This window comes from Schistocerca cancellata, chromosome 8, assembly GCF_023864275.1.
Source record: "Schistocerca cancellata isolate TAMUIC-IGC-003103 chromosome 8, iqSchCanc2.1, whole genome shotgun sequence".
Classification (NCBI taxonomy): domain Eukaryota; kingdom Metazoa; phylum Arthropoda; class Insecta; order Orthoptera; family Acrididae; genus Schistocerca; species Schistocerca cancellata.
In genome coordinates, this window is record NC_064633.1 from 533,782,261 (window position 1) to 533,926,439 (window position 144,179).

The window sequence follows — 144,179 nt, forward strand, 5'->3', positions numbered from 1 at the left end:
GCACAATGTCGGCACTAGTACAGTGTATATCCACCTTTCGCAGCAATGCAGGCTGCTATTCTCCCATGGAGACGATCGTAGAGATGCTGGATGTAGTCCTGTGGAACGGCTTGCCATGCCATTTCCACCTGGCGCCTCAGTTGGACCAGCGTTCGTGCTGGACGTGCAGACCGCGTGAGACGACGCTTCATCCAGTCCCAAACATGCTCAATGGGGGACAGATCCGGAGATCTTGCTGGCCAGGGTAGTTGACTTACACCTTCTAGAGCACGTTGGGTGGCACGGGATACATGCGGACGTGCATTGTCCTGTTGGAACAGCAAGTTCCCTTGCCGGTCTAGGAATGGTAGAACGATGGGTTCGATGACGGTTTGGATGTACCGTGCACTATTCAGTGTCCCCTCGACGATCACCAGTGGTGTACGGCCAGTGTAGGAGATCGCTCCCCACACCATGATGCCGGGTGTTGGCCCTGTGTGCCTCGGTCGTATGCAGTCCTGATTGTGGCGCTCACCTGCACGGCGCCAAACACGCATACGACCATCATTGGCACCAAGGCAGAAGCGACTCTCATCGCTGAAGACGACACGTCTCCATTCGTCCCTCCATTCACGCCTGTCGCGACACCACTGGAGGCGGGCTGCACGATGTTGGGGCGTGAGCGGAAGACGGCCTAACGGCGTGCGGGACCGTAGCCCAGCTTCATGGAGACGGTTGCGAATGGTCCTCGCCGATACCCCAGGAGCAACAGTGTCCCTAATTTGCTGGGAAGTGGCGGTGCGGTCCCCTACGGCACTGCGTAGGATCCTACGTCTTGGCGTGCATCCGTGCGTCTCTGCGGTCCGGTCCCAGGTCGACGGGCACGTGCACCTTCCGCCGACCACTGGCGACAACATCGATGTACTGTGGAGACCTCACGCCCCACGTGTTGTGCAATTCGGCGGTACGTCCACCCGGCCTCCCGCATGTCCACTATACGCCCTCGCTCGAAGTCCGTCAACTGCACATACGGTTCACGTCCACGCTGTCGCGGCATGCTACCAGTGTTAAAGACTGCGATGGAGCTCCGTATGCCACGGCAAACTGGCTGACACTGACGGCGGCGGTGCACAAATGCTGCGCAGCTAGCGCCATTCGACGGCCAACACCGCGGTTCCTGGTGTGTCCGCTGTGCTGTGCGTGTGATCATTGCTTGTACAGCCCTCTCGCAGTGTCCGGAGCAAGTATGGTGGGTCTGACACACCGGTGTCAATGTGTTCTTTTTTCCATTTCCAGGAGTGTATTTATTTCGAAATATAATTATTCAGAATTAAATCAGTTGGAAGTTACTGAGGTTAACATTGTTAATTACAAGCTTTCAAACCGGCTTCAAATAAAATACTCTTTGAGTTAAAAAAAAAGTGTGCACCACGAGGAAATTATCCAAATGGGACGGACATTGGCAGATGTCATGTTCCTGTACGTAGAAACAAATGATTACAAATTTTACACAAGCTGGGTGACTTGAACAAGAGAAAGAGCTTAACAAATTGAGGTCTATAACACGGTGGTCCGTCTCTGGCCCTTATGCAGGCAGTTCGGCTCGGCATTGATTGATATAGTTGTTGGATGCCCTCCTAAGGGATATCGTGGCAAAATCTGCCCAACTGGCGCGTTAGATCGTCAAAACCCCCAGTTGGTTGGATGGCCCTGCCCATAGCGCCCCAACCGTTCTCAGTTGGGGAGAGAGCTGGCGAACTAGCTGGCCCAGGCAGGGTTTGGTAAGTACGAAGACAACCAGCAGAAACTCTCGACGTGTGTGGGAGGGCATTGTCTTGCTGATATACAAGCCCAAGATGGCTTGCCATGAAGGGCAACAAAATGGGGCGTAGAAAGTCATCGATGTACGTCTGTGCTGTAAGGGTGCAGCGGATGACGACCGAAGGGGTCCTGCTAAGCATGAAAACAGGAATAAAATCTGCTTCCCAATTACAGAACAACTAACATGATGATCCTAAAGGTTGAAAATCTCCCAACGAACCGCAAAGAACTATGCAAGCTTTTAGGGGAGGCATGTGCGCGAAGGGGAGAGTGCCTAAACCTAGGGAAAGTATACAAGAACTTCGTGAGGGCACACGGACATGTGTTTTTGGATTTTAGAAAGTGTTTTCCCTTCACTAGACACTCCTTTTGAAGGTAATGCAACTAAAATGCCAGGATTATACCCTTGTAAATACGGAATTTGGTAGGCTCTTAGATGGAACAAAAGCAGACATCGCCTGCGTTCAGGAACTCTTTCTGCGAGGCTGGAAGATTCCAGGGCTCTCCTTACATTACATCACAATAGCAGAAACACCAAATGCGAAACCATTAATAAAAACCCCGTAGTAACACAGATAACCCAGTTTTGCTCTGAACACATCGCCACAGCAGAAATAACAGACGGACAGAATTTATATAGCTCAAGTCGTTTAATACGCTCATACTCGTAAGATACAGAACCTTTCTTAGGCGAAATAAAGGACATAGAACGACACTCAGAAAGAAAAAGACTGCTCATTCTAACCGATATCAAAGCAAAATCCCCCATGTGGAACTCAGAACTGACGACAGAGGATAACTATTACTTAACGGTAAATGAATACAACCTCTTTATAGTGAATAGGGAGGGACAGCCACTTACCTACCACAGAGAAGCCGGTGGCGTAAATAACATAGGTCTTTCATAAAATTGTGGGGATCTACAACCTCCAGTTGCTTAATAAATGTAAATATAGTCCGTAGTAGGCTGTAATGCAATGTTTATTTAATTGTACGATTAACTAATTTTGACTAAGCGTATTTGTCATGCACCTGTAAAACCAACCTGGAAAAGCAATACATTATCTACATACATCGCCATGTATAAATAAACTTTACACACCTCACATTAAGATAAAACTATTAGTTTTCTAAATTTGAAAATAATAAACTTTAGGGGCACACATAGGTTTGGCATCCATCGTGAGCCAACTACAACCGATACCATAATCCATAACGACTCATGTCAACCTGTTTTACATAAACGTGCCTTTTTTCAAGCGATGATAAGTAGCTGTAAAACATTCCTCCTGATAGTAAGGAAGTGAGTAAAGAATTAGACAAGTAAAGGAAATAACTTGTAGAAACGGTTATGATAGTGGAATGGTTTCAGCTATGCACATTAAAAAACTGAACACTTCAGCAGAAAAGAATGTAGATAATATTACACTAACAAAGGAACAGACTAATGAAAAAGTCAACTATGCTACGTTGCTATACTATGGACGAGTTTCTGATGAGACAGCTAAAGCTTTTCGTAATACGAAGGTACAGACAAGTTTTCGCACACAATATCAAATTGACAGATCTCTAAGCCATGATACCCACAAGGCTGACATAATTAAGCAATCTGAGATCTATAATGTCAGTTGTGATGACTGTGAAAAAATTACATGGGAAAAACGGAGAGAAATTTTGGAACTATACTGAGGGAACATAGGAATATTAGTACCAGTAACAAATCTTCGTTCGGCAATCACTTACGTGCCAACAAATACACTGCGAACGGCCCTAATGCACCGGAAGTTGTACATGTTACTAATAAAGCTATATTAATGAATATATATGAAGAAATGGAAATTTATACCGCTTTTATTAAGCAACCAGAATGTGTGCTAAATGAATAAACGGAGTTGAAAAGCAGGATTTTTCTGCAGAATTTTAAAAAGGTGTTATGGTAGGCTCTGTGCATTGTATTTCGATGTTGCTTTTTCATTTTAATGCAACCTCCGACCCTTTGCTACCTGTCTTTGCCGTGAGTAATCTTTTTCATTTTTGACGGCTCTTGTCTTTGACAACTTAGATTTACATTGAACAGCCCCCAAAGGGTTTTTACAGTTGTTGTAAGCTTATAACGTATGTTATATCGAGACGACAGTATACTTGTAATGTCTCTATTACACTGTACAACAGCAATGGCTCCTTCACTTCTTATCGCAAGTATTATTGGTTTCCTGCCCCTCCCTACATTTGTATCTATTGACACCGTGTTTATTCTTAATAAATAGTTCATCTGTTGCTTAGTGTACATACAATAATTTATACCAATTCCTTCCTTAGTTCTGCTGTTGGTTACCATATATCTCTCCTCGAAGTATGTGATGCGTTTCTATGTATTTGTCAATATTAGAGGCATGTATATAATAGCGAGAACAATGTTTTGGCATCTTGGCATCTTTACGTATCCAATAATGTGTGATATAGTAATGTTAAATATGTATCGTCACAAACTGCTCTGCTTTAGGACTATGGTTTATATCTCAATGTTAGGCTCATTTTTACGTGGCCTCATAACCTTACTAGTTTCACAAGTTCTTATTTTTGCCGTTATTTTCTCACGTCATTTTTGGATATGATGTATTTTTATTGAAATGACCAAAATGTTTTTATAGGTATTTTACAGTTTAATAATGGAATTTATATCGTGACAACAGTATAACTGTTGTGTTGTGTTGTGTACCCCGCGGTGGATACTGCACTTATTGCTAGTGTTATGTGTTTGCCACCCCTCTGATTACTTGATGTGCGTCATACAATATTTTATACCTGTTCCCCTCTTAATTCTGATATTGGTCACCATATATCTTTCCTCACAGAATGTGATGTGTTACCAAGTATTTGCTCAATATTAGAGGCATGAATATGATTGGAAGAATGTTGTTTTGAAATCGATACATGTCCAATAATGTACGATGTAGTGAATTTTGAATACACAGTGTAACAAAGTGCTCTTCCTTTAGGTGGATGATATTGATTTTTACCCATTTCATATTACGGAGTTATGCTTACTTTATGTGGCCTCGTAACCCTTCCTGTTTTGAGGCTTCCTTTCTCCTCTTTTTATAGTTATTTGCACGTCATTTCTCTTGATATTGAACCCATCCCATTTTTAATATATATTGTATTATCCTACTATCATACACTGTAAGTCATGAAGAACTTGATGTCCCAGTTCTGGTTGATACATTTTATGACGCAGGTGACTTTTGACTGCCACCTTTTCAAGCATTGTATGTTGGTTGTTACTTCAGAATAAAAAAATTGTGTGTGTTATCTTTCTGTACAAATAGTCAGGTCTGGCTTCTGTGTGTCTAGGAACAGCTTTCAGACACTGATGACTTATGATGTAAGGCAGTCCTTATACCTGACACACCAGCAGTTGGTGGAGTATTCTATTTCAATTATTTGTGGAATTATGTACGTATTTCATGTATATTTTTGTTAATAATGTAGTTTGTCTGGTGATATGCCATGTACTGTATACAATATGTTATGTCCCTTTGTATGCCCTTAATGTATTCTTTGGTCGCTGACTGTATTTGTACATGATATCAGCTCAGCCTGACACGCCAGCAATATATATATAACTTGCCTATGATATGTGCTATCGAGAGTCTTAAAGTCTTTTTATGAATATGTATCTCTGACAACAAATTACCAGCTGCTGTCAGTTACCATGTCGTTGTACATAGTTGAGAATACTATCTTAAAAGGTGACTCCGTAGTGTGGATCTTTTCGTGAAATGACGAAATATGGCTACTTTTACTTGTAATTAAGAGTGATTTAAGAATGACATGAACTGCAGACGTTACAAATGAAAGTAAGAAATTCGTGTAGTAACGTTTATCTTAATGTGAGGTGCGTAAAGTGTTATTTATACAGGGCGATATATACAGACAATGTGGTGCTTTTCCATGTTGGCTTTACAGCTGCTTGCCAATGACGCTTAGTCGAAATTAGCTAATCGCACGATTACATAAACATCGCATTATAACCTAATACAGACCATGTTTACGTTTATAGATTTTTTCGCTAGCGAACGCAAAACCTCTTCCACTGGTCAACACATGGAGGGTATTAGACAGAGCCACTTACAGTGAGAACAATGCAGTCGTCATAATTACAGACAGATATTTCAATACACGTAGCATGTACCAGGAACAGCAGCATCTACTCATAGGAAGGGCCGACTGGCAAAAAGTTCGAGACATCGTTGAGGTGTCGTCACTACACACGTTTCAAGGCAGTACTGATTTTAAAGCGCATGTTCTGACAGAAGACCTACAAAGAGCACAGGAAGCAGCTATGCCACGGACAAAAACTGGCTGAGAACAGAAACAACAGTTGTTGACAGAACTGGCAAGATTAGGGAAGGATTCACGGCACAAGAGAAAGTGCTACCAACAACAAAAGACGGCCCCTGAAAGACAGATGAGACTCGGCCTGTATCGTGACGCTAATCAGAAATACCAAAAACAACTAAAGACAACAACGCAAGACTACTGACCAATTTCGTCAAAACCCAATTACGAAACGATATCTGGGGACGACCATTCAAGATAGAAACAGAACGAGTTGAGACACCGACAGTTCTGTCAACACGAAAACAAGCCGACGAAACAATGGCTTATCGGTGGAGAAGCACAGCAGAATATCTCCTGAACAGACTCCTCTCAGATGACGAACCCAAACAAGAGGAGCGACACCTAAGATACAGGATGAGGCATCCATAAGTCAAAGACAGTGTAACCATACCATTCTCACAAGAAGAGGTCGCGATGTCAATCAGCAGGCTTAAAAACCGAAAAACAACTTGCCCAGACAGAAACGTTAAAACAAACAGTAACGTAAGTCACACCTTTTCTTACAAAAATGTTCAAAGAGGCACTACCAACAGGCAGAATTCCAAACCTCTGCAAAACTGCTAATGCAGCAATGAGAGAGGACAAGTTACTCTCTCACACTCTCTCACCTAATTTTTCGCATACAGAAAATTGTTAAAGATTTCATTATAACCTGACACACCTTGAGCGAGACTCTAGAAAGTTAACAGCCTGAGCAGATGCTGATGGAGCCTGGTAGGGTGTTAAAAGTATGAGATATTTTTATGATTTTAGAAACAGCTTGTTGGAAGTTGAAAGCAATTGGCGGCGAGCCCATCCCTTAGTAAATCTTGCTGGGCAGGTCCACAGCCATACAAGGCAGACAGGGCAGCCCCTCGTCGAGACAGGTCTCCAGCAGAGCAGCAGAACAATGCTGCGCTATCTGCTGTGGCGCCGGCTGAGGCCTGGGCTGGGGCGATGGTCTGAAGGAACGCCTGTACACAGTGGAGTCGTAAACCGGGCATTGTGTGCAGAGCCATGCATAATAAAAATTCCCTGCATGCTACTTGCGGTCGCCGATCAGGAACCCTGTTTGGCCTCTGACTTCCCATATGTAGGGTAGGAATTCTCAGACAGCTCCAGACAGCCCTTGAGATGTCCGCCTTGGTAGCTGTGAAGTCAGTGCAGGTTGCTAACCGAAAGGGTCCGGGTTCGATTCATGGCTGGGTCAGAGACTTTTCTCTGCTTCGAGACTGGGTGTTCTGTTGTCCTTATGTTCTTATAGTCACAAATGACATTCCGCTCTTGAGGTGGCAGTATGGGAACGTCCTGAAAGCCAATAAACTGAAAAAAAACCTCGAAAGCAAACAATGTCACGTGCTCGCTTACCAATCTGTGATCTTTCTCAAACGATTGTAAAGATAGTATTTCGTGAAGAAATTTGGTTCTCGCACATCTTATAGCTTCATTTATCCAGTTCATGATAAGCTGTCTGTCATTTCGTTAACGATCATACCTATTGTGATATATCGATATTAGGTAAACTACTGTAAGGAATTCTTGAAGTTCGCAGTGAAAAACTATGGATCACTCGGATTTTCGTTTATTGCATGTTAGGCCATATGTTGTTGCATATGAAATGAATCTAACGTATTAAATTATTCTTTAAACTTGGAGGGATATTGCCGTCTATCACTAATCTCCAGAAAATGGGTTGTATGTAAAGCGCTTGGTCCCAAACTTTCATGGCGCTAAAAAAACCAGAATGAAATATTCACAAGATTCCTCGTATCTCATACAGAGTTTTGAACCTAGAAACAAGATTTTGGCAAATGATAATACGCAAAGAGGAGAGTTTTTCGCCTTGTGATAGACTTCCATAATTAGCGAAACTTCCATAACTAGCTTGATATTCAAGAAACTACAGATTTTTCGTTGAAGTAGCCTAATATTCAAGCACCATCGACAGCTGATGAAACGAGAATTGCAGTGAATTTGGAACAAAATATGTGACGAAATTGCGGTTTATTTTTATGTCAAGAATGAGCACTTTCATAAATCATAGTCGTGTCTTTCCCTCAGTCGTTAGTTTAATAATATGCTGTTTCATGCTTCTGTTGCAATTTCAGCTGCATTAGAATGTTAAATACACATTGGTACAGGATTACGTTGGAATTTTTATCTCAACTAGAGATTTATTTCACCATACGTCTTATTTCCCTATCTTTCTTCAGAGAAACGTTATCAGTGACGAGTTTCGTGTAATACCTAAATTCTCTTCTGGCCTTGTTGAAATCTGCTTCTTTTGCTAAAACACAGCAAAGTTTATAAATATTCATCTCACTAATATTCTAATGCAGTTGAAATTGCTACAGAGTCATGAAACAGTGTACTATTAAAATAGCATCTGAAGGAATAAAAATAAACTGTAGTTTGTTCACGTATATTGTCCCTAACAAAAGCAATTCTCGTTTCACCAGCTAACGATGACCCTTAAGAACTACATTATTTTACTTAAGAAATCTGCAGTAGTTGTAGTTGAATATCGTACTAGATATTGAAGTTTCTCGTGTTAGTCATATGACAAAATACTCTCCTCTATGCGTACTGTCTTGTCAAAATCTTGTTTCGATGTCTCACGCAGTTTACGTGATAAGCGAAATGTTACAAACACTTCATTTTAGCTCCTTAGCTCGTGTGCAAGTTCAGGACAAAGCGCTTTAAGTACAACCCATTTCTCGGGATTGATGATAGATAGCGATTTCCTTCCAAGTATAAAGAATAATTCTACCAGTTAACTAAATTTCATACGCAGTAACGTATGATCGAAGATGCAACAAATATAAGTTCGTAGTGAACCCTAGTTTTCAAAGCAAGATGTGAGACAGGCTTTAAGCCCATTTCACATGGAGTATGTCTCGCCATTAGTCTGCCAGATGTCGCGTATGTCTGTCGGCCAGCAGGAAGCGGTGACGACTGTCTCGCCTGCTGAACTTCTCTCACGGTGTATGGTTCCACAGTGAAGCAAGGGGGCCCACTTGATTGGGTGACGGGCAAACTTTCCCATACTATTGGAAAGGAACTATACACTAAAAAAATTTGATTGTTGCACATCTCATAGCTTAATTCGTCAGAATCATGATGTACTACCCATCATTTCGTTAATGGTCAATGATCGCTACCTAGCAGATTAAAACTGTGCCGGATCGAGACTCGAACTCGGAGACCTTTGCTTTTCGCGGGCAAGTGTTCTACCGAACTTCAGTTCTGCCAGTATCTCGTCTCCTACCTTCCAAACTTGTGCCCGCGAAAGGCAAAGGTTCCGAGTTCGAGTCTCGATCTGGCACACAGTTTTAATCTTCCAGGAAGTTCCATATCAGCGCACACTTCGCTGCAGAGTGAAGGTTTCATTCTGGAGACGTCTCCCAGGCTGTGGCTAAGCCATGTCTCCGGATTATTCTTTCTTCCAGCAATGCTAGTTCTGCAAAGTTTGTAGAAGAGCTTTTCTATAGTTTGGAAGGTAGGAGACGAGGTATTGGCAGACCTGAATCTGTGAGGACGGGTCCTGGGTCATGCTTGGGTACCTCAGATCGTAGAGCAATCACCCGCGAAAGACAAAGCTCCCGAGTTCGAGTCACGGTCCGGCACACAGTTTTAATCTGACAGGAAGTTTTATACCAGCGCACACTCAACAACAGCTTGACGGGGACGCTGCTTCAGATCGTTGCGCCGCTAGATCTTCGTCCACCGGTCGCCGTGGGCCACATTGCTCCGTCTCTTGCCCACATCCAAGATTTCCTGGTCGAACTGAGCTACATGACCGAGTATCTACTGGTGACGTGGGCGCCGAGCACGAGAGATTACTACCGCATCTATCACGCACGACCCTGTAACAACGTCGAACAACAACACCCAGCCATTCGCTGGACCAAGGTGTGGGAAGCCATCCACATCCCATGCCTGCCCACGTACGCTCGTTCCTTGTGGTATGTGGTGAACGGCAAATTAGTCACACGCCAGCGCCTCCATTCCATCCATCTCACTGACGACCCTTTGTGTCAACACTCCGTAGTCGTCGATTCGGACGCGCACCGCTTGACATGCGCTGTGACAGGCAGCTGCTGGGATCTTGTACAACGTATGCTGGCGTTCCTGTTGTGACGACAGCCAGACTCTATCATGCCGGACGAATTCCTACATCCAGATACCGTTTACTTCCCCACTACCAGAACGAACGCCGTCAACGGTCAAGGACATGGTGCTGTACATTTTGCAAGCCGCGCCCGAAAGCCTCTGAATTTGTGGATCCCCCTGACGACAACTCATGAGGCGTTCAGCCACCATGCATTGTACTGCACACGACTATCGAATTATTTAGGGGCATTATTCAAGGATCCTCCTGCCCATTGGGGCGTTCCGAGCACTAGAAGACACTCTTGAAAATGATTCACTTCACACGATTCATCCTCTGGGAAAACGGTTTAGAGGGAGTCCCCCTTACATCCCTTACGCGGAAACGACTTGGCAGCTTCTAGTCGCGGTTGTAGGATACAGTTAAAAAAAAAAGGAAAAACCCAAAAATACAACAATAAATAAATACATGAAAAAAGAATATATATGTATATATACTCATAAGTAAATGAATTTGATCCAATAAAGCTCTCTTGATCATGTCAAACCCCTTTCCTTCGTTGGCTATGGGAGAACGGGAATGGGACATTGAGGCCAGGCCTCGGAATACGATACCTGCCCTCTTTGTCCCCAACCCTTCTCTCGGGTCATTAAATAAATAAAAAACTGTAGAGCACTCGCCCAGGAAGGCAAAGCTCCCGAGTTCGAGTCTCGGCTGGCACATATTTTTAATCTTCTAGGAAGTTTCGTACCAGCGCACACTCCGCTTCAGAGTGATATGGATGAGTGATATGGATCAAAACTGGCCAAACGGTTTCATTTCTATAGTCAGCTACCTAAGAAATACGAAAACATATGATGACAACGTAACAACCTGAAAGGCAGTTCATAACGAACTATTGAACTGATATTATTGTGGGAGATTTTTGTTCTGTATTCAGGTTTTTAAAAAATTTATTACCTACTAAAAATCACAAGTCTAGTTGCGCTACAGTGCTTCTACTGTTAATCAACCAATGTGTCTTCAAAATTCGGGTAACTGTATTACAAATTATCTTGCTGCGGCACCGCCTGCGCGAGGTCATCTTGTGTGGAAGGAAAAGGGGGTGTTACATACTGAATCCAGCCACGGATCCGGTACGGTAAGTGTTGAGAAACAATAAAACTGCAGGTGAAGAAAGATGTACTTTATTTATTGTTTTTGTAAAAATTCGAAAGGCGGCCACCGGAAGTGGCTGACATGGTCAGACGGTGCAGGGCTGTCTGCAGAGGGAGAGCTGGTCAGAGGACGGGCGGCGTCGTGTCCGCGTCCTCGAAGTCCTGCAGCGGCACCTCCTTGCTCTGGTAGATCTGCCCCAGCACCGACACCGACGCCTTGGCCGTCCTCGGCCGCTCCGGGTCATCGAAGTCCACGTTGTACAGGCCGAACTTCCTCCTGCCGGAACCGAAACCAACTGTGTTTCAGGTATGCTGCGTATTAATGTGGTGCGGTGCCAGGAAGAACAGGACGTCCACTCAGGTCAGTACGTGGTTATAAAACAAAATCAAATTGGAGTAGTGGAGGGGAGCAAACAGTCGACACAACACGGTATACAAGCGGGATTACCCCGAGGCAACTTCCTGGGGCCCCTCTTGTTTAACCTGTACACCAATGACTTCTCGGCTACACAAAATACGACAGTAGACATCTATGCGGATGGCACGGCCATCCTAACCCTAGACTGGAAACCGTCAAACATTAATTCCCGATTGCAGACAGCACTCAGAACTGCCGTGCCTCGGTTGGAACGGTGGCGTGTTAAAATGGTTCAAATGGCTCTGAGCACTATGGGACTTAACATCTGAGGTCATCAGTCCCCTAGACTTAGAACTACTTAAACCTAATTAACCTAAGGACATCAGAAACATCCATGCCCTAGGCAGGATTCGAACCTGCGACCTTAGCAGCCGCGTGGTTCCGGACTGAAGCGCCTAGAACCTCTCGAACACAGCTGACGGCGGCGTGTTAAAGTAAACGTCGACAAGTGCGAGGCTGTTCTGTTCACACACAAACCGAAACACCTGCACAAACATCAAAACTGCAGACAAATAACACTACACACACACCCAAATACGTTTCTGTAAGAAACCAGCGACTTACACGGGTGGATCACACTGAATACGTAACCATCCGAGCAAACGCGTGACTCAAACAGTTTTATCCCATGCTCAACACGCAAATCACACTAAATAGGAGGGTTCCAGGTCCATGTACTCCACATTAATTAGAACGTTGATGATGTATTGTAATATGATACCCTCCTCTGACATTACCTTTCTTTATAGAAATAGTCGATTCCAGGGACATTTGCGAATCTTGTATAGGTGAACATTATCTCGGCTGTTTCACTGAAAGAATTTCGTATGATTTTGTATACGATGTGTTGTATTTCAGGCTAAAATGTATAAAAAGAAATTAATTTGTTAAAATTGAAATTTACTAACTGCTTAAATGGCTGAAATTACTCTTCTTTTAGAAATATTTGAAATTACGAAATACCTGGCATACTTAAAATTCCTGTTATTAATTGCACAAGCTAGCGCTAATTATTAAATTTATTTCTGGATTCATTTACAAAATAATGGTATAGCTTGGTGATGATTCTTCTTTTGTGAAGAAAGATTGTGAACTCTTTTGTTTCGTAAACTCTTTGGAATGTCTTAGTGCCGCAGAAAGAGTTAGTAATAGTGCGCATGCCTCTGATGGAAACGGACGTACTTTTAATTTTGGCAATAGTAATGTAATTTTTGGTTTTATGAAAATGGAGATTGTGAAGTCAGTGTGATGTGGAAGAATGGGATAAAATAAAAAAGAGTCATAGAAACAGAAAGTATTTCATCAGTTATTATGTCAACTGGAACCCACAAAGTCACAATTGCAGCTTCAAGAATCTACCGCTAAACGTACTGCAGCCAACAACGAGAAAATGAAGATAATTAAAACGTTTTTGTGTATCTTATGCCTCTCGAAGCTTTTGAAACTAATGAAGAGACTAAAAATTTACTGGTGATGTGAGAGAGGTTAAGATTACAGTATGCAGTTCCAGTTTGGGGATACGCAGCTCCAACATGCCTGCGCCGCCTGCAGACCATACAGAACGAAGTGCTACGCATCGTAAGCAACGCTCCACGATACACACGCACCGCGGACCTTCCAGAGAATACCACGTTAAGACTCTCACGGAGGCATGTAAAAAAACTGCCACACGGCTGTAAAAGAAAACGAGGCACTCGAGCAATCCTTTCATCTTAACCTGGCTAGCCACGGTCACAATCGTAGGTGGAAACGCAATCGCTCAAAACACTACTACCTAGGGACAATTAACCATCTATAGATAACATGACAAATACTTGTGAATTCCTGCAGCACAGCAAAATTAACTGGCACTGACAGGTGTAAACTAACCGACCAACCGGCAACGCAAGGAAGTCGTATTTCACACAAACCCAAGCAAATCCCTTACACAGTGATTGATTAATAACCAATCGACCACTTAGACGACAGTTTTTGCTTTATACAGGTACAGACGCTGCAGCTGGCCTAGGAGATTTCGCAGGTGCGCAGCCCAGCAGTACCTCTCCTCGAAAGGACTGACATTCTTTATGACGACCTAAGCTATGACAAGGGTACCGATCATTGCACGATACCCAAAAATAATAACCACCCTACCATTGCATGACCTGTCGCAGATAGCAAGAAACTGCTACTGCTCTTACTACTCGATCAAACTATCGTAGAGGTGTTTTCCTTTGGCGCTTGCCTTCGCACATTTTTTCCTCTGTCCTTTAAACCGCAACTCTTCGTTCGTTTTTCGTCCATTATCTATCTCCTCGATGCGACCGTGTTATTGGGTAATCTTACCAAGACGCACGGATAACATCACGGCTCCACATCCCGTGAAGTCCTCGATTAGTAACTAACAAACACGGAGGTGACAGTAGATGTTTTGAGATGGTCACCACGTCGATGTGGGCATGGAGGGGCTCCACCCTTTATAAAAAATAGATAGCGGAGGAGTTGGTCTAATAGTGAACAAGGAAGTGGGAATGCGTCTTAGCTACTATGAACTCCATAGTTAACGCATTATAGTAACCAAAATAGCAACGAAGCCAACACCCACCACAACACTACAAGTTCATATGCTCACCACCTCCACAGATGACGACATAATTGGAAAACTGTATCTATAATTATTATAAAAACGTATGTATGTATCTGTCTCCACATCATCTTCTAAACCACTGACTCGATTTCAACCAAACTTGGTACACATATCACTTATTGTCTGCAAAGCACCATTATGGAGGTAATAACTACCTACCTCTCCAAAGGGCGTGGATTAAAAAGAAGCATAGCTTATGACTCGCAAGTAGCCAGATTACATTCATCCAATACTTGAGAATTAGAGCACTTAGTGACTTGTGACCAACTTTATACATAATTTCAAACCTTTACGAGACTTTTTCTTGCTGACAGTTCCCAGAAAATGATGAAAGGAAAATAGTTTCTCGCTTACTTCACTTTCCATGTTCATGCAGTGAAACTGTCGCATCGTGCGTGACGTTTTAATTTATTACTTCTTTACTACTAACTCTATTCGCACCATATTTTAAAGATAGTATCCACATATACCAATAGCTGTACCAGCAAAATTATTTTAGAGTACGACACATAGTTCAGGAGACAGGACGTCATAAACATTGAACTGCGTGAAAACGAAACTGCAGGGCGAAATTAGCTAGAGATACAGGTGAAATGTGCAAACAGATATGTGTGAAATATGTTAAATATACACGAAATATATGTGACAAGTGCGTGTGCAGACAAAGCCCCTGGACAGATTCCAAGAAAAACTAGGTTCACATATTACTTAGTATGTGGAAATACACTACTGGCCATTAAAATTGCTACACCAAGAAGAAATGCAGATGATAAACGGGTATTCATTGGACAAATATATTATACTAGAACTGACATGTGATAACATTTTCACGCAATTTGGGTGCACAGATCCTGAGAAATCAGTACCAAGGGCAGCCACCTCTGGCCGTAATAACGGCCTTGATATGCCTGGGCATTGAGTCAAACAGAGCTTGGATGGCGTGTACAGGTACAGCTGCCAATGTAGCTACAACACGATACCACAGTTCATCAAGAGTAGTGACTGGCGTATTGTGACGAGCCAGTTGCTCGGCCACCATTGACCAGACGTTTTCAATTGGCGAGAGATCTGTAGAATGTGCTGGCCAGGGCAGCAGTCGAACATTTTCTGTATCCAGAAAGGCCCGTACAGGACCTGCAAAATGCGGTCGTGCATTATCCTGCTGAAATTTAGGGTTTCGCAGGGATCGAATGAAGGGAAAAGCCAAGGGTCGTAACACATCTGAAATGTAACGTGTTCAAAGTGCCGTCAATGCGAACAAGAGGTGACCGAGACGTGTAACCAATGGCACCCCATACCATCACGCCGGGTGATATCCCGGTATGGCGATGACGAATACACACTTCCAATGTGCGTTCACCGCGATTTCGCCAAACACGTATGCGACCATCACGATGCTGTAAACAGAACCTGGATTCATCCGAAAAAATGACGTTTTGCCATTCGTGCACCCAGGTTCGTCTTTGAGTAAACCATCGCAGGCGCTCCTGTCTGTGATGCAGCGTCAAGGGTAACCACAGCCATGGTCTCCGAGCTGATAGTCCATGCTGCTGCAAACGTCGCCGAACTGTTCGTGCAGATGGTTGTTGACTCAGGGATCGAGACGTGGCTGCACGATCCGTTACAGCCATGCGGATAAGATGCCTGTCACCTCGACTGCTAGTGATACGAGGCCGTTGGGATCCAGCACGGAGTTCCGTATTACCCTCCTGAACCCACCGATTCCATATTCTGCTAACAGTCATTGGATCTCGACCAACGTGAGCAGCAATGTCGCGATACGATAAACGGCAATCACGATAGGCTACAATCCGACCTTTATAAAAGTCGGAAACGTGATGGTACGCATTTCTCCTCCTTACACGAGGCATCACAACAACGTTTCACCAGGCAACGCCGGTCAACTGCTGTTTGTGTATGAGAAATCGGTTGGAAACTTTCTTCATGTCAGCACGTTGTAGGTGTCGCCACCGGCGCCAACATTGTGTGAATGCTCTGAAAAGCTAATCATTTGCATATCACAGCATTTTCTTCCTGCCGGTTAAATTTCGCGTCTGTAGCACGCCATCATCGTGATGTAGCAATTTTAACGGCCAGTAGTGTAAATACTGTGGGGATAATAATCAGACACCTCAGTGTGGAGATGATAACGTGAAGAGAGAAGTTTGTAGGAGGAGTCGTACAGAAAGAGAGGGGGCAGTAGGTGATGTACACAGATCTGGGGGTGGGGTGGGGTGGGATGGAAATGGACAGAGAGAGGGGGAGTGGGGAAGGGACAGGAAGGGAAGAGGAGAAGATGGGCAGAGAGAGACGGAGGAGGAGCAGATGGACAGAGAAAGGGCGGCAGGAGGTGGAAGGAGGAGAAGGACTAATGGAAGATTGGAATAAATATATACCCCGGTCACGCTGGGTGCTCAGCTAGTGATAAAAGAAATTACTCAGATTGTTAAAGGAGAGGATAAAGTAATTGTGATGTGGGTCTGGAATTCGGTCGTAGGGAAGGGAAGAAGGGAATGGAGAAGAGCAAGGCCTGAGAGAAAGGAACGAAAGGGGAAGCCGCCTGATAGAATACGGCACACAACATAATTTACACATGTCTAACACGTGGTTTAAGAATCATGAAAGAAGGTTATACACTTGGAAGCGACCTGGGTACATCAGAAGGAAAGAAATAGGCTTAGAAATCAGATTTTGGACTGTAAGACATTTCCAGGGGTAGGCACGAATTATTACCATGACTTATTTGTTATCAGTTGCAGTTTAAAACTAAAGATACTGCAGAAATGTAGGAAATTTAAGAGAGAGGACCTAGATAAATGAAGGAACCAAAGATGGTTGAGAGTTTCAAAGGGAGCATTAGGTAACGTTTGAGTCAAACAGAGGAAAGGAATCCACTAGAAGATGAGTGGGTAGCTTTGAGAGCAGCAGAGAATCAAAGAGGCGAAAAGACAACTCCTCAAGCAAGTAATCGGGTCACACACTGAGGATATTGAATTTGAACGAAGAAAGGAGAAAATAAAAAAGTTAGCAAATGCAATAGCCACAAAGGGAGTACTCCTCTGTGCGAACAGGTCTTGGAAGGCCCATCGGTAGCGACTGACCACCAGTCATCCTCGGCCGAGAGGCGTCGTTGGATGAAGATATGGAGGGGCACGTGGTCAGCACACTGCTCTCCCGGCCATCGTCAGTTTTCGTCAGCTGAGGGTTGAGTGCTCGGCAGACCCGGACGGTCACCCATCCAAGTGTTAACCAAGTCCGTGAGTGCCTAAATCCGGTGACATTACGGCAACCGGTGTTACCACTGCGGCAAGGCCGTTGGCCGAAAGGGAATACAGATGTCTAAAAATAACATTGACAGTAAACGCAAATCAGCTAAGCTTGAATGGCTAGAGGACAAATGCAAGGCCGCTGAAGGATGCGTGGCTAGGGGAAAGATAGGTGTCTCCTATTGGGAAATTGAAGAAACCTTTGGAGTAAAGAGAAGCAGCTGAATGAATATCAACAACTCTGATGAGATACCAGTACTAAACAAAGAAGGGAAGGCTGAAAGGTCGAAGGAATATACAAAACGGCTATTCAAGGGAACAAGCATGAAGGCAATATTATAGCAAGGGAAGAGGAAGCAGATGAAGATGAGAGGAGGAAGATGTGATATCGCAAGAAGAATTTGAGGTCCCTGGAGTAGACGATATTCTCTCAGAATTATTGAGATCTTTGAGAGACCCAGCTGGGATAAAAGTGTTTCACCTGGTGTGTTAGATATATTGTGAGACAAGCGAAATACCTTCACATTTCTACAATTATGTAATATTTCTAACTGCAAAGTAGGCAGGTCCTGACAGTCGTGAATATTACCGAACTATCAGTTTAATAAGTTACAGCAGCAAAATACTGACACCAATTATTTACGGAAGACTGGAAAAGTGGCAGAAGCCGATCCCAGAGAGGATAACTTTGGGGTCCGGGGTATCGTAGGAAGACGCGAGGCAATATTAATTCTACGGCTTATCTTAGAAGGTAGGTTGAAGAACGGCAAACTTACTTTTATGGCATTTGTAGATTTAGAGGAAACTTTAGATCCTACTGAATTGAATACATTCTTTCAAATTCTTTAGGTATGAGGATGAAATGCAGGGAGAAAAATAACGTCTTCATCTTGTACAGAAAGCGGACAGTAGTTATAGGAGTCGAAGGGCATCAAAAGGAGGCGGTAGTTGAGAATTGTAGCGTCTAACCGACGTTATTCAGTCTGTACGTTGAGCAAGAAGTAAAGAAAATAAACGAGATATTTGGAAAGAGAAGTGAAGTTGTGGGAGAAGAAATAAAAGGCCTGCTGAAACATTGTAATTCTGTCAGGGGCAGCAAAAGGCTTAAGAGAACCGCTGAAGTGATGGATAGCGTCTTACAATGAGTTAATATGTAGGGGATACAGAAATTAAGTTAGACACGTCACCCCATGTTAAAGCCTTTGCGTAACAAGAGGGACGCATTGTCAGAACAGAGTACATGTTCCCAGTTTCCTGCAGACTCAGATCTGCTGTGCTACGGATAACAAGTGCATCACAGTGTGGGATTGAAATGGCACGGCAGGCAACGTAGGGTTGGAGTAATCAAGACACCACTGTTCTTATGGTGAAAAGATTCTTCATGGAAATGCAATGTCACACCCAGCCATAGTGAAATGGTGCCGACAACTTGACCGAGGGCACACAGACGTGGGAGGTGCAGATCGGGAAGTCCAGAAAAAATGTTCAAATGTGTGTGAAATCCTATGGGACTTAACTGCTAAGGTTATCAGTCCCTAAGCTTACACACTACTTAACCTAAATTATCCTAAGGACAAACATACACACCCATGCCCGAGGGAGGACTCGAACCTCCGTTGGGACCAGCCGCACAGTCCGTGACTGCAGCGCCTTAGACCAGAAGTCCAGAACATGCACCATTTGATATCCATGTTTTCACTTAGCTAAGAGAACATCTGGGAGATCAGCGGCTCCCTAATGGCTCCATGAACAAGGAGCGGTTTTCTGTCGTCGGGAAACTAAACAATTAGTTGATCTGACCTTTTTTTACAGAGACTTGGTAACTATGCTGAAAAATAGTGTCAATTTGAAGTGTAGTGTTCCCAAAATAATGTGTAACTTACTTTTTGAAGTCCCCTCGTAAGATGAACATTAACAAAAGTAAACAAGAGTAATGGAATGTAATTGTAATAAATCAGACTGTTGATGTGGGTATTATATTAGGAAATGAGACTCGAAAGTAGTGGGTGAGTTTTATTATTTGGGCTCCAAAGTAATTGAGGCGGAACACACCTAGTTAGCTGCGTGCACGCCAGATATATAGACGCAAAAAGAGATCCCAACTGGTTGGAATATTGGCGTGACATATGCTGCACTTAAGAAAGGCGACAGCCTGGAATGTACAAACTGTAGGGGGATCTCGTTACTGAACACCGTATATAAAATATTCTCCTGCGTGTTTTATATCCGTGTAAAACCTTACGCAGAAAAAGCAATTGCGAGATACCAGGCAAGTTTTAGATCTGGAAAATCAACTACTGGTCAAATATCTACACTGGGGCAGATACTGAAGAAAAAACAAGGGAATACAATATAGAAACACATCATGTATTTGTTGATGTTGAAGCAACATATGACGCCATAAAAAGAAATAAGCGTATCGAAGCCGTGAGTGAACTAGGCATGCCGAAATATTCAATACGTCACATAAGTGTGACTATGTGAAAAGTAGTGTGTAAAGTACGGATACAGGGAATTTTAACACCAAGTTTTGAAACAATTTGTGGACTGAGGCAAGGGGATGTACTCTCATGTAAGCTTTTTATCATACAACTAGATAGGTAAGAAGGACAGCTCAGGTCAACACAACAGGTGCAATATACAATTGAATGGTGCGGCTTCTGGCCTATGCAGAATGTGTGGGTATTATTGCAAGAACAGAACTAGCTGCTAAAGAAACATATAGGGCACTGGTGGTAGCAGCAATAGAAATGGGACTGAAAGTAAACATTAATAGAAGCAAATACATGAGAATAATGCGACCAGAACTAAATATAATATTAGAAATTGACCTGGTGCAAATAGAATCTGTTAGTGAAATTGTCTACCTGGGAGCACTGGTAACATCACAGAATGAAATTACTATGGAAATAAAGTGGCTAATAAATGCTCTTGTTGGCTGTGATAATCTCACTACTCAAGTCTAGAAATCTGTTCAGAAGCACAGAGTGTCAATTGCATAAAAGTTTAATAGGTCCAGTACTAACATATGGGTCAGAAACCTGGACACTGACACAACAGTGTGTAGAGCCAATAGGATTACTCGAATGTAAGCAAGTGCAATCTATCAGGTCACTGACGAAGGTTGAGCATGGCGTAGACGATATAATTTTGAACTTTACATGTTATGTAAAGATTTTGAAATCGTAACGTTCAAAAAAAATAAACCGCCTGAAATGGGTGCGCCACATTTTCCGCGTGGAATATGAAAACCCAGCAAAAATAGCACTGCTGCTGCTACCGTCAGAGCGACGAAGAAGCAGGGGGAGACCAAAATTTCGATAGATGGATAACGTACAACAAGGTTTTAAAATTATTGCTGTCAGAGAATGGAGATCCGAGACAATGGACAGGGACGTATGAAATGAGGTCCTAGAACAGGTCAAGGTCCATCAAGGGCTGAAGAGCCAGGAAGAGGAGGAGGAGGAGGAGGATAAGAAGCAGCAGCAAATAAGTGTTGAGGGTCGAACTGGAGGGTACAAAAAAATGCAGAACGGTAATAGCAAGAAGAGCTTTTTTGAAAGAGAAGAACTTGCAAACAACGAGTATATGTTTAAATGTTGGAGGTCATTTCGGAAAGTATTTGTCTGGGGTGTATTATTGTACAGAACTGTAAAGTGGAAGATACAGTTCAGGCGATTAGAGAATAGAAGTTTTTTAAAGTTTGATACTACAGAAGAATGTTGAAGATTAGATGGGTAGATCGAAGAACTAATGAGGATATACATATCGAACAGGGAAAGAAGAACTTTTATGGCACAACTTGATTAAAAGAGGTGTTCGATTGATAAGACACATTCTGAGGCTTCAAGGAATTCTCCGTTTGGTAATGAAGGGTAGTGAAAGTGATAAAAATTACAGAGGGATATCAAGGCTGGAATGCAGTAAGCAAGTGCAAATGGATGTTGGCTGCAGGAACTAGGAAAGAAATTAAGAGACTTGCACAGGATAGACCAGCTTGGAGAGCTGCATCAAATCAGTCTTCGAACTGACGACAACCAAAACATTAGATAGAGAACAACAGGCCAAAATTGATGAAGGCCTCGAAGAACCGTTAGTAGACATGGGCAGATCGCTTACATCAAAATGTAGGCAAGGATAAACAAAAGAAAGAGATATGAAATGGAAAGTAGCAGAAAAGAGAACAACCATCTAAAAGATAAAAGGTGAAATTATTATCCGAAATACGCAACTGGATTCAACCAAGGAGGTCCTTAAGTGCAGGATATCACGGGAAAAGTAGCCTATGACAGAAGAAATAAACTTTTGGCTTGTAGTGGTCTAGAACTGAGTCGCATGTTTTGGATGTGCTCTTTTAAAATGCAGAATGGTAGTTAACTAGTAGATGGTCAGCGAGTGTAAGTGGGAATCAGACAGTGGAAGCATTTGAATATTGGGATACAAAAAATCAATGAAGATAAATTGCAAGTCGGGGAGGTATTACGCAAGGCAGGTCCGGCAGGAAAGGACCGGTTGGCGAGAATGCTTTATGGAATCTAAGCCTTGATAAATAAAGAACTGGCGGGATAAATTTAGCTGAAATAGTCAGGGGAGCGTATTCGTGGGATATACAGTTGAAGACTTTGGACATAGCAATTGTGGAATTTTAAAGGGAGAAGGGCAGGAGAAATGCAGGTTAATTTCGGAACACGCACAGTGGAGAAAGGAAAGTATAAACTTGTAAATGCTGGTACTCACGTGTATCCACTCATCCACTCTAGAGTGTCGATGAGAGCCCAGACGCTGTAGCCGATCACCGGTACATCGTCCTCGTTTATGGCTCGCAGAACGGCCGAGAGGTAGCCCTGAAAATAAATTGTCGTCTGTAGCTCGGACTAAGACTCGATCAGTAATTTATTTTTCGTGTACGGATTACAAGATGCCCACTGTCCATCTAACATTTATCGGGAATTAAGTCTAGTTATCTGCAATCAGCTCACGTCCTCCTGAGCGGTGTTCTGTTTTCGTACACACCAGCAGCTGTTGAGCGTCCTGTGATTCTCCACAGCAGTATTTATCATTTCCTCCTTTGAAGGGGCACCTTGTTAACCAGTTCATACTTTTTCACACAGGAAACGGCAGTAGGTAATAGGACGGTGATTTTTTGTTTAGCACTACCGTGTCATGGTTTTATGAGAATTATTAACTGATTTACACAGACGAGATAACTTTAAAAACTGCAAAAACTCTGCTCAACCAATTTTATACTTTAAAAATTTGAAACAAATACACAGTTTCAAAAATAAACTATCTTCGATTAATATAGCGCATCAACAAGTTCTTGGGCGTACATATCCACAAAAATTTAGTCTGCGTATACCATGTAGTAGACTTCCTGCTTTTTCCTATATCGTGATTAAGACCTGGGTATTTTCAGAATGTATGAAAAGATACCTCTTTGCTACACTAGGAGATGAAATTGTTAAACGGATCGTTGAACTAAAATGAGGGCAAGGAATGAACGACAACGAATACGTGTCATCAGCTTTTTGGAGTAGGTACCTAGGAGTCGAAAGTTTTGAGACATCAGATTTGTACAGAAGTTAAAAGATGAATTCTTGGAGTAAACCTGCAGTTGGATATAAAATTCGGGAGCCTGTGATGTTTGTTGTTGGATAAAACAGACAAGTGGGAAGGAAGCTATTAATTTTATCCGACTGGAAGAACACACCAGTGAAGTTTGAACAGGAGAGCAGAATGCCATACACGGTCATTGGGTTTTTTAGTGTCTGGGGAAAGGAGGTGGGAAGATCGACACTTGTGGCGTTGCTGGTACAAGAGGTGGACTAGGTAGAAGGCATGACCACCATTAGGAAATTTATGACAGAAGAAAGACTGAAAGGAGGACTGCGGAAAGTATCACTCAAGGTGTTTGTATATGCTTTTGGAGAGATAGGTAAGGTTGTCAAGCAAAAGGATAGGATAATGTATTTGGCAGGTTGATTAAAAGAGGATCGTGGCCAAATGGGAATGTTTTTTACCTTTTCAAGGACGAGTCTGTCTCTAACAACTGGGAGGGTGTAGTCGGTTCGTTGACGCTTGTGGGGAGTCACGTGGATGGTGTGATAGAAATGAAGGAATGTTTCATAAAACGTGTATGTTCTGATGAACCAGGGTACTGGTGATTATGGGTTTGTTGGTGCTTAGGGAGCGGATGTCGGAGTGAAGGACCTTGCACAAGTGTCAGTTGATTTGAGGTTAGGGAAGCTGGGTAAAGGGTACATTAAATTAAGTTTGATAAGCCTTTGAAGAGGAGGTGGACCTTCTTATGGGATTAACTAGTTGCTACAGTGAGACGGAAGATGAATTTGAACTGTAACGATATTTGTCGGAGTGTGCGAGAGCGTTGAAAGGAGAGATTATTTCGCAGGACTGTTTAGATAATTTGGTCTATGTTTTCGGCTATTGGAGAGGAGAACTGTGGTTTCTTAAGAAGTGGCTTCGCTTTGCGCCTGTGGAATTGCGTGGAGTTGAGTGGGGTTCACTGCAGGTACAAAGGGTGGGGGAAGTCACCAGGTTGGGACATTTCTTACGTAGATGATGTGACCATCATTAAGAAAGATGCATGCATTTTTGTATTCACGGGTTTATTGCTCGTTGTAATGCAACCTGTGGCTCGAGTCTGGGCTTCAGGCGGTTCCATTTTGTGACGTTGTAAGCAAAGGGCACGTTTTGGGTAAGTCAGTCGACAGAGCCAGAATGAATTTTTCACTTAGTAGCGTAGTGCGCGCTGATATGAAATTTCCTGGTAGAGCACTTGCCATCGATAGACAAAGATTCCGAGTTCGAGTCTCAGTCCAGTACACAGGTTTAATCTACCAGGAAGTTTTGTAATCAACAGTGATCGGTCACTCCATCAACAATAAATCAAAAATGAAGCACCAACTTTATTTGTATTGGGTGTATTCACTATCTACTAGTGTGAGGATGAAGTTAGAAATAAATAAAAAAGAGAAAAAAATATCCGTTAGTATTTGCAGCTTGTATCGCGGTGAAAATGTACAACTTTGCTCGAGTTCGCACCCATAAAGAAAAATGAAAAAGAAAGTTTTAACGTGGATAACGAGGTTATTAGGGACAGAACCCAAGTTTGGACTTTACAACAATGATGAAAGACCTCGGCCGTGACAATATGTAAAAATTTAGGGAACCCATTATGAACCTAAACCTGGAGGCAGAATGAGATTTTCACTCTGCAGCGGAGTGTGCGCTGATATGAAACTTCCTGGCAGATTAAAACTGTGTGTCGGACCGAGATTCGAACTTGGGACCTTTGCCTTTCGCAAAGCACGACTCACGCCGCGTCCTCACAGCTTTACTTCTGCCAGTACCGCGTCTCCTACCTTCTAAATCTGGATGTACCCACTGCCATGCTCTGCACAGTGGCTGGCACATGTTGTACGTGAAAAAAACTCGCTGCCTGTCGTCGAGCAGGGTGGTGAGACTCACCCTGTGGTAGTGGATGCGGCCCGTGTCGTTGAGAACGCCTGGAGGGTCAGCGAAGCCGTTCTCGGTGATGAAGATCTGGTAGCCGGGGTACTTCTCGTGCACCCAGTTGAGCAGCTTGCGCAGGCCCCACGGCACGTCCTGAAAACCGACAGGGAGGCGTCAACATCACGATAAGTGGAGCCTGTTATGCCACTCTCTCCAAAGCGTTGCAACCCCAAACATTATCAGACTTTAATGAAATTTGAACCACAGATTATCCGCACAACAATATAGACATTCATAGGGTTACAGCCCTGTATGTGCTTCTCACTTTGAGGATATGGTAAGTCGTGAAGCCCACACATGCTCAAATCAGAGTCACTGAATGTCACTTCGTGGAATCTAAGAATGTCTAGACATGTTCATGGGGGAAAGCAAGATAGAGGTTGGAATAAAATAGAACAAATAACGGACAACGCTGGGAATCAGTCCCACTCTGAGATGAGGAGGCTGGCACAGGAGACGAAATCACGGTGAGCCACACAAACTAGTAAGAAATTTCTCACGAAATTTCAATCACCAACTTTCTCCTTCGAATACAAAAATATTTTTTTCACGCCGACATATATAGGGAGAAACGATTACCATAATAAAATAAGGGAAATTAGAACTTGCACGGATAGATATAGGTGTTCGTTTTTTCCGCGCGATATACGATATTGGAATAATAGCAAATTGTGAAGGTGGTTCAATGAAACGTCTGCCAGGCACTTAAACGTGATTTTCAGAGTATTCATGTAAATGTAAATGTAGATGGAAAATGAACTCCAATTTCTCTTAGCTTCTCTTCGCTGTCCTTACGCGAAATGTGCGTTGACAGCAGTACAACCGGTCTGCAATCAGCTAAAAATGCCTGTTCTCTAAGTCAACAAGGTTTCGCTAAAAGAACCTCATCTTCCCTCCAATGATTCACATTTGTCTTCAAGAAGCATCTCTGTAACACTGACGTGTTGATAGAACCTACTGGTAACAGATCTAGCAGCAGGTCTCTTCATTGCATCGATGTCTTGCTTTAATCCTTTGTGGATGAGCTGCACTTTCCTAAATCAACCGAAATCGAGAATTCACATTCTCTACTGCGATCCTTACTTATTCGTTCCATTCATATCGCTTCGCAGTATAACGCCCACATAACATACTCTAACATTAAAGGATTGTTTTCCTTACACATTTGCATTAACTTACATTTTTACGTGTTTAGAGCAAGCTGCCATTCATCACACGAAGTATAAATTTTATCTAAGTCATCCTGTACTCTTCTACAGTCACTGAACGACGACTGCTTCCCACACATCACAGAAAACAGCCACAGACTGCTGCTCAGCCTGCCCGTCAGATCATTTATGTACGTAGAGAGTAAGAGCGCTTCTATCTCGCACTCATTGGGCACCTTTGGCGATAACCTTACCTCCGATCAGCACTCACCGTCGAGGACAATGTATTGGGATCTATTAATGAAGTTTCATAGTCACTCTAATACTCGTATTTGGGAACCTATTGCAGTGGGGCACCGTGTCGAACAATTCCCGGAAATCTAGGAATGTGGACTATGCCTGTTGCCCTCACCCATAGATCGTAGAATAGCGTTTCAGAAAGGATAAGCTGAATTTCTCACGAGCGAAGCTTCCTGAATCCGTTATGATTTGTGAAGTCCGCCCCGATAGCTGGGTGAAAAAAAAAAAAAAAAAAGACACTGAGTGGAACGATCAACCAAACGAACTTCAACGGATGTCATGTGACGTCCGCAACGACCAAACACAACGACCAACAACGAACAAAAATGAGGAAAAAAGTGGTCAGCGTGACGGATTGCCGTCCTACGGGCCCGGGTTCGATTCCCGGTTAGGTCGGGGATTTTCTCCGCTCAGGGACTGGGTGTTATGTTGTCTTCATCATCATTTCATCCAAATCCGGCGCGCAGGTCGCCCAATGTGGCATCGAATGTAATAAGACCTGGACCTAGGCGGCCGGACCTGCTCCGTAAGGGGCCTCCTGGCCAATGACGCCAAACGTTCATTTCCATTTTCATGATTTGTGAACAGAAGCTTTTCTGTCTTAAGACTAGGTATTATATTCAGAATTCGTTCACAAATTATGCAGCGTCCCCATGTCAAGGATATAGGTCTGTAATTTTGCAGGTCCTTTCATTTAACGTTCTTATATGTAGTGCTTTTCCCCAGGCGCTTGGGATTTTACTCTCCTGTGTTTTTAATTCACAACAGTTACGGTCTTTCCCAAAGACACGAGTCCGCAGCTCGTGGTCTAGTGGCTAGCGCTGCTGCCTCTGGATCACAGGGTCCCGTGTTCGATTCCCGGCCGAGTTGGGGATTTTCTCTGTCCGGGAACTGGTCGTTTGAGATTTCATCATCATCATCATCATCATCATCATCATCATCCCTGTGAGTGGATGGATTGGACTGTGTAAAAAATTGGACTGTGTAAGGAATTGGGACTTTGTACGGACGCTGAGGACCGCGCAGTTGAGCTCCCCACAAACCAAACATCATCATCCAAAGACACGTTACTCTGTCCCGTCCAGTCTTACTCAAATACGGATACTGCGCACGTTGACATCTGCATGTCCGAAAGAACAGGTACCATTGGTGATCTTGCAGCTCTCAAAGAATGAAATTACAATGAAATCCAGACCATTAGCTGCTTACAGGCATTGACAAATACCAACGGGGACAGCAGGAGATCCCGGATTCGAGTGCAGGTCGGGGCACACATTTTCAGCTGTCCCCGTTGATATTTATCAACGCCTGTAAGTCCGCCCCCGGTATCTGAATGGTCAGGGTGACGGATTGTCAATCCTCTAGGCCCGGGTTCCCTTCCCGGCTGGGTCGGGGAATTTTCTCCGCCCAGGGACTGGGTGTTGAGCTGTCCTCATCATCATCCTATTATCCTCATCGACTGCAGGTCGCCGAAATGGAGTCAAATTGAAAGACCGACACCCGGCGAACGGTCTGCCCGACGGGGGGCCCTAGCTATACGATTAAATAAACAAAACTCCTGTAAGCAGCTAATGGTTTGGATTTCATTGTAATTTCATTCTGCATGTATAATCCGCAAACGGCGATGTGGCCTCGTTTACTTCTGGTTCTGTTCGTGAATGTTGTACTTACGCTTGAACAAGCATGTCGTTGTCGAAACCGACCATTTTTCGTTGGCCCTTGTTTAACGCTGTAAGGGTATTAGACTGATGAATAATACTGTTCAGTCGGTCGAACGAGTGTTTCATAAGGCGCATATTTTGTGTATGAATTACTTTTCCTTAGTATTCTCTGAACGAAAATCAGCCGGGATTTTCCTGCAGCTAGCTCCAGACGGTTAATACTAGCCATTTTATGGTGGTGACAGTTCCAAAGACGTGTCATAAGCTCTGTAATCGAACAGTAGCGGATTTCTTTGTTTATTTACACGTAATACGTTACATTTATTTGTATTCAGGGTCCAGCAACAGTCTCTGCACCAAATGTAGATCGTCTGCGTTTCTTCTCGCATTTCGTTACAGTCTTCAGGCGTTACAGTCTTGCTACAGACAACGCCTTCGTCCGCGAAAAGCTTCACGGAGAATCCGACGATAGATCAATAGCAGGTATACTGAAAACAGAAAAGGCCCTAGCACATCCCGTCGGTTTAATCCCGAAATTATCTTTAGACTAGTTCAATTTGGACCCCTTAAAACAGAGTTCTATCTGCCAGGAAGTGCTGAATCCAGTTACGAACCTCTTCCAGTACTTGATAAGTTCGTCTTTTGTTCACTGAACAACAGTGCGGCACTGCTTCGTATGCCTTCCGAAAGTCAATTAACTATGCGTCAACTTGGGCACGTTTGCCTGCGGCGCCCTGGTTCTCATGGACGAACACAGCGAGTTGAACGTCACAAGTTCTCCGTTGCAGAATCCGTCGTGATTTTTATGAGGAAAATTTTCGTGTTCTAAAAATGTCGTGATGTGTGAGTTAAAACGTGTCCCATAATTGTACAATATAGGGGATTCTTTTCAAACCTCCCACTTTTCAAAGTCGCAGGGAAAAAGCTACAGTAAATATGATCATAAAATTGCACCGTGTGGTATAGCAGGTCAAAGAATGTATGTTTCCTCGTCAGACGTGTCAGCCACACTGAAGGAAAAAAATAGCAACACCATGAAGGAGTTGTGCGAGATAAACTAAAGTTGGTAGGCGTGTTTTTACTTCTGAAAGATGATGTCTAATCATATTTCGCTCTAGTCGCTCTAGTGCGACATAAACGAAAGTTGGTAGGCGTGTTTCTACTTCTGAAAGATGATGTCTAATCATATTTCGCTCTAGTCGCATAAGAGTGGGGCCAGTAGCGCCACTACGAAGATTCAAATCAAATTAGCTTTAAATACACGCAGTAACGGTCGCGAGCGTTAGTTACCTTTGAAATTGGGCGGGCTGAGTTGATGTCAGTCAAGAATGCCTTTAAGGCGACGAAGACGCCATTATCAACACATCACTTGGTTTGTGAGAGCGTGTAACAGGACTAAGAGAAGCTGAATTTTCCTTCTGCGATACTGATGAAAGATTTGATAGGAATATTGCCACTGTAGATGATTAATGGCTGTGGTGATCGCGGACTCCGGATGGCCACGTTGTACTACCGAGAGGAAAGACCGACGTGTTCAGCGTATAGCTCTGTGGCATTGGACTGCATCTTGAGCAGTAGTTGACATCACAGTAACACAACGAACTGTTAGAAATCGGTTACCTCCAGGACAGCCCCGAGCTAGACGCCCTGAAGCATGTATTCCACTGAAACCAAACCACCACCATTTGCGACTTCAATGGTGTCAAGCGAGAGCTCATTGGAGGGCAGGGTGGACGTCTGTTGCGTTTTCTGATGAAAGCTGGTTCTGCCTCGGTGCCAGTGATGGCCGTCTGTTGGATGGGAGGAGGCCAGTTAAGGGGCTCCGGAACGCCCTATACTTGCAATGTTAAAATAACGCTTATAAATTACATCTTTCCTCACAAAGTATTTGAGGTAGGAAGTTGAACTTTTTACAGATTATTTATTGGAATATGGGCTACAACTTAACACAGGGATTTTACAAAATTTTAGTTCAGTTATTAAAGATGATTTTTTTTCAATTGTAATGAAAATTCTCATTTTTTTGAAATTTTTTATTTATATATTCAAAAATATACAGTTTTTTGGAAAAAGGCTGTGTTAAATTATGCAGAAGGTACTGTGTAACATTTACTGAAAGTTTGAAACAAATATGTTTGGAAGATCCTTAGAAAACATGTAATTAGTACGAGAAAATAAAAGTTTTGGGAATCGAGCGACAAAGATTGGATTAACTTTTTAGTGCATTCCAGGTCCATAGGATGGATTATCTTCATCCTCTGCAAACTCCTCCTCCAGCTTCCTCTTGTTCCTCCTCCTGTTTACTCTTGCTTGTATTTCTAGACTCTTTACAGCCCTGTCTGCAGCCCGAAGGCGTTCCTTGTCTAAAGCAAGCATCGCTCGTACCATGTTGGAACCTATCTTCATTCACATATTTCTGAATACCTTGCACCTTACAATGTTGCCATCATTGAAAGTCGCAACATCATCATACACACCAAAGTGAAGTGTTTCTATTCCAACAAATACAGTCTTGGGGATTCTCGAGCATATAACACTATTTACACTTTCATTGGGGTTTTGAGTTTTTCCGTGAATACACTTTTTCAACAGTTCAGGTGCTGATAAGTCTCTGAAAATAGGTTAGCCACAACACATACTTTATCTCACATCACTAAAATGTACCTGATGAACACGGACGTTAATAATAACACCATTTGACAGCAGTTTAACAGCGCCACAGTGGGTCACGCCCATGTAGAACACATTTCAAAAGAAATTTAAAAATAGTTGTAGTCTTCGGAATTGAATAAATTATATATCTATTAAAAGGTAATAGTCTGCAGATTCAGAAAACGCAAAAAAGTAAAAATTGAACTTTTCATGATTTGAGCCTTTCCGGAGCCCCTTAAGGGCCTGTAACCAACCTGTCTGCGTGCTAGACTCTCTGGACCTACACCTTAAGTTATGGTCTAGGGGGTGATTTCGTAAGACGGTAGGATCCCAGGCACCTTGAGTGAAAGTTGTACGTCAAATTGGTGATTCGACCTGTTGTGCTACCATTCATGAACGACATTGCAGGGAGTACTTTCCAACAGGCTAACGCTCGCCCACATACCGCTGTTGTAACCCAGCATGCTCTGTAGTGTGTCGACATGTTGACTTGGCCTGCTCCGTCACCGGATCTGTCTCCAATAGAGCATGCATGGGACATTTTCAGACGGCAACCAGAGATATCCTGAAACAGCGTTAACTGTCTCTGTACTGACCGACCAAGTGCAACACGGATGCATCTCCACCCCACGAACTGGCGTCCGGCAGCTGTACAGGACAAAGCATGCACGTTTGCATGCTTTCGTTCAACATTCTGGCCTTTACAACGGTTATTAATGTACCAGCATTTCACATTTGCAATGGCTTATCTCGCGCACACGTTTATCTGTGATCTTACAATGGTAATTACTTCAGTATCTGACCTAGACAAATGTATTTCCGAAATTTCATTATTGTACATTAATTATTTTTTGGCGTTGCCATTTTTTTTCGTCAATTTACTATCGACAGAGTGCAGCATGAAAGCATTAAGTGAAAATGGCGATTCCACAACAGCGCATGCATGCTGTAGTGTGGTTTGCAGAAACAAAATCGCAAAGAAATTATCGTACGTTGTATGGATGTGAGTCACCTAACTAGGAAATAATTGAGGAATGGTATCTTAAGTTTCTGGCAACTGCAAATGTTCTGAAACATTCTTGAGTTTTGGAACTGACAGTAAAACACACCATATGACGCCGAACGACAAATTATGTCGACAACAGTTTGCTAGGGATATGCTGCAGCGTACTGATATGAATGCCAGCTTCCTGGATGTATGATTATTCTTAGATGAATCAACTTCCCATACATCAGGAACGGTTATTCGGCATAATGTTCGGATTTGGGGCTCGCATCATCTTCACGCTATCATTTTCATGATAGCCGTAAACTGAAAGTCTAGTGAGACCTAGTGCATGGCAGTATTGTTGGACCGTTCTTTGTAGAAAACAAAGTAAATGGACTAGTGTATCTGGACATGTTTGAGAAGTTTGCTTATTTTCAGACACAAGACTTGCAGTCCAGCATCGTCTTTCAACAAGATGGAGCTACGTGGTATTGGTCAGCGGCTGTTCCCAGTCCCTGGATACGAAATTTCCCAATCGCTGCATCAGACACGGAGGACCCAATGTCCGGGCAACACGTTTTCCGACATTATCCCGCTGGATTTCTTCTTGTTGGGATTCATGGAGGGCCGCGTATATGTGCCCAAAGTGGGCGATATTAATGTGTTAAGACGTATTATCACTGATGCGACTAAATCCGTGACAGGTGCGTATCACGAAGAACATGGCAAGAGACTGAATACAGACTAGATATTCTTCTTGCTGCATATGGTTCACATGTAGAGGTGTACTGATGATTATTAAATAAATTCTTTGAGATATCCTAGCATATGGTGCAATGTAGTTATCATACAGGGTGTTTCAAAAATGACCGGTATATTTGAAACGGCAATAAAAACTAAACGAGCAGCGATAGAAATACACCGTTTGTTGCAATATGCTTGGGACAACAGTACATTTTCAGGCGGACAAACTTTAGAAATTACAGTAGTTACAATTTTCAACAACAGATGGCGCTGCAAGTGATGTGAAAGATATAGAAGACAACGCAGTCTGTGGGTGCGCCATTCTGTACGTCGTCTTTCTGCTGTAAGCGTGTGCTGTTCACAACGTGCAAGTGTGCTGTAGACAACATGGTTTATTCCTTAGAACAGAGGATTTTTCTGGTGTTGGAATTCCACCGCCTAGAACACAGTGTTGTTGCAACAAGACGAAGTTTTCAACGGAGGTTTAATGTAACCAAAGGACCGAAAAGCGATACAATAAAGGATCTGTTTGAAAAATTTCAACGGACTGGGAACGTGACGGATGAACATGCTGGAAAGGTAGGGCGACCGCGTACGGCAACCACAGAGGGCAACGCGCAGCTAGTGCGGCAGGTGATCCAACAGCGGCCTCGGGTTTCCGTTCGCCGTGTTGCAGCTGCGGTCCAAATGACGCCAACGTCCACGTATCGTCTCATGCGCCAGAGTTTACACCTCTATCCATACAAAATTCAAACGCGGCAACCCCTCAGCGCCGCTACCATTGCTGCACGAGAAACATTCGCTAACGATATAGTGCACAGGATTGATGACGGCGATATGCATGTGGGCAGCATTTGGTTTACTGACGAAGCTTATTTTTACCTGGACGGCTTCGTCAATAAACAGAACTGGCGCATATGGGGAACCGAAAAGCCCCATGTTGCAGTCCCATCGTCCCTGCATTCTCAAAAAGGAATCATTGGCCCATTTTTCAGATCCGAAACGATTACTGCATCACGCTATCTGGACATTCTTCGTGAATTTGTGGCGGTACAAACTGCCTTAGACGACACTGCGAACACCTCGTGGTTTATGCAAGATGGTGCCCGGCCACATCGCACGGCCGACGTCTTTAATTTCCTGAATGATTATTTCGATGATCGTGTGATTGCTTTGGGCTATCCGAAACATACAGGAGGCGGCGTGGATTGGCCTCCCTATTCGCCAGACATGAACCCCTGTGACTTCTTTCTGTGGGGACACTTGAAAGACCAGGTGTACCGCCAGAATCCAGAAACAATTGAACAGCTGAAGCAGTACATCTCATCTGCATGTGAAGCCATTCCGCCAGACACGTTGTCAAAGGTTTCGGGTAATTTCATTCAGAGACTACGCCATATTATTGCTACGCATGGTGGATATGTGGAAAATATCGTACTATAGAGTTTCCCAGACCGCAGCGCCATCTGTTGTTGAAAATTGTAACTACTGTAATTTCGAAAGTTTGTCTGCCTGAAAAATGTACTGTTGTCCCAAGCATATTGCAACAAACGGTGTATTTCTATCGCTGCTCGTTTAGTTTTTATTGCCGTTTCAAATATACCGGTCATTTTTGAAACACCCTGTATCTACTGTAGTTTATTCCCTTGGTACTTTGAAATGTGGGAAGTTTAAAAGGGGCGCTCTTTAGATTGGCCTCAGCTATTGTAAGGTAACGGACGAGTTGTGGCAGCATGAAAATATTCTAAGCTCGGAGCTGGCGTGGCTACACGGGCCGCTCTGCAAGCCGGGGCTCGTCAGCAACCGCGTGGTGCCGAACATTAGCCGGAGCGAGAGGGGTAGCCCCAGCGCGTGGCCCAGGCCGACCGCCTGGCTGGGAAATCCATGTTGACGCTGTGACGACGACTGTGCTTTGTGTCGATGAAGGAGATTTGTATGCCGGGAGTGCCAAAGATGGCGGACTTTGTGAAACCATAATGGCAGACATTTCACAGTTCATGTAGAAATTAATAATGGCCAGAGGAATCATGATACCTTAAAAAGAAACATGTGCATTACCGTTATTTGCACGACGATTCTGATGGTGTAATCAGATTTTCAATATCTTTATTAGTTTAAAGTTTAGTATCTGACTGTAAATTATACAAGTAACATCCAGCAACAAATTTCCAAAATATAAACGGTTCATCCGATTTTGTCGATAGAAGTGTCTTTAGAAAGCTATTAGTGTAAACCTAAATTGGTATGAATTACAGGCATGTAACTTGAAAGTACATGAGTTATTGGAGGTCGAAGTGGCCGATTACTATTGATTGCGTCAGGCCATAAGTGCTCCATAGTTACACGAGAAAACGGTAGCAGCATGCTTATAAATAAATTTATTCGTCTATGTCTTTGTTTATAACTATTCATGAAGAAATTGGTCAAATATTTACTGTGTTTTAGAAACCACAGAGGCATTAGGCTACTGTCCTACTTTTGTTTCTGTTCCTTTGATATGTGTTTATTTAATCTGTTTATATATTTAATAATGTGTGTTAGAGCGTGTTTATGGTCCAGCCGTAGGAATACTTATTTAATTTCAATATGTTGGTGTGTGCGTTGGCTTGGAGACATGGCGGGAGCGCTCTAGCCCATCACAGCGCTCGTTACTACGGTAGGCGACTACCGAAGTCAATGGAGAGCCGGGATGGAAGTAGGGGAGGAGCACTGGGTGGCACTGGACGGGGGAGTGCTGGACGGGAAGGCGCGACAGACGGTCGCAGGAAAGAAATACTTGGAGAGTGTTGAGCAGTTTGCGCATGGTCACGGGAGATAGAAGTAGTTCGTAGTGCCGACTGGTGCACTTGTGGGTTTCCGTGGCTTCTGCAGTGAAGACGTAGTATGCATTTAGAAGTGAATATCTCGCGAGCTATGTTGTTGCTCATAACTAATTACGTGAAGTACGAATCTATTGTTTCCCTGTTATTCAAATGTATTTTATTTAATTGCTGGACCATCGACACCATAAGTGTTTTGCAGTAATAAATGGCATTCTTAAAGGTACTTCTGCTATCGTACTCATCATTTAAAGTCGTTAAAATAGTACCTGCAGATTTTATTTAATTGCAATCTTTCATTTTTAAATTTCTACGTTACATTTAAAATTCGCAATTGCCGAGTGATTGGAACCTTCGACCATTCAACTCACGTGAATATTCATATTATATACTGTAGACTCAGCAGTATTTGGCCTGTAATGCGGCAACTACGTATCCCAGCCCCTAGACAACGAAACCAGCCAAAACTTTTAATATTTCAACTCTGAGTCTGAGGGTACGTAGTTGAGGGCAACCATATTATATATATATATATATATATATATATATATATATATATATATATATATGAAAGCCCGTTATCAGTGACAGGCGCATGCCATTATATATATATATATATATATTTGAAAGCCCGTTATCAGTGACAGGCGCATGTCATGAAGAACATGGCAAGAGACTGAATACAGACTAGATATTCTTCTTGCTGCAAATGGTTCACATGTAGAGGTGTACCGATGATTATAAAATAAATTCTCATCATATCTACTGTAGTTTTTCCCTTGGGACTTTGAAATGTGGGAAGTTTAAAATGGGCGCTCTGTAGATTGGCCTCAGCTATATGAGCGTAAAACTATGTCTTATTAACGTCGATGAGGTATTTAGGCTTTCACACTCCACTTCGACTGTTTTAGCCTGAGGTAAAACTGACACATCTTCTGCATATCTGTACATGTCTTTCTACACCACATATACATCTATAGTTCGCAAGTCATCCTACAGTATGTGGTGGAGGATACTCCGTGTACATTTGTCACATCTCCATTTGTTTTAGCAGTTGCGAATGATACGTGGGTACAATGAATGTTGATAAAGTTCAGTGTAAGCTCGAATCTCTCTTATTTTATCTTCATGGTCCTTTGCGAGGTATACTTAGGAGGAAGGAATATATTGTTTGATTCTTCTAGGAATATATGGTCTCAGAATTTTAACAATAAACCACGCCGTGATTCACAACGTCTTCTTCGTAGTGTGTACCGGTAACTCAGGAAATAGATCAGCATTACACACAGTTTCGCTCTTGCTGAACGAATGTGTGACGAAAGGCACTGCTCTTCTTCGGATATTCTGTATTTCCTCTATCAGTCCTGACTGGTAGGGGCAGCACACTGACGAACAATAGTCAAGTGCTGGTCGATCGAGGGTCCTGTAAGAATTAACCACTTACTGCTGGAATACTGGTCTGCACTGGCTACGCTGCTCGATTCGTTTGGATTATGGTTTCTGGGTGTTGCAATTTTCAGAAACGTTGTTGTAGTTAACGTTAACGCGTCATTGGAAGTTTAAATTTGTAATTCAGTCGTCATGAAGATGCGTTGCGCTGCCGTCAACTTACCGTCATTCCCTCGCCTGTCGGGTAGCCTTCGATGGCCGACGTGATGACGCCCGTGTCGTAATCCTTGGATGGGATTGAGCCTTTTAGTCCTGATGTTGCTAGCGACGTTGAGTAGTGGTTGAGCCCCATGAAATCAGCGGTCCCTGTGAGCAATAATACAGCCTGATGAAATCGTTACATCTTTGAGCTTATGTATGAATGCATGGTTTCGCGGCGATATGAATTAATAAAATTTTCTCGGGCTTCCAGCTTGTCCGGAAGACTTTTCGGAGGTGGCTCATTGCCCTTCCTTGACGTCCTCGTTCAACGGAAAACCATTGGGCACCTCAGCCACAGTGTCTACAGGAAACAGACACTCACAGATCGGTATCTGCACGCTCTCAGACACCACCATCCGGCACAAAAACGTGGCGTTCTGAATACCCTCGTCCATCGTGTTAAGTCGCCTCAGACGCAGAAAGTCTGCCACTAGGACTGAGCCACCTCTGAAAAGTCTTCCGGGAAAACTGGTACAGCCACGGACAGGTGTCTCAGGCTATACCTGGTGTGACACGCAAGAAACACGCCAACAGTAACACCACCGAAGAAGAAAGCAAGAAACTTGTGTTTTTGCCTTTCTGTGGTACAGTGTCGGGAAAGATTAGCCGGCTCCTGAAGAGGTATAACATTTCATCGGTGTTCAGGCCCCCAGCAAAAATTCGACAGCTGACGAGGCCTGTGAAGGACGACCTACGGCTTAGAACCCCTGGAGTGTACAAGATACCGTGTCAGTGTGGATGATACTACGTCGGCCAAACAGTACGCACAGTGGAGCAACGCCGGACGGAACACGAGAGGTGCTTACGCCTACGCTACCCAGAAAAATCAGCCGTGGCAGAACGCGCCTTAAAAAATGGACACCGAATTCTATTCGACGAAACACCTATCGTTATGAGGACGAGGGGATTTTGGGACAGCGTCATAAAAGAAGCTATTGAAATAAAAACCTCTGAAAACACCATCAACAAGGATGGCGGTTTGCAGCTCAGCAAAGCCTGGGACCTGGCCATCGCGAGGTTAAAACGAGCGCGACGGACTCGGGATGAAAACATTACCATATTTGGCGAGGAAGAGAGCACCAGTGACGTCAGAGCCAGCAGTGCGGCTCTGTAACGACGCGGCCACGCCGACACAGCAGTCAGTCTTACCACTTGACAATGACCGGGAAGAGCTCGGTCGTAAGCTCGTGGGATCTTAACCACCTTACGCAGTTGGAAGTCCGAGAAAATTTTATTAATCTTTAAGGTTATCTGTAACCTTTCACCTAACAGTCCTTCCTCTTACTTCTAGAAAAGGACAACACCCTGTAAAATAGCAGAAGTGCCGAAAGACCCATGGGTAGAAAGGTAGGTCTATATCACTGACAAAATTTTGCTGTTTATCATTGAGCACATATAGAGTTCGTGAGTTTTTTGTGTGTGAAGAAACCTTCTTTTGAAATTACTCGATGTATCGGACATAGCGATATGGCGACTCCCAAATGTCTGTCTCATTGATGGCATCCACTACTGTAAGAAGCTGCCATTTATTCAAAGCTATTGTTGCAGTATCCATTGTCGTCTAACTACACTGTCGGGAAAGAAATTATAAGTTTCAAAGTCACTCAATATTATTGTTGCAACACTGCGTATGGAGCCCATGGAATGATCACATTTACACATCAATAGCACAAGCGGTCCTGAGGTACGAGGTATCGATCCATGCTGCAACACCCATGTTAGTACGTGGTGTAGCCTCCACGAGCGGCAGTGCAGTCGCTGACTCTGGCAACCAGTCGAATATACATAATGGCCAACATTGTACTGGGATATGTCATGCCACGCCTGCTCGACCTGTTCACATGGTTCTGTAAGAGTTTTTGGTTGACGAGTCACATCATATCCGACACGTGCTCGATTGGAGACAAGTCCAGACATCGTTCTGACCAAGGAAGTTACTGTATGTCTTGCAGAGCATTATCCTGCTGGAACAACACATCACCTTCCTGTTTCAAGAACCGCAAAAGAACGGGTCTGAGAACATTCTGCACGTACCGAGCGCTGGTTAGCGTCCCCTCTTAGCGTCCCCTCTAGAAACACCAAAGGTGAATGGGAGTTGTAGCTTATCGCAACCCAGACCATAAGACTAGGGTGGAACCAAACTATCTTGGGCGAATGCACTCTACGACAAGCTCATCAGGTCTATGTTGCACACGTAAACGACCATTACTTGTATGCAAGTGGAGTCTACTCTCATCGCTAGAGACTATGGCGCACAGTTCCATCTTCTAGGTGATTCTCTGACAGCACCAGTCGAGCCGTGCACATGGATGCTGCGGCTTGAGTGGAAGACAAGCTAGAGGTTAGCGTGCCCGTAGTCCCATTGTTAATAACCGGTTTGCACAGACAAGAGGGCTTGTCTCTGCTGTGGGAGCTGTATGATCTGCCACTGCTGCCTTTAATACTATTGCGATCTTGGCAGACGTTTTGAAACGTCCCCTTAGAAAAATTATTGAATTACTGTGCTGGTAAACTCCTTACGTTATTTGATTTTCAAACAGCTAAGCAGAACTGAACATACTCAGACATTTCGCTCTTTACTTATTCTGATCAACACTAAACTGACACACAATATTTTTAGCGCAACGCAATCTGACTTTCAAAAATCCCTACAAAAGAATGACCCTGACTAACAATAACCTATACCTTTCCTGAATCACTTACCTCACAAAAATCTTCGTTACTCGAACTACTGCAATACAGCGAGCGCCAATACTGCCAGCTAAATAAAAGATTCTAACTACGGAAGGCACTAACTACTGATAGGTACAGTCAGCAAATGAAAGATTTTGATAGAGAACAAACCTTAATAATGTTCAAAAGTCAAAATATATATACCAGTTCATGACATCCGGTCTTACAAATTTCCTTTTTCTGGCGCACACACGTCCAGATCGTCCGCTCTCAAAATTCTGCCATCTCTCTCCCCACATCCACCACTGCTGGCGGCTCACCTCCAACTACGCAACGCTACGTGCTGTACACATCCGACTGCCCAATACTACAATAGCAAATAGTCCAACAATGCGAACCAGCCACAGACTGCACACAGCACAGTCAGTGATTTCCATACAGAGCGCTACCTGGCGTTACCATCACAAAAACCTAAACAGCCTACTTACAAACTATATCATCATATTTAGAATTACTTTTTATTTTACGTGAAAAAAATGCCCACTCGTGCACTGATGGTTCAGTAGAAACTTTATCATGTACACAGACAGTTTATCCATTCTGACAATCGAGGACATACGTTTTTTGGCTGCTATCGACACTGATACTGGCGGGCTATAGGGATTCCGAGCTTTTCGATGATATTTTAATTTTAGTTACGCAGTTGGATAGCAGATGATAAAACAAATACTTTTTTCATGATATATAATTACAAATTAACAATTTCGGATTTTTCCTTTTACTTATACTGTGAATTTTTGCTTCTTGCGAAAATTCATGATTCCAGGTCAACGGGAAGTACCCAATAGTTTTGATGAGTGAGCTCTCGAGTGTCAAAATATTTGAAATAAATGGCCGTATCTTTTGATTTAAATTGACTTAGAAGCTAACAAGGTTTTACACCACCAAGGTACTATGGACCTTAGTATGTGAGAAATTTCAACTCGATATTTCTGCTCGTTCCTGAGAAAAAGGTATCTTATCAGTCAGAGCGACAGACAACAAAGCGGTCCTACAAGGGTTTCGTTTTTAGAGACTAAGGCACAGAACAGGAAAAACACGAATATCACATAATTTTCATGCATTCAAAGAGGGTTACTCCCTATGTAAAAGTTAAATGAATACGAAAGTAGAAGCCGGGTAGATTTAAAAGTGCTGAGACCAATAACATGGAAAGAAACTGCATAAAATCACACGTCCATAATAATGAACATACCCGCACCTCTGGAGTGCGAAGGCTGCAATGCCGTGCTGTGTAGTAAAGAGACAGAAAATGGACACTTGAATTGCGTATTTCAGCATGAGAGGGGCAGCTAAGGCGACCACTCCTTCAAACAAAGGGACAGACTGGCTCAGCACTCAAGACGAGAATACGCTTCTACACAGGATCCACGTTTAAGGACTCACACGAGGGCACTGGCTGAGCAGTCTACATCTACATCTACATCTACATTTATACTCCGCAAGCCACCCAACGGTGTGTGGCGGAGGGCACTTTACGTGTCATTGTCATTACCTCCCTTTCCTGTTCCAGTCGCGTATGGTTCGCGGGAAGAACGTCTGAAAGCCTCCGTGCGCGCTCTAATCTCTCTAATTTTACATTCGTGATCTTCTCGGGAGGTATAAGTAGGGGGAAGCAATATATTCGATACCTCATGCAGAAACGCACCCTCTCGAAACCTGGCGAGCAAGCTACACCGCGATGCAGAGCGCCTCTCTTGCAGAGTCTGCCACTTGAGTTTGTTAAACATCTCCGTAACGCTATCACGGTTACCAAATAACCCTGTGACGAAACGCGCCGCTCTTCTTTGGATCTTCTCTATCTCCTCCGGCAACACACACACGCACACGCACACGCACACACACACACACACACACACACACACACACACACACACAAACACACACACACACACACACACACACACACACAGAGAGAGAGAGAGAGAGAGAGAGAGAGAGAGAGAGAGAGAGCACTGGTGACTTCGCAAGGTACGCTACCTAATCAAATGTATCCGGACAATCCTATGTAATGGAAGTCAACTATCAGGCGCCACCAGAGTCGGACTCGCCAGCACAAAAGGAGATGGGGAGTATTATGTTGGCAGTAGAGAAGCAAATAACAGAAGGACTGATCGGCCAGGAGAGCTCAGTAAGTTCGTAAGTTCGAACATGGTCTAGTCTTTGGTTGTCACCTGAGTGACAAGTCCATCAGGGACATTTCAGCCCTTCTGCAGTTGCCAATGTTGGCTGTCGCTGTGAACTGAAAACGCGAAGGAACAACCACAGCCAAACTAAGACCAGGCAGACGGCATGTACTGACAGCCAGGGCGGTCAAGTATTGCGCAGGGTGGTTGTGAAAAGCCGAGTGAAATCAGCGGAAGGAATCACTCCTGAGTTCCAGAGTAATACCAGCAGCCCAGCTAGCGCAATGGCTGTGCGTACGGAGTTAAAAATAATGGGTTACAATGGTTGAGTGCCTCCGCGAAAGCCACAAATTTCTATAGTCAGTCCAAAACGATACTTTAAGATCTGTAAATAGCGCCGCCAGTGGACCATAGATGACTGGAAACGAGTGATTTCGAGTGATGAATCACGCTGAAACCTGTGACAGGGCGATGGAATCTGGGTTAACTGCAGTCTTGTCTGCCATCCTATGTAATGTCAACGGTGAGTTATGGAGGAGGTGGTGATACGGTAAGGTGTGTTTTTCGTGATTAGGGTGTGATCCCCTTATTGCGCTTCAGAAAACGCTAAATGCGAAAGAATATGAATTCATTTTGCAGCATTGTGTACTGAGTACAGTAGAGGAACAGATCGGAAACGATGATTGTACCAACATGGGGATGCACCATGTCATAAAGCAGCAGCTGTGACGCAATGGTTTGTGGTAAATAGCATTCCTGACATAGATTGACCTCCCCAGAGCCCCAACTTAATCCCGGTGGAAGACATTTAGAGTCAGTCAGAACGTCGATTTCGCTCCAGACCCTAGCATCCAACATCACTACTTTCTCTTGTTTCGGCTCTTTGGGAAGAAAGGACTGCCATTCCTCCACAGGTATTAGTAGACCCCACTGGAAGTGTACCCAGTAGAGATCAACCCATCGTAAAAGCGAAGGTTGAAAATACATCACATTTATGTCCACTAATAGGTGTCTCGATAGTTTTGATCAGACAGTGTAAGGTCAGCCCCTCTCTGCATAGATCACTATTGGTGACGCTGATGACTCACCCTTGATGAAGTCTATCTCCTCCTGGGAGAGCGTGGGCAGCCGCGACCTGGTGCGGCCCTCTGCCTCGCTGTTGGCCGCCACCCTCTGCTTCACCACCTCCGGGAAGTCGCCGCTGTCCGAAAAGATGGGGTGTGCGTACATCCCCAGCTGCCAACAGCAGACCAGATTACGTCATCCACTGTGAGCTCCACGAGAACCACAAGGCGGTTATTAGCACAGTGCTGGAACTGTCCGTGCCGAATATAGACAAAATGTGTCCAATAATGGGATAAATTGTAGGTTAGCCGACAACAAAGACTCTTCATACCCTCTCTTACATTCATTTGTGCATTAACCTTCAATCACATAAATCCTTAAGGGAGGGTAGGACGTCAAACGGGCCGTCTTGGAGCAGGAGAGACACCACAGGACATTTTAATTTCCACTGTCTATACTTTTACGAATAAATTCATAAAACTTTGTCAGCATGACCAGGAAGGATTAAGGATTCAAAAAATGGTTCAAATGGCTCTGCTTACTATGGGACTTAACATCTAAGGTCATCAGTCCCCAAGAACTTAGAACTACTTAAACCTAACTAATCTAAGGACATCACACACATCCATGCCCGAGGCAGGATTCGAACCTGCGACCGTAGCGGTCGCGCGGTTCCAGACTGAAGCGCCTAGAACCGCTCGGCCACACCGGTCGGCGATTAAGGATTCACAATCATAGCAGTGGAAGTTCAAAAGATAGCAAAATAATTTTATTTTTACATGTGAAAGTTCATCATTTTTTCACTTCTATTGGCTGCCTTTGTTGCTATAGGTACACGTTTCTTCATAAGTAAGAGAGATTCTTCGATGATTTTTGTACAGCATAGAAACCATACTTACAGGTGTATGAAACTCTAGAATTTATTTAATTTATGAAAAAATGAATGTGCTGTTACATTTTAAACTTGATGTTTAGAAAAAACTCAAATTTTATAGTTAATTATCTCAATTTTCACCACAGTTTGTAATAGATTTGGAAAATTCTAGACTTTCATACACCTGTACATATGGTTTGTATGCTGTGCAAAATTCATCGAAGAATCTCCCTTACTAATGAAGAAAAGTGTACCTATAGCAACAAATGCAGCCAATGGTAAGTGAAAAAAAGGTGTAATACAAATGTAAAAAAATAAATTATTTTCTTATATTTTTGAACTTCCACCACTATAAGTGTAAATCCTGTCTCCTTTCTGGTCATTCTGGCAAAGCTTTATGAATTTATATTTAAAAGTATAGACAGTGGAAATTAAAAAGTCCTGTGGTGTCTCTCCTGCTCCAAGTCGTCCCGTTTGGCGTCCTATCCCCCCGTAAATTAATAATGTAATCTGTTTTTTTAAAAAAAATCCACAGCGCTATAATCCTAATAGCGTACTTCAGTTTCTCCTGTCGTATTACGCTGTTCGCTCACATTAATTAAGGGCTCACCAAAATCCTGAATAACCACTTTTTGCAGCACAGACTGCTACGAGATGTGGAGGGGAAGAGCCAGTGAGGTTCTGGAAGGTACCGACGGGGACTGGAACCATGTAGAGCCCTGTGCTGTTGCCAGCTGCGCTATGTTTCTTGCTTGAGGATCGAGCTCGATCGAGCTGGTCCAACAGATTTTCAATTAGGTTTGAATTTGTCGAGTCTGTTGACCCTGGGAGTACCGTAAACTCGTCCTGGTACACTTAGAACCACGCACATGCACTGTGAGCCGGCTGACATGTTGCATTGTCCTACTGCTAGATGCCATTGTGCCGACGAAAAACAAACTGCACGTAGGGGTGGATTTGATCCCCAGGAATAGATGTTTGGTTTGTGGGGCGCTCAACTGCGTGGTTATCAGCGCCCGTACAATTTCCCAACCTTTGCTCAGTCCAATTTCGCCATTTTCCTGGATGATGATGAAATGATGAGGGCAACACAAACACCCAGTCATCTCGAGGCAGGTGAAAATCCCTGACCCCGCCGGGAATCGAACCCGGGACCCCGTGCTCGGGAAGCGAGAACGCTACCGCGAGACCACGAGCGGCGGACCCCAGGAATAGGTGCATACCTGTGTTAATGCATTGCGGCTATCAGAATGACGAGATCACCCAGAGAATGCCACGAAAATATTCCTCATACCATAGACTCCCGACTCTGGCCTGTTCCATTTCGACAATTGTTGCAGTGTGTTTGCTTACCGACGTTTCACACCATACACGTCAACGGCCCTCAGTCCGGTGGAGCATAAAACATGATCCGTCTGAAAAGGCTACCTGTCGCTTCTCAGTGCACGTCCAGTTGCGACAAGGCATGCAAATTCGAGCCTTCTTCGCCAATGAACGGTAGTCAGCATGGGTGCATGAGCCAGGCGCCTGCCGTGGAGACCCATACGGAGCAACGTTCGCTGCACAGTTGTTGAGGAAATACTGTTGGTAGCCCCTTCGTTGTACGAAACAGGCGAAATACCCTCAGACTTCAAAAAGTATATAATAATTCCAATCCCAAAGAAAGCAGGTGTTGACATATGTGAAAATTACCGAACAATCAGTTTAATAAGCCATTGCTGCAAAATACTAACGCGAATTCTTTACAGACGAATGGAAAAACTGGTAGAAGCCGACCTCGGGGAAGATCAGTTTGGATTCCGTAGAAATACTGGAACACGTGAGGCAATACTGACCTTACGACTTATCTTAGAAGAAAGATTAAGGAAAGGCAAACCTACGTTTCTAGCATTTGTAGACTTAGAGAAAGCTTTTGACAATGTTGACTGGAATACTCTCTTTCAAATTCTAAAGGTGGTAGGGGTAAAATACAGGGAGCGAAAGGCTATTTACAATTTGTACAGAAAGCAGATGGCAGTTATAAGAGTTGAGGGACATGAAATGGAAGCAGTGATTGGGAAGGGAGTGAGACAGGGTTGTAGCCTCTCCCCGATGCTATTCAATCTGTATATTGAGCAAGCAGTAAAGGAAACAAAAGAAAAATTCAGAGTAGGCATTAAAATCCATGGAGAAGAAATAAAAAACTTTGAGGTTCGCCGATGACATTGTAATTCTGTCAGAGACAGCAAAGGACTTGGAAGAGCAGTTGAACGGAATGGACAGTGTCTTGAAAGGTGGATATAAGATGAACATCAACAAAAGCAAAACGAGGGTAATGGAATGTAGTCGAATTAAGTAGGGTGATGTTGAGGGAATTAGATTATGAAATGAGACACTTAAAGTAGTAAAGGAGTTTTCCTATTTGGGGAGCAAAATAACTGATGATGGTCGAAGTAGACAGGATATAAAATGTAGACTGGCAATGGCAAGGAAGGTGTTTCTGAAGAAGAAAAATTTTTTAACATCGAGTATAGATTTAAGTGTCAGGAAGTCATTTCTGAAAGTATTTGTATGGAGTGTAGCCATGTATGGAAGTGAAACATGGACGATATATAGTTTGGGCAAGAAGAGAATAGAAGCTTTCGAAATGTGGTGCTACAGAAGAATACTGAAGATTAGATGGGTAGATCACATAACTAATGAGGAGGTATTGAATAGGATTGGGGAGAAGAGAGGTTTGTGGCACAACTTGACTAGAAGAAGGGATCGGTTGGTAGGACATGTTCTGAGACATCAAGGGATCATCAATTTAGTATTGGAGGGCAGCGTGGAGGGTAAAAATCGTAGATGGAGACCAAGAGATGAATACACTAAGCAGATTCAGTAGGATGTAGGTTGCAGTAGGTACTGGGAGATGAAGAAGCTTGCACAGGATAGAGTAGCATGGAGAGCTGCATCAAACCAGTCTCAGGACTGAAGACCACCACAACAACAACAACAACAGCCCCTTCCTTCATCTGGGCGGTCAATTATTCAAGAATTGCCCGTCTATTCGCCCATACATATCTCCGCAGCCACTGTTCACTGCTGCCATCTATGGCCAGTGGTGCACTACATTTGTCTCTGCACCAGTTTTGGGTAGCGCCATTTTGCTGTGCATGGTATACATTAACAGCAGCGGCACGCGAATAGTTCAGGAACTTAGGGGTTTCGGAAATGCTTCCACCGTTGGCCGGAAACCCAGTGACCGTACCCTAATGAGCGTCAGATAAACTGCTCCATTTCGGCATTACGTCAACGACTACACTGGTTTCTGCGTCCCCCGACAGGCTTTATACAGTATACCCTTCATTGATTGTGCTGCCATCTCGCGTCTGTGAGTGATTATTGCACATTGATGTCAAACATAGGTGTTGGTCCCCTTACTGTGAGTGGATCATGTAGTTGATCGAACAGACCATGGGTGCACTGCCAGTTTATACAATACTGGCCATTAAAATTGCTACACCACGAAGATGACGAGAACAGACGCGAAATTTAACCGACAGGAAGAAGATGCTGTGATTAGCTTTTCAGAGCGTTCACACAAGGTTGGCGCCGGTGGCGACACCTACAACGCGCTGACATGAGGAAAGTTTCCGATCGATTTCTCATACAGAAACAGCAGTTGACTGGCGTTGCCTGGTGAAACGTTATTGCGATGCCTCGTGTAAGGAGGAGAAATGCGTACCATCACGTTACCGACTTTGATAAAGGTCGGATTGCAGCCTATCGGATTGCGGTTTATCGTATCGCGACATTGCTGCTCGTGTTGGTCGAGATCTAAAGACTGTTAGCAAATATGTAATCGGTGGGTTCAGGAGGGTAATACGGAACGCCGTGATGGATACCAACGACCTTGTATCGCTAGCAGTCGAGATGACAGGCATCTTATCCGCATGGCTGAATAGATAGTGCAGCCACGTCTCGATCCCTGAGTCAACAGATGGGGACGTTTGCAAGACAGCAACCATCTGCACGAACAGTTCTACGACGTTTGCAGCAGCACGGACTATCAGCTCGGAGTCGGAGACCATGGCTGCGGTTTCCCTTGAAACTGCATCACAGACAGGAGCGCCTGCAATGGTGTACTCAACGACGAACCTGGGTGCACGAATGGCAAAACGTCATGTTTTCAAATGAATCCAGGTCTGTTTACAGCATCACGATGGTTGCATCCGTGTTTGGCGATATCGCGGTGTACACACATTGGAAGCGTGTATTCGTCATCACCATACTGGCGTATCACCCGGCGTGATGGTATGGGGTGCCATTGGTTACACGTCTCGGTCACTTCTTGTTTGCATTGACGGCACTTTGAACAGTGGACGTTACATTTCATATGTGTTACGACCCGTGGCTCTACCATTCATTCGATCCTTGCGAAACCCTACATTTCAGCAGGATAATTCACGACCGCATGTTGCAGGTCCTGTACGGGCCTTTCTGGATACAGAAAATGTTCGACTGCTGCCCTGGCCAGCACATTCTCTAGATCTCTCACCAACTGAAAAAGTCTGGTCAAAGGTGGCCGAGCAACTGGCTTGTCACAATTCGCCAGTCACTACTCTTGATGAACTGTGATATCGTGTTGAAGCTACAAGGGCAGCTGTACCTGTACACGCCATTCAATTTCTGTTTGACTCAATGCTCAGGCATATCAATGCCGTTATTACGGCCAGAGGAGGTTGTTCTGGGTACTGATTTCTCAAGATCTATGCACCCAAATTGCGTGAAAATGTAATCACATGTTAGTTCTAGTATAATATATTTGTCCAATGAATACCCGTTCATCATCTGCATTTCTTCTTGGTGTAGCAATTTTAATGGCCAGTAGTGTATTATCCAGAGGACACAATACATCGACACGTCGCAAACGGTTGCCACCACCCTGTTCAGAAGAATGGGGTGCCCAAAACAACAGTCCACAGGGTGTGCCCCATTTCAGGCGCAGTCTCTCCAGGCAACCGGAACACCTCAGAACCACATCACACCATTTAAACGTTACTGATACTTCACCCGCCCAAGTTCTTCATGGGGACATATGCACCAAAAAAACCTCCGTGAAGGTTATGCCCCATTCTGGTCTTCTATAGCCAACGCGGCTTTGGCTTTCGTGCCGACCAGAGATCTGTCGATAATGCTCCAAATGTTCTCAATTGTGGAGAGAGCGACCTTTGCTGGCCAAGATAGGGTTTGTCAAGGACCAAGACAAGCAGTAGAAACTCTCGCCCTGGGCAGGCGGGCATTACTTTGCTGAGATGTAAACCCAGAATGGTTTGCCACGAAGGGAAACAAGACGGGGCGTTGAATATCGTCGACGTATTGCTGTGCGGTAAGGGCGCTGCGGATGACAACCAAAGAGGTCCTGCTCCAGACATGTCATCGCTGGTCATCGAGGTTCAGTTCGAAGTGAGACTCATCACTGAAGACAAGTCTACTCCAGTCAATGAGATTCCAGACGAATGTGCTCGACACCAGTGCAAAAGGCTTGTTGTCGTTCAGAGGTCAATGGTAATAGGCGGAAGAGCGGCGTGAGCTCACTCCCCTTTTCTGAGAGCCACCTTCCATTGGTTAATGATAGTCGCATGTAATGATAGTGGCATGTAGGTTCGATGATAATGATGAATCCGGGGCTCTGAGTGCCTCTATGACGCGTGCTCGGTGCTATGATTCTGTCGTCTCTCTAGGTCGACCGCTTCCTTCTTGACGCTGTGTTCGGCCGTGGTTCACCCACTCCTGCCAACAACGTCGAACAGTGGCATCGCTTCCGTTCAATTTGCCGATTAGTCCAACAAGCTTCTTTAAGCACAACTACACGTCCTCTCTCGACTGCTGATATCTGTGTGTATTGTTCCTGCACCTGTCTGCGAGTCATAGTTTCTGTCCATCTGAGTACACGGAATGAAATTCACAAAGATCTTATGCCCTGTTATCGACATGTCCCCTATTTACTATCTTTTCTAGCTGCGCGGTGAAATTGCACTGCAGCGTCACACGTTCACCCATCGTCCGCCAGAGTTTAGCATTATGCATTTTCCGTCGATACCTGTATGAATATCAATTTGTGACCAGTTTGCCTAACTCCTTCGTGGTGCGTCGGTTTTTTTCTTACAGTGTACTTTTGAATGTGATGCCTTTTTTACTTTTAAGCAGAACTCACTTCTGTTTCCGTGAAGAGGATAGTTACGAGAGTATACACGGGAATTCCGTCATTATGTTACACTCTCTCAGGGATGATGTAGAAGGTACCCTGCTCCGGAAACTACCGAGTCGAAAGTTATGAGCGAAAATAGTTCTGATATCTCTGAGCGTGGACCTCTTCTACTGCCGGCCGTTGTGGTCGAGCGGTTCTAGGCGCTTCAGTCCGGAACCGCGCGACTGCTACGGTCGCAGGTTCGAATCCTGCCTCGGGCATGGATGTGTGTGATGTCCTTAGGTTAGTTAGGTTTAAGTATTTCTAAGTTCTAGGGGACTGATGACCTCCGCTGTTGTCCCATAGTGATCAGAGCCATTTGAACCATTTGAACCTCTTCAACTGCGAGCTCTTTGCTTTCCATGTTTTTGACGGAGGTATTATGGACCAAATCAAGAGAAAATTGTGTAGTGAACATGGGCTCTAAATGCATACCTTAAGAATTATGAGCATTTATACATGTGCAGTATACGACATGTGTTCCACAGTAGTAAAACTTCACAGTAGTAAGACCTTAGACCCATGTTCACTGGACATGTTTTCTTGTTTCGGTCTCTGACACCACCTCTCCAAAAATGGAAACCAAAGAGCTTGCTGCAGAAGAGGCCCATTGACAGAGGACGATTTTCGTTTATAGCTTCCAACTGTGTCGTTTCCGGACCAGGGTCCCTTATCTCAAACTGATACACTTACCTTCTCCATCATTCCTGAAAGTCTGTAACATCACCACGGATCATCTTGTATAGAGGCCCAGCACGGTTGCGGCTGGAGGGATTGTTTTTTATTTGCAGCGGTGATGTAGTTTTCATCTTTCCTAGAGGTAGCCCATTGGAAAAGGACTGCAGTCGGCAGGTGTGATGATTTGTAAAGTGTTTCCTCGGACTCTGAATAAACTTCGAACAACATGGTGCACGTGCCAGTTTTTAGTTCTGTTTTTGGAGAGAACCGCTCGTTTGGTAGACCTACCTCAACCATGGGAAGGTGCTGACTTGCTACAGAATACTGACTTATTCCGACACCGACTCGGTCCTAGTGATAGAATTTCTCTATGTTAACTGCTACAGGGCTTTGGATTTGGAGCTGGTATGTAACGAACTTATATGGTAACAATATTGAAAGTGATGTTATCAATTGGTTGTCTGCACACAAGGTTTCTGAGAATTGCATCAGCATTTGTATAGCGGTGAGTATTTGAATAAGACAAGGATGAACTCTTTCGCCCTTGCTGTTGAAGCTATTCATCCAAGAAGCAATGACAAAATAAAATAAAGTTTCGAGAGTGGGATTAAAATTCAGGGTGGAAGGATATTATTGATAAGATTCACTGATGACGTTGATGCCTTCAGTGAAAGTGAAGAAGAATTATAGGATGTATTGAATGCAGTGAACATTCTGACGAGTACAGAAGATGGATTGAGAGTAAATCGACTAAAGACGAAAGCAATGAGAAGTAGCAGAAAAGAGAACAGCGAGGAACTTAACATTAGAATTGCGGATCACGAGGTGTTCGAAGTTATGGAATTCTGCCACCTAGGCAGCAAAATAACCAATGAAGGAAGGAGCAAGGAGGACATAAAAATCAGACAAGCACTGGCAAAAACGGCATTCATGGTCAACGAAGTCTACTAGTATCAAACATTGGCCGTAGTTGTGAGGAAGAAATTTCTGAGGATGTACGTTTGGAGTACAGCATTGTATGGCAGTGAATCATGGACTGTGAGAAAGCCAGAAAAGAAGAGAACGGAAGCATTCGAGATGATATGTTACATCTGATGTGTTACAGAAGAATGTTGAAAATTGGGTGCACTGGTAAGGTAAGGAATGAGGAGGTTCCCCGCAGAATCGACGAGGAAAGGAATACGCGGAAAACACAAAAAAAAAAGGAATAGGACTGTAGGACATCTGTTAAGACATCAGGGAATAACTTCCATGGTACTAGAGGGAGCTGTAGAGGTAAAAACTGTAGGGATCGAGAGAGAGCGGAATACATCCAGCAAATAATTGAGGAAGTTGGTTGCGATTGCTACGCTGAGACGAAAAGATTGGCACAAGAGAGAAATTCGTGGCGGGAAGTATCAAACCAGTAATAACACTGGTGATTCAATAAAAATTGATTAAACAGCTACTTATTTGATAAACTGGACTCTGGCATTTTGTTTCAGTGAATAAATTCACTTCAGCCTATTTTCATTTGTACAATGTATCCAACCGTACACTAAGATCTAACTGTGATAATATTGATGTGACGCATTCTAAAAAATTGCAATGGTCGTTGGCATTTTTGAAAAGTCAGGCTATGGCATTTTTTGCGCCAGAATAATAGATTTGTATGATTCAAATTCAGCTATGTAACGCTTGCGTATGTCTGTCAAGAAATTACGAAGTGGAAATACATTAAATACGAGGATTTTCGTGCTGATGTTTGACTGAGGCGCCGCCCGTAAGTGCACGCCACCCTTGACGGAAGGAGCTACCCTCTAGAGATGGACATTATCGCTTTATTTATTGCATTGTTGTAATCATAGTAACGGTGTAGCTTTACTTAAAGGTTGTTACTGTTTTTATGACCCACCACTAAACAGAACTACGAGTAGATTTTTTTTTCTTTATTGATTTTCAATTCCCCCCGAAGGGGGCGGGCCGGCAGCAGCTTACTACGCTGCCCTACAGCCTACAGACGTTTTGTAAATAAAGGGAGAAGAAAGAAACAAGGAAAAACGGGCGATAAAATGCCGATTTAAAGTGAAAAATGGCGTAAAATTGCGGAAAGTTAAAACAGAAAGCAAAGGGGGTTGGCAATGTAGGTAAAAGACACAGGAATCAGACAAGTAACACAGTAGGCACACAATTAAAAAACATGGCGACAGTCTGGTTTCTGTTCGCAAGTAATAAAAAGCACACCCAGCGACAGTATGATGGCAGTTCGTTACACTTCCCAAAAGACACAACACGGAGCACGCACTGGAAAAACACACTGTAAAACACTGCACGAAAAAGGCGGCACAAAGATGGCACTCCCGACCCGAGGCAGATGGGGGGGGGGGGACCTGGAGTAGGGGGAAAACAAGGAGGGAGGAGAGGAAAAAACGAAAAGGGGGGGGGAAACCAAGGAGGGAGAGGACGAATAAAGGGGGAGAAGGGCAGACGCGAGAGGGAAAGAGAGGAGGCAGAGGAGGGAAATGTAAAAGGACGTGGGGGAGAGAAGGGGGCAAAGAGAGGGGAGGTGGGGAAGAAAGAGGATGGAAGGGGGGGAGAGGGAGCCCGGGAAAAGGACAGAGGAAAGGAGGGGTAGTGAGGATCAGAGTTGATAGGAGGGATAAATGGAGGGAGAGAGGGCATCATCGGGGAGGGGGAGTTGATGGAAGCCACCTTGGGAAAGGAGATGTAGGGTATAGAGATGGACGGTAGGGGGGACACAACGGTGAAGACGCGGCAGGGGGCGGGGATGGGAGAGGAGAGGAGCAAGCAGGGGGTGAGGGGGTTCAAGACGGCGGGAGGTGTAGAGGATGCGGATATGTTCGAGGAATAGGAGCAGATGGGAGAAAGGAATGAGATCATAGAGGATCCGCGTGGGGGACGGGAGGCGTATATGGAAGGCGAGGCGGAGTGCATGACGCTCAAGGATTTGGAGGGACTTATAGAATTTGGGGGGGGGGGCAGATATCCAGGCAGGACTGGCATAACAGAGGATGGGACGGATTAAGGATTTGTAGGTGTGGAGGATGGTAGAGGGGTGCAACCCCCACGTCCGGCCAGAGAGGAGTTTGAGGAGTCAGAGGCGGTTGTGGGCTTTGGATTGGATGGAGCGGAGATGAGGGATCCAGGTGAGGTGACGGTCAATGGTGAGGCCAAGGTAGGTGAGGGTGGGGGTGAGGCGGACAGGACGTGCGCAGACAGTAAGGGAGAAATCCAAGAGCCAGAAGGAGCGAGTGGTACGACCTACGATGATTGCCTGGGTCTTGGAAGGATTGAGTTTCAGGAGCCACTGGTTACACCATGCAGCAAAAAGGTCAAGGTGATTCTGGAGAAGGCGTTGGGACCGTTGGAGGGTCGGAGCGAGGGCGAGGAATGCGGTGTCATCAGCATATTGCAAGAGGTGTACTGGAGGGGGGGGGGGGGGCTGGGGCATATCTGCCGTGTACAGGAGGTAGAGGAGAGGAGAGAGGACAGAGCCCTGGGGCACACCTGCAGAGGGGTAGAAGGTGTGGGAATTGGCATTATGGATGGTAACATAGGAGGGGCGGTGGGAGATACGAGTAGATGTTAATTATATGGTCTTATACAAATTCATGGCTACTTCGACATCGAGTACGTTGCAGTTACTTGAATTTTGTCAAATGAAGAGACTGACTGGAGGAGAGGGGCGAGAAAAATGAGCTTGCAATATTTGGAGACATTCTACCACGCTATTTTCATGTGTTGTCGAAGCTGGGCAAGGAGTGCTTTGCGTAATGCGTCCCAAACGAAATGCCGTCCCTACATATTCAGTTACGGACATCGCTGGCGAAAGTGATTATTGTATGCTGGAGCGCGTTTTGGTTCTCTTTTGGTCAACGCCCTACTCGCAAACGACCATCACTGACGCAAAGCAAGAACCTAGCCTCTGAACACCACTGTGATCCGTTCATCCCACAAGTTGCTTCTACTGCCACAGGAGGCTGGCTGCACGCGGCGGTGACGCGGGAGAAAGCTGACAGCCTTGGAACATGATTGCTCCTATCTAATATGTGTTACGGCATTCACGCGGTCAGCAGTGATAGCTCGTGTGACGCACAGTCATCAGTAGTGACCCACAGCTGAAACATACGGTCGAACGCTTTGGGCAGTACTCCAGGACATTCTTCAAAAATGTTTCAAATGTGTGTGAAATATTGTGGGAATTAACTGCTAAGGTCATGAGTCCCTAAGCTTACACACTACTTAACTTAAATCATCCTAAGGACAAACACACACACCCATGCCCGAGGGAGGACTCGAACCCTCGCCGGGACCAGCCGTACAGTCCACGACTGCAGCGCCTTAGACCGCTCGGCTAATCCGGACATTCTTCCAGTTTCCTACATGTCAACTTGTTACCTCGCTGAAATACAGTTATTGTTCGAATTATAACTGTCGACGTCATCTTAAAAATTTTGTTAAGCAAGCACGACGATCTAAACAAGAGATCTCTCGTCCAGGAAGGAAAATTTAACCGCTACATGCTCAGGGTTTTGCTTCCTACTATTTTCACTGGACAGCGCTTTAAATCACTATCTCTACGTTTGTCAACCAGTCTCCATAAAAATATTGTGTTTCTGTGGAATACATTCAGCGGTTTTCACGTGTATTTTCTTCTAGAATTTTACTGTGCTCTTCACAATGTCCTAGAGAAGGTTAAATGTTATAGTATCACAGATCTTCTGATAATACACTCCTGGAAATTGAAATAAGAACACCGTGAATTCATTGTCCCAGGAAGGGGAAACTTTATTGACACATTCCTGGGGTCAGATACATCACATGATCACACTGACAGAACCACAGGCACATAGACACAGGCAACAGAGCATGCACAATGTCGGCACTAGTACAGTGTATATCCACCTTTCGCAGCAATGCAGGCTGCTATTCTCCCATGGAGACGATCGTAGAGATGCTGGATGTAGTCCTGTGGAACGGCTTGCCATGCCATTTCCACCTGGCGCCTCAGTTGGACCAGCGTTCGTGCAGGACGTGCAGACCGCGTGAGACGACGCTTCATCCAGTCCCAAACATGCTCAATGGGGGACAGATCCGGAGATCTTGCTGGCCAGGGTAGTTGACTTACACCTTCTAGAGCACGTTGGGTGGCACGGGATACATGCGGACGTGCATTGTCCTGTTGGAACAGCAAGTTCCCTTGCCGGTCTAGGATTGGTTGGTTGGTTTGGGGAAGGAGACCAGACAGCGTGGTCATCGGTCTCATCGGATTAGGGAAGGATTGGGAAGGAACTCGGCCGTGCCCTTTCAGAGGAACCATCCCGGCATTTGCCTGGAGTGATTTAGGGAAATCACGGAAAACCTAAATCAGGACGGCCGGACGCGGGATTGAACCGTCGTCCTCCCGAATGCGAGTCCAGTGTCTAACCACTGCGCCACCCCGCTCGGTGCCGGTCTAGGAATGGTAGAACGATGGGTTCGATGACGGTTTGGATGTACCGTGCACTATTCAGTGTCCCCTCGACGATCACCAGTGGTGTACGGCCAGTGTAGGAGATCGCTCCCCATACCATGATGCCGGGTGTTGGCCCTGTGTGCCTTGGTCGTATGCAGTCCTGATTGTGGCGCTCACCTGCACGGCGCCAAACACGCATACGACCATCATTGGCACCAAGGCAGAAGCGACTCTCATCGCTGAAGACGACACGTCTCCATTCGTCCCTCCATTCACGCCTGTCGCGACACCACTGGAGGCGGGCTGCACGATGTTGGGGCGTGAGCGGAAGACGGCCTAACGGTGTGCTGGACCGTAGCCCAGCTTCATGGAGACGGTTGCGAATGGTCCTCGCCGATACCCCAGGAGCAACAGTGTCCCTAATTTGCTGGGAAGTGGCGTGCGGTCCCCTACGGCACTGCGTAGGATCCTACGGTCTTGGCGTGCATCCGTGCGTCGCTGCGGTCCGGTCCCAGGTCGACGGGCACGTGCACCTTCCGCCGACCACTGGCGACAACATCGATGTACTGTGGAGACCTCACGCCCCACGTGCTGAGCAATTCGGCGGTACGTCCACCCGGCCTCCCGCATGCCCACTATACGCCCTCGCTCAAAGTCCGTCAACTGCACATACGGTTCACGTCCACGCTGTCGCGGCATGCTACCAGTGTTAAAGACTGCGATGGAGCTCCGTATGCCACGGCAAACTGGCTGACACTGACGGCGGCGGTGCTCAAATGCTGCGCAGCTAGCGCCATTCGACGGCCAACACCGCGGTTCCTGGTGTGTCCGCTGTGCCGTGCGTGTGATCATTGCTTGTACAGCCCTCTCGCAGTGTCCGGAGCAAGTATGGTGGGTCTGACACACCGGTGTCAATGTGTTCTTTTTTCCATTTCCAGGAGTGTAATATTCGGCGGCCGCGGTGGCCGAGCGGTTCTAGGCGCTTCAGTGCGGAACCGCACAACTGCTACGGTCGCAGGTTCGAATCCTGCCTCGGGCATGGATGTGTGTGATGTCCTTAGGTTAGTTAGGTTTAAGCAGTTCTAAGTTCTAGGGACTGATGACCTCATATGTTAAGTGCCATAGTGCTCAGAGCCATTTGAACCATTTGAATAGTTTTCGTCAAAACATAGAAGATGCAAGTGTTGCGTTAAGAAACTCAAGGGGAGTACGCAACAAAAGATCGTTATCTGGAACTAGAATGTTCGCTGCAGTTGTACCACAAGGAACCATAATGAGACCACTCTTCTTCTCGTCAGATATAAATGTTCTAGTATCACACATACAAGAAACAGAAATTGTTATGTTTGCTGACGATGCGAGTTTAATAATCAAGCCTAATGGAGAAACCTTAACATTTGAAAATCTAAGTAATATTTCCTCAAAAATTAATAAGTGGTTCTGTGCAAATGTACTGTCATCGAACTTAGATAAAACACAATACATGGAATTCAGTATAGAACAGGGCTTGACGACTCCATTTCACATAAAGCGTGAAGTAAATAAGTAAGTGAAGGAGAACATTCTAAATTGTTAGGTGTTTATATTGCTGAGAACCTAAACTGGGATTCATATGTTACACATCTTACCAAATGCCAAAGTCCTGTAACTACTGTGTTATTAAAAATATAACAATTTGGCGATGAAGATGTCAAAAAATTGACTTACTCTTTCTATTTTCGTTCACTAATGTCTACGCGTTATGTTCTGGAGTAAATCGTAAATCAGCGAAACAAAATATTTGCTGTACAGAAGCGTGTGATAAGGATAAAAAGTGGTATCCATTCTAGGACCTCTTATAGACGGCTGGGCAAACTGTCAACAGTTTCATAATACATTTACTCCTTTACAAAGTTTTGTTGCTGACAGTTAACAAAACAACAGTAACATTCTTAAATATAATGGTATAAAGAAAAATTACTAACGCTGTCTATCAGTCATCTTCAGTGTGGCACGGGAAGTGAATATTTAGCCATAAAAAATCTTTGATGGAAAGAATGTAATAGATAATATTAACTTCAAACAAAAACCGAAATCATGTCTGCTTAACAACTCTTCCTGCTTCACAGAAGAATTTCATGTGTGTGTGTGTGTGTGGTTAAGAGACAGCAACTGAACATAATGAAGTCTAAATGACTGTATGTAAAATAAAAAATCCACCACACCCATTAATTCGATCATGTGAATAGTCGGCATGTTGTCTTTCTTTATTGAGAAATTGTGAATTGTAAAACTGATCCACATCACAGCAAGTGGTCGTATTTTTTGTCCACAGAATGTGCAATAAAAGAAATTTTTTTTAAAAAGTGTGAATGCGTGCATGACAGGCCGTTGTGGAGCCATTAATGACGCCGCGCGGTCGCTGCTTACCTGGAACTGGAGCTGTCGTTCGGCGGCGTCGGCGTCCTCCGTGCTGTTGGTGAGCGGCTCGTACCAGTCGCAGTCCAGGGTGATGCCCACCCTGCCTGCAACACACCAGCGTCCTACAATCAGTCTCTACCGCGCACCCCCGCAAAGTTCCCCTAGCACAGACTTTGTTGCACGTGCTACAAATTTGACACTTGAATCCAACAAACGTGTTTTTCTTCTTTAGTTTCTCCACGTGTATTTGACGGAAAAATATTCCATGGGCTTAGTGCTGGCTTTTGTTCACCGAAAGGAATGAAACTGTGTCGCTCGATCCTGTTGTCATCAGTTGTGCTGTAGGGAAGCAGCCTGCTCACGCCTTATAAAATTCTCATCAGTCTTTCCATTGTGTGCCAGCCTAGTCCGCTGTAACTAGCTCTGACGTCATAAATGTTGCGCAATACTTTAAAAATCAAGTAAATAACCTGAAACGGTTCTAGCATGTCAGGAGTAATACTAAATTAATATGTGTTGAATATCAGTTCGATAACTTTAACCATTTTCGAAATTTGGACGTTTTTCTGTAAAAATCATTGGCGCAACAGAAAAGAGCTAGAGACTTAAAAATTTATATTTAGATTCCTTTTTCATAATTATTTAATAGAAACAGTACTTTGGATCTCACAAATTAACATTTTAGTTGAAATGCAATATTTTCTGGTTTTTGTCTTAAAAATTAAGGAAGCAAGATAGATTAAGTAGGCTAACAAATAAGGCTAGGATGTTTATATTTAAGTAGAATGGAGATCCGCTATAATCATAAAGATGTGAGAAGTTTCAATTGAATAACTATATAACTACAGCGATAGCGTATCTCCAAAGGGCAAGTTCAGAGCTCGTCTACTGCGTGTAGTAAAAATAATTGACTTAGCCACATCAGCCTTTTATTATGATTACTTACATGTGTGCTGATTGCGCATTTAAATTGAGAGCTTCATCTGCCATCAGCAAAGGAAGCGATGATTTATTCAACAACTTAAAGTGGTGCATTACTAGCCCAGCGGCTAGTCGGGAGAGCCGATTTGATCAGGCGTTCCCTTAGCCGTCCGCACCGCGGCTTTATATATAAGAATGCTGCGCGAGGAATCAAGGCCCCAGTTCTCTCCAGACGCAGATTAGCACACCATCTGTGCCGGGAGTCACGTCGCGTAGGTATCATTGCTATAAACAGCCTCGGATGCCGTATTAAGTTACTCGGGATACGCGTAACCATGAAATCATTTTCGAGTGAAGTGTAAATTCTGGGATGACTTTAATGATATATCTCAGTTGGCGTATGTCGTGTTTTCACGTGCCGTCGCGGGACAGACATTCTACCATTATTTAGCGTGGCGTTTGATGAACATTATCATCAAATTATGGCGAGCTTACATTTAAACATTTAATTTGGTCAGTTATAGTTGCATCAGCGCATTAGACTCTGAACTGCTCTGTTAGTCAGGTTGTGTGGATTCTTTTTTTTTCATCTGTGACTTTCAGAATACAGAGAACATTTTTTTTCACGATCGTTTTTGGTTATGAATCCCAGACAATCTCCTAATTCCTCAGGGCTATAAGCTGTAGCTATAAGTGTATTTCTCGGGTGAAGTGGGCACTAGGAATTCTAATTACAGGCTTCACGTTTTGCTAATCACTTTCTGGTTGCCAAAATTGTAGTTAGAGAGCCAGTGTTGAGAACGGCAAAACAACAGCATAAATAATAGGGACATTTAAATAACAATAGTTCTACCCGCCGCCCCACATATGGTTAATCGGCCAGGAAATGCATCTTTTCTACATAACATTCTACATTTTAAAACAAATAATTCCAACCAGCCGCCCCACAGTGCTTATGAAGTGAGCGCTCGGGTCAGCTTGAATCCTCTCCGCCCTCACACCTCCTGCCAAGAGCGTCGACTGGCACAGCATGCGGCGTTTTGTTCGCGGTTCGATCCACGCGGCACACGTCAGCATGGTGGCAGTAGCAGCCCCGTCGCTCCCAGAGCTCAGTTACCAATGTCTGACCGAGGAATTTGGGATGACGATCCAAGGGGGTGCTGAGTCACCATGCGGTCTCCCCATCAGCGCCACTGATGATCGCGGCAGGATCGCTTTTTACATTATATTTGTCGTATTCCAAGGATCTCACAGAGATGCTTAAAGGAGACAGACAACTACATTTAATTTACTTTAAGTGAATACAGCAATGTGACTTTACACTAGTGTATTGCAAGGCTAATTATAATTAAAAAGGAACGTATAACAACAAATTTAACAGTTTCTGTGAAATACACTCTAAATTGCTTCTATGCACCGAGGAGAGGTAATTGGTATTCCCAATTCTTTGGAAAGGCTTGTGCAAGATATTTTCCAATTCACATTACGAACAATTAATATTAGATGGTTTTGGATTCGCAGAATAATAGCTTTGTTTGACGAATTAAGACAAAAACAGATCCTGTATGACAGTAAAGGATAAACGTAAGCAACGTAAGGCAGCTTTCTTATTTGTATTAGGTTTCTTTAGTTAAAAATTCCGGGCTGAGAGGCCGTGGTAGATGTATAAAATTTCCATCTAACGTTTCGGCTCCATCTGCGGGAGACATCTTCAGAGGTCGTCCAGCTACTGCCACTGAGGCTCCAGGTACTCTCGCATTTATAGAGCGCATAGAGGGCACCACCATTCGTCATGTGATGCCGACGGTATGCCTATCTTTGGAAGGCGTCATCATTCTCGATTAAGAGTAATCGATTGTCATTCTGCAGGCACAACGTCACATCCATATTTTGTCCAACTTTAAGACTTCCTCCTTTCTAATAAAATTATTATGGTGTTTGTGAATCTGTATTGCCTCCCTATAGAGAGGTAATATAGATTCACCGGCCGTGAAAGCCTACATTGTATGTATTAGGTTTGTTCGCAGGTTTGCAGCGTGTATCCATAAGTTTAATAAACACAACAGGAAAACATAACATTATCCTTCATTATTTACAACAGTCTGCCAACACTGGGGTAGCTTTTCGATTCTGTGACTAGAAATTATGTGGTTTTGAGGAGAAGAACTTGTCAAGTCATGTTCCGAGCGCATTTTCAACCGGAAAGGAAGTTCTTTGAAGATCATTTGATAGAGAGTGGAAAAGGTGAAAATCTCAGGGTGCTAGATACTGTGAATAAGGTGGGTGCAGAATGACTTACCAACCCAACTTCTGTATAGTGTTCTTTTTCTCAGTCTAGCAAAATGGGGGAGTATTATTATTTCATGCAGTTTTCCTGGTTGTTGTTCTCGGATTGCGTCTGCAAGACATCTCAGTTGTTGAGAATAAATGTCAGCGGTGTTAGTTACACCTCAGGAAACTAATTCGTAGTACATCACACTGTCTCTGTTCCACCAGATACATAACACTATCTTTTATGGATGCGCGAAGGACTTTGTACACGGAGTCGCTGCTTTGATTGGGTTCAACCATTCCTTTCTTTTCTTATGTGAGCATAAAGATACCATTTATCGTCACCAGCAGCGATTCAGGACAGGAATGGTCGGTGTTGTTCTCGAACCAACTGATGACAAGCAAGCACAGATGCAAATGTGACCACCCGTTGGTTTGTGTGATTGCATGCGGTATCCATACACTCGATTTTTGAGGCTTTCCCATTGCATGCAAATGTCTCATGATGGTGGAATGACCACAGTTCATCACATTTGCCAGTTCGAATTCACTGACGTGGATCATTGTGGATTTATCCGTTTAAACGATCTTAATCGAACCCTGACGGTCTTCCTGAATGTGGAGAGTCTCTAGTGTCAAAACGATCCTTGTTAAAACGAGAAAATCATTTTCTTGCCGTGCTCCGTCCAATGGCATTATCCCCATACACGGCTCAAACGTTTCTGGCTGCCTTAGCTGCTGTCACCCCTCCATTGAACTCAAACAGAAGAACATGTCAGAAATGTTCCGATTTCTCCACTTCCACTTCATTTTCTAGCGTCCACAGCTCGACTTACTATCTCCAAGTGTCAAAATGAGATTATGTAAAATCAAGTAGCAGCAGTTAACTGCAAAGAAAATACTAACAACCAATAAATCAACACACAACAACAGGAATACTAACATGCAAAACATAAACGCTACGAACTTATACCTAATTTGTAACAACATCTGCATTGCAAATAAAGATTTGTTGAACTGCCTTATAAATTGTATAGTATGTTCCTCCCAACTGAATTTGCTATCATTCTGTAACGCCAATAATTTTACATTGTCAACCGCTTATTTCTGCTTGTCATCGTATTTAAGGTGTTTGCTGCATGGAAACCTATTATGAGTTCTGAACTGCATATGGTGTTCGTTTTTGAAGTTTAGTGACAAAGAATTGGCCTCAAATCATTTAGTAATGTCCATGAAAATGTCATTGACAGCTGTTTCGAAAACTACACTTGATTTGCTATTTATTGCAATATTTTTATCACCGGCAAAGAAAAGCAATTAGGCACCTGTTAATATCACAGACGAAAGGTCACTAACATGCACAATTAAAACACAGGGCCTTAAGGTGAAAATATTTTGAGATACTACACTCACTGGTTTCTCATTTAGATAATGACTGATAGCTTAATACAAGAATCTTTCCTGTTATCGAACTTTTTTTTTTTTTTTTTTTTTTTTTTTTACAGACTATATTACTATCCTGCAATTTATTGTGTAGTGAATTAAATACTTTCTCGCTGTATGTGTGAATAACTTTCTCGATATCAGAACCCTTCAGAGATCCAGACTGTGATTTTACAATACACGAGGGTGAGTCAAAAAGTAATTCCTTCTAATTTTTTCTCCTTAAATAAAGCTTGTTAAGTGAAAAATTTGAATTTGGCACTATTTCGCAAACCACCTTCTCCAGCCCACTGTAGTGGTAACTTCTTCATCAACAGATGCCAATACTGCAGTCACTTGCAAAATGGCCGACATCGATGATCGTGTTACACAGCGCTCTGTGATGGAATCGTTGAATGCAGAAGGTACAACGCCCATTCACATCCACGAAAGACTGAAAAATATGTACGGCGATGCAACAGTGGATATCAGCATTGTGAGACGATGGGTTCGTTGCTGTAACGAAGCTGACGGGCAAACACCGTCGGCTGACGAAACGCGGAGCCTCAGGCCGGTGACAGCAGTGACTCCATACAACATCCAGCGACTGGATGACGTCATTCGTGGTGGCCGCCGGGTGCCTGCAGATGATTTGTGTCGGATTACCTCCATCAGTAAAGGCAGTGTGATGTCAATTATTCCGCAGCTGGGCTATTCAAAGGTTTGTGCAACGTGGGTACTAAGAATGTTAACCGATCAGAATGAAGACACAAGAAAAACAATTGCCTCCCAAGACCTGTAGTGCTTCTGTTTGGAGAGAGAGCAGTTTCTGGGAAACTATGGCCGGAGACGAAACATGGATCATTTTTTTGAACCAGAACAAGGAGGCGGTCAATGGAGTGGTATCACAGAACCTCAACGAATAAGAAAAAGTTCAAACCTGTACGATCGCAAAGTAACGAGTACAATATTCTGGGATGGAGAGGATGTGATTATGGTTGATTTTTTGGAGAAAAGATGCACAACAAATTCTGTAAAATGCGCCAGAAGCACGTCTTCAGGTAGTTCGCCCAACAAAAGCTATGGTGGATGTTCTTGTTTTGCATGACATTGCAAGAACACACACCAGTCGTCGCACTACTGAAGAAATTATGAAAATTGGATGGGAAAACTTGTCTTACCACCCATACAGCCCTGACCTGGCACTATCAGACTTCTCTCTATTTGGGGTGCTAAAAGAAGCTCGTCGTCGGATTCTCTTTGAAAATGAGGAGGCTATGAACAGATCTGTGTTTCAATGGTCTTGGAAGCAGGACCGTGCGGTTTAACACACTGGTATGCATGCCCTTGCTAAAAGATGGACCAAAACTGTAGAAATGGACGAAGATTATACTGAAAAGTCATAACTTAATCGTCGGTGTTGTGGTTTTCAAACTGCGTAGCTTCATTGGAAATTCTTGACAAATACTCGTAAAAGAAAAAAGGAGGCACTAATTTTGTTTTTGTAATCAGATGATCAAAAAGACAAAATATTGTGCCCTTGGACAGCAACATTTGGCATTTTACCCATGGATTATTTTGTCAAGAGTCTCCAGATATGTCATCCACACTAAAATAGATCAGATGGATAAATATATTGCTCATCTCACGGTACGGAATTTGCACTTATGTTCACACATATGAAGAGGAACATCTGGCAGAAAGAGCATCAACAGTGATTACTCAGCAAAATATCAATCATGCCCAAGAATTACCCAAAATGTTGGTAGATTCTGTTGCGCCATTACCTTTCAACTCTGCAGGTGCAACCCATGAGCGGGGAAACAGAAAGCTGTCACCGCATCCTGATGCAAGAAGCTAAGAATCTGCAGAGAGGCCACACTGACGTGGCAGAAGCCTCTGCGGTGGCCCTAGGGCGAGGTCACTTAACCACACGTCCAGTAGCCCTATTCGGCATCGTCCATAACATTCGGTTCCGTAGGATAGCCTCAGTATGACGGCATTTCAGTTCGGTAGCCGAAGTTGCTATTCTGTACGCTCCTGAGACCTGTTATCGATTGGTCCGCCTGCTGATTTTCTGTCCACTGTACCGAGACGTGGTGAGTTGTTGGTAAGGCTGTTCATTCGGTTTGATGTGTTTCGACTATGAAGACAATTTGTTATTTTAGAAATATTGAGTGAGTTTTAGTTTTGGATGTAGTGATTATGTTTTATTGAAGAATCACTGGAATATGACCATGTGGAAAGTGAGTTCATAAGGGTTATTATGCAAGCATTTCAACCGAGAATCAAGAAGTGGACATGGTGTGCACGGTACTTTTAAGGAGAAGCAATTTCGACAAAGGCAGGGAAGATTTGTTTGAGGAACTACAGCCATGCGTGAGAGCCCATCAAAGAGCTACAGCGAATCCTTTGAACATGAAGATGTATTTTTTTAGAAAGTCCTGAAATCACTAAATCAATTGAATAATCCATATCAGTTACCAAATTTTTTACACGAAGCCCAGACATACTGATCGAAACCGATCAATAACAAAGTGTCTTACTACGTCCTGGTTTTGTTTCAAATATAGCATACATAAACAACAGAGACATGCGAAGCCATTTCAGTGTCATTGGGATGTGAGCGTAACAACCTTCTTATTTTCTTCCACCTTTTCCACTGATATCTTATGCGACCAACGCTATTCGCTGTAAACACACTTTTCGAAAATAATAGTGGGAATAGTGTGTATGGTAGTTGTGTTAGCTGGCCTCTTTGGGTGTGGGATGCCTTGCCAGGTGCCGAGTCGTTGGGTGAGCATGCCTGCAGCTATGGTCACATATAATGATTATAAAGAATCCGCCTCGATTGCAAATAGAAACCGGCTGTTGACCTAGGTTTCGGCCCAGATAACCACGCCTTCTTCGGAACACACTAAAACTACAAACTGCTTAAAGTAGCATGGTCCAACATTAATACAGAACGCCCAAAAGGGCAAAAGACTCGGATAAAATGTAAAATAAACGGTACGTGTGTACCATGTCAATAGCTGTACTTAGCTCAAACGTCAGAAGCATGCTTCCTCACCCTAGCCAACGTTCGGTGCGCCGCAGGCTCTCAGGTAAACTGAGGTGGCGCCGGCAGCTAGGCTGTGAGAATGTCAGAAAGGAACACGCATGCGCAAATTGAAAAATCGTCTTCTTCCGTGTGATTGGCATAAAATGTGTCACGAAAGTGATCCGATGGCCGGGTCAAAGGTGCACGAAGTTGATGCGTGCGTATGTATAATGTCCTAGCTCAAGGACAATTTTATAGAACTATATAACGTGGATAGGCTGAAACTTTATATGTGGGATAGCAAATTTCACGGATGGTAAAAACGCATGCACGCAGGACAGACAAAATACCATCAGCTAGAAGCAGGCTAAAAATATGGATTGGGGGGGGGGGGGGGGTGAATAACCGATTTTCGATTACTTGGGGTCGGTGATAGTATTTGATGACTACGCTGGCACAAGCGTGTCAAGTTACTATATTCTATTCTGTTCTATTCTAAGCGCTACTGACCAGAAAATGGTTAAATTAGTATGACAAAAAAAAATGGCTCTGAGCACTATGGGACTCAACTGCTGTGGTCATAAGTCCCCTAGAACTTAGAACTACTTAAACCTAAGGACATGGTGTGCACGGTACTTTTAAGGAGAAGCAATTTCGACAAAGTCAGGGAAGGTTTGTTTGAGGAACTACAGCCATGCATGAGAGCCCATCAAAGAGCTACAGCGAATCCTTTGAACATGAAGATGTATTTTTTAGAAAGTCCTGAAATCACTAAATCAATTGAATAATCCATATCAGTTACCAAATTTTTTACACGAAGCCCAGACATACTGATCGAAACCGATCAATAACAAAGTGTCTTACTACGTCCTAAGGACATCACACACATCCATGCCCAAGGCAGGATTCGAACCTGCGACCGTATCGGTCGTGCGGTTCCAGACTGTAGCGCCTTTAACCGCTCGGCCACTCCGGCCGGCTTAGTATGACAGGCTTAATGTAGTTGCGTGAAAGGACGTACAACGTCGCCTTCATCGGCCTTAATACCTAATGACCGACAGAGGTCATTTTGAATAGTGCTGTCGGATATGTACCAAAATAGTATAAAAATAACCTAAAGCTAAACTAGTTTCTTAAAATCAGGTACTTGAGGTACTGAACCATGAAGCTTAATCAAGTGAGGTCTGTGAACGCGTATAGCGTGGAACAGACAAACTATCTTTGTGTTCTAATAGCTGTTGACGTCAAAGGTCAAATAATGTAACGGGCTTTAATATACATGCGTGAAAGGACGTACGACGCCGCTTTCATAGCCCTTATTATCTACTGACCGATAAGTACAGCTATTGACATGGTACACATGTACCGTTTATTTTACATTTTATGCGAGTCTTTTGCCCTTTTGGGCGTTCTGTATTAATGTTGGACCATGCGTCTTTAGGCAATTTGTAGTTTCAGTGTGTTCCGAAGAAGGCGTGGTTATGCGCGCCGAAGCTTTGGTCAACATCCAGTTTCTATTTGCAAGCGAGGCCAATTCTTTATAATCATTAAATTATTCACGATTGCTGACGCGCTGCAATGTTGAATGTTCTCATGGTCACACGTCTTTGATTGGCTGGAGCGAGGAGGTACGCCAAAACGGCACAGGCCCGCCTCGGTACTCCAGGAGCCGTACCGGCTCTCTACCGAATTGCAGTTGCGGTAACTCTACCGCTCGGTGCACTCAACTTCCGACCTGATCGGCAGAACGATACAGGAAAGGGCTGCATCAACCGTTGCTGTGGCAAGCCTGGAACACTGCCGACACGTCCAAGCATGGCACTGTGCTGCTTCCAGGGCGTACAGGGTCAGAAAGGATGTCTGGCCACAAAACAGTGAGGTCGGGCAACTGTAAATACCAGACAACTTGGCAAAACAGGATCTGTCATCGTCTGTAGCCAGATCTGAGAAGTACTGCAAAACAGTCTTCGGCCTGATACGAGCTGTTCCATTTAATTTCAGACAGAAGGAAACCTTCAATTTTTTGTGGTGATTCAGTTTTCTGTCATCTAATGTAGACGTTAGGTTAATGCGTTTTGTGTTGTTTTTCTCCCAGTATTTCATTCATTTGTCAAAGATTCCCATGATACGATCATGACGAACGACAGGGACATAGCTGAGAGATGGAAAGAGTACTTCCGACAGCTGCTAAATTGTGATGAACCCGAACTGCAGTTTGATTTCCAGTACCCAATACAGCCTATGCAGATGATCCCCCACCTACCCTGGATGAGATAAAAACCAGAATCAGACACGTTAAACAAAATAAGAGTCCAGGTGAAGATGGAATACAGGCTGGAATGATCCTGGCAGGAGGAGAGAAACTGGCAGAAAAAATAGACCGACTGATACAGGCAGTATGGACCAGGAGAATGGAAAACAGCTCTGATTTGTCCAACACATAAGAAGGGCGACAAACTGAGATGTGACAACTATCGAGGAATCGCGTTGCTTAACGTCTGCTAAAAGATCCTGTCCAATTCCCTCATACATAGAATTCAGCCAGTGGAAGAATCGATGACTGCGGAGTACCACGGAGGTTTCCGGCCAGGACGGTCAACAGTAGATCACATCTTCAGTCTCCGGCAGCTTACTGAGAAACTGGGTAAATATGGTAAAGATTTGCATATTTTATTCGTTGATTTTAAGAAGGCCTATGATTGCATACATCGCAAGAGCCTGCTCAGCTGTTTAAGGGAGTTTGGCATAGCAGAGAAACTCATCAATCTGATAAAGATCTGTCTGAACGAAACACGTACAATGGTGAAGATGGGAAATCGCGTAAATGAGGAGTTTGAAATTGTGACAGGACAAGGAGATGGGTTGTCCCCTATCCTGTTCAACTTTGCCCTCGAGAAGATCGTACGCGAGACCTTCCAAGAGAACGAAGGGATTGAAATCGAAGGAAAGAGACTGGCATACTTAGCCTATGCAGACGACATCTGTTTACTTTCTAGGTCAGAAGAGGAGCTGGAGCAAATGACCAAAGCACTAAAGGAGGCTGCCAGCAAATTTGGGCTAAACATAAACGAAGCCAAGATAGAGTACCTCGTTATGACGCGTGGTCATTGTCAGACTGCTGATCATCTACAATCACTGCAGGTTGGGGACCAGTCCTACAAGAGAGTGCAAGAATTCAAATACCTAGAGGCACTTTTCACGGAGAACTCGTCATGTGAAGCAGAGATCAATGCCAGAATACAGGCAGGAAACCGATCTTACCACAGCCTAGCACAACAGCTTCGGTCCAGATATCTCTCCAGACAGTTCATAATTCGACTGTACAAAACCCTGATCCAGCCTGTTGTCCTATATGGCTGTGAGACATGGAGTATCCGGAAACAGGACTTCCATAAGTTCCTTGTTTTTGAGAGAAAAGTGCTTCGGAAGATCTTCGGTCCGGTTCTGGATGCAGACACAGGGGAATGGAGGATCAGATACAACCAAGAGCTTGAGGAACTATACCAGCAGCCCAACATAGCAGGAACTGTCAAAGCCAAACGAATGCAGTGGGCTGGCCATGTGGCCAGGATGGAGGATCACAGATGGCCTCGGAAGCTCCTGGATTTCACACCTACAGGAAAGAGGCCGCCAGGGAGACCCAAGAAGCGTTGGAGGGATGGACTCCATGAAGATTTAAACCAAGTGTCAATAGATGTGAACGGATGGCGGATAGCAACAATGGACAGAATACAGTGGAGGAGGAAACTTGTAGATGCGTGCAGTCCACTGGGCCTGATCACGTAGTAGTAGTAGTAGTAGTAGTATTTCTTTCGACCAAGGCATAACGGCCCGGGGAATTTTAATAATTGTGAAGACAGAGTTCTGTGGAGAACGCCGCCCCAGTCTGACTGATCCCTTACAAGGCTTACCTTGCTGAGCCTCTCGGAACTGCTCGTCGTAGAGCTTGTAGACGCGCGCGTGCGCCAGCATGATGGTCTTGGCCATGAGGTAGTCGGCGATGCCAGACGAATTGGCGCCAGGGGCTAGGCCATTCGCGGTCGCGTAGCCGATGGAGAAGATGTCCGGCTCGTTGAATGTCAGCCACAGCTTCACCTGCCAACGCGAACCGAACCTGCGTTATCATTACTGATTCCTGTAACTACGAGAGCGGCTCAGTAAGAACCTGTGTCAAGAATGTGTGTGGCACTTTTCAAATACGAGGTGCCCATTTCAAACGTCCCACGTTTCAAAGGTCCAAGAGAAAAAAAATGAAAAAGAAAACGACAGTAGACATGATAATTAAGTTTTACCAGATGTTAGAGCATCTCAAAGAATTTACATTTCCGCGTCAACCGTCAACTACTCTCGCCAGAATGCACCATGATCGCACGGAGTAAAATGGTGACTCCATAAAGGCGCTAGCAAGCAGCAGCGTTGCTTGCAGAAACAATATTCTTAGACTTTGATAGTTCCTGAGAAATGAACTGGTGGGACCCTGCATCACATCGTTAGTCCAAAAAGATGCATCAACACCTGGCTTACTGAACACGAGACGAATTTTAGTCTCGGCAACGATCTGAATAATGTTGAGGAAGTTTTGTCTTCTCTAGAGGCCTAACGCCTTTCATCATTGTCAAATTCTTCTCTCAATATCATATCTCCCATCTCATCTTCATCTGTTTCGTCTTGTTCTTCCTCAGCACTGTATTCAAATTTATATCTTTCGTACAGCCGTTGAATATATTCGTTCCACTTTTCAGCTTTCCCTTCTCTATTTAGTACTGGTTTGCCACTGAGCTTTTAATAATAATACAGCTGCTTCTCTTTTTTAGAAAGGTTATTTTAATTTTCCTATAGGTCACCCTATGTTTCCCGTAGCGTCTATATCCTAAAATTCGTCTTCTTACTATTTCTGCTCAGACATCTTACATTTTCTACCAAGTTAATTTTTTACACGTCTGTATTCCATTTTGCCTGCTTCATTTGCTCGATTTCATATTTTTCCTTTCTTCATTTACATTCATTATCTCCTTTGCTACGCAAACACTTCTAATAGGCCTTAACTTTCCCCCTATTTGATCCTATGCTGCCTCCACCGTTCCATCTCTCAAAGGCACCCATTGGTCTTCTATTGTATTCCTTTGCCCTGTTTGGTTGTGTTTTGCTTTTCACTTAATCGTTGCCTAATGCTCCCTCTGGAATTCTCGGCAAGCTACGGCTCTTTTAAATTATCCAGGTCCCATCTCCGTAATTTTTTTATCTTTCTTCAATTTTAATATGTAGTTCATAACCAAGACATTATTGTGAGAGTCCGCATTTGCTGCTGTAATCATTATGTAGTTTTAAACTGGTTTTGAAATCTTTGACTTATCAGTACGTAATCTATCAGAAACTTTACTGTGAATCCAGGTCTTCTCACAGTACACAATCTTCATTCGTGATTCTTCGACGAAGTGTTAGCGTGTTACCTAGTTGCATTGGCGAGCTGTAACCTATTACTCGTAATTAACGATTTACCATATTCCTTAGAAAGTTGTCAAATGCCTATCCAGCTTCTATTACAGGTACCAAGCACATCGCTTCCGTCCATACCAAAGTTGAAACTTCCTGGCAGATTAAAACTGTGTGCCGGAGCGAGACTCGAACTCGGGACCTTTGCCTTTCGCGGGTAAGTGCTCCGCCAACTGAGCTACCCAAGCACGACTCACGCCCCGTCCTCACAGCCTCACTTCTACCAGTACCTCGTCTTCTACCTTCCAAACTTTACAGAAGCTCTCCTCACATCAGCGCACACTCCGCTGCAGAGTGAAAATCGCATTCTGCATACCAAAGTTGCTCTGCAATTAGTGCAAATGTCTATTAGGTACATGACGTATGGTGGTCCATTGATCTTGACCGGGCCAAATATCTCACGAAATAAGCGACAAACAAAAAACTACAAAGAACGAAACTTGTCTAGCTTGAAGGGGGAAACCAGATTGCGCAATGGTTGGCCCGCCAGATGGTGCTGCCATAGGTCAAACGGAATCAACTGCGTTTTTTAAAAAATGTGAACCCCTATTTATTATTACATATTCGTGTAGTACGTAAAGAAATATGAATCTTTTAGTTGGATCACTTTTTTCGCTTTGTGATAGATGGCGCTGTAGTTGTCACAAACATATGGCTCACAATTTTAGACGAACAGTTGGTAACAGGTAGGTTTTTTAAATTAAAATACAGAACGTAGGTACGTTTGAACATTTTATTTCGGTTGTTCCAATGTGATACATGTACCTTTGTGAACTTGTCATTTCTGAGAACGCATGTTGTTACACACCTGTTACCTGTAAATATCACATTAATGCAATAAATGCTCAAATTGATGTCCGTCAACCTCAATGTATTTGGCAATACGTGTGACGACATTCCTCTCAACAGCGAGTAGTTTGCCTTCCGTAATGTTCGCACGTGCATTGGCAATGCGCTGACGCATGTTGTCAGGCGTTGTCAGTGGATCATGATAGCAAATGTCCTTCAACTTTCCCCACAGAAAGAAATCCGGGGACGTCAGATCCGGTGAACGTGCGGGCCCTGGTATGGTGCTTCGATGACCTATCCACCTGTCAAAAAATATGCTATTCAATACCGCTTCACCGAGCGAGGTGGCGCAGTGGTTAGACACTGGACTCGCATTCGGGAGGACGACGGTTCAATCCCGCGTCCGGCCGTCCCTTATTTAGGTTTTCCGTGATTTCCCTAAATCGCTCCATGCAAATGCCGGGATGGTTCCTTTGAAAGGGCACGGCCGACTTTCTTCCCTACTCCGATGAGACCGATGACCTCGCTGTCTGGTCTCCTTCCCCAAACAACCCAACCCAATACAGCTTCAACCGCACGCGAGCTATGTGCCGGAGATCCATCATGTTGGAAGTACATCGCCATTCTGTCATGCAGTGAAACATCTTGTAGTAACATCGGTAGAACATTACGTAGGAAATCAGCATACATTGCATCATTTAGATTGCCATCGATAAAATGGGAACCAATTATCCTTCCTCCCATAATACCGCTCCGTACATTAACCCGCCAAGGTCACTGATGTTCCACTTGTCGCAGCCATCGTAGATCTTCCGTTGCCCAATAGTGCATATTATGCCGCTTTACGTTACCGCTGTTGGTGAATGACGCCTCGTCACTAAAAAGAACGTGTTCAAAAAATCTGTCATCGTTCCGTAATTTGTCTTGTGGCCAGTGGTAGAACTGTACATGACGTTCAAAGTTGTCGCCATGCAATTCCTGGTGCATAGAAATATGGTACGGGTGCAATCGATGTTGATGTAGCATTCTCAACACCGACGTTTTTGAGATTCCCGATTCTCGCGCAATTTGTCTGCTACTGACGTGCGGATTAGCCGCGACAGCAGCTAAAACACCTGCTTCGGCATCATCATTTGTTGCAGGTCGTGGTTGACGTTTCACATGTGGCTGAACACTTCCTGTTTCCATAAATAACGTAACTATCCGGCGAACGGTCCGGACACTTGGATGATGTCGTCCAGGATACCGAGCAGCATACATAGCACACGCCCGTTGGGCATTTCGATCACAATAGCCATATCAACAACACCTGTCGGCAGCTGTGGGTTTCAATTAATTACCATTTATTCTAGAGAAACCGCACGTTCATCAATGGTATCTGTTGTTTCGAGAACAGATACTATCTTCATATATATACATAATTCCGCATTTTGTCAATCGACAATGGCCAATAAAAAAAATTGTGGCATTACCTACCTAACGCCCCTCGTAGTGTGGTTTTACTTACAATAAGGCCATTTTCTACTTCCTAGCGTGACCTTTCTGCTACTATAAGTGAGGCTAAGTGTTTTGATACTTCTTGTACTGTAAATAATATACTACAGAGAATTATCAGTGTTAGCCAGTACTTGGTTCGTTCACACGTGGTGAACTTAAATTCGAGACTAAATGCCGGTCACAATTGTTTTCAGTGTTACTCGTTTCGGTAGGAGAGAGAGGCACTCACCCGGTCTCCAAAGTTCTCGAAGGCGATGCGAGCGTACTCGACGAAATAGTCTGCGAGGACGATGTTGGGCCAGCCGCCCAGCTTCTGCAGCTCCTGGGGGAGGTCCCAGTGGTACAGCGTCATCTGCAAGGAGGCGACACACACGTGTAAAAGCAAAAGGGATGTTGTCTGCTAATACAGAATGTTGAAGGGTGATGTGACATTACAGCCTCTAAGACTTTTCTCAAACGTGGTTAGCATGCTAAGACAAGCCAACATAAATGTATCCAGAACGAGTAAGCACCCCATCTAGCCGTTAAACTTGCAACACTATGAAGCCAACGTGCAACAAACGCCAGCTTCGCAAGACAAGTACTGCATACTTCGATATGCAAATGATTTGCATTGCTGCACAAACGCAGACAGCAGGCAGTAGTAACGACACATACACGCTGACAATTATTGAACTTTAAGAAAAGCCGTAAATTAGTTACAAACTACAGTGTGCACACACTTTATTCAACGTGTAAACCTCACTACAGATCGGATTTAGGCTACGACGTTCGATATGCCTGTCATCACTGGTGATGATGTGCCGCAGACGAATAGCGAAATTCTGCACGAGCCGCTGAAATGTCGGAACATCGATGCTGTCGATGACCTCCTGAATGGCTGTTTTCAGCTCAGTAATGGTATTCGGTTTATTGCTGTACTATTTGTCTTTTAATATAGCCCTACAAAAAGGAGTCGCATTTGTTCAAATCCGGAGAATACGGCGATCAATCGAGGCCATGCCAGTAGCCTCTGGGTTCCCCAAAGTGCTCCTTCTGGACATCAAACACTCTTCTGCTTCGATGGGGTCAAGCTCCGTGTTGCATGAACCACATCTTGTCGAAATCAGGCTCACTTTGGATAATGGGTATGAAATCATTTTCCAAAACCTTCACGTACCGTTCGGTAGCCAACGTGCCATCAAAGGAATATTGCAGCAATTATTCCGTGACTGTACATTGCACACTACACAGTCACCCGTTGAAAGTGAAGAGACTTTTCCAGTGCGAGATTCAGATTCTCAGTCCCCTGAACGCGCCAATTTTTCTTATTCACGAACCCATCGAAATGAAAGTGGGCTTCGTCGCTCAACCACACCATATGTACATAGTAATTCCCGTCGTCGCCCGCGGCCAACGGTACAGTTTGAGCGTCCTAACACAAGTGGTTGAGGAGTTACGACGATTTTATTTCATGTAGCTCAATAATTGTCACCCTGTACACTGTATATATAAAGAAAGATTATACAACGTGTTTCTTATACAAAGATAGCATGCAACTATTGTTTGTTTGTGAGAAGATCGGAGTAGCCTCTTGTAAAAAGGAGAAACCTCTGCCAGCCTATGTCAGAATCCGCCAGTGACAGTGAAGTCGGTCACTGAGAGCCACTTCCATAAAATCTGAGAGAAAGTTATGTCTTGACTTGTTGACAGCGACTAGTCCATATCCAGAACTTTTTTCTCAATTTTGTCGTTTCGCTGCAGCATAGCCTCCAGTAGAGGACTAACTAACTAGCAAACAGTGACGAATCCTTGTTCTGGAGTGCGACTCTAGCTCATGCGTCATTCGAGGTGAAAGAGGGGCCGGGGGGGGGGGGGGAGGGGATGGAAACTGTTGCCACATTCTCTACATACACTTAGTGGAATTGTGTGCCTGACCAGTGTCTCTGATTCCACCTCAACCAGTCGAAAAGTTAGGCTGGTATTACGAGCCTACGACTCTAGGAAACCACTCGTAACCTCCCAGTTACACGTGCTCTCTCTCTCTCTCTCTCTCTCTCTCACACACACACACACACAAGGAGAAGGAGGAAAACGGACTGCATACAAGGAAAAAAAAGACTCGTGCGCTCTGTCCTTTACTGAAGGCTATGCTACAGAGAAACGAAAAAACTGAGAAAAACAAGGTTTAGACTAGTCGCTGTCTACAATTCAAGGCACAACTTTCTCTCAGTTTTATAAAAGTGGGTCCCCTTCGGCTTGGCGGTTGCATCACTGTCACAGGCTTACCACCCCTAAATGGAGTGAGTGTGGAAGATGGCTGCAGTAGCGGCTGCAAATTCTGAGTCCAGATCTGCCCTGTACTCTGCCCTCTCCTACAAATATCTTCTTCAGTGTCCCTGAAGCAAGCAAACCCTTTAACGTCCATGCAGTACGTGCGCTCTGACTTTTCTCTCCGGAACAAAGCAGGATTTGCCAGTGTCAGAATCTCACCAGCCAACTGCACCATACCTTCCAAGTTCTGACCAATAATAATTTTATAAACAAGTTTGACAATTTACTGGTCTCATGGATTTTGTCGTTGCCAACTAATAACAGTGTGACATGGGAAGGAAGCCAGAAAATCTCTCCCACCACATTGAAACGTCCCCTTTGAAAAATTATACACGACTGTGCTTAAACTGACAATATTTTTAGGGCAACGCAATATGACTTTCAAAAATCCCTACAAAAGAATGGCCCTGACTAACATTAAACTATACCTTTCACAAATCACTTACCTCACAAAAATCTTCATTACTCGAACTACTGCAATACGGCGAGCGCCACTACTGCCAGCTAAATAAAAGATTCAAACTACGGAAGGCACTAACTACTGATAGGCATAGTTAGCAAATGAAAGATTTTAATAGAGAACAAACAATGTATTTACCTTAACAGTGTTGAAAAATCATAATATACATAGCAGTTCATAATATCCATTTTTACAAATTTCAGAACTCCGCCATTTCTCTCCACACATCTACCACTGCTGGCGGCTCACCTCTAACTGCGCAACGCTACGCGCTGTTCACATCCAGCTGCCGCTGCCCAACACTACAATGGCAGACAACAATGCAAACTAGACACAGACTACACACAGCACAGCCAGTGATTTTCATACAGAGCGCTACGTAACGTTGCCAATAAGAAAATATAAACAGCCTACTTACAACATGACAGATTTCCAATCCCGGCCAATGAAAAACCTTGCACATAGGCACATACAGTAAATCGCGCCTATTACCGACGTAATTAGTGTGAGACAATAACTGACCCTCTTACTCAGGTCTGAACGAACATTTCTGCACTGTACGGCAGCGTCCAATGTCTGGTTCAAAATGGTTCAAATGGCTCTGAGCACTATGCGACTTAACTTCTGAGGTCATCAGCTGCCTAGAACTTAGAACTAATTAAACCTAACTAACCTAAGGACATCACACACATCCATGCCCGAGACAGGACTCGAACCTGCGACCGTAGCGGTCGCTCGGCTCCAGACTGTAGCTCCTAGAACCGCACGGCCACTCCAGCCGGCTCCCAATGTCTGGTCTCCATGCTTTTCACCCAAGTTCATTTCTTATGCAGTCTCACATAATGCAGTTTTTGTGGAATGCAGTCTGCCCTCTCCTATACTCCTGCAGTGCGGACATGGGAGAATGCTATTTTGCTGTTTGCCTGCTCTATACCTGTATGAATACAGCTTTTGGTGCTGAAGAAGATTATTACTCTCTGGCCCATCTGAGTCAGCTTCCTTGTCGCGAGCCAACTAAAAAAAAAAAACGCCCCCACCACTGCAGAAATAACGGATCTCTTCTCACTGTATTAAGAGTAAAGGAGGAGAAGAAGTAATTAATTGTTCAATCATTGGCAGCCGTGAACACTGTCCGTAGTTTTCGGGCACCGCTAAATAATTGACTGTACTGTCCAATGGTATCTGAATATTGCATTATAAAATAAGGTTACGTGACAGTTTGCGCATAAACTGCCACGAAACAAAATGTAATCATAGTTCTCTTGGAAGTCGTTATGTCAAATGTGAATACTAAACATGACACCACACTTCCTTGATACACACCAGACATAAAGGATACCTGAGGGACTGGGTATTCTTTCTGCGCAACAGCAGGCTGAGCCGCATTTCTCAACAAAATTCTCCGCTAATTCAAATATTCGGACAGAAGTTAGTAAGGAATTATTTATTTCACTAAGTTGCTACATGATGTTGTTTATTCCCTCACGTATTTATTTAGCATCTAACTGCACAGCTTTTTAGCCATACATATGTAGTGTTCAAAGTCTACTGGAAACAAACCAGCACTGTACTGACCTTTATACGGCTCTCACACGAGATTTGAGCCTGGTAACATGTTAAGCCTTATATCCTCGTTGAACCCAATGGTCCATTTCTTTTTCATTTTTTTGGGAAATGTGTTTTACATCTCAGAGGTGTAATACTCACATCTCAGTAGATGCGAGGTAACACAGTACATGTAGTTTCGTGGTTGTGGTGCAGCGTTTGTTTTATCATTCTTTCGTTCATACTTCTTTGGTTATCGATGACCAGCTCTTTTGACCAAATATATCTCTGCTGCCAATTGCTTTTCATTTGTCACCGAAAGTACAAGGAAAACAAAAAGAATGATATTCGTCCCTCCTTGTTCTGGTAGCAGTCACAACGAGTGGATGCATGCCAAAAGCGCGTTCGCGTATTGAATCAGATTTTGCTTCGTATATTGGCGAGTTTAAAAAAAAATTGATGTTGCCTACGTTACTTCAACTATCACCGAAAACTTGATATTATCATATGTTCAAGAGGAGAAGCAGCATCCAGAATGCAGAAAACAAAAGTGGAGCGGAGACTGCAGACCTGAAAAGATTGGAGCTAGAGATTTCGAGAAAGGAGGGAAGGATTTTTTTGTTATTTTGTTAGAGAGAATATAATATTTTTTAAAAACGTGAACGTTTTGGTTACGCTAAACCGTGATTGCTGTTGACATCGAATAAAATAGCAAGTTTACTCTCACCATCACTAATAATTTATTTCCGTAATGCGTTTCGGAGGTTTAAACTCCCACCAATAGCTGGATTCATGTGGATTAATAAAGCATTTTATGTTGTATTACAAGTTTAGAGAGTAATCTGAGCCACTGTCCAACATAGAAAAACAAAAGACTATCGCAGTACATGGCTCAGAGTTTTGTGGAAAAAAAAAGAAGTACCTCCAGTAGCTCATGTTGCTTTTTGTGTCGTGTTACATCACATACGCCACCAAACTTTGTAAACACTGAGGAGAGCAAAGATGGCGTCTAGAATCTAATAACTGCAAAGAACATATAGCAAAATAAAATTGTATTTTGAAGAAAGTCTCAAAGCATCGCGGAAATTTTTCGTTACGTGTGCAAATACCTCCGGTGGCAACCGATTATTTTCTGTAACTGTTTCTACATAGATCTAACAGGTCCATCATCTGAGATTTGATTCAAGAAATACATGACACCAGTAAGAAATAAAGACTACCACAGTGAGGAAACTTCTCAAAATACCATATCTCGTAAACGACTCGCAGTAGAATCCCACAACAAACACCACTGACATTCTAATTTACCCTACTCTTAGTTTGTTAATGTTAGTAGGGATGGTTTCGTTTTAAAAAAGTGTATCTTTGCACACAAAATACACATTCTAAGTATTATTACAGTCTGTTGAATAGTTAACAATCCATTCTGCCAAATCTCACAATCCATTCTGTGAAAACTCCACATCAATAGCACTTTCCATTTCCGTAATATTTGCGGTGCAAGTTTTAGGTGATTCACTCTGTATAGTTCATAATCGATGTTTTACTTCAAACATGTCTTAGACACAGCGTATAATCAGGCATAATCTTAATAAACCACAGCTCTGTCATAACCAAAACATTACTCTCCTTTTATCACTCCTCTAACTCGTCATCTCTGAATCTTGTCCTCCTAAACACACACACACACACACACACACACACACACACACACACACACATGCATACACACGCGCACGCACGAACGCACTACCAATGTAACTTAGCAATAATAAGTAAAATGTTGTTTGTATGTAAAGTAGCACTTACCCACAGCTACGCCTGCACACATGTAGGTATCTGACATTTATTGTGGACACCTCCTCCTCCTCTCTCTGCCCCCTCCTTCCCCCTGTCTCTGTCTGTCTCATCCTTCCCCCCCCCCTCCCCTCTCACTATCCATGTCCTCGCCCCTTCACTATGCTCAGCAGTATGCATCCCACCCTTGGAACACATTCCAGTACTACCGACGTAATATGCCAGTCACCTCCATCCCCATCCCCATGGGAGCTAGGTGGTTCTTATCCCAACAGCGCTGCTTCCTAGACAATAAATGTTATGTAAAAGATGTTTGGTATCAATCCATCCAGTGGTGTAGGAGAAGATGTGGAACATATAAACACATATACCTCCATTTATATGATTATACGATTTTTTTGCAACAAAATTATTAATTGTAATGTTTCTAACATGTCTTCTTGTTTACTTAAATGTGTGCAAAGAATAAAGTTATGTGAACCTTGACAGAAGAGTATCTATGACCAGCGAAGATAGTTACTTTTACATTTCTACTTATCTATTCAACCAAAGCTCTCCACGAAGCTTTGAGACTTGCTCTGAAACAGTGTTTTGTTTTACGCTCTTTGCACTTATATTCTTGATGCTATCTCTGCTCTCGTCATTGTTTGCAAAGTGTGATGGTGCATATGATGTAAAGTTACAGAAAAAGGAGCCCGTGACCACTGGAGGTATTTTTTAATTTTTTTCTCCCACAGAACTGTGAGCATTTACTGTAATAGTGTTTTGCTTTTCTCTATTAGAAAGTGCCACAGGTTACTCCAAAGGTATAACAAAACGCGTACATGCCACATTAACCCACATAAATCCACCCGAAGATGGACATGTAAACCTCGGATTCTAAGCAGAAATAATAATAAGCGACTGGTAACAGCAAACTCTTAGTTCTTTTCGACAATATTTTTTGGAGATGTGATATCGCCTCACAGAAGGAGGAAGACGAGCAGCTGGCCGCAATCAGAGCTGCGCGCGCGCTCACTCACCATGGGCTGGACGCCGTTGGCCAGCAGCTCGTCGATGACGTCATTGTAGTGGTCTATGCCCGCCTGGTTGATGTTGTCTGTGTCTCCAGTGGGCAGGATGCGCGGCCAGCTCAGCGAGAAGCGGTACACGTTCGCCTGAAATTCAACAGCTCTCACTGCAAAAGTCCCCACGCACTGCAGACGAGTTTACTGCAACGAAATTATGTCAGGCCGTCCAATGAGAAGCGCATTCGACTGCTCAGTTTCTTTTGGAGGTTACGAATCAGACACTGTAAGTTCGTCAATACTCTGGACGGTAAGGTGGGTGTGACACAAATAAAAAAGCCGTCCTGTCCTTACATGTAACATTAGTGTGAAAATTAGTAACACACTGTGAACAATATTCTTAATTTGTCAACAATCATAGTAACTTAGCATAATGCAAACATTTTGGGAAAGTTGCCATATCAAAACAATGCTTACCACTGAAATGAAAGTGATACCGTCATCATCATCATCATCATCAACAACAACAACAACATCATCATCATTACCATCTGCCATTTGACACTCACTGCTTTTCCAGGTACTACAATCTTTCTCCATACCATTTTTACTCTTCTATTTATTCTCTTCACCTCCATCCAGTCACAGTCTTCAACTACAGTAGATGTAAAGACTAAACTTTGTTCAACGACTTCGCTGTTAATTTATACGAGCTTCTTTTTTATGCTGGTTATACAGTTTTTTAGTTTTATTGTAATTGATTTTTCACAACTATTTTCAAACCTGCTCTATTTAGTTTTTCCGTTGTTGTTGACATTTGCCTGCACTAGAAGCATTCTGAATAGTGCCAATATAAAAAATGAAAGCTGATTGTTGACAGTCAGCTCAGCTGCCCATGCAGCTTCTACACGATACCACAGTTCAATAAAAAAACTCATATTAATAAATTTCATATTAGAAGAATGAATGAGTTACGCTCTCCTTCACTCAAGCTTAGTATAACACAGAAATAAGAAAGATATTCAGCTATATAAATCTTACCTAGTGGAGGATATGACAGACAATAAAATTAACTTTAAACATAAACTGAAAACATGCATTTACAAAAAAATCACAACATCGAGAAGGTGTTTATGTACATCTGAACGATCATGTGTATTCCATTTTCGCGTCAGTCGCTTAAGAATAGTACTGGTAGCGCCGCTATGTGGATGCAAATCAGATTTTATTTAAATATACGCTATAACAGTCATGAGTGTTAGTTACCTTTGAGATTGGACGTGGTGACTTGATGTTAGTCGAGAATATCTTTAAGGCAACAAAGACGTCATTATCAACACGTCGCTGAGTATGAACTAGGTCATGTAATACGGTTACGAGAAGCTGGATGTTCCCTGTACGATACTGCAGAAAGCCTTGGCAGGAATGTAGCCACTGTACATGATTTCTGGTAGAGGAGTTCACCAGTATGTACGGCCGCAAGAAGGGCTGGCTCCGGGCGGCCACGTGGCACTGTCGAGAGGGAAGATTACAGTGTTCGGCGTGTGGCTCTTGCATATCGTACTGCAACTGCAGCAGCAGTTGGCACCACAGTGAACGACAAACTGTTACCAATCGTTTAATTCAAAGATTACTCCGAGCCAGTCGCCCCGTAATGTGCATTCCATTGACTCCAAACCACCGATATATATATATATATATATATATTTCAAATGAAATGTCTGCTTGTGTCTGTGTATATGCGGATGGATATGTGTGTGTGTGTGTGTGCGAGTGTATACCTGTCCTTTTTTCCCCCTAAGGTAAGTCTTTCCGCTCCCGGGATTGGAATGACTCCTTACCCTCTCCCTTAAAACCCAAATCCTTTCGTCTTTCCATCTCCTTCCTTCTTTCCTGACGAGGCAACCGTTGGTTGCGAAAGCTTGAATTTTGTGTGTATGTGTGTGTTTGTTTGTGTGTCTATCGACCTGCCAGCGCTTTTGTTTGGTAAGTCTCATCATCTTTCTTTTTAGATATATTTTTCCACGTGGAGTTGTTCCCTCTAATATATATATATATATATATATATATATATATATATATATATATATATATATATATATGCGTGGGTATTTTAACCATGAAGCGGCTGCAGTTGAGTCGCGTAGTCGCGTGTTCGCTCAGAGCGTTAGCTTTCCTTTCTAATAAAAGAACTGAGCGAACGGACCATCGAACAAACTGAATGGGTATCATCGGACGTCCGCCCTGAATAAATTCAACGAATAATGTAGAACAATTTTTTTTTTAAGTGGTTGGCGTTCAAGCCGCTGGATCGCTGGATCGAGTTCCGTTCGTAGGTTTTGTTTTTATTTTCAATACAGTCATTTTCTTTATTATTTATATTACACTTGATGTAATTGGGAAAATACGTGTTATCGGATGAACTTTTATTAAATTTACAATGTTATTTGGCAGTCTACTAATTTTTGTTATCACAAATAATGTAATATTCATAACTATCGACTAGTAAACGGCCAAACGCATAAAGTAATACTGAAAATGTATGTCTGTCCGTGATTTGAGAAATCCCTTATACCTGGAAGGATCCCGAAACGCCTTGTTACCTCCAAGTTTTGACCGGCACAGACGGCTTTCGAAAGATGCACAATTAATCGTCGCTTTCGACTTTAGGGGTACAAGTTGCAGGATGGTATTTTTCGTAAAAACATGGAAAACAAACAGTTAAACGGCACCAGCTGCATTGAATAAATGCTATGTTTCCGCACACGCAAGGTCTTTTTGACGTTTTCCATGGAAAAACAAACCTCGTTAACATTTTCAAAAACCTCTCTTTCAGACGATTGTTTGGAAGCAAAGCCGGCCGGAGTGGCCGTGCGGTTCTAGGCGCTTCAGTCCGGAACCGCGTGACCGCTACGGTCGCAGGTTCGACCTTAGGTTAGTTAGGTTTAAGTCGTTCTAAGTTCTAGGGGACTTACGGCCTCGGCAGTGAGTCCCATAGTGCTCAGAGCCATTTCTTTTTTTGGAAGCAAACCATGCATAACGCAGTATTTCCTTAAAAATCGGCGCTGATAATGGTTTGCAGTATCGAGTGTATTTTAATAGCGTCTTCCAAGAAGCAATATCTCGTCCTCTTTCGATTAAATACGAATAGTTTTGAAGACACGGACAAGTATACATTTTCAGTATCACTTTATGCCTTTGGTCGTTTACTAGTCGATAGTTATGAATATTATATTATTTGTGATAATAAAAATTAGTAGTCTGCCAAATAACATTGATAATTTAATAAAAGTCCATCCGATTTCACGTATTTTTCCCATTACATCAATTGTAATATAAACCGTAAAAAAATCTGGTATGACATAGGCATACGAAAACTGCAACAGAGTCTACAAAAATGCATCGACAGAAATGGTGATTATGTCGAAAAATAGCTAAATGTTCAAGCTGTTAACTGGTGTAAACCATTGTAGAAATAAACAGGTCTATGTACTTATAAAAAATAGGAGACCTTATACATACTAAGATGGTATCTGTTCTTTCGGACATGTCCGAATATATATAGTTACGGCTCAGCGAATGCACAAACAGTGCCCGAACTCTTACGGGAATTGGCAACGCGCCGCGAGTAATGAGTATAATGGGCGGGGGCACTACGAATGTAGTGCGGGACAATACATTGAGAATGTGGGTTTCGCGGGAGGCGTGCCAGAGATAAATCCCTGCAGTTGCGCTATCCTCTGTGTCCTCGGTGGCTCAGATGCCGGCACGGTAGCTCAGCGCGTTCGGTCAGAGGGTTAGCTGCCCTCTGTAATAAAAAAAACTGAGTTAATCGAACAACAACGAACTTAAATGGATGTCTTACGACGTCCGCCCCGAGTAGATGCAACGAACGCAACCGAACAAAATGAGATTAAAAAAAAAAAAATTGATAGAGCGTCTGCCATGTAATCAGGCGATCCTGGGTTCGAGTCCCGGTCGGGGCACACATTTTCATCTGTCCCCGTTGACGTATGTCAACGCCTGTAAGCAGCTAAGGGTGTTCATTTCATTGTAATTTCATAGCAGGCCTTACTTTTGGGACTACCCTCGTATTATTCGGCAACTCTCAGTTGCCTATCTTTGGCCGCACTTCCAGCCTCCTTTTCGTGTCAGCAGTGTCCATGTGCACTGTGGAACTCTCGGCACTTCCCTCCACGCCGAGTCGCAGTTCGTCAAGCCGACACGTTCTTAATAGCCACCCCTCGTTATCCAAACATTTGTTAAGTCGGTGCCCAAGCTTTTGTATCCCACAGTCATAGAAGGTTGCGGCATGTTGTCAGAACCACATTTCAACTTCATCTTTGATCTCTTCATCGTCGTGGAATGATTTTCCACCAAGATGTGACTTCAGGTAACGGAAGACATGGAAGTCGGTGGGCGCAAGGTCCGGGCTGTATGGCGGATGGTCCAATACGTCCTGTTTGAATTGTTTGAGTAATGCTTTGGTTACAGCGTTGTCATGAAGCAAGCGGACTCCACTTGTCAGCATTTCTCTGCGTTTGTTTTGAATTGCCCTTCGAAGATGTTTCAAAGTCTGGCAATATGCAACAGCATTAATTGTCGATCCAGGAGGCATAAATTCCAACAGAAGAATGCCTTGTCTGTCCCAAAAAACAGAAGCCATGTTGTCATGAAAGGCTGCTTCAGTGGGCTTTGATAGCAGCGGAAGACCGCAAAGAACGACAACACTAATTCCTTATCCTGGTGGTGCTGTACGGAAGGAAGGAAGGTAAGTTGGGTTTAGCGTCCCGTCGACATCGAGGTCTTTAGGGACGGAGCACAAGCTCGGATTGTGTCAAGGAAGGGTAAAAGAAATCAACCGTGCCATTTCAAAGGAACCATCCCGGCATTTGTCTGGAGCGCTTTAGGGAAATTACGGAAAACTTAAATCTGGATGGCCAGACACAGGTTTGAACCATTGTCCTCCCGAGTCGAGTATGCTACCCACTGCGCCGCCTCGCTCGTTTGTGCTGTATGGCTATGCGTGATGAGAATACTTTTAAGGTCCCGCTCTGTACCATTCGTCCGCTATCATAGGGATAAATATTTTGAAAACATTCGTTAAAGAGTTAGTTTAAGTATGTATCGTGATTTTTGGTAATAGGATGGCCTAATAATAATACTTGGTACCGAAAGTGGTAGCCAGTAGGCAAAATATATAAACTTGTACCTAAGCCGGGATTCGTACTCGTATCTCCTGCTCACTAGGTAGATGCGCTCACTACTAGACCATTCTGGCACACTGGCTTTGCACAGCTGCACGGGCTACCACAGCACGCCTTCCTCCTCAGTGGGATGTTGGATTGAGGAGGGCGGCGTGCTATAGTGCGAGGGTATTTCGCAAAGTAAAGATATGCCGTACGTCAGAGGAACAGAAGAGTGTTGGAGAGCAAGTTGGCAACACTGGTGTTAACCTTGAACCGTTAGCTTTCTCCTCGCGGTAGTTCGGCAGTTGAACGTTGCTTCTGGTTGGAGTAGGTCGTGTTTAAAATGGCTGCGCCGATTTAGAATCCCGCCAAATGCGAAGTGCGCTCCGTCATACGTTTTCTTCATGCAAAAGGTCAGCGATCAGCGGATATTCACAAAGAAATCGTTTCCGTTTATGGGAACATTATGAATCGACAAAATGTAACGAAATGGTGTCGTCATTTCTGTGAAGGTAGGACCGATGTTCATGACAAACAAAGAACAGGTCGGCCATCTGTGATCTTTGATACCCTTCTCCAGAGAACGGAGGAAGCAATTCGTGCGAATAAACGTCTCACACTGAAAGAATTGCATCAGATCATACCGGACGTGTCAATGACAACTCTTTATGATGTTGTGACTGTCAAGTTAGGGCACAGGAAATTGTGTGCGCATTGGGTTCCAAAACTGTTAACGGAAGAACACAAAAAGAAAATGATGGGCTTTGCCCTCGACTTCCTCACACGCTATGCTGAATCAGGTGATGAGTTCCTTGAGCACATTGTGACAGGTGACGAGACGTGGGTTTATCACCATACACCTGAATCCAAGTAACAATCAATGCAATTCGAATTGACCAAAAGCCAAGAAATGCAAAACGTCGATTTCAGCGAAGAAAATCATGGCTTCTGTTTTTTTGGGACAGACAAGGCATTCTTCTGTTGGAATTTATGCCTCCTGGATCGACAATTAATGCTGTTGCATATTGCCAGACTTCGAAACATCTTTGAAGGGTAATTCAAAACAAACGCAGAGAAATGCTGACAAGTGGAGTTCGCTTGCTTCATGACAACGCCCAGTCTCACACAGCGCTGTAACCAAAGCATTACTCAAACAATTCAAACGGGACGTATTCGACCATCCGCCATACAGCCCGGACCTTTCGCCCACCGACTTCCATGTCTTCCGTTACCTGAAGTCACATCTTGGTGGAAAATCATTCCACGACGATGAAGAGATCAAAGATGAAGTTGAAATGTGGTTCTGACAACACGCTGCAACTTTCTATGACTGTGGGATACAAAAGCTTGTGCACCGACTTAACAAATGTTTGGATAACGGGAGTGATTATGTCGAAAAATGACAAATAATCCAGTTAATAAGATGTAACTGACGTTTTCTAAATAAATGTTCTATTTAAGGACTGCGAGCCATTGTATCTTTACTTTTCGAAATGCCCTCGTAGTTTGTGCACGGGTGGCGTAGTGGTTAGCGCACCTGCCAAGTGGACAGGAGACCCGGGTTCGAATCCTCGCCTTGGCACTAATAGTTATTCACCGTTTCAGTCTGCACATACACACAGAGTCGGAGACTTGAAAAGGTCTCTAGGACCAAATACACTCCTGGAAATGGAAAAAAGAACACATTGACACCGGTGTGTCAGACCCACCATACTTGCACCGGACACTGCGAGAGGGCTGTACAAGCAATGATCACACGCACGGCACAGCGGACACACCAGGAACCGCGGTGTTGGCCGTCGAATGGCGCTAGCTGCGCAGCATTTGTTCACCGCCGCCGTCAGTGTCAGCCAGTTTGCCGTGGCATACGGAGCTCCGTCGCAGTCTTTAACACTGGTAGCATGCCGCGACAGCGTGGACGTGAACCGTATGTGCAGTTGACGGACTTTGAGCGAGGGCGTATAGTGCGCATGCGGGAGGCCGGGTGGACGTACCGCCGAATTGCTCAACACGTGGGGCGTGAGGTGTCCACAGTACATCGATGTTGTCGCCAGTGGTCGGCGGAAGGTGCACGTGCCCGTCGACCTAGGACCGGACCGCAGCGACGCACGGATGCACGCCAAGACCGTAGGATCCTACGCAGTGCCGTAGGGGACCGCACCGCCACTTCCCAGCAAATTAGGGACACTGTTGCTCCTGGGGTATCGGCGAGGACCACTCGCAACCGTCTCCATGAAGCTGGGCTACGGTCCCGCACACCGTTAGGCCGTCTTCCGCTCACGCCCCAACATCGTGCAGCCCGCCTCCAGTGGTGTCGCGACAGGCGTGAATGGAGGGACGAATGGAGACGTGTCGTCTTCAGCGATGAGAGTCGCTTCTGCCTTGGTGCCAATGATGGTCGTATGCGTGTTTGGCGCCGTGCAGGTGAGCGCCACAATCAGGACTGCATACGACCGAGGCACACAGGGCCAACACCCGGCATCATGGAGTGGGGAGCGATCTCCTACACTGGCCGTACACCACTGGTGATCGTCGAGGGGACACTGAATAGTGCACGGTACATCCAAACCGACATCGAACCCATCGTTCTACACATTCCTAGACCGGCAAGGGAACTTGCTGTTCCAACAGGACAATGCACGTACGCATGTATCCCGTGCCACCCAACGTGCTCTAGAAGGTGTAAGTCAACTACCCTGGCCAGCAAGATCTCCGGATCTGTCCCCCATTGAGCATGTTTGGGACTGTATGAAGCGTCGTCTCACGCGGTCTGCACGTCCAGCACGAACGCTGGTCCAACTGAGGCGCCAGGTGGAAATGGCAAGGCAAGCCGTTCCACAGGACTACATCCAGCATCTCTACGATCGTCTCCATGGGAGAATAGCAGCCTGCATTGCTGCGAAAGGTGGATATACACTGTACTAGTGCCGACATTGTGCATGCTCTGTTGCCTGTGTCTATGTGCCTGTGGTTCTGTCAGTGTGATCATGTGATGTATCTGACCCCAGGAATGTGTCAATAAAGTTTCCTTTTCCTGGGACAATGAATTCACGGTGTTCTTATTTCAATTTCCAGGAGTGTAGTTCCATTTGAAAACAAAAAAGTGCCATAGAATAAAGCAAACAATATTCCCTGATTCTGTTGCTCGGTGATCCAACCGACAGCATGTTGGGAATAGATGGTTAAGCCATCAATCATCCCGTGCTCTAGATGCGAGTGGGATAGGAAGAAGGCCAATAAATAGCACATTGGGAAGTACCCTCTGCCAGGGACTCGGCAGTGGCCTGCAGGAGAACGGATGTAGGCACTCACGTGGACTCCGACCAGCGCCTGCACGTCGTCCTTGTACTTGTGGTACGAGTCGGCCGCCACGTCGCCGTTGTGGCCGTCGGCCGTCAGGTTGGGCTGCGTGTGCAACATGTGGTCCCAGATGCTCTCTCCCTTGCCTGCAACACGCGTAAATCGCTCATCTCAGATATCCAGCTCACTGCCAAAGTTCTTCTGACAATGTTCCGTGGAACATACTCCTTCAACTTCTGGAGCTAATATGGACAAAACAGTGTAACGAAAGGGTGCGTCCAACCTGTGCAGAAACCACACTGCACTTCTAATTGCTGAAGGACATGGAAGGGAAGCGGTTGTTGAGACCTGAATAAGACGGGTTTGTAAATTATCACCCATGTAATTCAATAATACGTACGTTGAGCAATCAGTACGAGAAACCAGGAAGAAATCTGGAAAAAGGAAACTCAGGTTCAGGGATAACAAGTGAAAATTCCAACGTTTGCACGTGTCATCATTAATTCTGTTAGAGACGGTAAATCGGTTAGAAGATACACTATGTCATCAAAAGTATCCGGACACCCTCAGAAACATACGTCTTTCATATTAGGTGCATTGTGTTGACACCTACTGCCACGTACTCCATATCAGCGACCTCAGTACTCATTAGACATCGTGAGAAAGCAGAATGGGGCGCTCCGCGGAACTCACGGACTTCGAACGTGGTCACGTGATTGGGTGTCACTTGTGTCATACGTCTGTACGCGAGATTTACACGCTCCTAAATATTCCTGGATCCACGGTTTCCGATGTGATAGGGAAATGGAAAAGTGAAGGGACACGTACAGCACAAAGGCGTACAGGCTGACCACGTCTGTTGACTGGCAGAGGCCGCCGCCAGTTGAAGAGGGTCGTAATGTGAAATAGGCAGACATCTATCCAGACCATCACACAGGAGTTACAAACTGGATGCACTATGACAGTTAGTCGGGAGGTGAGAAAACTTGGATTCCATGGTCGAGCAGCTGCTCATAAGACACACATCACGCCAGTAAATGCCAAACGACGCCTCGCTTGGTGTAAGGACGCGTAACCAATGGCACCCCATACCATCACGCTGGGCGATACGCCAGTATGGCGATGACGAATACACGCTTCCAATGTGTGTTCACCGCGATGTCGCCAAACACGGATGTGACCATCATGATGCTGTTAACAGAACATCGATTCATCCGAAAAAATGACGTTTTGCCATTCGTGCACCCAGGATCGTCGTTGAGTACACCATCGCTGGCGCTCCTGTCTGTGAGCAGCGTCAAGGGTAACCGCAGCCATGGTCTCCGAGCTGATAGTCCTTACTGCTGCAAACGTCGTCGAACTGTTCGTGCAGATGGTTGTTGTCTTGCAAACGTCCCCATCTGTTGACTCAGGGATCGAGACGTGGCTGCACGATCCGTTACAGCCATGCGGATAAGGTGCCTGTCATCTCGACCGCTAGTGATACGAGGCCGTTGGGATCCAGCACGGCGTTCCGTATTACCCTCCTGAACCCACCGATTCCATTTTCTGCTAACAGTCATTGGATCTCGACCAACGCGAGCAGCAGTGTCGCGATACGATAAACCGCAATCGCGATAGGCTACAATCCGACCTTTATCGAAGTCGGAAACGTGATGGTACGCATTTCTCCTCCTTAGACGAGGCATCACAACAACGTTTCACCAGGCAACGCCGGTCAACTGCTGTTTGTGTATGAGAAATCGGTTGGAAACTTTCGTCATGTCAGCACGTTGTAGGTGTCGACACCGGCGCCAACCTTGTGTGAATGTTCTGAAAAGCTAATCATTTGCATATCACAGCATCGTCTTCCTGTCGGTTAAATTTAGCGTCTATGGGACGTCATCTTCGTGGTGTAGCAATTTTAATGGCCAGTAGTGTATTAATGTCATACCCCTCCATGAGGACGCTGCGGGAGGGGGTGAAGTACGAGGGCTGAAAAAGCATAAGCACACTTTGCTGCTACCTGCTACCTTTAAATTTCGATCAACGGTTTTGAATGGTCAGTAGTGACTCCAGCCTGTACACGAGAGCAAAAATATGGAGTCGCACTGCAATCCAAATGAGTGTTGCCGTGTTCAATGTGGGTGAAATCCAACAATGTCCTTAGAGAGGAGTTGAAATGTCGGATGGATCAGTAGCGTCAGAGGTTATCTAGAACCGTCGTTTTCGTGTACGAGAATCAACGCCCACAGGAAGAGGGTAAGTTCACTGACGTCCTTAATGCCGTCCCCTGAGGCCTTTTCGTGTCTGTTCTGAGCGGCGGTATGTCTGAAATCTTTTTCTCTGCCACCCATAAGAAAACTGCGTCGTTTCAACACTGGGTATCACCGTTATGACCTCTGCGTCTAAAGGAGGAGTGAAATGTGGGTAAGAGGGGGTGTGACAACATTTTCATCATGTGACTCTTCTACCCCGGTGGCGATAGATGGAATATTAATGAAATTTTTTGCCAATATGACGGCATGATCCCACATTACACATCACATCAACTTCTGATCTGTGACGCTTTTCTGTTTGTGTCGTGACCCCGAGAGTGACGTTATAAGTCTCCACGCTTTTGCACCATTATAATTTGAAGGCACCTTCCAGCCATATTTCAAACTTAAGTGTCACCTTGGGAGACAATTAGAGGGTTTGGAGAAAGTGAACCTTTCGCTATGTTGCACAACGTATTTACGATGAGCCGCCTTTGACGGTGGCCGCTCGTGCACCCCGTTCATCCCTTCGTGAGGGGGCTTAGAAGAATTTCTTAGATGTATGCCCCAACTTGATTAGGACTTTTATCTGAAGAGATACTAGTCGAATATTGTGCCTGACGCCGGATCAAAATGGTTCAAATGGCTCTGAGCACTATGGGACTTAACATCTGAGGTCATCAGTCCCCTAGAACTTAGAACTACTTAAACCTAACTAACCTAAGGACATCACACACATCCATGCCCAAGGCAGCATTCGAACCTGCGACCGTAGCAGTCGCGCGGTTCCGGACTGAAGACGCCCCATCTCTTCCAGGCGATAGTTATGTATTTTATGTAACTGATTGCATAATAAATAGTGTGGACCTTGACTTGAACAGCTGCTCAATAGCTGTGTTAGTCGCAGCCATTTTGGCAGATCTCAGGTAATCACTTTTACGTGGGTTACGTGTTGTAGAACGCTGATACCTGGCAAACCTCGTTGGCAAATTGGACCTTTCAACAGAGCACAACACGACAGTTAATGCAACTGTTTCGACGGGATATACATTGGGGAAACGTTATATGGCTTACAAAACGGTCGTTCATCCAATATTTGAACATTGTTCGTCAGTATGGGATCCGTACCTGTCCAGATTGATAGAGGAAATAGAGAAGATCCAAAAAAAGAGCAATGCGTTTCGTTACAGGTTCATTTAGAAAGCGCGAAAGCGTCACGCCGTTGATCAGCCAACTCCTGCGAAAGGCGCTGCGTTCTCCATCATTGTGTGGCCTACTGTTAAACTGCGAGGGCATACGTTCCTAGAAGAGTCAGCCTATGTATGTCTCGCCAAAAGATCATGAGGACAAAATATGAGAGATTCGAGTCCACACACTTACCAGCTGTGGTGCTTCCCGCGAACCATTCGCGACTGGAACAGGAAAAGGGGGAAGCGACACTAGTCTCAAGGTACCCCCAGACACGCACCGTAAGGTGGCTCGCGGAGTACAGATGCAGATGTGGATACGGCAACCACAGTTCATGTTTTGGGGAGCTTGAACTACTTAAGCCGTTTTCTACGTGTATTTCTGAATCCATTAAACTGTATTGGTTCAGACGAATTGTAACAAACGTTTCACTAATAGACAATGTACAGTAGTTTCTGGATCCTGTGTTGTTATTTTTAGGGATATGTTTATGTACTGTACGTAACAGAAATGCAATAATCTCAGCAGTTAGAATTTTAGATGTGAAAGAATTTTTATCTATCCGCTACGCACTGCAAGAATACATTATTTTTATTATTGTTTCGAGGTTTGGTCTTGACAGCTTTCTGGAGGAACAGTGAGTATGTTCATACTGTGGCGTAAACTGAATCAATAAGGTTGACATCTGTGGGTAAAGCAAAGGTGCTGATTAAGACAGCACGTTAGAACTTGAAGTATTACTTAATAGTTACACTATGTGGTCAAAAGTATCCGGACACCCCCAAAAACATACCTTTTTCATATTAGGTGCATTGTGCTGCCACCTACTGCCAGGTACTCCGGAGCGACCTCAGCAGTCATTAGACATCGTGAGAGAGCAGAATGAGGCGCTCCACGGAACTCTCGGACTTCGAACGTGGTCAGGTGATTGGGTGTCACTTCTGTCATACGTCTGTACGCGAGATTTCCACACTCCCAAACACCCCTACGTCCACTGTTTCTGATGTGATAGTGAAGTGAAAACGTGATGAGACATGTACAGCACAAAAGCGTACAGGCCGACCTCTTGTGTTGACTGATAGAGACCGCCGACAGTTGAAGAGAATTGTAATGTGTAATAGGTAAACATATGTCCAGGCCATCACACAGGAGTTCCAAACTTGAAACACTATGACAGTTAGTCGGGAGGTGAGAAAACTTGGATTCCATGGTCGAGCGGCTGCTCATAAGACACATATCACGCCGGTAAATGCCAAACGACGCCTCGTTTGGTGTAAGGAGCGTAAACATTGGACGATTGAACGGTGGAAAAACGTCGTGTGGAGTGACGGATCGCGGTACACAATGTGGCGATCCGATGGCAGGGTGTGAATATGGTGAATGCCCGGTGAACGCCATTTGCTAGACAGTGCCAACAGTAAAATTCGGAGGTGGTGGTGTTATGGAATGGTCGTGTTTTTCATGTAGGGGGCTTGCACGCCTTGTTTTGTTTGGCACTATTACAGCACAGGCCTACATTGATATTTTGAGCACATTCTTGCTTCCCACTGTTGAAGAGCAAATTGGGGATGGCGACTGCATCTTTCAACGCGATCGAGCACCTGTTCATAATACACGCACTGTGGCGGAGTGGTTACACGACAATAATATTCCTGTAATGGACTGGCCTGCACAGAGACCTGGCCTGAATCCTATAGAACACCTTTGGATTGTTTTGGAACGCCGACTTCGTGACAGACCTCACCGAACGACATCGATACCTCTCCTCAGTAAAGCACTCCGTGTAAAATGGGCTGCCATTCCCTAAGAAACGTTTCAGCACCTGACTGGACGTATGCCTGCGAGAGTGGAAGCTGTCATCGAGGCTAAGGATGGGCCAACACCATATTGAATTCCAGCATGAGCTTATGGAGGCCGCCACGAACTTTTAAGTCATTTTCAGCCAGGTGTCCGGATACTTTTGATCACATAGTGTAGTCTCTAAAAATAAATGACATACCAAAGTAGTCTGTATAATATTTGTGAGTGGAGAGGCCTGGTTTCTGTGTTCAGGCACACAATCTGCTGATTCTAAATAAGTGACATTTGTCGCAGAGGAGTTGATAAGCCGAATCAGTCATTGCAAGCGGATCAGAATGAGTGTAGTGACGTAGTGTAGGCAGTGCCGGAAGCATGCGCAACACGGGAAGGAATTGCGTTGCGGTCGACTGTTAAACAGGGAATGCATTGGTTGGAATAGTTAAAGAGGCCAGACAGGCGAGCTTCATATGGTTCAAATGGCTCTGAGCACTATGGGACTTAACTTCTGAGGCCATCACTCCCCTAGAACTTAGAACTACTTAAACATAACTAACCTAGGAACATCACACACATCCATGCCCGAGGCAGGACTCGAACCTGCGACCGCAGCGGTCGCGCGGTTCCAGAATGTAGCGCCTAGAACCGCTCGGCTACCTCGGCGGGCTAGACAAGCGAACTATGGGCCACTTATTAGCCCACGGTAGGGTCGTATGTAGTGCTGCTGATAAATTCACGCGCTCGAGGGAGGAGAAAAAAAATGATGAATTTCGCGTCGTTAAAAACTGCTCCAGGTTAAGATTTTATAGGATTGTGGAACACATGATCTTAGTTAAAGTGCATTCTGAAATCAGTTAATATGATCTAAAATTACTTTAATATTTGCTTTATTAGTTTGCACCCTGTGTGTCAGTTATTACTAACAAGGGAACCTCCCCATCGCACCCCCCTGAGATTTAGTTACAAGTTGGCACAGTGGATAGGCCTTGAAAAACTGAACTCAGATCAATCGAGAAAACAGGAAGTAGTTGTGTGGAACTATGAAAAAAATAAACAAAATATACAAACTGAGTAGTCCATGCGCAACATAAGCAACATCATGGATGCTGTCAACTCAGGAGCGCCGTGGTCCCGTGGTTAGCGTGAGCAGCTGCGGAACGTGAGGTCCTTGGTTCAAGTCTTCCCGCGACTGAAAAGTTTTTTTATTTTCAGACAATTATTATTTGTCCGTCCGTCCGTCCGATGCGATCACTTTTTTGGGAGCGATTATCACATCCACAAGAAAACCTAAATCGGGCAAGGTAGAAGAATCTTTTTACCCATTCGCCAAGTGTACAAGTTAGGTGGGTCGACAACATATTCCTGTCATGTGACGCACATGCCGTCACCATTGTCGTATAGAATATATCAGACGTGTTTTCCTGTGGAGGAATCGGTTGACCTATGACCTTGCGATCAAATGTTTTCGGTTCCCATTAGAGAGGCACGTCCTTTCGTCTACTAATCGCACGCTTTTGCGGTGCAGTCGCAAAACACAGACACTAAACTTATTACAGTGAACAGATACGTCAGTGAACGAAAGGACAGATCATAACTTTGCGAAAATAAAGAAAATAAGCTTTGCACTCGAGGGAAGACTTGAACCAAGGACCTCTCGTTCCGCAGCTGCTCACGCTAACCACGAGACCACGGCGCACCTGAGATCACAGCATCCTTGATGTTGCCTATGTTGCGCATGGACTACTCAGTTTGATGTTGCCTATCTTGCACATGGACTATTCAGTTTGTATATTTTGCTTATTTTTTTCATAGTTCCACACAACTTCTTCCTGTTTTCTCGATTGATCTGTGTTCAGTTTTTCAAGGCCAATCTACTGTGGCAACTTATAACTAAATCTGAGGGGGGTGCGATGGGGAGGTTCCCTTGTAAGGTAATTATTGTTAAACATTATTTTAAAATCAAATGTTATACCTAAATTCGTGAATGCTTCCAATAAGTACTGAATTTCAGTAAGTTTTGTTTTTTGTTGCGTACAAATGTTACCAAAAATATGTTTCGTAAACTAGTCTAAATGCATTTTTTTGACAGTCATAATAATGTGAGAATTTGCTGAATGTGAATGTGTAACATATACGTCAGTTGCTGAACGGGAACAGAGTCTTAAATGTTAAATATTGCACAAGTTTTTGATGACGATTGTTTCTGTGATCTTCAGTTACTAGTGTGATACCTACTTGGTAATAGACGCTCAATCTGTTGGGAATAAGTTCACTCAATTGTCTGATCTCAGTATTCATTTAAATAACAAAGAAATGTGCTATCATCCTATCGTATCCTATCATGTTCAGGTAACATATTGTCTAATCATCTCTGCCGTGTTAGATTCTCTATCAATCTTTATTGACTTTCACCTTTAATATATCACCTGCGTTATCTTTTATTTGAACAGAAGGCTCTTCATTTTACTCTGGAAGACCACTACACTAAACGTTGTGGGTGTCACACAGTATACGAAGGGCGTTCAAAAGGTTTTGCACAGTCGTCTCTAAATTTTTTATTTTCTGCAGATGGAGAACAAAATTTTTGTGAACATACTTGGAACATTTAGCTATAAGTTGGTGTATAAAAGTATTTTCTTTTATTTACAGATAAGCCATAATGGACCGTGAAGTAGTTGTCAGGTTGCGACAACCGTCGATGATGGAGTTCCTCGTCAAGACCGGCGGTGACTCTGACACATCGACTCACAGGAAGTTGCTCCCTGTGTATGGGAAGAACACAGTGGATCGCAGCTGTATCCAGCGGTGGTTGCAGAGGTTTAAAGAAGGTGATTTCTCTCTATTGAACAATCCACGATACGGTAGACGATCGACGGCAGTGAGTGATGCGAATAAGGAGACCATTGATCAAATCATCCAGAATGACAGATTTGTGACGACACGACATTTTGCTGAAATGACTCGTTTGTTATTGGGTATCACTGGTATCACTGGTACAGTCACTAGGGTACAGAAAAATCTGTGCACGTTGGGTGCCTAGATTATTGACAAGAGAAATGAAAACGATGAGGAAGAATGTGTGCGAGGGGCTCATGAAGACCTGTACTGAAGAGTGGAAACAGTGCTTTGACGGCTTCATTACCCAGGATGAAAGATGGTTGTTTTTGTCCGAAGCTGAGAGTAAGACCCAACCCATGGAGTAGCGTCATTCGAATTCCCCTGGGAAGAAGAAACCAAGACTTTCACGAACAGCAGGCCGAAAGGCGATAGCCTCCTTCTTCGGGGACCAGTGTGGTGTCATTTTCATTCACTTTTTCAACCTGGATCCACAATTAACAGGGACCGTTACTGTTTGTCATTGGACAAGCTGCGACCTGCCATCAAGACCCACAAACCACGGCTTCAGGGTCAGCTCATCAGACTACACCATGACAATGCCAAACACCATACAGCCCTTATGACGCAGGAGAAAATCAGAAAAATGGGTCGGAAAATTGGTCCTCATCCTCCCTACAGTCTGGACTTGGCTCCGTCTGATTTTTACGTCTTTCATCGTCTGAAGACCCATCTGCGCGGTAAAAAATTTGATAGTGAGAAAGACCTTATTTCCTGTGTCAAGCGATGGTGTAAAAGTCAATCCCCACAATATTACCAAAGTGCATTTACATCACGGAAAGAACGTTGAGCCAGATGCGTCACAGCTGATGGAGGCTACATTGAGTAGGCTGAATGTGTAGCTAAATGTTCCAAGCATGTTCACAAAAAATTTCATTCTCCTCCTGCAAAAGATAAAAAATTAGAGACGACTGTGCAAAACTTTCTGAACGCCCTTTGTACGAGTACATTGCCACTAGAGGCTGCACTGTGGCTGCCTAGCTATATTCCGTACGGCGAACCTTGAGCCCCAACAGTTAAAGTGTGCTTGGCGTGGTAGATTTGCACATCTGCCACAACCTATCACGCAACTAACTTGTGTTATAGTCTCGAAGACGTCGTGCCATTCTCCAGGGTCACTCACATTTACTGGGTAAATAGATATCGTATCTAAGGTATTCCAAATTTGTATTTCAATATTTGAAATCTGCCAGACAATGACTTAACGTCAAAACTAGTAGCTGAACAATAACAACTTTACGAGCTGAAGGTGGTTTTAGGTCAAAATGTATTCTGGTGATGTCCCGCCAATTTTCTTCCTTGTCCTATCTTTCATCACGTACCTGCGCACGGTCGACACGGTTATTAACGAATCTGGGATGTTGATGTCAGAGCGTGGGCGGATGTCGTTCCTGTCGCAAACGGTGCACCGTCAGTGGTCCCCACACAAAACTACAGATCTAATTGCCCTTGGGTTTCGAGTCAGTTTACTCGCATGCAACAAGAATCAACAGACCAGCACTACACATGTAGCAGACAAAGCCGTATTTTCTTTCTGCTTCTCTTGAACTATCATCGTTGCAGTTCAGTATAATGTTTCTTGATCGTGTAAGAAAATATACACTCCTGGATATGGAAAAAAGAACACATTGACACCGGTGTGTCAGACCCACCATACTTGCTCCGGACACTGCGAGAAGGCTGTACAAGCAATCACACGCACGGCACAGCGGACACACCAGGAACCGCGGTGTTGGCCGTCGAATGGCGCTAGCTGCGCAGCATTTGTGCACCGCCGCCGTCAGTGTCAGCCAGTTTGCCGTGGCATACGGAGCTCCATCGCAGTCTTTAACACTGGTAGCATGCCGCGACAGCGTGGACGTGAACCGTATGTGCAGTTGACGGACTTTGAGCGAGGGCGTATAGTGGGCATGCGGGAGGCCGGGTGGACGTACTGCCGAATTGCTCAACACGTGGGGCGTGAGGTCTCCACAGTACATCGATGTTGTCGCCAGTGGTCGGCGGAAGGTGCACGTGCCCGTCGACCTGGACCCGACCGCAGTGCCTGTGGTTCTGTCAGTGTGATCATGTGATGTATCTGACCCCAGGAATGTGTCAATAAAGTTTCCCCTTCCTGGGACAATGAATTCACGGTGTTCTTATTTCAATTTCCAGGAGTGTATTTCAACCTTTAATTATTGTAAAACGTTGTAGATAAAAACAGAAGGAACGAAAACTGCTGAAAAGATGAACGAAAACTGTAAGATGTGAGACCTGTTTTTAAAGCATCAGATAACAGGTCTATAATTTGACAATAAATGAATAAGTAAATAAATTTGCAATACCGCAACCTGGTGTCCACTGAGTGGCCTTTACAGATGAATCACATTTTATGCTCCATTGGACCGATGGGAGTTGGCGTGTACGGTGTGAAACATCTGAAAGCAAACTCTAATGCCGGAGGAGGGAGCGTTATAATCCGAGGAATGTTTTCGTGGCATTCCCTAGATGATCTCGTCATTCTGGAAAGTACAATGTACCAACATAAGAGTCTATATATCCTTGGGGACCATGTCGACCCCTACATGCAGTTTGTTTTCCCTTGGCACAATGACATCTGCCAGCAGGACAGTACAACATGTCACGCAGCTCGCCTTGTACGTACGTGGTTCAGAGAGCACCAGAATGAGTTTCCCTTACTCCGCTGGCCACCAAACTCCTCGGCTTTAAACCCAATCGAGAATTTGTGGGACCAACTCGATCGGCGTCAGTGATCCTCATCTGAGAAACGTAGCGCAGCTATACACGGCAGTGGAGTTGTCATGTCTGCACATCAAAAAAAAATGGTTCAAATGGCTCTGAGCACTATGGGACTTAACATCTATGGTCATCAGTCCCCTAGAACTTAGAACTACTTAAACCTAACTAACCTAAGGACAGCACACAACACCCAGCCATCACGAGGCAGAGAAAATCCCTGACCCCGCCGGGAATCGAACCCGGGAACCCGGGCGTGGGAAGCGAGAACGCTACCGCACGACCACGAGATGCGGGCTGTCCCCACATCCCTGTGGATACCTTTCAGAACCTCACTTGCTCTCTTCTTGCACGTCTTGCAGCGGTCCACGCTGCAAGCAGTGGTCATTCAGACTTTTGACAGATGATCGCATTAATGTGACTGGACAGCATGAATCACAAACTTTCACAAGAAACATCTATCAGTCTTACTTTCAAAACGCAGAAGAGTGTGGAGCTATACGAAAAGTTTTTTTCTTTTTGTCGGCCGGAGTGGCCGTGCGGTTTTAGGCGCTGCAGTCTGGAGCCGAGCGACCGCTACGGTCGCAGGTTCGAATCCTGCCTCGGGCATGGATGTGTGTGATGTCCTTAGGTTAGTTAGGCTTAATTAGTTCTAAGTTCTAGGTGATTGATGACCTCAGAAGTTAAGCCGCATAGTGCTCAGAGCAATTTTTTTTCTTTTTATTTGTCGTACTCGGAACGTATTAGATAAGAATAATGTGGATAGTCTGTCTTTTGCAGAATGTAAGGGAATTTCGTTTCTACCTGTCGTTTTGTCTAGCTAGCTGTAGCTGAGGTAGAAACTAACGTCTCTGTGTGTCCATCTTTTTAGAGATGGTTGCGGGACTCGGCTGTTCGATACAGGATGTCAAATTAAATACCTTTCAGCCGTCTGGTTTCCAACCTTACGTTGTTTGGTAACCAGTTTCAGCGTTTTACTACGTCATCTTCAGGCCCCCTGACCGACGTGTAGGAAGGTTCTACCTCGGTTGTGATCAAAACAGATGCCAGCAATACGAGTATTAGCAGATTTTTAAAACAGCGATCATTTCAACCGTCATCTGATATCCAGATTGCTCCCTCTGCTGCACTCCATAAGCTCATACAGAGAAGAGAGAGGAGGGGAGGTGCAGGGGGAGGCGGGGGAAAAGGGCGCGCGCGCGCGTGTGTGTGTGTGCAAAAGGGACAGGGAGACTGCCACAGTTTGGGAGACAATTTTATTGCTGACAAAATGGTGATAAGATTTACTGAAAGCGCGAATTCTACATCCACTTTGGCATCGAGAGTTTGCAACAATGGAAAATTGTACTGAAATGCAGGAGGATCTGCAACTAATTGACGCATGGTGCAGGCAATGGCAACTGAACCACAATGTAGAAAAGTGTAATGTGCTGCGAATTCATAGAAAGAAAGATCCTTTACCATTTAGCTACAATATAGCAGGTCAGCAGCTGGAAGCAGTTAATTCCATAAATTATCTGGGAGTAGGCATTAGGAGTGATTTAAAATGGAATGACCATATAAAATTAATCGTCGGTAAAGTGGGTGCCAGACTGCGATTCATTGGAAGAATCCTAATGAAATGCAGTCCGAAAACAAAGGAAGTAGGTTACAGTACACGTGTTCGCCCACTGCTTGAATAATGCTCACCGGTGTGGGATCCGTACCAGATAGGGTTGATAGAAGAGTTAGAGAAGATCCAACGGAGAGCAGCGCGCTTCGTTACAGGATCATTTAGTAATCGCGAAAGCGTCACGGAGATGACAGATAAACTCCAGTGGAAGACTGTGCAAGAGACATGCTCAGTATCTCGGTATGGGCTTTTGTTGAAGTTTCGAGAACATACCTTCACCAAGGAGTCAAGCAGTATATTCCTCCCTCCTACGTATATCTTGCAGAGAGACCATGAGGATAAAATCAGAGAGATTGGAGCCCACACAGAGGCATACCGACAATCTTTCTTTCCACGAACAATACAAGACTGGAATGGAAGGGAGAACCGATAGAGGTACTCAAGGTAACCTCCGCCACACACCGTCAGGTGACTTGCGGAGCATGATTGTAAATGTAGATATTAACAACCCAGTTTATTTTATCCACTAGTTTTCAGTTTGCACAGCATGTCAGAACGCGGGACTCACCATCTTCGTCCCAAGCGCCCTCGATCTGGTAGGAGGCAGTGGATGCACCGAAGTAAAAGTCGTCTGGGAACTGGTTGACAGCTCTCTGTGCCGCCGCTTCTCGGGGAACCCCCTGCAACAGACTCAGGGTGGCCAACGCCGTGGCAAGTAACGCCGCTCCCTGCATTTCGTACCGACACGGTCTCGACCGTGGCCCGTCATTTCAGTGCCGTTTATATACATCTCGTGCTTGCAATCTGGAGCCGCTTGTTTCAAGTACTTATTACTTTCAGAGTTCTTAGTCTATTGAAGAAAGCATGTTAAAATGTACGTGATTATATCGCGACAGGAAGTAATCAGGACTGATAAGATTGTGAGGTGCCCTTGACGCCGAGAAGTACTTACGACCACGAGAAATTAAATTAATGATACCTGCTGCGTTGGTGACAGACTGAGTAGACAGACGGGTTCGAGGACATCTTCCATTACTGGTCGACGGTGGGACATTCGAACCAGAGAGAGGCAAAAGTCGTGCAGGCACTAAGCCGTCCGTGTGCCATGGTGCAAAGTTGCAGTGCCAGGAAGTAGATGCAGGGGGAAACCCCAACCATCGAAGCATTCTCTCTCTCTAACCTACTTCTTTCTTTGATTCAGTTATTCAGTTGTGTGAGTTCCTTTTGTAATCTTGCAGCTAACCGCCCTCACTTCAGTAATTGCATACTCGTTAGTTATTTTCGTGCTCCAAAAATCATTTTAACGATTCTTTTATCGAATTGATGTGGAACAAGTAAGTTTACAGGATATGTAAAAGTGATTAGTGTTAATATTAATTAATACATAAGTTTTCAGTCCTAATCATGCAACTAAACTTAAAAACTTTTCTAAATGCTGCCACAATGTTTAAACGCAAATTAGCTTATGAAATAGGAGATGTCCAGGAGAAACGATTTCAGATTATATTATAACTTGCTTTGCTACCTGTCAGACATTTTATGTTTTTGGACAAATGATCAAAAATTTTTGCTGTTGCATAGTGACTTCCTTTCTGAACCACTGACAGCTTCAGTAATGAGTAATAAATGTAGTTTCTTCCTTTAGTGTTGTAAGTATGGACGCCACTATTTTTCTCAAATTGTGATTGATTATTTATGACGAATTTCATTAGTAAATATATGTATTGTGATAGTGCAGTTGAAATGCCTAGCTCCTTGAAGAAGTGCTCACATGACGAAGGCAGGTGAACACCACAACCACATATTTTCTTACTGCTCATGTTTGTGGAGCTAAAACTTATTGTCTAAGTGATGAGTTACAACAGAAAAAGTATTTCATTAGACGTTATTGAGTGGAAAAATTCAAAATTTGTCAGGAGGTTGATTCGTTTGTTTCCAAGACCAGCAGTTATACGAATCGTTAAAGTAGATGAACTCAATTGTTTGAGCAACTCTGTAATGTGTTTCTTCCAGTTCAAGTTTTCACGGACAAGTACATCCAAAATTTTGGAGCATTCTACCCTGTTTACTGTGTTCTGCTCCTGTGTACAGTAACGGATATAGCGTTTCCTTTCTTAAATCTAAGGCAGAGTTCACTTTCAGAGAGCCACTTAATAATTCTTTGAAAAACATCATTAACCATCTCTTCTGTTGCTTTTTCTCTGATGAGATTTGGTATAACACTAGTATCATCTGCGAAAAGTATCAATTCTGGTTGGAAAATGTTAAGTGAAAGGTCATTTACACATGGGTATATATAGAATAGAAGCAGACGCAGAAATTTAATCATGTGGGACTCCCTCCATGATTTCCAATCAGTCACTAAAATTTTCTTCCTTTCAACATTGTTTGAATTATTCAGCACATTCATTCTTTGAATTCTGTTTGTTAAGTATGGTCCAAACTAGTTATGCGTAAAGCAAGTAATTCCTTAAAACTTCAGGTTTTTTGGAGTAACATGAAGTATGCAATCAAACTCCTTCCAAAGATCACACAAATACCAGTTGGCAATATTTTATTCTTCAAGGTCTGTAATATTTTCTAAATGAATGTATACAGAGCATTTTCAGTCGAGAAGCACTTCCGGAACCCAAAATACGATGTTCTAAGTTAAGTTGGTTCTCCTTAAACGTGACACTACTCTTGAGCGCATTATTATTTCAAATATTTTGGAAAAAGACATCAGTAAGAACACTGGACGACAATTATTTAAGCTTTCTTGTCACATTTCCATATTTTAATATTGCATATTTAATATATATGTGTGTATTTTTTATAAGTCTATTAGTTTCAGTGAAGGATGTCGGTACTACTTCTAGTTGATGGGTGAGATTTTTAGTACATTCTCTTGCTTCTTCAACTGAATCATTTAATCATGTATCCAATGACACATGGCAACCCCCTGTCGAAATAATATATTTTCTTGAATGTCAACTGGACGGTGCTCTCACGCTGGCAGTGACCACACCTACCCTTGTGAGATGGTACAGTCTTCCAATCATCGACAGTCCATGTTCCTTGCTGACACCAATTATGTCCTGCTAGATTGCTTTATGCAGCGATGATAAATGTGATGATGCCACATCCTCTGACGTAGTACAGTATTCTCACCTTACACTGGATCGTACAATCCAACAAGTGTGTGCCGTGGTTCAGGCGCCAGACTAGAATTTGCGACCAACAGAATTTGTATCTCAGTCTTGCTCTCCTGATTTAGTACTCCTTTTGCTTCCTTAAATAAAACAAGCCAAATGGTGGGACTGTTCCCGAAACGAGGTAAGATCGATTTCGTCACTTGTCCATTACGAAAGTAAAGGACCAGGACAATGGTCCCATTGTTAACCAATAAGTAAACAAACCGTGTACTTGGCTGGAGCTGTTACATAAACGAAATGGCCACGAAATGCATTTAGCCTTTTATAAATAAACCATGTACTTGTGTTCTTATTTTATGTTTATGTCTAATTTATAACCAGATGATTTTAGTCTTGTCTTAATGACCATAATTTATGACCCAAAAATTACTGTCTTCCCCGTCAATCCTCCCCCACTCCTCTAGACCAACTGGGTGATGTATAAATGGTTGGGTCAAACTGAATTACAATAATTTATGACCCATAAAATTGAAATTTGTGGTAAAGTCTTATGGGACCAAACTGCTGAAGTCGTCGGTCCCTAAGCTTACCCACAACTTAATCTAACTTAAACTGACTTACGCTAAGGACAATACACACACACACACCCATGCCTGAGGGAGGACTCGAACCTCAGGCGGGGGGAGCCGCACGGACCCTGACAAGGCGCCTTAGACCGCACGGCTTATGACTCAAAAATGACATCACGGCTGCCCAGACATTAAAATGGATACGTAAAAATGGCGGGGTGTGATCTCAAGGCTGAATTTCTTTAATTACACTCCTGGAAATGGAAAAAAGAACACATTGACACCGGTGTGTCAGACCCACCATACTTGCTCCGGACACTGCGAGAGGGCTGTACAAGCAATGATCACACGCACGGCACAACGGACACACCAGGAACCGCGGTGTTGGCCGTCGAATGGCGCTAGCTGCGCAGCATTTGTGCACCGCCGCCGTCAGTGTCAGCCAGTTTGCCGTGGCATACGGAGCTCCATCGCAGTCTTTAACACTGGTAGCATGCCGCGACAGCGTGGACGTGAACCATATGTGCAGTTGACGGACTTTGAGCGAGGGCGTATAGTGGGCATGCGGGAGGCCGGGTGGACGTACCGCCGAATTGCTCAACACGTGGGGCGTGAGGTCTCCACAGTACATCGATGTTGTCGCCAGTGGTCGGCGGAAGGTGCACGTGCCCGTCGACCTGGGACCGGACCGCAGCGACGCACGGATGCACGCCAAGACCGTAGGATCCTACGCAGTGCCGTAGGGGACCGCACCGCCACTTCCCAGCAAATTAGGGACACTGTTGCTCCTGGGGTATCGGCGAGGACCATTCGCCACCGTCTCCATGAAGCTGGGCTACGGTCCCGCACACCGTTAGGCCGTCTTCCGCTCACGCCCCAACATCGTGCAGCCCGCCTCCAGTGGTGTCGCGACAGGCGTGAATGGAGGGACGAATGGAGACGTGTCGTCTTCAGCGATGAGAGTCGCTTCTGCCTTGGTGCCAATGATGGTCGTATGCGTGTTTGGCGCCGTGCAGGTGAGCGCCACAATCAGGACTGCATACGACCGAGGCACACAGGGCCAACACCCGGCATCATGGTGTGGGGAGCGATCTCCTACACTGGCCGTACACCACTGGTGATCGTCGAGGGGACACTGAATAGTGCACGGTACATCCAAACCGTCATCGAACCCATCGTTCTACTATTCCTAGACCGGCAAGGGAACTTGCTGTTCCAACAGGACAATGCACGTCCACATGTATCCCGTGCCACCCAACGTGCTCTAGAAGGTGTAAGTCAACTACCCTGGCCAGCAAGATCTCCGGATCTGTCCCCCATTGAGCATGTTTGGGACTGGATGAAGCGTCGTCTCACGCGGTCTGCACGTCCAGCACGAACGCTGGTCCAACTGAGGCGCCAGGTGGAAATGGCATGGCAAGCCGTTCCACAGGACTACATCCAGCATCTCTACGATCGTCTCCATGGTAGAATAGCAGCCTGCATTGCTGCGAAAGGTGGATATACACTGTGCTAGTGCCGAAATTGTGCATGCTCTGTTGCCTGTGTCTATGTGCCTGTGGTTCTGTCAGTGTGATCATGTGATGTATCTGACCCCAGGAATGTGTCAATAAAGTTTCCCCTTCCTGGGACAATGAATTCACGGTGTTCTTATTTCAATTTCCAGGAGTGTATTATCAAAAATGATATTTTAACTGCCTGACATTTTCCCCCCACAACAAGAAACATGCAGGAACGTTTTTATGTAGAAGTATGTAGAACTAAAACACACTGGAGCCATTGCCAGCACTTAACTGAAATATATTTGGAGGTACAAGGTGTGTGAGAAAAGAAATGACAATGATTTCTTTATCTATGAAAGTTTTATTTTTCAAACAACAATGTACTTTACTTTACACGTGGCTAAGGCCTTATCGACCATACACCTGCTCTACGAGCCAATTATTTCTATCCAGGGAAATTGTTGTCCAATCAGAGTTGATGCCCATCCTAGCTGCATCTTCCCGGATATTCTCCATCCACCTAATTCGAGGTCTTCCTCTTCTTCTCTTTCCTTCTAATTTCTTAGTGGATGCTATTTTGGGTAGTCTGTTCTCCAGCATCCTTGCTACATGACCAGCCCAGTTCAGTCTTCTCTTCTTTAACATTTCCACAATGGTACTATGTTTGTACAGCTCCCGTAGTTCTTCATTTTTCCTTATCCTCCACTCCATGACATTTTCATCGAAGATTGGTCCAAATCTTTTTCTTAGTATTTTTCTTTCAAATATCAACAGTTTTTCTTCATCTTTTTTCCTGAATGTAATAGCTTCACATCCATATAATGCCACTGGTACAATAGTTGACTGATAAAAACGGATTTTGAATTCAGTACTAAGTGATCTCATCCTTAAAATTTTGATACAGCTGTAAAAAGTTCTATTAGCTGCTGCTAGATGGGTGTCTATTTCTATTTCTGCTCTATTGTCTCTGCTAAAAAGACTCCCTAAGTACTTGAAGTGGTCAACTGCCTTGAAAGTGAGACCATTTACGGTCAGTGGTGTATTCTTTTGGAGTTTTTTACTTATGACTAGATATTCTGTCTTTTCTTCATTCACATGAAGTCCAGCTTTCTCAGCTATTTTGTAATAATTTTGCATCATCCTGATTAATTCAGCTTTTGAAGTGCTTATTAAGGCTACATCATCTGCATAAGCAAGTCTAGTAATGTTCTGTCCCTGCAGTTGGATCCCTTGTGGATTAGTTTTGGTGAATTCTCTATCAATCTTCTCTAAGATAATATTAAATAGAATAGGTGAGATGGCATCCCCTTGTCTCAGTCCAGTATACACCTTAAAATTTTCAGTCTCTCCTGCAGGTGTCTTAACTTTGCATATGGTTTCTTCCAAACACATTTTAACTAATTTGATTAATTTTAATGGTATTTCAAATTCTTTCATGGTGTTTAAGAGTGTCTGTCGGTGTATGCTATCATAGGCCTTCTTGAAGTCTATAAATAGAATATGGATATCTACATTAAATTCCCATGCCTTCTCAGTTATTTGTCTCAATGTGAATAAGTGATCCAAAGTGGATCTGTTAGTGCGGAAACCACATTGGTAGTCCCCAATCAGTTCTTCGGTTATGGGAATCAGTCTGTGTAGTATACACATCGACAAAATTTTATACGTGACATCGAGTAGGGCAATTCCTCTGTAGTTATCACAGACAAGGGGATCATTCTTCTTAATGATGGGGCATATAATTGCAGTTTTCCAATCGGCCGGTATGTTTTCTGTCTCCCAAATTGTTTCAATTAAGGAATGTAGTTCTATTTCCAATTGTGGTCCTCCATTTTTTAAAAGCTCAGCATATACCTGGTCTTCCCCACAGGCCTTGTTGTTCTTTAATTTCTTTATTGTTTGTCTTATTTCATTTACTGATGGTGTGGTGACTTGTATATCAACTGTATCTGGTTCTTCAAATGTAAAGTAATATTGTGGATCATTGCAGTTGAGCAGCTGTGTAAAGTATGACTTCCATGTTTCTTGTATGTCATTCTTGTTTGTAAGTATTTTCCCATTATGGTCCTTTATAAACTGTTCCCTTTTAGTGAATTTTCCCAAGGACTTTTTTATATTCTGGTACATCTGCCTTGCTCTGTGATGCTTGAAATCATCCTCCGCTTCTCTTACCATGTTGTTGTAGTGTTTTCTCTTCTCTTGTCTTAGAGTTCGTTGTGTTTCCTTGCGGATTTTATAGTATCTCTCCTTTAGTGTAATATTGTCCATGTCTTGTAACCATGCCTTCCTCGCATTTTGCCTCTCCAGTACTCTTTCTTGGCACTTTATATTAAACCAGATTTTGTTAGTTCGTTTTCTTTTACCTATAGTTTTGGAAGCTACAACAATGTGTCTCCTTCAATATAGTTCCCTTTGGCATCTATACACTGGGTGAGTCGTCGTTCCCAATCTTGGTAGAAGCACAGAAAGACTTCAACTGGTGGGGCGTTTAACATGTCGGTCACGTTCTTTTCGATGTTCTCCAGAGTCCCAAACTGATGTTCTTTTAAGACATTATTCAATTTCGGGAAAAGAAAAAAAATCACAAGAACTCAGTTCAGGCGAATGGGGGGGGGGGGGGGGGAGGCGATTCACTTTATCCCTGAGCCTTTCAAGGGTATATTTGTAAAACATTTGGTCGAGAGTTTGTCTTGGAAGAACAATTTCTTTATGCACGATTCCTGCGCTATCAAAAAAGCAAATCATCATTGTTTTGATGTTTGACTTGCTCATTCGAGTTTTCGTCGGTCGATGAGGTGTCTCAGTGTGCCGCTCCCCACTTTGCTGCCTTGTCTCAGGACCGTTCTCAAAAACGCAGGTTTCATCACCTGTGATCACACGACTAAACCATTTGCAGTCATTGGCAATCTTCAAAAGAAGACCAATGTATGCTTTTCTTCGATTGTCCTTCCTCTCAGTTGTGAGGTTTTTTTGACAGCATTTCGGCCCTCTCTCATGAGCAGAACTTCGGTCAAAATTTTAATTTTATGTCTATTTTTTATTTACACGTCAAGTTCCGTAGGACCAAATTGAGAAGCAAATCTCAAAGGTCAGGGAACGTGTCAGTACATGAAATTACAACATAAAAGTATTAGCAGGTAAAATAAAATGTTTATGAACCCAGAAAAGTCAAGCCATAAGTTTAAGTAAACGCAATCAACAACATAACAAGAATCAGCTTAAGTTTTCAAGGAACTCCTCGACAGAATGGAAGGAGTGACCCATGAGGAAACTTTTCAGTTTCGATTCGGAAGCGCGTGGATTACTGCTAAGATTTTTGAATTCGAGTGGTAGCTCATTGAAAGTGGATGCAGCAGTATACTGCATACGTTTCTGCACAAGAGTTAAGGAGGTCCAGTCCAAATGCAGGTTTGATTTCTGCCGAGTATTAACTGAATGAAAGCTGCTTATTCTTGGGAATAAGCTAATATTGCTAACAAGAAATGACAGTGAGGAATATATATATTGAGACGCCAACGTACCCAGACTAGTGAACAGGGGTCGACAAGAGGTTCGTCGACTGAACACCACTTATTACCCGAACCGCCGATTTCTGAGCCAAAATTATCCTTTTATAATGGGAAGAGTTACCCCAAAATATAATACAATACGACATAAGCGAATGAAAATAAGCAAAGTAGGCTAATTTTTGTGTCGAACTATCACTCATTTCAGATACCATTCGAATAGTAAAAATGGCAGCATTAAGTCTATGAACAAGGTCCTGAACGTGGGTTTTCCAAGCACCTAGAAATTTGAACTGTTCAGTTTCACTAATCATATGCCCATTCTGTGAAATTAAAACGTCAGGTTTTGTTGAATTGTGTGTTAAAAACTGTAAAAACTGAGTCTTACTGTGAATTTGCGTTAGTTTATTTTCTAGAAGCCATGAACTTATGTCATGAACTACACTATTTGAAACAGTGCCAGTGTATCCTTTACTACCAAGCTAGTGTCATTAGCAAACAGAAATATTTTAGAGTTACCTGTAATACTAAATAACATATCACTTATATAAATAAGGAACAGAAGTGGTCTCAACACTGATCCCTGGGGCACCCCCACTTGACTGTACCCCAATCAGACCCCACATCACAGCAGTTCTCAACATTGTGAATAATGACCTTTTGCTGTCTGTTGCTAAAGTAAGAGATGAACCAATTGTGAGCTACTACCTGTATTCCGAAATGGTCCAACGTCTGGAGCAATATTTTGTGATCAACACAATGAAACGCCTTAGTTAAATCAAAAAATATGTCAAGCGTTCGAAACCTTTTGTTTAAGACATCCAGTACCGTACCTCGCAGAGAAAAGATAATATAGCATTTTCAGTTGTTAAACAACTTCTAAAGCCTAACTGTACTTTTGATAGCCAATCATGTGATATAAAATTATCAATTATCCTTACCTACACAGTCTTTTCAATAACTTTAGCAAACACTGTTGGCATAGCAATAGTTCTAAAATTATCTACATTAGCCCTTTCTCCCTTTTCATAAAGCGGCTTTACTTCTCAGTACTTTAATCGTTCAGGAAACTGACCATTCCTAAAGGAAAAATTGCAAATATGGCTAAATCTACATCTACATCTACGTGATTACTCTGCTATTCACAATAAAGTGCCTGGCAGAGGGTTCAATGAACCTACTTCAAGCTGTCTCTCTACCGTTCCACTCTCGAACGGCACGCGGGAAAAACGAGCACTTAAATTTTTCTCTGCGAACCCTGATTTCTCTTATTTTATCGTGATGATCATTTCTCCCTCTGTAGGTGGGTGCCAACAGAATGTTTTCGCAATCGGAGGAGAAAACTGGTGATTGAAATTTCATGAGAAGATCCCGTCGCAACGAAAATCGCCTTTGTTTTAATGATTGGCACTCCAGTTCACGTATCATGCCTGTGACACTATCTCCCCTATTTCGTGATAATACAAAACGAGCTGTCCTTTGTACTTTTTCGATGTCTCCGTCAATCCCACCTGATGCGGATCCCACACCGCACAGCAATATTCCAGAATAGAGCGGACAAGCGCGGCGTAAGCAGCCTCTTTAGTAGACCTGTTGCACCTTCTAAGTGTTCTGCCAGTGAATCGTAGTCTTTGGTTTGCTCAACCTACAATATTATCTATGTGATCGTTCCAATTTAAGTTATTTGCAATTGTAATCCCTAAGTATTTAGTTGAATTTACAGCCTTCAGATTTGTGTGACTTATCGCGTAATCGAAATTTAGCTGATTTCTTTTAGTACTCATGTGGATAACTTCACACTTTTCGTTATTCAGGGTCAATTGCCATTTATCGCACCATACAGATATCTTATCTAAATCATTTTGCTAGTCGTTTTGATCATCTGATGTCTTTACAAGACGGTAAATGACAGCATCATCTGCAAACAATCTAAGACGGCTACTCAGATTGTCTCCCACGTCGTTAATATACACTCCTGGAAATGGAAAAAAGAACACATTGACACCGGTGTGTCAGACCCACCATACTTGCTCCGGACACTGCGAGAGGGCTGTACAAGCAATGATCACACGCACGGCACAGCGGACACACCAGGAACCGCGGTGTTGGCCGTCGAATGGCGCTAGCTGCGCAGCATTTGTGCACCGCCGCCGTCAGTGTCAGCCAGTTTGCCGTGGCATACGGAGCTCCATCGCAGTCTTTAACACTGGTAGCATGCCGCGACAGCGTGGACGTGAACCGTATGTGCAGTTGACGGACTTTGAGCGAGGGCGTATCGTGGTCATGCGGGAGGCCGGGTGGACGTACCGCCGAATTGCTCAACACGTGGGGCGTGAGGTCTCCACAGTACATCGATGTTGTCGCCAGTGGTCGGCGGAAGGTGCACGTGCCCGTCGACCTGGGACCGGACCGCAGCGACGCACGGATGCACGCCAAGACCGTAGGATCCTACGCAGTGTCGTAGGGGACCGCACCGCCACTTCCCAGCAAATTAGGGACACTGTTGCTCCTGGGGTATCGGCGAGGACCATTCGCAACCGTCTCCATGAAGCTGGGCTACGGTCCCGCACACCGTTAGGCTGCGTTCACACTTCAGGCCGGGCCGAGCCGAGCCTGGCCGGGCCGCCGCCCGCTTTGATATCAGACACATGGTTTTGAATTGCGGTGTTCAGACTGGCGGCCGGGCCGCGCCGACACGGCGTAAGCCTCCTGGAGCCGAGCCGACGACATTCCGAGTGTTTAATATTGCCGGCGCGAGCCGACCGCAGGCGCGAGCCTGTGGAGCAGCACTACTGCTTCTGCAGTATACGGATCACACGTCTCCCCTCTGCTTTCATCACAAGTGTGACTGCACACGTCTTTTATTTTAAGATGTTACCTCACATTTCACAATAAGTGAGGAAAAATTACGTTTATTATAATGATACATGAGAAATTACTTTTATTTCATTTATTTAATCTACCGTATTTACATTTAAATTTGTGTTCTGTTTCGAAATTTTGTCTTGAATGTTCTGCAGCACATACTAAAATGTATTATGATTCATTCTGTAATACGAATAAAATTTTTCAGGATAGTTTTTAAGTTCTTGATGTAAAGAAAAAAACTCTCCTAAATGTCTGTCGCTATTTATGGGATGAATCCATAACCTCCTAGTTCTTCTGTACTTCAAAACTCGACGAGTTACAACAGATTCAAAACAATACGAATAAAAGAGTGAAGACATTGTTCTACACGACAGCACAGACTAGCTAAAGGCGAGCAGCTGTTGGCTGCAGCTGCGTTTTCTACTGACTTGCTTGTCAGCTGTCGAAGGGTGGGGATTTTTTAAAATTTATTTATTTGGCCTCCGGCAGCTGACATCCATTTAGCCAAAGAGTGGGGATTACCTTGACAGTGCAGGGCAGCCCGCCAAGGAAGAAAAAAAAAACAATGAAGAACTATGAAACGCACATCTGTGTCGATGTACAGTAATTTCATTAACTCTCCATTATTTTTTCTGTCAAAGTAGACAACGAGACTACAGAATTGCGCTTCAGTTTCTGCAGTAAACGTATCACAAATCTCCACTTTGTTTTTGTGATTAGTTTTACACCAAATTTTATCAGACCTATGTCATTGACACTTCTACCTGTACATGTGCGCAATCGCGCGCACATGCAGACGATACATTTAGGTTTTTTAATGGGTTCACGTGTGTATGGCGTGCGTGCGTGGTGGGGAGAGGTGTTGGAGGTGGTGGGAACTCCCTGAAAGCCATTCGTTCCAGTTGCAGTCAGGCAGTAGCAGGTCAACATCATTGTTCTTTGTTACATGCTTCATACTGCTCTTGTCATCATGGATGTGGAGCAACTTATAAATGAAGTTAAGCTGCGCCCAGCTATTTGGGAGCAGAGGCTGGGCGAATACCACAATCGTGACGTAATTTCCAGTTTATGGAATGAAGTGGCACAGGAGTGCTGTTCAGATGGTAGGCATGAATACAAATTATCTTTCTTTATTCTTAATTTTTTTATTTATAATGAACCGATATGCAGATATAATGTAATAAATTAGTATATATTAGGAGTTATTTTGTTGTGGATTATAGTAATGTTTTTATTTGTATTTGTAAATAAATGTTCAACGAACGAGTTTCTGACTGCCTTCGAACGTAATGTAGAATGTCTGTTGATTGTGGTACCAGCAGCTTGCATACCAGCATTGTTAGAAAACTGTTCAGTTTCAATTATGCATCCTCCTCTATCGATGACGATATTAAAAGGGCAAATGCACTTAGATATTGATCAGCAATGTCAATGGATATTTTAGTTTCCTTCTTCAGTGGTTTCCATGCATCTTTCATATTATCGGATGTGCACTGAACAACCTGTCTTGTTCTGGAATGCATTTTGGTACAGTCTCTTCCTGTTCCTCAATTATATGCAAAGAAAAGGTATCATCAAATTCTCTAAAAATGGATAAGCCTAAACTTCCAAAAATACATGGAGATTCATGTAACATTTCTTGAAATTCTCCATCGGTAGACCTCTTACACTAAGCACGTTGTTTGAACACACCTCCATCACTCTGTTTACTAGAGACGCCAATATTTCTGCCTAAAAATGTGTGACCAGCAACTGCTTGGAGTACAATTTAATAACATATTTTGTAATTTTAGAACATGCTGCCAGAATGTTTAGGACACTGGGTGTGTATGCGTTTCCCATCTAAATATCATACGCAGTTTGAGAAATCCTATGTCAGACGCATTGAAATATTTCTTTAAATCAGGATACATTCAGCATTGCTAAACTAATAAGAGTACGTGCTTACCATATGGCCTTTCAATCTTTTTTTCACAACCAATGATACAATTGACATTTCTATTCACAATTATCATGATAGTGCATGATAGGCTATCCCAGTTGAAATATACCTGAGAAGCAACTTGATAAACTTGCTACTCAAACGGGGCAACGTGGAAAGCTTTTTGACAGTTTTATTAGAGAATATAATACGCATTTACGTAGTTAGTCTATTTTCATACTTCTGTGGTAGTAGGGAACTATGGAACCAGTTTTCTTACACCATTTTATTGTTCTTTCAGTTAAAACGGCGAAATCTAAATGGAAACATCTGAGAGACAATTACAGAGCTGAACTTAAGAAACTTGGTAACGTTAGATCAGGTGACCCAGGAAAAAGCCCACAGAAACGCAATACCACTTGGCCTTAGTTCCAACACATGCATTTCCTAAGGGATATTTTAATTCCAAGAGCAATGCAGAGTTCGCTGTCATCAGAAACGGAACCAGCAAGTCAATCTCAACTATCTCCAGAATTTTCGTCTAACGACCACTCTAGTCCACAAGATGAACGAGATCAGTCTGATATATCATCATTAGTGGCAGTTGATGAAACGTCGCCACTGGCAAGCACAGTATCACAAAGGAAAAAAAAGAGAAGTAGTGGGCCAAATATTGAAGAAGAATTTTTAAAGCTCGAAAAGGACAAATTAGCTGTGATGAAGGCACATCTAGACATGACCCAAAACGATGATACGTACCACTTCCTGATGAGTCTCAGGAGTGCAATAAACTCCCTTCCAGTTCAGCGGCAAATGTTTGTGAAACTTAAAATACAAGAGCTTGTTTATAATGAATTGGAGGCAGTGAGTGCAGTGCCAGGTTCTTCAAAACAATGACTGCGCTAATTCAACTTCTTCATTACAGACAACTTTGATTTTTGTATTATATTAATGTGAAACTGTATTTCGTTTTGTAATTGTTGCCTGAAATGTTCTTTGGTAGTGATACATGTTATTACTCAATCTGCAATATAAATAAAAGTTTTTCAGGAACGTTCTTTATTATTGTAATTAAAAAACTTTACTGAATGCCAGTCGATTTTCTTAGGGATAGTCAATGTCCACACTATTACAATGTGCTCAAAATTCGACGAGTCACCATAATGTGAAAACATAACTAAGATAACAATGAAATCATTGTTACATAAGACGATTCTAATTGGATAGTGGTGAAAAACTTCTGGCTGCACCTGTGTTACCTTCGACCTTCAGCTGCTAATGAATTAAGATCCCTTTGCCGCTGGGGACAAGATCACCAAGGGGAAAAAATACACAGAAGCAAACAGTGACACACACATCTCATCCTTTACACTGCTTTGAACTAGACGAGAATCCAACACATCAATCGACAATAATTTATTTACCTGTCCTGCTGTGCTTGAGGCTATGCTGAATCCGCGCATTTTCTTTCAGTTACAATAGAAAAATCGAAATGGCAGCACCTTACAGAAAACGATAACTTAATCATTTCGTCGTCAAATGATCCAGTAAAGCGTTGATTGAAACGCTGTCCCACTCAACATTGGTTTCATTGCATTCATTTCCTAAAATGGACTACTTGTAAGAGCTATCCACAGATCTTTCTAAGCGGAGATAGGGTCGATCTAAAGAATGTAATTATTTACAGCTTGCAGTACTACACTTATGTGATGTGCAAAAAAATGAACTTTTTGCGCCTTAGTCAAACTTAGACATAGAAACATCTGTAAATGTATTTATATTTTTTAACATCTGCAGTTTATTATATGCAACTAGAAAGAAATCGTGTAGAATGTTACAAGCTTTTATTACAATGCATCAGGAGCAAGATCTCAGATTAATATAATCTTATCTTTTAGCTCGAAATACGAAATGTACATTATACTAATTGTAGGATGTTGATGACAAATAATTGTTTGTCTTTTGTGATGTAACGTGTAGCCAATTATAAAAGCATAGCAGATGATTGTCCAGTCGCCGAGGGAAAAATTCTTACACATTTGGATTTATCTAGACAATGAGACCATTAAAATAATACGAGGGACCAACACTAGGTCTGCGCTGATCACTAGTAATTAGTTTTTTTTTCTGTCCTGCATTATATGACTATACTAAACCAAGCTGTAACCGCGCGAACTCCGTGGCTTGCGGACACGGCACTGACGCCACTGAATAGCTCGCATTACTTGTGACCAGAGACAGATATCAGTGTCATTATCATTTCAAAAACTTTTTGGTACTTTTAGCTACATTTCATACGCAACAATGTATGGTCTAAAACGGATCTAACAGTAAGCTACCCGCTACATAACTTTTTCACTACAAGATCTGTAAATCAAGTGCACAACGTTGACAAATAGCATCATTTAACAGTGACTGTTAAGAAATACGAAAAGATAAATGATTCAATACGAAGCTAAGATGTTACACTAGCACGTGTACAAAAATCAGATTTTTTAGCCGCATAATTTCTTCAAAATCGGCTGGGAAGCGTTACGAAACTAAGAAATCACGCGAAACGAAAAGTAGACTTTTTCTTTTTTCACGACGTAAGTAACGCTTTTAAGGAAAAAATGAGTTCATAAAACGATGTGGCGCAGTCTTATATACCTCTAAGAATTTTTAGAACATGAAAATCGGAGAAGTGGATTTTCCCCCATTCCGCCGACCCGGCTCGGCGCGGCGCGCAGTGTGAATGCCCTACACGTCGGCCTGAGCTGGCTAGGCACGAGCCGAGACAGTACGCGTCAGCCCGGCCCGGCCCGGCCGGCAGTGTGAACGCACGTGCCCGTAGACCTGGGACCGGACCGCAGCGACGCACGGATGCACGCCAAGACCGTAGGATCCTACGCAGTGCCGTAGGGGACCGCACCGCCACTTCCCAGCAAATTAGGGACACTGTTGCTCCTGGGCTATCGGCGAGGACCATTCGCAACCGTCTCCATGAAGCTGGGCTACGGTCCCGCACACCGTTAGGCCGTCTTCCGCTCACGCCCCAACATCGTGCAGCCCGCCTCCAGTGGTGTCGCGACAGGCGTGAATGGAGGGACGAATGGAGACGTGTCGTCTTCAGCGATGAGAGTCGCTTCTGCCTTGGTGCCAATGATGGTCGTATGCGTGTTTGGCGCCGTGCAGGTGAGCGCCACAATCAGGACTGCATACGACCGAGGCACACAGGGCCAACACCCGGCATCATGGTGTGGGAAGCGATCTCCTACACTGGCCGTACACCACTGGTGATCGTCGAGGGGACACTGAATAGTGCACGGTACATCCAAACCGTCATCGAACCCATCGTTCTACCATTCCTAGACCGGCAAGGGAACTTGCTGTTCCAACAGGACAATGCACGTCCGCATGTATCCCGTGCCACCCAACGTGCTCTAGAAGGTGTAAGTCAACTACCCTGGCCAGCAAGATCTCCGGATCTGTCCCCCATTGAGCATGTTTGGGACTGGATGAAGCGTCGTCTCACGCGGTCTCCACTTCCAGCACGAACGCTGGTCCAACTGAGGCGCCAGGTGGAAATGGCATGGCAAGCCGTTCCACAGGACTACATCCAGCATCTCTACGATCGTCTCCATGGGAGAATAGCAGCCTGCATTGCTGCGAAAGGTGGATATACACTGTACTAGTGCCGACATTGTGCATGCTCTGTTGCCTGTGTCTATGTGCCTGTGGTTCTGTCAGTGTGATCATGTGATGTATCTGACCCCAAGAATGTGTCAATAAAGTTTCCCCTTCCTGGGACAATGAATTCACGGTGTTCTTATTTCAATTTCCAGGAGTGTAGATCAGGAACAATAGGGGGCCTATAACACTTCCTTGAGGAACGCCGGATACTACTTCTGTTTTACTCTATGATTTTACGTCTATTACTACGAACTGTGACCTTTCTGACATGAAATCACGATCCAGTCGCACAACTGAGGCTTTATTCCGTAGGGATGCAGTTTGGTTAGAAGACGCTTGTGAGGAACGGTGTCGAAAGTCTTCTGGAAATCTAAAAATATGGAATCAATTTCACATCCCCTGTAGATAGCTCTTATTACTTCATGAGTATAAAGAGCTAGTTGTGTTTCACAAGAACGATATTTTCTGAAACAGTGCCGACTATGTGTCAATAAGTCGTTTTATTCGAGGTACTCCATAATGTTCAAATACAGTGCATGTTCCAAAACCCTAATGCAAATCGATGTTAGTGATATAGTCCTGTAATTCAGCGGATTACTCCTACTTCCCTCTTTGGGTATTGGTGTGACTTGAGCAATTGTGCAGTCTTTAGGTACTGATCTTTCTTTGAGCGAGCGGTTGTATACAACTGCTAAATATGGAGCTATTTTATCAGCATAGTCTGAGAGGAACCTGACTGGTATACAATATGGACCGGAGGCCTTGTCTTTATTAAGTGATATAAGCTGCTCCGTTACACCGAGGATATCTACTTCTATGTTTCTCATCTTGGCAATTGTTCTTGATTGTAATTCAGGAATATTTACTTCGTCTTCTTTGGTGAAGGAGTTTCGGAAAACCGTGTTTAATAACTCTGCTTTAGTGGCACTATCATCAGTGACTACACCGTTGTTATCGTGCAGTGAAGGTACTGATTGCGTCTTGCCACTGGTGTGCCTTATGTATGACCAGAATCTCTTTCGGTTTTCTGCCACATTTCGAGACAGAACTTCGTTGTGGGAATTATTAAAAGCATCTGGCATTGAAGTACGCGCCATATTTCGAACTTCTGTAAAACTTTGCCAATCTTGGGGATTTTGCGTTCTTTTAAATTTGGCGTGCTTTTTTCGTTGCTTCTGCAACAACTACCTGACCCGTTTTGTGTACCGTGGGGGATCAGTACCATCACTTATTAATTTATGTTCTATATATCTCTCAATTGCTTTCGATACTATCTCTTTGAAAACATTCCACAACATTTCTACACTTACATGATCAGACCGGAAAGAGTGAAGACTGTCTCTTAAAAAGGCGTTAAGAGCATTTTTATCAGCATTTTTAAATAGATATACTTTGCGTTTCTTTTCGATGCTTGTAGGTTGACAGGACTCTCTTGGATTGTTATATAATATATGTATTTTTTGTTTCATGAAAACCAACGAGAACGAGAGGTAACTAATCTGAAGAGAGATTCGGTGCCCATAGTAAAAGATTGCCGATACCAAGAAACGATTTCAACTATTGGACAACACCGAGACTACAGAACAAGGCCATAGAAATCTAATTTTTTTTTATCCTGTAGTTAAAATAGTTTGAAAACAATTTAGAAAGAACTTTTTTCCAGATAGTAGTTAGATTGTAGAACAGTATATTGTGTGATTTTCGTATCTGGACATTGAACTTTATACCATATGTGAAGTAATTTGAAAGTTAACTGTGTCTACGACAGTAAATTTGAAACTATATTTAGTGATTAGAACCTGATATTGACAGTTATTTAATGGTATTGACTAGAGCGGCATTTAAAATGTCATTGAATCAGCAACGAGACGTGCAACAGCCTTCAGCTGTTGCGCGGAAGCAGAGGCCACGGATAGCAATTCTGAGACTGTTGTGGCTAGCGGTAGCAGTATAAATAATCCCGCTGGTTCAGAAAACATTCGTACAACCAGGGGGGTGAAACTCATGTAGGGATTTCCGGTAACACGACGTTGGTTTTGTCCCAGATCACTTGGAGCGCTGCAAGTTTAGCAATTTATAGTCTCGTGTTCCTATTGAATGACGTAGTCTTCCATAATTGTTTTGGTATAGTAGCAACGTGATCGTGATTTTTCGTTTAAATTGCAGTGTAAGTATGTTGCTATTATTCTGATTAATTTTTAGATGCATTCGTAATATTTGATGGTATGATGATTCAGTATTTACTTTTTTACTTTTGTTTCATATAGAACACGAGGTTGTATCATCACATTACGTTCTGTGGACTCTTGCATATTTGTTCCTGCAAAGAAATACAATATCCGTTGCTCAGTTTACTTAAAGGGTAAGTATATTTCTTATTTCTGTTCATATTTCCTTGTATTTCATAGAGAATCCCATGCTAGCAGCTTTTGACATAGTTGGTATTCAACTTTCCGAATCCTCTATGGAATATAATTCTGGCTTTGATTCATCTTCCTTTTTGCCACGAAGTACTCTTAGTGTCATAATAAGTACCATTTATTGTGCCGTTTACTACATACCAAATACTGGACGTGTTGCAATTGATTCGTAATGCCTCGAGTGTGTTCTATTTCCCATTTTCGACAGTAAATATTCTGTACAGTACATAACACTCTATCCAGGTAAAAAGTGTTTGTTGCTGTTTGATGAAAAATATTATTTAAAGGCAAGAAAACATTTTATTAGCTTTGTAATTACACCCTGGATACGGAAAAAAAAACACATGTACTGTAAGAAAAACACAGAAGTTACACACAAGCCAAGAATAAAGATATTGACAGCAGAGTCATGGAGCAGCACATAAATATAGACGTCAAGGAATTTTTTCTTTTCTTTTAACACTTCCTCTAAAAGAAAAAATCATGAAATTATTGCTTTGTCTCTTGCATGCCAATTTCTGAACATAGAAAATTAAATCGAACTCGTTCAAGAGGTTTCGTCAAAATGTCTGCCAACTGGTTGTGTCCATCAATGTGTTCCAAGAAAATCTCACCGTTCAGATATCTTTCACGAACATAGAAATATCGGACCTCTATATGTTTAGAACGTCGATGATATTCTGGATTTTTTGCCAACTTCAATGCACTAGCATTGTCAATGTAAAGAACTGGAGGCTGCCCCGACATTTCCACTAATTCTGATAGCAGACGACGTAACCAAACTAACTCTTTTGCTCCTTCACTAGCTGCAATTATTTCCGCCTCGGTTGTGGATGTGGCCACTACTTTCTGCAACTGACTTGTCCATGACACTGCACCACCTGAGTACTTTGCAAGAATTCCAGTTGTTGAGCGCCTTGTCCGGTTATCACCTGCGAAATCTGCATCAGCGTAAATCTTCAACTCTTCTTTTTTATTATATACAATTCCAAAATTTAAGGTCCCTTTCAAATACCGGAAAATGCGCTTTACTCTATTCCAGTCTTCAGTGGTTGGTTTCTCCATAGCTCGAGCATCTTTATTGACTGCAAAAGTGATGTCTGGACGAGTTACTGTTGAAAGGTACATGAGACAACCAATTGCTTCACGGTAGGGTACAGATAACGAAACTTTGATTATTGTCCTCACGTCCAATAGGAGTTGAGATTGTATTGCATTCTGCCATTCCAAATCTTTGCAGAATTTCTTCTGTGTATTTCTCTTGACTTATCATTATTGCTCCATCTTCATATTGCTTTATTTTTATGCCAAGAAAATTGTCAAGACTGCCAGTTGTTATTTCGAATTCATGTTGTAAAACATCCATAAAAACAGCAATTTCTTTCTTGTTACTGCCGACAATCAGGCCATCATCAACGTAGATTGCCACATAAAGGCTATTTCCATTTTGTCTACGATAAAATAGGCATGGGTCTGCAACACTGTTTGAAAAACCAGCTTTCTTCATGAAATCAACAAAACGTTTGTTCCAGCAACGTGGCGCTTGCTTCAACCCATAAAGACCTTTTTTTAAGAAACATACTCGGCCTGTACCATCTTCGAAACCTTCTGGTTGTTCCATATATACTTCATTTTCAAGTATTCCATTCAAAAAAGCTGTCTTTACATCGAATTGTTCTAGCAGCATTTTCTTTGAAGCAGCTACAGCCAACAGAGTTCGTATGCTGTCATCACGTGCCACAGGGCTAAAGGCGTCGTCATAATCAATTCCTGCTTTCTGAATACAACCTTTTGCAACCAATCTGGCTTTAAAGCGAGTACCTCCATTGACTGCGACCTTTCGCCGTAGAACCCAGCGGTTTTGCAATACTTTGGCATTCTTCGGACGGTCAACCAGCACCCAGGTATCGTTTTCCTTAAGTGATTGAAGTTCTTCACTAATAGCTTGCATCCATTCTTCCTTCTCGTTTGACTGCAATATTTCTGAAAAACAGTTTGGATCTTTGTATCCAAGTGCATCAACTTTTGTTGCCATACAAAATTCACCACTTTCCATCCAGGTTGGTTTTCTTCGTTGTCTTTTATTCTTCTGTTTCTCTTCATTAGAAGATTCAGCAGCTTCTGCTTTTAGAAATTCTGTTAATTCTTTATTTTCTTCAGATTCACTCGACTCTTGACTTTCTCTAGAATCGAGAGTGCCAATTTTTTCTTCAGTTTGGCTTCCTCCAGAAGTGTACAGCCTAGGAGATTTACATTGGTCATCTTTAGATGAATTCGGATCATTAAATTCTTCCCGAGGGACTTCAAATTCAACATGATCACTATGTAAATCACAAACAATTTCTGGCTTAAATTTTACATCGTGACTCAACACCACTTTTCTTTTAGATGGAATCCAAACTCTGAACCCATCTTTGTCATTAACATATCCAACAAGTCGTCCAAAAACTGCCTTATCATCAAACTTGGAACGGAATTGTTTGTTAATGTGAACATAGCAGCCTGTGCCAAAAATTCTGAGATGATCAAGTCGTCCTACTGGTCGATTAAACCATAGTTCATAAGGGGTTTTATTTTCAACTGATGATTTTCCAGTACGATTTATTAGGTAGACTGCTGTGTTACATGCCTCTGCCCACAACCCTTTAGGTAATTTACTCGGATTTAGCATTGACCGGGCAGCTTCAACAATGGTCCTATTTTCCCGTTCAGCCACACCATTTTGTTCAGGAGTGTAAGGAGGAGGAATCAGTAGCTCTATTCCCCTGTCTGCAAGCAGTTCACTGACATTCTTATTGTTAAATTCTTTGCCACCACCACATCTAAATTGTTTGACAACATGTCCATTAGTTCGTGCTTCATTTAAAAACTGCTTAAGCACAGTACACACTTCACTTTTGTGTCTTAAAAAGAAAATTCGACGAAATTTACTAAAATCGTCTTGGAAACATACATAATAATGCTTGCCTCCAAAAGATTTCGTGCTCAATGGTCCATTTACATCCGCGTGTATTAATTCACCAGTACTGGTAGCGCGTATTGTTCGTGTTTTGAATGGCAGCCTATGCATCTTTCCAACCGCACAGCCGTCACAAAATTCACTCTTGGCATCTTCCACATTAATGTTCATCCCTTTTAAAATATTCTTCACATGTTGTTTATTCTGATGACCAAACCTTTCATGGTACACTTGCAATGTTTCGGATGAAGTCATCAAGCTCATACGATTCATTTTTGCATTTCTAACAACATGCATTTTCAACACATAAAGTCCATTTTTCACATAACCTGTCATAACAATATTGCCACTGACTTGTTTTCGAACACAGACATTATTATAACTAAAATTAGTACTGTAGCCTCTGTAGGCAATGGCTCTCACAGAGAACAGATTAGCACTTGCATCAGGGACGTACAAAACATTGTCCATTCTAGCATTGTACCATTTATTGTTTCGTCGGATTTGGATGTAAACTGTTCCTTGACCGTACGCACACATTTTGACATCTTGTTTTCCCAATGAAATTACTTGAGGAACATCAAATTCACTATACGAAACAAAATACTGTTTGTTGGGAGTGATATGATTTGTAGCGCCACTGTCGCAATACCATTTATTTGGGTCACTGTGATTACTGGTACACACACCCATAGCGTATGAAGTAAATGCAGCGTGTTCACTGTCTCGCTTCTTCTCTTTTCTTTTATTGCTGTCACGAGTGTTCTGTGGACACTCTGCTGCCCAGTGACCTAATTGTTTGCATTTATTACACGGAAACTTCTGTTTTAATTGTGACTTCGTCATCTTTACTTGCTGATTACTTGTTTGCCGTTTTCTTGTTTTAGAAACGACAAAAGCTGCACTTCCATTAACGTCTTGTTCACGCAGTTCAATAGGACAGAGTTTTTAAATCAATAAATTCAAGCTTTGCTTTTCTGTCGGTATCGTATCCCAGAGATCCTTAAAATTGTCATAGTCTTTTCCCAGTGTGGACAAAATCCGACCATTTAAGATTCTCTCAGATAGCGTATTTTCTTCATGTTTTGCTAATTCATCGTTCAGGTCCACAAATAACTTTTGCAGTTTGGCCACATGTGCACTAATATCTTCCGATTCATCACGTTTAATACGGAAAAATGTTTCAATCAACATATTCAAACGCTGAGTACTGCTACGTTCAAATCGGGCGCGTAATTTGTCCCAGATTTCTTTAGCATTCTTGCACGTTAAGACGAGTTCTGCAACAGGTTTACTTAGCGCACTTGCTATAAGACTTGCTGCCTTTGCGTCGTCCTTGAGCCATTTCACATACGCTTCTTTTTGTTCACTTGTCGCATCTTGCGGCAACTCTACACGTTCACGTCTACCGTTAATAATATCCTCTAGTCCATATGAACGTAGCACCATAGAAATATGCCATTTCCATTTGGCCCAGTCATCAGGTCCTTCAAGCTTATCAATACTGACCTTATAATCGCTGCTAGCAGTCATGTTTCTTTACAGACATACGCTCATTTCAAATATTGTTTTAATTAAACTGTGTTGTTAGCCTTTACACGTGTACTGGGCCCATAACCCGATGAAAAATATTATTTAAAGGCAAGAAAACATTTTATTAGCTTTGTAATTACACCCTGGATACGGAAAAAAAACACATGTACGGTAAGAAAAACACAGAAGTTACACACAAGCCAAGCATAAAGATATTGACAGCAGAGTCATGGAGCAGCACATAAATATAGACGTCAAGGAATTTTTTCTTTTCTTTTAACACTGTTGTATCGACAAAGGTTGTGTTCTCACATAATAAGTCATTTGTTTGGAAGTCACACAAAGCAGGTCCTTCAAGCAGTTGGACATTTACACGTATTATTGTGGCAATATCTAATGCAGTAGAAATCTTCTCGCACTTTAATGCTCAACACTATGTAATACAGATTTACAGCTGTAACTGTTTCTGATAATGTACAGTTGAATTTGGTATCTTCCGTGGTATCGAGATGCTGAAGTATACTGAAATGGTACAATAAGCAGTGTTTATACTGCCTGATAGCACTGTTTAACGAAGTAGTGTTGAATATAGAATATAGTGCAACTACGCTCACGCAGTTATATATAGATTGATGTGCATATCCGTAGTAGAAATGAGAATTTGTTTCGTTTTTTCACTATTTTGTAGCAATACCACATCAGATTACAAGCCATGATAACAGTTATCAATACTTCAGTACAAATTGGTTAAAATGGCTCTGAACACTGTGGGACTTAACGTCTGTGGTCATCAGTCCCCTAGAACTTAGAATTACTTAAACCTAACTAACCTAAGGACATCACACACATCCATGCCCGAGGCAGGATTCGAACCTGTGACCATAGCAGTCGCGTGTCGCGCGGTTCTGGACTGAGCGCCTAGACTTCAGTACAGGATAGCTGCATTTAGAAATAAGCTAATATGTTTTTTGGTAGTGAAATTAATTTCACATTGATTTATCTTTAACATTAATCAATGTAAACCATACCTGATCTTTTTTCTCGTACCTAATTTTTGGTTTGAATAACATTTCAGACACATGAGGATGGATCATACAGGAAGAGAAGAATCCAGTTTGAGATTGAAATTGAAATACTCGTGCAAGTTTCCCAGATGCAGGAGTAGTTATTATGTAAAAACAAATTCCAAACACAAGAATAAACATTTCTATAAATTTCCAGCTGCATCAAAATGTGAGACTTTAAAAAAGTGGAAATTGATCTGTAATATAGATGAAGGTGTCAACTGTAGTTATTATTATGTGTGTGAGGAATATTTTTATGAAGCAGATTTTTTTAACTTTACTAGACACAGGCTAAATCCTGGTGTTATACCAAAGCACATGGAATTGGTGTTGTATCACCCTCGCCCCACCCATCTGTGTTACACTGGTGGTGGTGGTGGTGGTGGTGGTGGTGGTGGTGGCGGCGGCGGTTCCACCACATTGGGTGCAAATATAAGTGTGCACGAGACAGGTCACAATGCAAAATCTACAGTAATACAACGAAGCAGTCCCCCTTTACAGAGCACAGATGATGGTGAGTACAGCTTTTTATCCTCACCTGTTTATGATGTTGAAAGTAGTCCTGGTGTAATGGAATCTGGCGTTTCTAAACGTGATTTAACTCCAAGAAAACACAAAATGTATAAACTGCGTAGAATTACAGTTTCCAGAGTGTGTAAATTGAAAAAAACAGCTACAGAATGAGAGGAATAAATTGAAAATTCTAAAAGAGTTGTATGATGACAGGAAATTTCAGCTGATTGAAGAAGAGTTGAATGATGTGACTAAAACTTTTATTAATAGTCAGTTAAGAAATGCCAATATGCAGCCCCCAGCGGTACAGTGGTCTATACAAGATAAGGCATTTGCTTTATCTATTTATAAGTGTAGTCCCTGGTTGTACAGATATTTGGCCACATACTTCTCCCTTCCATCTGTCAGGCTGATCAAGGGAGTGCTTTCCCCCATACCATTTGATACAGGACTTAATCCCGCTTTATTAAACTTTTTAGCAAGGGAAGTAAGTAATATGCATGAAAATGACAAGTATTGTGCTCTACTTTTTGATGAAATGTCTCTGGATATGGTATGTACTATGATGCACACAAACAGCTAATCTATGGGTATCAGGACTTGAGTCATTTAGGACGTTCACCTGTAGCTGCTAGTCAAGCATTGGTTTTTATGCTGAAAGGCATTCACAGCACTTGAAAACAAGTTCTAGCATATTACTTTACCGCAACCACTTTCCACTACACCCAGTTGAAATCACTCATTGTTCACATCATAAGTGAACTACAGAATATTGTGTTCGAAGTGGTTTGTACTGTATGTGACCAGAATGCAACAAACCAAAAGGCCCTTAAGCAACTGTGTGAAGCAAATTTGTTGAAGTCCAGTATATTTCATTTTGTTTTCAATAATCAACCAATTGTTACCATTTATGATGTACCACATCTGCTCAAAAACACTAGAAATGCTTTGATAGATAATAAAATTCAATTTGAGCCTCACAAAGCAGCAAAGTTTGAGTACATCAGTACAGTGTTCTTTTTGGATTAAAAAAAACGGTTCAAAACTCTACCCAAATTAAAAGCGCAACACTTTAACTTTTCTGATTCCCATGTCAAAATGAAGGTAAAAGTTGCTGCTGCACAAATGAGCCATACTGTTGCAGCTGCAATTGAAACATATGTTTCTACTCACACATTACCATCTGAAGCTATACACACAGCTGAGTTTGTGGAAAAGGTAGATAATCTCTTTGATTCACTCAACAGTAATGAGCAATATCCCAGGGATGGAAAACAATTTAGATGTGCTTTATCAGAAAATTCGCCACATTTAGAAATGTGGTATAGCATATTGAGGGAAATAGGCAGCTGGCAAATAATAGATTTAAAAACAGGAAGAAACAAGACTAATATGTTTAGCTTCTTAAAGGTTGGCAGATTGCATTACGGTCTATTACTTTCTTGTGGAAGACCTTGAAAGTGGTTGGCTTTAAGTATTTAAATTTAAAGGCGTTCAATCAAGATGCTTTAGAAAATTTCTTTTGTTGTATAAGACAACATGGTATTGCTAATACAAACTCAACTTGTTTTCAGTTTGTACAGGCTCTGAAGACTTGTGTTGTCAATCACATGACTATGCCTTTCAAAGCCATGAGTGTAAGTAACTGTGAAAATGATGATTACACTCCCTTGAGCAGTTTGTGTCACTTTTTGGCAGCTAGTGGTAGGAGTGAACATTTAAGTGAATGTGAGATGAATGACACTGATACAGCTGAGCAAATTTATTCTTACTCAGATGGTATCATTGAGTCTGTAGAAGATCAACAATCCTTACCCTATGTAACAGGTTATGTACTAAAAGCCATAGATGGACCAGATGATTGTGAAACATGTAATACCAGTCTCTACTCCTCTGTTGTGACTGAAAATCATTTGTTTACCTCATTTAAAGAGAATAGTGAGGAGCATTCTCATTTGAAATAAGCAAGTGAAAGAGTCATGATTTTCCTAAGGGCACTCCATGATCAGCTGTATGAGTATCTAAATAGTCATGGTCACACAACAAGACTACATGATAATTTAAAAAAAAAAAAACATTTGTTCTGTGTCATACAACAATTTGTAATAAACATGACATTGAAGAAAGACTTCTGAAGACAAGTATTCCATTTATAATATACAAGTATGTGAAAGAAAAGAAATTTACAAACAAGAGGAAATTGTGTATGCAACAACTTAAAAAGAAGTTCAAATCATGTTAAAAGACTTTGTATTTTGTTTATTATGTATACAATGAGAGTAAGCTCCCTATACATACACAAGTGTTGTGTTAAAAGCAGAGAATTACATGTTCTTGTATCAAAATCATGCCTTTGATTTGTTATGACAAAATCTGATAATTCAGCAGGAACATAACTTAACACTTTGTAGATGTGATGATTGGATTCTGAAAGTATAATGAATAAAGTGCTGTCAAGGGGAATTTGTGTTAATTTTCAGTAGTGTACCAAACAAAGTTTTCAAAGAGGAAGTAAATAAATAAAAATGTTAAAAATAAATGTTGTACCAGCGTCTTCTTTCATTATTTAAACCTCCCAATTCTATATTATTCCCACACTTAATTTTGGGCCCTATCTCTTCAATTGCTAAGTTCTGACTTCCACACCCCCCTATCACCATGATTAGTATTACTATTGCTGCACATCATAAAACATCTGACATCATTGTGGCAATTGGCAACATTGCTAGGCCCTGATACTTGACCTGCCCCAGCATGGGCCCTTACTGTTGCGGTGTATTGTTTCCCATATTAAAACTTCCTCTCCTATCATAACCTCTACCATTACCCCTAAAATTCCCTCGACCTCTTTCTCCCCTACCTCTCACATTTACCTGATTCACTCTACTGGTCTGTCCCCTGTTCTCTTGGTACCTCCAAGAATATCTGTTTATATCAAAAGAACAATTTGTCTGCCATCTATCCACATCTCTCACCCTATTCAGAAAATCTTAAAGATTATTATTATGCCCTATTAATCCACATCTCCTATTAGGAGGTAACTTCCCCATCAATACTTCTATTGTATCTCGATCACTCCAAGTACTGTCCAAATGCTTCAACCTATTGATCCATCTTTCACAAAATTCTCTCATGCTCTCCCTATTTCAGTTATCATACCATGGTGCCTTCTTAAAAGCCTCAATTACATCACTCTGTTTTTCTTTAGACCAGTACTCTGCTAGAAAAGCTGACACAAAATCCTCAAAAGTTTCATATTTATCTGGTACATCTGCTCCCCAATCGAAACTTTCACCCTTTTAACATGCACTTGCCCTCCTTAATTTATCTTTCTCAATCCACTCTACAGTAAACTGACTTCATAAACTATTCACAAAAGCCACTGGATGGACGTTGCCTTTAGGATCAAATACTATATTATTAAAAGTACTACCATCTCTCATATGTACTACCACAGATGGAGCTGTACAATTCCTATCTTCAATTTTTCTTACCAAAGTACCTACTCTTTTCTCAATCACGGAAGTGGACTCCCTGATTCCTCCCACTTCTACTTGAGCTTTCTTACTATGTTCCTGTAAAATTCTATCACAATATTCCTTCACTTCTGTCTGTCTTTTATCACACACTTCAGCCTGTGCTACAATATTCTTATCCAAGCAATCTACCCTTCCATTTACCTCCTCCCTAAAACTCTTTTGCTTTTCCATCAGCTCGAATTCAGTTTCTTTAAATGTCTCTTTAACATCATCTTTAAATTTGTTAAAATCTTTGCCTATATCCAACTTTATATTTGAAATCCTCTTTTCTATCCCATCATCTAGTTCCCTTTTAAAATCCTCAAACCTTTGTTCAAATTTCCTATCTAAATTCTTTAGTTCTTCTCCCATATCCTTTTGTGATTTGCTAACAGCTTCCATTTTCTTATTTATACCCTCTATATCTTCTCTGAAACCTATATGGCCCTCTTTCATTCCTCTCATTTCTGCTAACAGTAAAGCAAACATACTTTTTACCCCTCCTGTTCCATCTACATCTTTATCAACCTCTGGTTCTGTCTTAATTGCTGTATTCTTTTCCACCTTTTCCATAGCAATTTCATGTTCTTTATTTTCCCCTTGCTCATCATCCCACACTTTAAAACTGGCTACACATTCATCCTCTTTAATAGTTATCTTGTCTATTTTCTGATCCTAACACCAACAAACCACTCCCACTTATTACCAAAATTTTTGAAACTGAGATCCGAAGATTGCAATTCTTTAAGACAGTTTCATAATACCCTGTCCTGTCACTCCACGGTCGCCATATGTGACGACTGCGATTCTACCCTGTCACTAAGTATCGCCAAAATACCCGAAAAATACCATGTTAACTAATGCAGTCCAAATGAAGCTGTATCTAAATAGACGTTTCTCCAAATTTTACTTCCCAACACAATATCTGACGGTGCATTTATCCCAGTTTAGCAAGGAATAACCATATTAAATAAGATTTAAGGACATTGACAAAAAATTTGTTTCTAACATCAATAAACAAAAGAATACCAAAGTTGAGTGATGAACCTACAATTTTACACGACTCTCATTCAAAGTAATCACAACCCGTGTGGTCTGACAGCTACCCACCTTTGAATTACCCACCATAGAATGTTAGCACCAATAGCAAGCGAGCTTCAATGTCATTGGTCGACGTTTAAGAAATTAATGGCGGGCGCCCTTGTCCAAGTAGCAAAGCATTACAATACTTCTGATAAATGCTATGGCACACGAATTTAGACACATACCCTCCAAAAGTTATAAAAAAATTACACATGCAGCGGCAGCGGATTTAAAATGTAAAAAAAAAAGAAAATGGAAATAATTAAAAGGGAAATGGCTACTGCTAATGGAAGTCAACAATGTCTACATAGAACACACCACTTCGTGGGGAACACTTTTATTCTAAAGAAGACAAATGTTAGGTGTATGTCAGCCAAAAGGAAATTAAAATTGTTCGCAATAATTTTGAGTCTTTGAGAGGAGAGCGCTGCTTTTAAATCTTATCTTGTGTGTTGTGACGATGGTCGCGATATCGACGGCAGCTGGCTGGTCCTGGTGAAACGCTGAGATCTGCTCCCACGGTCGTGTGATTGCAGCTGATGGTTTTTCGTCGTAATCGGGCGGGCGGTGGTATTCATTAAGCTGCTAATCTGATTACAGTGGCGTTTTACAGGCCACAGGTTGGTCGATGTACTTATTGTTACGGATGTCCGTATGTGCACAGTATTAATGTTTCTGGCACACACAATTTAAGTTTACTTATGCCACACACAGTTTGTAAAACTTGCTGACGGCGAATTCTATAGAAAGTCAATTCGTATTATGACTGCCACGATCGCGAAAAATCGTCCTGGGCGGGAATGTACTCATACACAACAGACAGTTCGCATTAGTTCAGAACGACTGTTACTGATTATAGGCGTCCGACAGTTCATCCAAACGCGAATAAATATGTAAGTTCACAGTACTTGAGTGTACGAAAACACAGTCAAAATACAAGTGCAGTTCAATTCACATACACAAAGCTACAATACCGCCCATTCTCGGTTGCATTGTCATAGTTACTTCGTCTCACGGCACAGTCTCAGTATTTACTTCGCCCAGTTTTACACTCACTATTATCATATCACGTACTGGTATAAAACAGTCATTCAAAACGTACAATCTTCACCAGTTCGTAAAAGTCACAACTCCCACAGTAAAACATGTGTCTGCCTCTCTAGCTACCCAACAACACACACCACTTAGTTGGATCGGCTATCGATATTGCTCTCTCTCTTTCTCGATACTCTCGCCCACAGTTTATACAACATCAAAGTAATTTACATATATCTTTACACAACTATTTTCTACCAAACTTATTGCTGTAAACGATAAACAAACAAAAATTAAAGCTTTCCACAACCAATAAACTCTAAACATATTTATCTACTTACAAAAAAGAAATAATTTCCAGTTACATATTACATCTAAAAAACAACTTTTATCTCTATATTACAGGACAAAAGAAAAATGCGTTACAACATCAAAGATATATGAACAGACGGAAAAAACAAGATAAATAAATATATATATATATATATATATATATATATATATATATATATATATATATATATATATATATATATATATATATATATATTGCAAAATAAGATGTCTTCACACGTTGAGGAAAAGATGATTAAACAGAGACAATTTCAAATCTTTAACCCTGACAAAGAGAATATTAATCCTGTGGTCTTTATTAGAACTTTCAGGGGTCTATTTCCATGAACTTGGACAGAATGGCAAAAGATTAGTTTTGTATCTGGATATATACAAGGATCAGGAGCATTGTGGGCATCCGAACAAACATCTTCTTGTAAATGTTACAAAGAATTTGAGCAGGCTTTTTTACCAAAATATTGGTCTGCTGGAATACAAGAAAGACTTAGGCAGGAAGTATTATATCCTTAGCCTTTCTCATTTTCTAGAGGATCTCTAAAGAGATATTCTGAGAAATACATTAATAAATCTTTGTATTGGGATGTACCGATTCCTTTGCCGGATATACTTAGGATACTCAAGTCCAGACTAGCCACAAGTACAAGGAATCAGCTGTTATATATAAATGGTAAGGATATAGACTCATTTATGACTACACTTGATCATGTGATATAATTGAGGAGGACAATAAAAGGGCAAGAGAAATGTCATATCAAAGAAGAGCAATAGAAGTGAATGCGAGCTGCAATGCGAATGGGAATGGCAGTAATGGTAGCAGTAACAATAATCATAACCAACTACACTCTACAAGGAGACTTAGAAATGGACAAAATGCAAACAATAATTATTACCATAATGGAAACTTTAGTAATGGTGCAGCAAGGGGCTATTTTAGGAACAATACAAATTGTAATCGATATAATCCAATGTATGGCAACAGAGGACAGTTCTACCAAAACCAGCAGAACAACAACAATAATTACATGAATCAAGCAAGACAATATAGACAGAATTCACCACAACAACCGATAATCACAGAAGTAGCTGAAGAGACAAATGGCAATCGGACCAACAATCAGTCAAACTAAACATGACAGCATCATGCCCCGGAGGAGCGGTCAGGGGATCTGTTAGGGGCGAAACAGTAAAATTACAATTGTTAAGATATAATGATGGTGAGCTGTTGACTGAAGAGTTAACAAAGGATTTAATAACGTGTCATAATAACAGATCGAGTGTTTCGGTATCGGAAGTATTTGTTGAAATAGAGGAATTTCCAACGAATGTGATATTAGACACCGCCGCTTCCACCAATGTCATCTCAGGCGCTCTTTTTCGGAGAATTATTATGAAGAAGAAGATACCAATTTTGCCGGTACAGAACTGCCAAATCATCAGAGCTGTTGGAGCACGCTCTCCCAATGTCAAAATACAAACACAATTAGAGATGAAAACGGGAAATGTAGCGATAAAATGCACGTTCCTTGTAGTAGAGAAGTTATTAGCGGACTGTATTCTTGGTATTGGGAGTATGCAGGAGTACGATTGTCAGATTGATTTTTTGGAAGGAATAGTTAAATTTAGATTAAATGGAGAAGAGATAGCAATGGATTTAAATAGAAAGGGAGACGGTGCATGAGAAATATTGTCGTGGTGCCATAATCTAATTAATTGACACTACAAACGCTCGTTGAAAGGAGCTTCCAAAGGATTTGATACAACAGGAGGACTTTAACCAAACAACAATGATAAAAGCTAGTGAATCAAATCAGCTTACCAGAGAACAAAGGCAGCAGCTTCATTATTTGTTAGAGGTATATGAAGATATTTTGGTGAGAAACCAAGAATTATTAAAGGGTATATTTGTCACCTACAAGTGAAACCATTCAGACTTACTGTTACACGCACTATCCGATCCCCTGGTGCTTAAAACAATCTGTTCAAAGGGAGATAAATAGAATGTCAGAATGGAACTTGATTGAGGCATCAACTAGTCGGATTGAAAAGAACTTCTGGATAAACCATCTGCCAAAGTATGAAGACCAGAATTTAAAATGGGAGGAAAAGATTCGACTCGCACTTGTCATTTTAACTAAAAAGGCAATACAACGGAAATTGACATATGATAAACGGATTCACCGGATTCTGACTTTTCATCTTGGAGAAAAGGTTTTATTCAGGCGACACATCTATTCCTCGAAACTGATGAAGAACATATAGAAATGGAATCTTACTTATACCGGACCATATGTTATTGTAAATATACCAAATCCTGGATCATACTTGTTGGCATATCCCGAATCGAAAAGAATAAAGGGATTATTCCTGCATAATGATATTAAAAAAATTTTTGAAGGTTCGTAGATCTGTGATACCAATTATGGAGAAGAATTTAGAGTGGAATTTGACTATGAGTCGAATGTGTATATAAGTATCAAGATGTTTATGTTGTCTAGAGGGTAAGAGACAGTGAGATTCCTCCTGTGATAGGTTAAGAGACAGTGAGATTACTCCTGTGATAGGTTAAGAGACGGTGAGATTACTCCTGTGATAGGTTAAGAGACAGTGAGATTACTCCTGTGATAGTTTAGCACAAAATTTTAAGATAGGTAAATGAATTTGTTAATTACTAGGGTTTGTAAGTGTGGACTATGAGCAGACACCATAGTGATATACAATGAAAGTGCATATACATTTCCTCAAGACACGGCACTTATGTGAGAATTGCATGTGAAACTTGAACAGTGCGGGATATGTAAGTAAATACGCTGTGTGTATGATGTGGGCTGTTCGTGCGAGAAAACAAATGAACTGTGAAATGGAGCATCAGTCGATAATGTCACTGCTGCAAACAATTGAAGAAACTCTCTGGTTGCGCGACAGAAAATTATTATAATTTTTAGATTTTTCATTAAGCCTTCTCTACCAGGAGAATTAATTTAAGAATTTTAATTAAAATTTTAAGAACAGCAGTTTGTGTGTTTCATATTATGGACAGAATTGTTGAAATATATTTCCATAAATGTTCATGAGAGAATGAAGAAGATTCTGCGAGTGGATGATTTGTTAAATGAACATATGTCATCATTAATGATATTTATTTGCAGGTGGATCTATAAATCAATTAATTATAAGAATAATGAAAATTTTTCAGATAATTTTTTTCTAGAAATTATTCCTTTTGTGGAGTCAGTGTCATATGCCTATGTTTAAAATTTTTCATCGAGTGTAAACTTAAATTTTATCCATAATTTCGTAACTGAAAGCAATCCTCGGACAGATTTAATGCTCTACTTCCACCTGCACTATAACAAAACGAAGATTAGATTAAAAAAATTTTTTTTTGAGAGGAATACATTCGATATGAGCTACAACAAAATTTAAATGCCCACAGTCTATTTGGCAATGTTTTTGACAATCAGCAGTTGTAATGCAAAACAACTTTGGTATTGAGGACTAGAAAAAAAATCGCGATTGTCAGAACTGATGGATGTTCCAGTCTAGTACAGATGAAAGAATATAAGAATCCACTCCGATTTTGAGTTCAACTATGAAACATGGACTTCGTTGCCTTAATCCACTCTCTTCCAGGGATTTATTCAGTCAGAACCTTTTCTTATTCCGCTTTAAACCTGTTCCATGTTCACATCCCTGACCATCTGTTCCTGAGATCACCTTTCTGTTTCTGCGGCAATTTACCAGCTTCTGTCCTGTACCATAAGCCATCGCCTGTCCTCCATACCGCCTCAACCAAACGCTGTACTTCGCCTACCTGCTGTCCGTACCCAGTGTTCCTGTTCCATCGACTTCACAACGAGATCGCCGGCTACATCGTCGAAAGAAGAATTTTGAAAATTTTTTTGAGCAATATTGTAAACTTTTGTGGTTCATGGTGTGGGTTCCTGTAGTCATGTCCTAGTTCATGAGCCACGGGCCAAGTAAGTGGTCCCGACAGTCGGGATACCAGTTACTTTGGAATACGGCTGGGCATCTCGGACATATTCTGAGTCGTGGTCACCTTTGTGCTCATATGGCAAAGACTACCAAATCCACCGGTTAGTCCCTCAGCCGTTAGGGGTAAAACCCAATGGGACTCGGGGCAAGTAAGGCTAGCAACCTGCTTCCCTGGTACTCTAAATATGACGCTGGCAATAATCAGAGCAAAATGCCTCGGACCTTTGGAGGTGACGGAGTCCCACCTCTAACTGACAAACCAGGGACTCCTAAGATACGACTTGGCAAATAAATGGTAATGAGATGGGGAGCTATTAATATCAATGGGGGCTACTCTGGGAAGAAGGTAGAGCTGGCAGAGGCTGCAAGTAAGATGGGGCTGGACGTTTTAGCTGTTAGTGACATTCGGGTAAGGGGTGAGAAAGAAGAGGAAGTGGAAGAATACAAGTTCTACCTGTCAGGAGTCAAAGCAGGAATAGCACAATGGGGTGTAGGGCTTTACATCAGGAAAGAAATGGAACCCAGCGTAGTTGCAATAAGGTATGTAAACGAACGACTGATGTGGATAGATTTGACAGTGTCTAGCAAGAAAATTAGGATTGTGTCAGTATATTCGCATTGTGAAGGGACAGATCAAGATAAGATAGATAGTTTTTATGAGGCACTCAGTGATGTAGTTGTTAGAGTAAAGGACAAGACAGTGTTCTGCTCATGGGTGATTTTAATGCCAGGATTGGAAATCGAACAGAAGGGTATGAAAAGGTTATGGGTAAATTTGGAGAGGATATGGAGGCCAACAGGAACGGGAAACAACTCTTGGATATCTGTGCCAGTATGGGCTTAGTAATCACAAAGTCCTTTTCTAAACATAAGAACATTCACCGGTATACTTGGGAGGGCAGGGGAACCAGATCTGTCATTGACTATATAATAACAGGTCAGGAATTCAGGAAGGCTCTGAGGGACACACGTGTATTCAGGGGATTCTTTGATGACACTGATCATTATTTAATCTGCAGTGAAATTGGGATTGTGAGGCCGAAAGTGCAGGAGGTCAGGTCCATATGTAGGAGGGTAAGAGTGGAGAAACTTCAGGATAAGGAAATCAGGCACAAGTACATAACAGCGATCTCAGAAAGGTACCAGTTAGTTGAATGTAGTCAATTACAGTCATTGGAAAAGGAATGGACAAGGTACAGGGACACAGTACTAGAAGTGGCTAGAGAATGTCTTGGAACAGTAGTGTGTAAAAGTAGGATGAAGCAAACAGCTTGGTGGAATGATACAGTCAAGGCAGCCTGTAAAAGGAAAAAGAAGGCGTATCAAAAATGGCTACATACCAGAACCCAGGTAGACAGAGAAAGTTATGTTGAAGAAAGAAACAAAGCCAAACAGATAATTGCAGCATCGAAGAAGAAATCGTGGGAAGACTTTGGAAACAGGTTGGAGACTATGGGTCAAGCTGCTGGAAAACCATTCTGGAGTGTAATTAGCAGTCTTCGAAAGGGAGGTAAGAAGGAAATGACAAGTATTTTGGACAGGTCAGGAAAACTGCTGGTGAATCCTGTGGATGCCTTGGGCAGATGGAGGGAATATTTTGAAGAGTTGCTCAATGTAGGTGAAAATGCGATCAGTAATGTTTCAGATTTCGAGGTAGAATGGGATAGGAATGATGATCGAAATAGGATCACATTTGAGGAAGTGGAAAAAATGGTCAATAGATTGCAGTGCAATAAAGCGGCTTGGGTGGATGAAATTAAGTCGGAACTCATCAAATACAGTGGAATGTCAGGTCTTAAATGGCTACACAGGATAACTGAAATGGCCTGGGAGTCGGGACAGGTTCCATCAGACTGGACAAAAGCAGTAATCACACCAATCTTTAAACATGGAAACGGAAAAGATTGTAACAACTACAGAGGTATCTCTTTAATCAGCGTTGTGGGTAAAATCTTCTCAGGTATTGTTGAAAGGAAAGTGCGAGTATTAGTTGAGGACCAACTGGATGAAAATCAGTGTGGGTTTAGGCCTCTTAGAGGTTGTCAGGACCAGATCTTTAGCTTACGCCAAATAATGGAGAAGTGTTATGAGTGGAACAAGGATTTGTATCTATGCTTTATGGATCTAGAAAAGGCATATGACCGGGTTCCTAGGAGGAAGTTATTGTCTGTTCTACAAGATTATGGAATAGGAGGCAAACTTTTGCAAGCAATTAAAGGTCTTTACGTGGATAGTCAGGCAGCAGTTAGAGTTGACGGTAAATTGAGTTCATGGTTCAGAGTAGTTTCAGGGGTAAGACAAGGCTGCAACCTGTCTCCACTGTTGTTCATATTATTTATGGATCATATGTTGAAAACAATAGACTGGCTGGGTGAGATTAAGATATGTGAACACATAATAAGCAGTCTTTCATATGCGGATGACTTAATGGTGATGGCAGATTCGATTGAAAGTTTGCAAAGTAATATTTCAGAGCTAGATGAGAAATGTAAGGACTATGGTATGAAGATTAGCATCTCCAAAACGAAAGTAATGTCAGTGGGAAAGAAATATAAACGGATTGAGTGCCAAATAGGAGGAAAAAAGTTAGAACAGGTGGACAGTTTCAAGTACTTAGGATGCATATTCTCACAGGATGGCAACATAGTGAAAGAACTGGAAGCGAGGTGTAGCAAAGCTAATGCAGTGAGCGCTCAGCTACGATCTACTCTCTTCTGCAAGAAGGAAGTCAGTACTAAGACAAAGTTATATGTGCACCGTTCAATCTTTCGACCAACTTTGTTGTATGGGAGCGAAAGCTAGGTGGACTCAGGTTACCTTATCAACAAGGTTGAGGTTACGGATATGAAAGTAGCTAGGATAATTGCAGGTACTAGTAGATGGGAACAATGGCAGGAGGGTGTCCACAATGAGGAAATCAAAGAAAAACTGGGAATGAACTCTATAGATGTAGCAGTCAGGGCGAACAGGCTTAGATGGTGGGGTCATGTTACACGCATGGGAGAAGCAAGGTTACCCGAGAGACTCATGGATTCAGCAGTAGAGGGTAGGAGGAGTCGGGGCAGACCGAGGAGAAGGTACCTGGATTCGGTTAAGAATGATTTTGAAGTAATAGGTTTAACATCAGAAGAGGCACCAATGTTAGCACTGAATAGGGGATCATGGAGGAACTGTATAAGGGAGGCTATGCTCCAGACTGAACACTGAAAGGCATAATCAGTCTTAAATGATGATGATGATGATGTAAAATTTTTTTGGCTATGAGGCACTTTTCCTTCGATCTAATCTATGGAGTTTCTATACATTTCAAAAATACTGGATTTAGGCTTTCCTACCTTCTTTAATACCTCAGCTGGGGTCTATTCTTCCGGGTTTTCCAGGGTTTCCCTGTGAAGGCCAGTTCCCAAATGGGTAGACCTTTTTCGTAATTACACCAATCTAAATATTCCCTGGTTATGTACTTGGGATGCGGGTATAGCCCGGTACATGTAAAAGCTACAGCTTAGGTATTCTCGTAACTTACTGTCTTAACATGATACCCATACTCTCTATAGTAAAATTCTATTAATTCAAAATATTCCTCTTTTGAATAAACAACCCAACAAATTTTTCCTGTTAGTTCGCAAAGTGTATTATCATTAACTTTGCTCGCTGCGAGGGGCAATTGTAATATATCTTTATATTTGATGAATTATTCTGATACAATTCTACCCTTGAATGACGTTTACAAATTTTCTATCTTCATACTTGCAGAATCCATGTGCAAAATAGTTTCATACAATAGCTATGCCATGAGCGCATAATTATTCTTTGTAGTACTCTATCTGGTGGTTGTTAGAAAAAAAAAAAAAGCTTCCGAGATTGTCTTCGTGCTGATTAGCCTGAGCTTGGTTTGAAGAATTGTAATCTGAATATTGAGATTTATGACAAAAGATAACTGAGACGAACTGTACGATTAAAAGGGAAATTATATATATATATATATATATATATATATATATATATATATATATATATATTGCTCCTTCATACAAACGATGTGTATTTGTCATTTGAGAATTAATGATATTCATCGATATATTGCGTAGTTGTTAATCAGAAGGGAACTTCCGAAAGTCTGGATACGAACCTGCATTTAATAATCCAAGATCTCCATTACTTCTTCGGAAGGTTAAACTACATCAAAGCCAAATATCCGCTTGATCTGAGGTTTCCCGACTGATTATACAACGCTCCCAAAATTAGGAGGCATTTTGTTTGTACAGATTATCAGACTGCCACAAAGCACAAGCCTCCAGAGAAGAAGAATCATCGCCTGATTTCATTCTAACAAGTAAAATTTCTGAATCATTTTGAGTGACTGAGCTATGACTGTGTTTCCTATTATCAATGATTGATTGCTCGAACGAATTGAGAGCTACATAATCACGTAGATAGGAGGAAACATTACAAGGTGTTACGGTATTCAGCCTAGCAGCAACTGCCTTGTGGTCGCTAATCCCTGTATTCGTCACAATATATACTATTTGTACAGGATTATTTGTTGCTAAAATGTCAAGTATGCTTTCGCAACCGTTTAGGCTTTGAGTGGGCTCATGAACAAATTGTTGAAAATAATTTTCTGGGAAGGCATTCAGTACAATTTCGGATGACGTTTTATGCTTGCCGCCAGTTTTAAACGTATAATTTTTCCAACATATCGAGGGTAGATTGAAGTCACCACCGACTATAATTTTATGAGTGGGGTACTTATTTGATTGAAATGAGACTGAAGTTTTCTTTGAATTGTTCAGCAACTATATCTTCCGAGTCGGGGGGTCGGTAAAACTGTTCAATTAATAGTTTAGTCCGATTGTCGGGTATAACCTCTACCCCTACTATTTCACACAAACTATATACTCCAATTTCGCTACAAGGCAAACTACCTCTGACAACAACAAATACTCCACCACCAACTGTGTTTAATCTATCCTTTCTGAACACTGTTAGATCGTTTGAAAAACGGTGCTAACATGTGCAGCACAGTACTTTAATATTCTTCTAGGTACTCCATCATATCCATGAGAGTCCTTGGTCTTCAGTGATTCAGTTGTTGACTCAATCTCCCTTTTGTCTGTATCACAGAGGAGTATTTCAGACATCAATCTCAGAAAGGCATTTGTCAAGAGTGTTGTATGATTCTCTGTAGAATCTAAATTTTTGTTTAATTCACCAAAAATTTTCAGATAATGATTGTTAAATACTGTACATATGTATGATTTATCAGTAACAGAAATATTTTTACTATGAACTGACTTTATACTGTCGACCTTTTACTGCTGACCAGACACTTCCTTCGCAACTGACCACATGGTTTTAAATTTATCCCGTGAATTAGCTATTGCATTTGCATACCACATTCTCTTTGCCTTCCCAATAACATTTTGAAGCACTTTACAGTACTGTTTGTAATGGGCTACTGTAGCTTGATTGTGACTACTTCTGACATTTTGATATAATTCCCACTTTGTTCTGCATGATACATTATCCCACTAGTCAGCCACCCAGGCTGCCTTTTACTGCTAGTACCCCATTTCGAACGTTCTAACGGAAAGCAACTCTCAAAGAGCATGATAAATGTGTTGAGGAAAGCACTATATTTGTCATCTATGTTATCAGTGCTATAAAGATACTGTCACTCTTATTCCTTGACGAGGTTTACAAACCTCTATTGCTGTTGGATTAACTTCCCTACATAGTTTGTAATTATATGTGACATTTGTTTGGAGTACAAAAGCATATTAGTGTTGAAATTTTTGCCTCATGTTCTGAAAGGCCAGTCACCCTTTAATTAACAGAATGCCCATCTAGTAACGAAAAAAGAATAAAAATATTGTCTATGTTTGTGCTACTGTTCCCCCACACCCTAGATGGAAAAAACACAGTCTGCATCAGATCATATGAATTTAGGTGATCTACCAGCATCCCTTTTCTTGCACCATCATATACAAAATTAATATTGAAGCCACCACATATAACTAAATTCTGGTACTTGCCATAATGTGAATAAAGAAAACTCTCTTGCTTGAGCAGAAATGATCTGATGTCAGATGTAGGGGACCTATAAAACAACAAAAATTAGAAGTTTAGTTTCACCGAATTCAACTGGTCACGCACGACATTCAAATATCTGTTAGGTGCAGTGCTACGTCTATGGACTGAAATGGAATACTGCTTTTTTACGTA

General features: G+C 42.9%; 2 protein-coding genes across 2 annotated transcripts; one reads left to right on the top strand and one right to left on the bottom strand.

Moving 5' to 3' along the window:
- Window positions 1-11,465: 11,465 nt before the first annotated feature.
- On the bottom strand, window positions 11,466-103,052 carry LOC126094775 (myrosinase 1-like). Its single transcript, XM_049909329.1, has 11 exons — window positions 102,879-103,052; window positions 89,858-89,991; window positions 81,372-81,506; window positions 74,464-74,586; window positions 70,367-70,550; window positions 58,811-58,905; window positions 43,204-43,351; window positions 37,219-37,361; window positions 25,250-25,387; window positions 22,499-22,605; window positions 11,466-11,728 (listed from the first exon to the last, which is right to left on the bottom strand). The coding sequence occupies exons 1-11, from the start codon at window positions 103,042-103,044 to the stop codon at window positions 11,575-11,577; spliced, it is 1,527 nt and encodes a 508-aa protein (XP_049765286.1). The 5' UTR covers window positions 103,045-103,052; the 3' UTR covers window positions 11,466-11,574.
- A 25,990-nt stretch (window positions 103,053-129,042) lies between these two features.
- LOC126095675 (uncharacterized) lies at window positions 129,043-129,673 on the top strand. The gene is made up of 3 exons (XM_049910432.1): window positions 129,043-129,256; window positions 129,382-129,608; window positions 129,650-129,673. Exons 1-3 carry the CDS (start codon window positions 129,070-129,072, stop codon window positions 129,671-129,673), a joined length of 438 nt encoding a protein of 145 aa, XP_049766389.1. The 5' UTR covers window positions 129,043-129,069.
- Window positions 129,674-144,179: the final 14,506 nt, after the last annotated feature.

Bases quoted from the DNA above. Each gene is read 5' to 3' on its own strand.
- LOC126095675 (XM_049910432.1), top strand. From the start codon at position 129,070: ATGAAGGTAAAAGTTGCTGCTGCACAAATGAGCCATACTGTTGCAGCT. The intron at 129,257-129,381 runs GTGCTTTATCAG...AGCTTCTTAAAG, and splicing joins GGATGGAAAACAATTTAGAT to GTTGGCAGATTGCATTACGG. The intron at 129,609-129,649 runs GTAAGTAACTGT...TCCCTTGAGCAG, and splicing joins TGCCTTTCAAAGCCATGAGT to TTTGTGTCACTTTTTGGCAG.
- LOC126094775 (XM_049909329.1), bottom strand. From the start codon at position 103,044: ATGCAGGGAGCGGCGTTACTTGCCACGGCGTTGGCCACCCTGAGTCTG. The intron at 89,992-102,878 runs GTGAGTCCCGCG...CGCGTGTTGCAG, and splicing joins GGGCGCTTGGGACGAAGATG to GCAAGGGAGAGAGCATCTGG. The intron at 11,729-22,498 runs GTGAGTACCAGC...CGGTTCCGGCAG, and splicing joins GAGTGGATGAGTGGATACAC to GAGGAAGTTCGGCCTGTACA.